This window comes from Carcharodon carcharias, chromosome 1 (assembly GCF_017639515.1).
Source record: "Carcharodon carcharias isolate sCarCar2 chromosome 1, sCarCar2.pri, whole genome shotgun sequence".
Classification (NCBI taxonomy): domain Eukaryota; kingdom Metazoa; phylum Chordata; class Chondrichthyes; order Lamniformes; family Lamnidae; genus Carcharodon; species Carcharodon carcharias.
This window is the reverse complement of record NC_054467.1, coordinates 19801320-19908418: the sequence shown is the minus strand read 5'-3', so window position 1 is coordinate 19908418 and position 107099 is coordinate 19801320. Positions and strand designations below refer to the sequence as shown.

At 43.7% G+C, this 107099-nt stretch overlaps 1 protein-coding gene across 1 annotated transcript; it reads right to left on the bottom strand.

Annotated features, from left to right (window-relative positions):
• Window positions 1-34861: 34861 nt before the first annotated feature.
• Window positions 34862-92435, bottom strand: LOC121282420 (insulin-like growth factor-binding protein-like 1). The gene is made up of 5 exons (XM_041196160.1): window positions 91909-92435; window positions 41868-41977; window positions 39645-39761; window positions 38299-38416; window positions 34862-35652 (listed from the first exon to the last, which is right to left on the bottom strand). The coding sequence occupies exons 1-5, from the start codon at window positions 92387-92389 to the stop codon at window positions 35615-35617; spliced, it is 864 nt and encodes a 287-aa protein (XP_041052094.1). The 5' UTR covers window positions 92390-92435; the 3' UTR covers window positions 34862-35614.
• Window positions 92436-107099: the final 14664 nt, after the last annotated feature.

Below are 107099 nucleotides of genomic sequence, written 5' to 3'. Positions count from 1 at the left end.
TTAAAAGCTTTCTACCTTACATTTGTACACATCGAACTCCATAGGTTTGATCATTCAATTTTTGCCTTTTGCAACTTCCTGCTTCTATCCCAGGCGACTTACTATCATTTCTAACAATGTGAACTTAGATATACAACTCTCTATTCCTTCATCCAAGTCATTAATTACATTTTTTAAAAATCACCCTTTCACAGGATACGAGCATCGCAGACAAGGCCAGCATTTGTTGCCCATCTCTAATTGCTCTTGAACTGAGTGGCTTGCTAAGCGATATCACTGTGGGTCTGGAGTCATATGTACACCAGACCAGGTAAGAATGGTATATTTCCTTCATGAAAGTGAACCAGTTGGGTTTTTTTTTACAACAATCAATGATAGGTTTCATGGTCACCATCATTAAGATTAGCTTTCAATTCCTCAATTTATTGATTGGGTTTAAATTCCACAAGCTGTCACAGTGGGATTTGAACCTGTATCCCCAAAACATTAGCCTAGCTCCTAGATTACAAGTCCTGTGAAATTACCACCATGCGACTTCAGAACAGAGCACTCTAATATAGTTCTTTCCATCTCTGGTTTCCTCCCTGTAAATCATTCTGCCACCTTCAGTTTCCCCTCTTTCTTGCTCTCAGCTTCTCTTCTTCATCTGCTCTTGGGTGACTTCCTGGTTTTCAGAACTTCTTGTACAACAGATGCTGGCATGAAACCAAAAAGATGCTCAGCTGCAGAGGACCCAGTCGCTGCAAAATCTAAATGCAATAATACTGGCAGACATGTTGTTGTTAAAATGCTACATTTCATAGCTCCAGGAATACCTAGAACCAGAGTTGGTAACCCAAGTATGGCAAGACTGCATATTGGGAAAAAGGCTAAAGAGAAAAAATGGTTCATAATTTGCTGTCAAAATAATGATGAGGTGAATAATCTAATAATATAAGAAATAGGAGCAGGAATAGACTATACAGTCCTTCAAGCCTGCTTTGCCATTCAATATGATTATGGTTGATCCTGCCTCCACCTCATATCCCTTAATTCCTGAAAGACCAAAAATCTGTCTTCCTCAGCCTTAAACATATGTGATGGAGCATTCACAACCCTCTGGGGGAGAAAATTCCAAAGATTCACAACCCTCTGAATGAAGAAATTTCTCCTCATCTCATCTCCGGAACCAACCTAATGAATCATCCCTGTATCTCCTCCAATGTAAGTATATCTTTCCTTAAATATGGAGATCAAAACTGCACATGGCACTCCAAGTGTGGTCTCACCACAGCCTTATACAGTTGCAGACTTTCTAATTCTTGTTCTCCAACCCTCTTAAAATAAGGGCTAACATGCCATTTGCATTTCTAATTGTCTGCTGTACCTGCATACTAACCTTCTGTGCTCCTTGCGCAAGTACATTCAAGTCTCTCTGAACATCAACACTTAGAAGTTTCACACCTGTTAACAGATATTCTGCTCTTCTATACTTCTCGTCAGTGAATAACCTCAGACATCCCCACATTATAGTCCATCTGCCACCTTGTTAAACAGTCTATAACTATTTGCAGCCTCTTTGTGACCTCTCAGAGCTTAAGGTCCATCTGGCTTTGCTGTTGGCTGCTGTTCTTCCTACTTTACAATAGTGACTACTTTTCAAAAGCACATCATTGGCTATAATTGGCTATATGTTTTGAGATGTCTAGTGGTGGTGAAAAGCATTATATTACCAAGGAAGAAGATGCTGCCCAGGTCATGGTGAAAGAGGAAGCAGTTAAGAAACTTGCAGGGTTTAAAATTGATAAGGAGGAAGCATTGAATAGGCTGTCTGTACTCAAGTTGATAAGATACCAGGATCAGATGAGATGCATCCAACGATACTGAAGGAATTGAGCGTGGAAAATGCTGAGACACAGGCCATAAGTTTCCAATCTTCCTTAGACTCAGGAGTGGTGCCAGAGGACTGGAGAATTGTTGTTCAGAAAAAGGTGCAAAGGTAAACCCAGAAACTACAGACCAGTCAGTTATATCTTGGAGGTGAGGAAGCTTTTAGAAACAATGATTTGGAATGAGATTAAGTCACTTGGGCAAATGCTGGTTAATTAAGGAAAGCCAGCAATAGATTTGTTAAGGCAAATCGTGTTTAACTTGAGATTTTTTGTGAGGTAACAGAGAGGATTAATGAGGGTAATGCTGTTGATGTAGTATACGTGGACTTCCAAAAGGCATTTGATAAAGTACTGCACAACAGACTTGTGATCTAAGTCAGAGTTCATGGAATGATAAGGACGGTAGCACAATGGATACAAAATTAGCTGTGTGACAGGAAACAAAGTGTAGTGGTGAACGGTTGTTTTTCAGCCTACAGAAAGGTATATAGTGGAGTTCCCCAGGGTTCAGTGTGTTACTGATATATGTTAATGACCTAGGCCTTGGTGTACAAGGCACCATTTCAAAATTTGAGGATGATACAAAACTTGGAAGTAATGTGAACCATGAGGAGGATAATGTAGAAGTTCAAAAGAACATCGACAGGTTGGTAGAATGGAAGTGGCAGATGAAATTTAATGCAGAGAAGTGTGAAGCGATGCAATTTGGCAGGAACACTGCAGACAAACAATTAAAAATAAATGGTTCAATGGGCTGACAAGTGGCAAGTAACATTTGTGCTACACAAGTGTCAGGCAATGGCCACATGCAACAAGAGAGAATCCAACCATTGCCCCTTGATGTTCAATGGCATTACCATCACTGAATCCCCCACTATCAACATCCTGAGGTTATCATTGACCAGAAACTGAACTGGACTAGCTATATAAATACTGTGGCTACAAGAGCAGGTCAGAGGCTAGGAATCGTGCAACAAGTGACCCACCTCCTGACTCCCCAAACCCTGTCCATCATTTACAAGGCACAAGTCAGGAATATGATGGAATATTCCCCACTTGCCTGGATGAATGCAGCTCCCACAACACTCAAAAAGCTTGACATTGTCCAGGACAAAGCAGCTTTTTTGATTGGCACCACATCCACAAACATTCACTTCCCCTACCACCGACGGACAGTGTATACCATCTACAACATGCACTGCAGGAATTCACTAAGGCTCCTTTGATAGCACCTTCCAAACCCACGACCACTACCATCTAGAAGGACAAGATCAGCAGAAAGATGGGAACACCACCACCTGAAAGTTCCCCTCCAAGTCACTCACCATCCTGACTCGGAAATATATCACCATTCCTTCACCGTTGTTGGGTCAAAACCCTGGAACTCCCTCCCTAACAGCACCTACACCAGATGGACTGCAGCAGTTCAAGAAAGTAGCTCACCACCACCTTCTCAAGGGCAACTAGGGATGGGCAATAAATGCTGGCCCAACCAGCAAAACCCACAAGCCATGAATGAATAAAAAAAAATATAGCATGCCTTTTAGAAATTCAAATCTACTACATCTACTGGTTCCTCTTTACCTACCCTACCAGCTACATCCTCAAAAAATTCACATAAAATTGTCAAACATGTTTTCCCTTTCATAACATTATGGTGGCTCTGCTTGATCATACAATGATTTTCTAAGTGCATTGTTAAGGCTTCCTTAAAGATAGATTCTAGCACTTTTGGATTGACTGATGTTAGGCTAACTGGCCTAGTTTCTTGTTTTCTCTCTCCTTTCTTGAATAGAGATTTTACATTTACTAACTTCCAATCTATTAGGACTGTCTAGACTCTGAGGAATTTTGGAAAGTCATAACCAGTGCATCCATTATCTCCGTAGCTACCTCTTTTAGAACCTTAGGGTGTAGGCCATCAGATCCTGAGATATGTCAGATTTTAGTCCCTTAAATTTATAATACCTTTTCTCTGCTGGGATTAATTATTTTCAATTCCTCACTCACATTTGCCCCTTGGTTACTCTCTATTTCTGGTATGTAATTTGTATCTTCTACCATAAAGACAGAACAAAATATTTGTTCAATGTCTCTGTCATTTCCTCATTCCCTATTCTAATTTCTTCTGTTTCTGTCTCTAATGGTCAAATGTTTTCTTTAACTACCTTCCTTTTTGCACAATTGTAAAAGCTTGTACAATCTGTTTTTATATTCTTTGCTAGTTTATTCTCATGTTCCATATTTTCCCTTTTTATCAACTTTTTGGCTGCGGATTTCTAAAACCTGAAAGAATGGCACCTCACTGTCTGACTCACTATTGAAATGCGTGGGGTGGCATAATGTTCCTATACTTGTATGGTAGGCAAAAACAAAACTTGCCACAAAAATTAAGCTTTGCTGCATACCCTTTAAATAATGTGGTAAGTGTTAATTGCCACCAATCAACCCTTTTGGTATTGTAAATTAACTATGACAAGTGTAGATTCTCATTCCTTCAGGGTTTATTTGTTATTGGAGATTTTAGAAATGTAAAATTTATTTTTCATTACTTTTCCTTTCACAGAATCTAATGGCACAAGAGGACATTTGGCCCATTGTGTCTGCACTGGCTCTCCAAATGAGCATTATGACTGAATGTCACTGCCCTGCTTTTTCCCCGTACTCCTGCATCTTGTTTCTATTCAAATAATCATCTAATGCCCTCTTGAATGCCTCGATTGAACCTACCTCCCCCACACTTCCAGGCAGTGCATTCCAGACTCGAACAACTTGTGTGAAAAAGCTTTTTTCTGATTCTATTTTGTTTTTCAATCCAATCTTTATTTCCATCTCTAGTTTTCTTTCTGTACCTGATTTGACATTGAATCCACCCACTTCAATTTACATTTCTTTCTCAGTCCTCATACTGCCAATTTCTCAATCCTTCAATCTGGTTGGTTAAGGATATACACAGTTGTTTGCTCAGCTCACTAAGGTCTCGGATGCTTTGTTTCCCTGACATTATCAGCTGACATTTTCCGCAACTTGCCACACGAAAAAAATTTAAGTCTACAGATGCCATTAGGTGTCCTGCTGCAACGAATTATGGGCTAGTGAAAACCAGAATATTTTCACTTACATCCAGAGACATGTGCTAATTGAGAGACAGACAATGTGATACTTGGTATGTTTGTATGGTCTGGAGTGTGGTAGGTTAAAAGACAATCCTATTAGTGCTGTTAATCTGTGTTCTAATCCAATCCAAGTAGGTTCTTGTGACTCATATTTTCAAAGCGTTGAGAAATTAATCATGCCCCCAGTACCTTGTGATATAATGGTAGCTCTTCAGTGAGCTACAGCCATGAACTATCACCATACTAATAAGGATTCAAAATAGTGACAAATATTTACGATTGATCAGTTAGTCCAATGCAGCCAACAATTGAGAGTAAAATTGCACTGACTTTAGAAAATTTGTCATGATCAAGGTTTGCTGATTTCTCAGAGAAGTTCCTGCTCAGCCAAATTACTTCAAAGAATTTTGGGCAAAACAACGCAGAGAGTGGGATTTACATACACTGAGGAATTTCCCAGCCTGAGTTTTTAACTCTAATTCTACTGTAGGCTAGAGATGGATGCTGGTGATTTACCTGCCTGACGTTCTAATGGCAGCCCTAGCCCTTTTAAAAATAATTGGCTGTATGGGCCCGGATTTTATGGCTCCTCCCACCCGGCGGGATATTACGGTCCCATCGAACTGAATGGAGATTTAAATGGCTCACCGCATCCACCAGGGGGAGACACACCGTGTCGGGGAAGAAAAGTCCTGGCCGTGGTTGCGTTAAGCCATATGGGAGAAGGAGCGCATTAAGCATTCTTCAGTTAGTATTGCTCAAGAAACTTATAGCCTCATGAAGTGATATCTGAGCTCATTTTTAATCACTTTTTAGCAGAAGAATGTAGTCAGTTTTGCAAACCATCTTGCACGCTGTTCCTTGCTGCAGATGCCTCCTGTTCTCTTGGATAAATGGAAATTCAAAATAGGGGAAAGAAAATGCTCAGGCATCATAGCCAATTGAAAGGCTGCATAGACTGAGGTAGGATTACTTCACATAATCTGAGTGGCAATTTCTAAAGACTCTTAAGATCAATCCATGGGTAAGTACGATAGTAACCTAAATAAAACTACATAGTGGTATATAAATTGTTTGATGTTCGATGTGCCTGAGACATACAGAGACTTTCCAGCTATGTGGAAGAGATCAGAGTGGCACTGAGCGGGGATCTATGTCCAATTAAACTTAGTGCATTACATGGAGGACAGCAGCTGGAATTATTTCTCTAAAAGTGCAGAGAACAGTTGGCAACACAAAATTGCCACATTCAGGTAAGTGTGCACTGCTCAGACTCCAATGCAACAGAAGACTATGGGCAGAATCTTTGGGCCCCGCTGAGCAGAGGCCGACATGACCCGAAAATACCAGCACCGGCTGACACGCCAGTTTTCCAACCCTTTTCCCAGCGCTAGCCATTTTTGCCAAGGTGGGTTCAGGGCTGGCAGGGGTACACGCCACCATGAAGGGGCTAGCAAATTAACCTGATTAAGACCCTTGTTAACAGCCCTTAAAGGATGCTGACTAGGATTTTCCGGTTGGTTTCCAGTTTCCCAATGCAACTGGGGTAAGTTTAACGTCTGGTGGCAAACACCCAGGGGCAGCCTGTGGAGGCCAGTGCTCCAGGCAAAACTAAAGGTTCATCCTGCCTTCCCTGCCAAAGAATGCCCTGTAGTGGAATTACCACCCTCCCCACAAACCCAACATGTAGACACAGCTGCTTTCTGTTTTTTGAATACATTTTTAAAAATGTGAGAGAGCACCTCCAAAGTTGAAGCACCCTCTCAGTTACTTACCCTCTATTACAGTGTGCTGTCCCTCTCAATCAGAAAGGCCTCTGATTGACCCTTCCAACTTGGTGTGTTTGCTCACTGCCCTTAATTGGACAGGAATACTGTCTCCATACCAGTTAAGGGGGTGCCTCTGTGAAAATCCCAGTGAGTGACTGTTTTCCTCTGGGGAGGGGGTGTGGGGGCGGGGGTGGTGGAGGAGAGGGGGGAGGGCGGTTGGTGTCACAGTTCAAAAATGTTATTTATTGGCTGTGAAACACTCCAAAATGCCCTGAGGATGTGAAAAAGGGGGCAGGGGCAATGGCATACAGGTATTGTTGCTGGACTAGTAATCCAGAAATCCAGGGTAATGCTCTGGGTTCAAATCCTGCCAGGGCAGATGGTGGAATTTGAATTCAATAAAAATCTGGAATTAAAAGTTTAATGATGATCATGAAACCAATGTTGATTGTGGTAAAAACCCATCTGGTTCACTAATGTCCCTCTCTGCTATCCTTACCTGGTCTGGCCTACATGTGACTCCTGACGCACAGCAATGTGGTTGACTCTTAAATGCCTTCTGAATAAGGGCAATTAGTGATGGACAATAAATGTTGGCCTAGCCAGTAATGCCCACATCCCATAAGTAAAAAAAATGGTGCTATATAAATCCAAGGTGTTTGTGTTCCAATTGAAATGAGCCTCTCTATGCTACTAAACATTACTTTTGACCCAATAAAGGAAGGAGACTTCCACCTTACCAGCCTGTTGTTTCTCATCTTTAAAATGGGTGATTGGCTATTAAAAATCAGGTGGGGATCTTGCACAGCCAATTACTGGCCTGAATCAATATTCAGGAAGGCCCTTGAGTAGAAGCCCAGCACTCCTGGCCAAAACTAATGTGGGAGGATGTTTAAATAGGACCCTGATTATAATTTTCAAGAAGAAAGCATGTACAGTACATGCTAATTCTACTTCCTTCAGTGCCTAGAGGCCTTACTGGTGGTCCTTAAAGGGGTTGCTGGAAGCTTTTCCCTAACAATTTTTTTGTTGAAAAGAATTTTAGTGGGGCTCGGAGGAACAGAAATGCTACTCTGGTCTCCATAACATCTTTCCGTCCTACTACCACCCCATTTGCACTCTCCCACTCCCACTGCCCCCTCAACCCCCTGCATTCACTACCAACACCCCAAACCTCTAATGTGCCTTATCTAGCCGGTTGAGTGCAATAGCCGGTCACTTCTGTTCCTGAAGAAATTTGGTGAGCTTTAGCGGAGTGACCGCCCTTTTTTTTATGTTTGCAACCCAATGAAGTAATGTTAACGAGGCCTGAACCGGAAAGTAGGTTGCGTCTCTTGACTGTTGCATCGTGTGGGTACTATGAACACACCACCAATATGGCATCTGCTCAGTGCCCAACTCAAAAGTTTCCCCGGTGAAAATAGTAACTTTGTGCTCACAGTAAGAACATAAGAAATAGGAGCAGGAATAGGTTATATGACGCCTCGAGCTTGCTCCACCATTCAGTACGACTGGAGCTGATCTTGGACTTCAACTCCACTATCCTGCCTGCTCCCCACATCCCTTGATTCCCTGAGAAACCAAAAATCTGTCCATCTCAGCCTTAAGTATATCCAGTGAGGGACCATCCACAACCCTCTGGGATAACGAATTCCAAAGATTCACAGCCGATTGAGTGAAGAAATTTCTCCTCAGCTCAGTCAGTCCTAAACCTTATCCTTAAGCTGTGCCCTCGTGTCCCAAAGGCCCCAGCCAGGGGAAACAACCTCTAAGTATCTACCCTGTCAAGCCTCTTCAGAATCTAGCCACTTAAGAATCTAGCATTAAGAATCTAGCAGTACCTCCATTACTTTGGTGTTCATTTGATGAAATTGTTAAGAAATTCATATAGAACAACTGAGAATAAGTTGTCTGCAAATTGACAGGAAGTTGATTGGAGCTATTAGACATGGAATTTTTGCTGTTGAACAGAAAGACAGCTACAGAAATAATAACTGCATTTTTGTACTGGTCTGTTAGATGTTCAGACAAGCAGACAGAACGATGATGGAATGTCCAACCTCTTGGCACAGAACAAAGCGGGGGAAGAAAGTTTATTAACTGGAAGGCAAGAAAGAACAAACAGACTCTAACTATGTGATTTATTCCCACAGAGCACACTGGTGACCTTCCCACCATCCCTTCAGCAAAGCTAGGACTTGGCAAACAACCAATGTTTAGTGCTGCACGCAATTGAAGAGGTTGGTGACTAAAAACCATCAAACTTATACAATTCCAATGAAAACAGTGCATGCAATATATTCTGAAAGAAGGAATTAGTTCAATATTTATAATCCAGGACTCAGAGGCCCTTTAAGTTTATGGATGTGGAGAGGTTGAGAAAAAGCAGGTTTAGGCCTGGAAGGAGCAGAGTTTGAGATACAACCAGGATTCTCCCTCTTTTATCATGCCCCTTTGAGTTTTGGTAAGGGGGAAAGGCTAATCCTCTACTTGCCCCAGGTTCACATCAGTGTCGAATGGTACTTCTTTCTCTTCGCCACATAACTAAACTAATTTCTGTGTTCCTTTTGCAAAATCTTTTCTGTTCTCTCTTTATGGCATTGACAGCCTTCCTAAAGCAATAATCCCAAATACACAGTGGCCTTGATGTTTGTTATCCCTAGTGTCTCAGGATAAACATTTTCACAGTTGCTAGGGAGAAGAAAAGAGGATGGAGACTCGGTACGTTGGGTTTCTATCATCTCCCTGGGATTTTTTTTTAATATTCGTTCATGGGATGTGGGCGTCACTGGCTGGGCCAGCATTTATTGCTGATCCCTAATTTCCCTTGAGAACTGAATGGCTTGCTAGGTCATTTCAGAGGGCATTTAAGAGTCAACCACATTATTGTGGGTCTGAAGTCACATGTAGGCCAGACCAGGTAAGGATGGCAGATTTCCTTCCCTAAAGGACATTGGTGAACGAGATGGGTTTTACGACAATCGACAATGGTTTCATGATCATCATTAGACTTTTAATTCCAGATTTTTCATTGAATTCAGATTTCACCATCACCCATGGAGGGATTCAAACCCAGGTCCCCAGAGAATTACCCTGAGTATCTGGGTATATTTCAGGGGCTTCCTCAAAAATAGGAAGAGCAAGTGGGAAAAGCAGGGCTTGCAATAGGCAATTTAAATGAGACTTAAGAAATGTTCCTAACTCACCTTAATTTAATCTCCCTGAGCCTCACAGTGGTGGCTCAAGAAGCTGGTGCTGAGCTTTGTGGCTTTTGTGCCATTCCCACCAGCCCCGCATTCCTCCCCCACACCTGCCAACTTATGGCTTCTTAAAGTGCAGCTGCAAGGCATTGAGAGATAAGCAGCTAAGTGCACAACATTTAATTGAAGGACATGATCATTTTTGGTGCTTGGGGACCAACTGACTATTGATTCCCAAGGCTGGCAGCTAAGCTGGACTCTTGATTCCACATCCAATTCTTGGTGCAAGGCCCTAGTAGAGGGCTGGCCTGCTCTGAGGATATTACTGCACCATACTTGTAACAAGGCCTACAAAACCCAAGTACTTTTTGGCCTTGGCAATTCCAATGATCTCTACTTATATTGCATCCTGTCAAAACACTGGCAATGAAGGACCAATATTCTAACTAATGATTTATATTAGTAGTAAAAGTTTTTGCTTTGTATTGAGTATCCCTAGTGTAAAAATCTTTGCTTTTCACTCAGTACTCCTAGCATCCCATACATTTAGATTTACAGCTTTATTGTTCCCACACTTTTAGAAATTTGTGTATTTGAGCCTGAAAGTCATTCTGCTCCTCTAATCCAATTAAAGTTTTATCATTTACTGTATATTTCATCTTCCTATTCTTCCTCCCACATTTCTTTGCTCTAACTTTCACCTGACGCCTAACTACCAATCTACAGAACTGTCTCTGTTCTACTAAAGTTGCTTACTGCATTTTCATTCTTAATCTCGCTCTTTTGGTGCTTTTTTGGCCAATGTTGATATTGCGGGATGGTATAACAAGAGAGAGTCAACAGGAATTTATGGTTTGCCCAACAAATTTACTGGGCTTAAGTGCCAGAACTTGCAGTTATACAAATTCTGCAGACATGACATAGTTAGGGGATACCATTGACCTGAAATTTAACTGAAATCAGCCGCATAAATACTGTGTCTACAAGAGCAGATTAGGTGCTAGGAATTCTGCAGTGAGTAATTCACCTCCAGACTACCAAACGCATCTTCCCTTCACCCCCACTGTCGGCATTCCATAGGGATCGTTCCCTCCGGGACACCCTGGTCCACTCCTCCATCCCCCCTACTCCCCAACCCCCACCTATGGCACCACCCCATGCCCACACAAAAGATGTAACACCTGCCCCTTCACTTCCACTCTCCTCACCGTCCAAGGGCCCAAACACTCCTTTCAAGTGAAGCAATGCTTCACTTGCATTTCCCCCAACTTAGTCTACTGCATTCGTTGCTCTCAATGCGGTCTCCTCTACATTGGAGAGACCAAACATAAACTGGGCGACCGCTTTGCAGAACACCTGCGGTCTGTCCGCAAGAATGACCCAAACCTCCCTGTCGCTTGCCATTTTAACACTCCACCCTGCTCTCTTGCCCACATGTCTGTCCTTGGCTTGCTGCATTGTTCCAGTGAAGCCCAACGCAAACTGGAGGAACAACACCTCATCTTCCGACTAGGTACTTTACAGCCTTCCGGACTAAATATTGAATTCAACAACTTTAGGTCTTGAGCTCCCCCCTCCATCCCCACCCCCTTTCTGTTTCTTTCCCCTTCCTTTTGTTTTTTTCCAATAAATTATATAGATTTTTCTTTTTCCCACCTATTTCCATTATTTTAAAATATTTTTAAATCTTTTATGCTCCCCCCACCCCCACTAGAGCTATACCTTGAGTGCCCTACCATCCATTCTTAATTAGCACATTCGTTTAGATAATATCACCAACTTCGACACCTATGTGTTCTTTTGTTCTGCTGTCTGTGACATCTTTTGATGATCTGCTTCTATCACTGCTTTTGCCTACAACCACACCACCCCCCTCCACTTCTCTCCCCCCACCCAACCCCACCCCCCCCACCACCTTAAACCAACTTATATTTCACCCCTTCTAGGGATTCGCCTAGTTCTGTCGAAGGGTCATGAGGACTCGAAACGTCAACTCTTTTCTTCTCCGCCGATGCTGCCAGACCTGCTGAGTTTTTCCAGGTAATTCTGTTTTTGTTTTGGATTTCCAGCATCCGCAGTTTTTTGTTTTTATCCTTAAAACCTGTCCACCATCTACAAGACACAAGTCAGGATTGCAATGGAATACTCTCCACTTGCCTGGATGAGTGCAACTCCAACAACACTTGAGAAGTTCGACACCACCCAGGGCAAAGCAGTCCACTTGGTCAGTGCCCCTTGAACCTTCAATATTTACTACCCCTACCATTAGCATACAATGGCAGCAGTGGGTACCAGATATAAGGTACACTGCAGCAACTCGCTAAGCCTCATTTGACAGCACCTTCCAAACTTGCAACCTCTACCACCTAGAAGGAAAAGTACAGCAGACGTATGGGGAAACCACCTGCAAGTTCCCCTCCAAGCCACAAACCATCCAGACTTGGAACCATATTGTCATTCCTTCACAGTCGCTGAGTCAAAATCCTGGAACTCCTTTCCTAACAGCACTTAGGATGTACCGACACTAGATGGACTGTAGCGGTTCAAGAAGGCAGCTCGCCACCACAATCTCAAGGGAAATTATGGATGGTGTGATGGTCACGTCCCTTGAAATAATAAAAAAAATGTCAAGCAGGACCAGTTATTAGTGCAGAGGTTGCATCTTAAAGAAGGTAAGTGGCTTTACAAATAATACATGGTCAATCAGATCTCCTGGGCAGATTTCAATCATCTGTGGAACAGTTGGAGAGGCATTTTCCAAAGTATTTTTTCTCTTATCGTATCTGGGATTTTCTCAGTTTTTTTTTACATAGATGCGAGAAGAAAGAAAGCATCTAGTTATGATTCTGCAGTCACGATGAGTGAGTGGCAGGCTGGATGAACCTGCCCATCAAGGGGGTAGTTCATGAGGCAGGCTAGTATGAGATTGAAGGCAATCTTTTGTGATGGATGAAAACTCAGAGAAAGTAAAAAGTTGGGTTATGGAACTGCATTAATATGGCACAGGCTGGACCATTGATGTTTACTGTGTATATAAACGATTCACTGATGGAGACAGGAAAACTTTGTCTGGGGAAATTCTGATGTTTTTTTTAACTCTCTTTAATGATGAAAAAAGTTTCAATTGCAAGGTATAAAAGTTTTAAAAAATGTATTCTTTTGTTGCCAATCCCTAATTGCCCTTGAATGGAGTGGCTTGCTAAGAGGCTGTTAAAAGTCAACCACATTGCTGTGGGTCTGGATTCATAGATAGGTCAGACCAGGTAAGGATGGCAGATTTCCTTCAGTGAACTAGACGGGTTTTTACAGCATAGCTACCATTAATGAGGCTAGCTTTCAATTCCAGATTTTATTAATTAATTTAATTTAAATTCCACCCGCTGCCATAGTGGGATTTAAACCCATGTCCACAGAACATTAGCCTGGGCCTCTGAAATTATCACTACGCCACTTTCTTCCCCCTCAACTTAGCATCAACCAGTACGTATACGTCTTTATAAAAAAAAATTCTAAGCTTTCCCCAAGAAATGCACCACCAATTTTATGCTTTCAACATCTACATTTTCCCCTTTGGGCTTTCATATTTTTATTCCTTCAAAACAGGTGAAGGAATGTTAAGTACATCAACAGCTTAAGTCACAAAGCCCATTAAATATTTATTTTCACATATCACAGAACCATGGAAGTTCACAGTGTAGAAGGAGATCCTTCAGCCCATGTCTGTGCTAGCTCTCTGCTAGATCAATCCAAAACTAATCTCACTGCTCTGAAAAATGAGTAGTAGTAAGCTATTTGGCCCCATCTGCTTTCTCCCCATTGCCCTGTATCTTATCCTTCTTCAAATGTTAATCAATTTTCCCTTAAGAGAAGCAACCGGCTCTGCCTGAATTATTTCCCCTGGCAAAACATTCTATTCTCTAAAAAACTCTCTGCCTAAAGAAATGTCTCCTTAATCTGACTCCTCGCTCTTTTAAAGGCACTCCACTAAACTCCCCAACCAGAGGGAATAGTATTTCCTTAAGTAGCCTATCCAACCATAAGAACATAAAAACATAAGGGGAGTAGAAGTAGGCCATTCAGCCCTCAAACCTACCCTACCATTCAATAAGATCATGGCTGATTTGCCCCAGGTCTCAATTCCTCTTTCATGCCAGCTTCTCATAGCCCTCAACTCCCTGATATTTCAAAAATCTATCTACCTCCTCTTTAAGTACTGTCAGAGATCTAGCCTCCACAACTGTCTGGGATAGAGAATTCCAGACATTCACTTCCCCCGAGAGAAGAAATTCCTTTGCATCTCAGTTTTGAGTGTCCCCTTATTCTGTAACTATGTCCCCTAGTTCGAGACTCCCTCACTAGTGGAAACATCTTCTCAACATCTACCCTGTCAAGCCCCCTCAGAATCTTGTACGTTTCAATAAGATGACCCCTCATTCTTCTAGACTCTAATGAATAAAGGTCTAACCTGTTTAGCCTTTCTTGATAAGTCAACACCTTCATCCCAGGAATCACCCTAGTGAATCTTTTTTGAACTGCCTCCAATGCCAGTATATTCTTTCTTAAATAGGAGGACTAAAACTGTACACAGTACTCCAGGTGCGGCCTCACCAACACCCTGTACAGTTGCAACAAGACTTCCCAGTTTTAAGCTCCAACCCTCTAGCAATACAGGCCAAAATTCATTTTGCCTTCTTAATTACTTGCTGCACCTGCATGCTAACTTTTTGTGGTTCATGCGCAAGAACATCCAGATCACTCTGTGCTGCACTATTTGGAGTGTCTCTCCATTTAAATAATTGTCTGTCTTTTGATTTTTCCTACCAAAGTGTATGACCTTACATTTTCCTACATTAAACTCCATCTGCCAAGTTTTTGCCCACTCACTCAACCTTTCTATATCCCCTTGCAGATTCCTTATGTCCTCATCACAACATGCCCTCTGACCTGTTTTTGTATCATCAGCAAATTTGGATACATGACACTCTGCCCCCTCCTCCAAGTCATTAATATAGAGAGTAAATAATTGAGGCCCTAGGACTGATCCTTGTGGCACTCCACTAGTTACGTATTTCCAACCTGAAAAAGACCCATTAATTCTGACTCTCTGTCTCCTGTGTGTTAACCAATCCTCAATCCATGCTAATCCATTGCGCCCAAAACCATTCATATAATTTTATGAACTTTGTTAAATCTATGCTTAAACATTTCTATTCCTTTATTAATAGTTCCAGTATTTCAAGTTTCTCCTTATAACCATACCCCTGAAGAATCTACACTGCACACTTCCTATGGATTTAATGTCCTTTGTATAACTGAGCACCCAGACCTATACATTAACTGTGGGCTAATCAACCCCTCATACAAATTTATCATAGCCTCTTTGGTTTTGTGCATTAACATTTTTTTGTACATTGTTTCTCATTGATTATAAGATAGTGATTGAAGGAAGATTAAAAGTTGCTTGGAGAAGGTAGGGTGAGGCTCCGTTGATTTTCCAGGTTCCACTTCATTTGCATGCAGCAGGTGAACTTTAAGCGTGAAATGTGCTTGTGATAAGCTAGTTTAACCATTACAGGCAGGAAATCAAACGCCACTGCATTTTCTTAAATGTCTACAAGAGCTTAAAGTGGTGGTTCACGTTCTTAAATAAAAACAGAAAATATTGTGAGTACTCAGCAGGTCTGGCAGCATCTATGGAGAGAGGAACAAGAGTGGGATTAGAAGAAGGGATGGCGTCAGAGGGAAATGAAGATGAAGGAAGATCAGAAGGGGTATTGATACCCACGAGTTGTTGGAGCTTGCGATCCTTAACACCTGAAAGGAAGAGAAAATGTTTCTTGTTAAAGTGCTGGATGAGACGGGGGATGAAATGAAACTGTGGAGCAGGTCAGCTTTGAGATGGAGTGAGCGGGTGCTGCTGAAGAGGGAGGTCGATAGTGGGCAGGTGGTAGTGCATGGCACTGAGTGTGGATCTCAGGGTGCCTCAAGAACAGCGGTTCGAGGAATGTTGAATATCTCGGAGATACCTGCAATCGTGTGTGGATCGGAAACATGAATTTTAGTTGGAATCTATGCGGTATAAGTCGGAGCCTGAGACTGTTGCTGAGGAAGGAGATGTGGCTGTGAAAGTGTTTGGATACCTACTCAAACACAAGAGGAGCAGAGCTTCTTCAAGGTGGGTATTCCTGGAAGCAAAATGGCAGTCAATTAAACACTAATACAAAAGCAAAATACTGCAGAAGCTGGAAATCTGAAATAAAAGCAGAAAATGCCACAAGTACACACAGCAGGTCTGGCAGCACCTGTGAAGAGAGAAACAGATGCTGTGAGACCTGCTGAATATTACAAACCTTTTCTGTTTTTATTTCAAGATTTCCAGCACATGAAGTATTTTGCTTTTGTATTATGGTTCATTTTTTTTTTTGTCAGTCAACAGCTGCAGCAATCCTTAAAAGGTAGAGAAAAGTGCCTGGGACAGTCTGGAGAATTCTGGCTGGTAACTAGGTTCCTGAAGGCAGCACGAATATCTTCGTGGAGCAAGTTGAGGGTGAGGTTGGCCATTCACTCCTGCTATTGGTCAGGGTTACCAACAGCAAGGTATAAAATAGACGCAGCAGGATCAGAATTGGTGACAGTGCAAAACACAAATGGCCTCATCAAGTGCGCTAAAATAGGAGTCTCTCATTTACATCTCTTACTGCTCAGCCAGGCCTGACTCTCAACCTTGCATCTCCACAATCTGTCAGCTCCATGTCTGTTCCCCATGGTTATCCACTTTAAAGCAGTAGTCACTCCACCTCAAAGCTGCCTTGCTCCACAGTTTAATTTCATCCCTCATCTCATCCAACACTTTAACAAAACACATTTTCTCTTCCTTTCAGTTGTTAAGGGTTGCAAGCTCCAACAACTCGTGGGTATCAATACCCCTTCTGATCTTTCTTCACCTTCATTTCCCATCTCTTCTCCTAGTCTGTCAACATCCTGGGAGTTACCATTGACCAGAAACTGAACTGGATTAGCCATATATATATTGTGGCTACAAGAGCAGGTCAGACGCTAGGAATCCTGCACCGAGTAACTCACTCCTAACTTCCCAAAGCCCGTCCAGGAGTGTGATGGATTACTCTCCACTTGCCTGGATGAGTGCAGCTCCCACAACACTCAAGAAGCTTGACACCATCCAGGACAAAGTAGCCCACTTGATTCACACCCCTTCCACAAACATTCATTCCCTCCACCACTGATGCACAGTAGCAGCAGTGTGTACCTTCTACAAGATGCACTGCAGCAACTCACCAAGGCTCCTCAGACAACACCTTCCAAACCCACGACTGCTGCCATCTAGAAGTACAAGGGCAGCAGATACATAGAACACCACCGCATGGAAGTTCCCCTCCAAGCCACTCACAACGTTGACATGGAAATATATCACCGTTCCTCCACTGTCACTGGGTCAAAATCCTGGAACCCCCTCCCTAACATCACTGTGGGCGTACCTCAACCACATAGACTGCAGCGGTTCAAGAAGGCAGCTTACCACCACCTTCTCAAGGGCACCACCACCTTTTCCAGCTTCCTGTTCTTTCCCTTTGACTAGAAGGTCTTCTCCGGGTCCCCTTCTTCCTGAAGCTCTGAAGAAAGGTCATACGGATTGAAACGTCAACTCTGTTTCTCACTCCTCAAATGCTGTCAAATCTGATGAGATTTTCCAGCATTTTATGTTTTTGTTCCTGCAGCTCCCCACTGTCCAGCTTCTCCTAGATCCTGTTTCCAACTGAACCAAAAAAACTGCTCTTCTGTTTCTCTCGGTCTCTGTGGGGCCTCTCTCTCTCTGCTAGGCAGCAGCACAGTTTTTTTCTACCTTGTTTATTTCAACTCCCCGAAGAGTCATAAATCTCATTAAAATGCAGACATCTTTTAAAGTTAAACTAAAACTCAGCTTTCATCCTTTTAATCCACAAAATACAGAAATATAAAATTAAACATAAAAATATACCTTAGTCCTAACAGACCCCAATACACGTATAACTAACTTAAACTATCTCTAGTTCCTAACAACTGAAGCGGTCCATGTGCAAATGCAACAAGCCCTAGACAATATCCAGGCTTGGGCTGACAAGTGACAAGTAACATTCACACCACACAAGTGCCACAATGATCATCTCCAACAAAAGAGAATCTAACCATTGACCCTTGACATTCAATGGCATTACCATCACTGAGTCCCCCACTATCAACATCCTGGGGGTTACCATTGACCAGAAACTGAACTGGACTAGCCATATAAATACTGTGGCTACAAGAGCAGATCAGAGGTTAGGAATCCTGTGGCGAGTAACTCACCTCCTGACTCTCCAAAGCCTGTCCATCATCTATCTACAAAGCACAAGTCAGGAGTGTGATGGAATATTACCCACTTGCCTGGATGAGTGCAACTCCAATAACATTCAAGAAGCTTGACACTATCCAGGACAAAGCAGCCTGCTTGATTATCACGCCATCCACAAACATTCACTCCCTCCGCCACCAATGCACAGTAACAGCAGTGTGTACCATCTACAAGATGCACTGCAGAAACTCACCAAGGCTCCTCAGACAGCACCAAGCCCACGATCACTACCATCTACATGGGAACACCACCACCTGGGAGTTCCCCTCCAAGCCACTCACTATCCAGGCTTGGAAATACATCACTTTTCTTTTATTTTCGCTGGGTCAAAACCCTGGAACTCCCTCCCTAATAACACTGTGGGTGTACTTGCACCACATGAACTGCAGCGGTTCAAGAAGGCAGCTTCTCAAGGGTAATTAGGGATGGGCAATAAATGCTGGCCTAGCCAGCGATGCCCATATTCCATGAATGAATAAGAAAGTACTCACAGGCCATCACCTTCGCTGTCAGCTCAAGGGACATCACCACTCACTCTCTCACACACACCCTCACATCTCCACCTGGCCTCATCTCCTCTAGAGACTGCCTCCTCAGTCCTCATCATCTTGAGGCCACTTGCATCAATCAACATGTGCCCCCAACACACACCCTGGGTTGCCCCCCTTCCTCAAGCAAGGTCTAGCCCTGCAGCCACTGAAAAATCACCCCCACCTTACCGCTGGTCTGGTAGGTAGAGAGCTGCCCATTAGCCTCCCCCCCCACTAAAAGTGACTGTGCCGCATGCGAAGCCTGGTGCTGATGACTGTGAGTGCTGCCTGAAGCAAGGTAGGCAAATGAGCCTCGAAGTCCTGACCTGAGTTCATGATCCAACATAGGGGGATGATTCCGGTGAGCAGGGCTTATAACGAGATAGGACTGGGAGATGTTGCAGATGAAGAGCATTTAATAAGGGATTGAAGAAAGATAAGGGGAAGGGGGGAAATGAAATCACTGTACTATTCCCCACAAAATGACTGTAAAATTTCCTAGGTGGAGAGCAGAGAATAGTTAAATGAAAGAAGCGATATCTGTAGGGGACAAAAGGCGGTGTAGTAATACCACACTTTGTGCAAATCTGGGATGATTCCGCCCACTGTGTATTGTAAGGTTCGTCACCTAACAGACAGGGTAAAATTTCATGTTCTCAACAGGAATCCAGTCCACTGGTTGGAGGACCGGTGGGAAACCCACATCACTTCTGTGAGAGAGGCTCAACTTGTCAGGCACTTACCTGGGATTTAAGACCCCGCGCGTGGAAATGTCACCCAGAACTGCTGGCCATTCAAAGGTCAGCAGCTCTCCATTGCCAGCAGCACCACGAAATGCTGCCAGAAATGCTGCAGGGACTTCACCAGGAATTGTTGCTGGAAGCCTGGACTCAGGCGAGTGAGGGCAGATGGGGGTTGCAGGGAGGAGGTGGCCAGGGAGGGAGGTTTGAGAGGTTGGAGGCAAGGGTAGGGGGTTGCCAACCTTTCAGGATTGTCCAGGAATTGAAAATCAATCTCCAGGGCACTTCTGTGTGCAATCCTGGAGACATTAAAAAAAGAGAACTTTTTTTAACCATATGTAAAAATATTGAAAATGGGGAGGAGAAAAGGTGTCTGGCCACCATCCAAGTGGGTTATGAGTCTTTTTGTTTTCCAATTGGCATAGGAAGGCAGTGCTTCACAAGAATGGATGTGGTGGTGACTAATGGCTGGAGCATGGGGGTAAGTCATGTGTTTACACGAATACATCTAATCACAGTAGGCAACCCCAGTAGGGGGTGGCTTTTAGAACCACAGGCAAACACAGCCTGGTGACCTTTGGGAGGCACAGGAAAACCATGCCACTCACATTTAATCCTTGAGGCATGGCTAAATTTTGGTGGGCACAGGGACAATTGAAGTCAATTGGCTCAACCGTGAACTTAATTGACAGACTGTCGCGAGTGAGCGAGATTACCACATTGGCCTGTTTACACCTCCAACTTCATCATAAGAGGTTCTCCTGCTGCCAGGAAATAGCTGTGTTGCCTCCACCATGAATAAGTGGAGCCGGCCACCATGTTTCCCGCCGGCTGGTTTAAATTCCACCCAGCGCGTCAGCAAACTGAACAGACTGATCGCTGCCATATCTGGAAGCGACCAGAAAATGTTCCGCCTTGAGTATAGCTGTCAGCTTTCTTGTTCCCTGAGACGCACAATTAGCCAGGCTGCCAACTGCCCCTTTGTTTAAGGCCTGAAACCATAGCCTGTGTGATGTTGCCATAAGGGCCATTTGCCTCACATCAGATGAGAATTATAGAATAGAATTGTAGAGTAAAATTAATTAACATAGACCTATTTAACTGGAGGATTGTTATCCTCTCTTTTTTAAAGTATTAAAGTATACTTTATGTGGATATAACCTTGTGGATTTGTTTTGCAGCTAACGGTTCAGCATTAACTTCTTTCCCCATGATCAAATGTTTTGCTTCAGAAACTAATTGAAACTATAAAACTAATTAAATAGCGAGGTTGTTTACACATACCTACAGCATTCTTTCTGTGCAGAGAATGTTAGTGTTGTTACTCCAGCAACCTGTGTTGGCTCCGAGTCATGTCACACATCTCCACCATCCCTCCAATGCTGGAAGAATTCAGAGGCTGGGAGCAGCCACATTCTGCCACAAGCACTATATGTTTTTAAAACCCTTGCAAGTTTACCAGAAGATTGATAATACTAAACGATAATTAAACTGTCAATGCTAATAGGCTAAGCTTCAACTCAAAACTTCAATGATTTTCATGATGAAAGAAAGACTTTCATTTCTATAGCACCTTTCCTCACTTCAGGATATCTCAAAGCACTTAAGACAATTAAGTACTTTTGAAGTGTAGTCACTACTCTAATGTAGGAAACACAGCAGTCAGTTTGCACACATGGGTTACCAGCTCTCCGGGATTGGCCTACAGCCTCCAGGAATTGAAGATCAATCTCCTGGGCACTGCTGTGTGCAACCCTGGAGAAAAATCATCTGGAGATGAAAAAATATATATTAAAAAAATTCTCTGAACATTTCTCTTTACTAGATATCAAAGTATTGAAAATAGTTGGGGGGGGCGGTGAAGCCTGTTTGGCTGACAGTCAAGCATCATCATCATCCAACTGGGTAATGAGACTTTTTGCTTTCCAGTTGGCATTGGAAGGAAGTGTTTCACAAGGGTGGATGTTGTGGTTGACTAATGGCTGGCGTGTGGCAGCAAGTCATGTGATTAAACCTCCAGGAATGCATTTAATTGCTGTTACTAACCTTATGTACACATGACAGGAATGAGGTAATGAGTAGATAAACTGTTTTTAGGTGTTGGCTGAGGGTTAAATACTCACCAGGGCACCAGGGAGAATACCCTTACTCTTTCCCGAAGTAGTGTCACAGGATCCTGACAGGTCAGCTATCTACAATAGAAAACAGACTTCTCCTGTTGGTAATGTTTCACTTTAAAATCTCACTTACTCGCAAGTTTGCAGTCTATTTTCTCCCCAGCTTCTAACCGATCTGCAGTCTGTGCTTCCATGGAGAAGGAGGCACTGACTGGTTCCCCAACCACTTCTTAGGTATGGGTCTGCTGCAAATTCTGGTGCAGTGGCCATATGATCCATTGGGGTCTGCAATCAAGAAAAGGTTTCCCTGAGCCTGTTACTGCAAATGAGCGCTGTAAACCTCAGAGTCACAACTAGCAGTTGGTGCACACCTTCAGAGACTGACTTCTGCACATAGCTTTGATGTATCTCAAACTTCCTTCTTCCCAGTTAAGGACCCATGGGTTCTGAGTTCCACATCATCAATTACCTCCTGTGCTGGTTATGATGACCCCTGACCTGGAAGAAGTACAATAAGGAAAATTTGTAATTTCTTTAAAATGTCTGTGGATTCTGTAAATTGTTTAAAAACATGTTTGAAAAGTAGTTTTAAGAGTTTGCATCAATTGTAATTTTCCTGAATAATGAGAAATACTGGTTCATGTGACCTGGCAACCCTTGACCTAGAAGTAGTACCAACTGAGGTACTACTCTGAGGAAGGAAGTTAACATACAAAATGTGTGTGGTTTGCAGACATAAAGGAAAACTGCAAACAAAGGAGAGCTGCAGCAGGGGAAGAACAGAGAAGGCACATTCACAAAGAGTTGTGTGCGTAAGACAGTTAAAAAGGACTAAAAGCTGAAGGCAGGGTTAGCATGTAGATTGTGAATTGAACAATTATACCACTATGTTTCCGTTATGTCATAGTTGACCAGACCATTTAATAAGGTTTATTAAAGTCAGATAAAGGAGTCCCAGGGGAATCTGTGCCATCAAGATTGCTGAAATCTTAGCGAAGGAGGTTCTGTAGGACTGTGCTGTTTGGGTGATGAATTTTCAAATAGGGTGGAGCTAACATTGTAGGTAACTCAAGAACAAATCCATTGAAAGAGAAAAATGAGAGACTCTATGTTCCAGAGGCTGTTAGAAAGACTGTGAGATTTCATGTGGTGCCACATTTGTATGCTGAGAGTTATACTAATGATTAAAATCTTGTGAGATTATCTTTGTTGCAGCTGCTATTCCTTGTGTAATTTATAATTTGAAATGGCTATATTTTGCCTGTTAATTCATGTTTAATTTATGTGGATTCTGATCTGTTAATTTATAAATAAAGTATTGGCTACTAGGAGCGGAATTGTGGTAATTTCTTTATTTGGGGGGTCATTCAGTAAATTTGGTTATTTTGATTTACAGCTTCCTTAAGGAAGCAGATTGGGGGTAGTAACTTGGACATTCACAGTGAATTCCAGGATAAAGTTCAGCCATTCATACACGTGAGCCATTAACAACAGCATACTGTTGGTCTCACCAACACACATGCCAAGTGAAAATTACCTCCTTGCCCTTCTCCTTATTGAATTGTTTTAAGGTGGGACTGCTCTCTTCAGTGACCTGTCTCTCATGGGCTCAGTGCAGCAATTTCTCCTGTCTAAAGATTTGCAGTTATGGAGTGTGTGCCAGATGGTTGCAGGAGAGCTGAAGTAAAAGTGGTGGGGGTGCTAATTTGGCAGAGAAAGGCTTTTTCGGTTAATCATGAAGATATTGCTATTATCAGAGTGAATTGTGAATAATTAATTATACAAGTGTTCCTTTAAGGGAGTGAAAAGTATCCTCTTGCCCAGGATGGGCAAGAAGAATGGTTGCCATTTGCAGCTGCTCTAGACTCATCTTTTGTTTCTTTACTCCTTTTTCCTTGAGCTGTCTCCCTTTTGACATTTAGTCATGCCTGCTTTCCCCCCTATCACAGACCTTCCCTTTTATTCCTTCTTCCCTTTTCCCTGCCCATATACTTGGTTAAAACCTGAAACATTCCTCAGTTTTAACAAAAGGTTACAGAACTGAAATGCTAAATCTGTTTCTCTCTCCCCAGGTGCTACCTGATGTATGAGTGTTTCCAACATGTTTTGTTTATGTCTAAGAAGAAAAAGGACATTGTTGCCTTGCCTTCCTTGTTCATTGGACTTCTTGTGGCACTAGTCTGCAGATCTGGTGACACAAATGATATTTGTGGCAGGACTATTGGCACAGATATGCGCCCAGTTCTATTTTGTCCAAGTTGGCTTGGAGGTTTTCCCATAACATTCTGGGTGCTTTTCTCTGCTGCCTTTTTGACTGCTTGTTTCAATGGTCCTTACTCTCAGGAATCTTGAAAAAAAAATAAGGGAGAAAGATTAATGAGACATGCAGCAAAGTTATTTCAGAGTCAAGCACTGCCTTCTGTACCAGGTGGAGATGAAAATGTGAATGTAAGAAGCCAAGAAAGAAACGGATTGAAAAGGGATGATTTGATTTAAAGGTATGTTCCTACAGAATGATTACTTTTAGGGAGGATAAAAGTCATCACATGAGAAGGCTGGAGCAGTACAACATAAAAATTAATTGCTTAGACTTGTTGACAGATTTTGAAAACAAGTATTTCCCATAAAGGTTTGACAAATGACAGAAATGCTTGGAGAAAAGTAAGAATCACCAATGAGAGGCTGATAGAACAGTGGGACTAATAATGGCAGCTGGGGAGAAAAAAACCACCTCAGCAGAATTTGGACAATGTTGTCAAAATTCTGCATCAAACAGTTTAAGTGTTGACTGGAAGGTTAAAAAGGAATCAATACTTATTGCTTTTTCACAGAATTGAGTGCAGCAGGAGTCCAGTTGGCCCATTGTGTTTGCATCAGCTCTCCGAATGAGCAACTTACCTAATTCCACTCTCCTGCCTTCTCCCTGTAACTGTGCACATTCTTCCTTTTCAGATAACACTCTAAATCCCTTTTGAATGTTTCAGTTGAACATGCTTCCACCACACTCTCGGGCAGAGTGTTCCAAATCCTAACCACTAGCTGTGTGAAAATATTTTTCCTCATATAACTTGCTTCTTTTACGAATTACTTTAAATTTGTTTCCTCTCATTCCCGATCCTTTCATGATTGGAAACAATTTCTTCCTGTTTGCTTTCATGGACCCCTAGTGATTTTGAGTCCCTCTGTCAAATCTCTTCTTAGCCTTCTTTTGTCTAAGGAAAACAGTCGTAACACCCTTAATCTATCTTCATAACTGATGTTCCTCATCTCTGGAACCACTCTTGTGAATCTTTTCTGCACTCTCGCTAATACCTTCACATCCTTCCTAAAGTGTGGAGCCCAGGACTGGACATAGTATTCTAGCTGAGGGAGTGACAAGTTCAACATAACTTCCTTGCTCTTGGATTCTATGCCCCTATTAATAAAGCCCAGAGTATGCTATGCTTTATTAACTGCTCTCTCAACCTGTCCTGCCGCCTTCAATGATTTATAATATTGGACCAGATATACCTAGATGAATATACTTTGATTTTCTGAATAATTTTGTGTGCAAGTTAGGAAGACCAAGAGAAGTCCAAAGAAGCATGTGAAGCCTGTTTTATTAGGCCTTGTATTGCTGGTGGTGTGTTACATGTGTGCAGAATTTGTTGGCTGTTTAATTGAACAAGTTATGATTTGGGAAGTTGAATGAGGCCATGTAAATGGCATGTGTGGATCATATATAAATAAGTCAATCAATTGGCTTGTCCTTGGATTCTTTCATTTGGTCATGGCACACAAAGGATTGAAATGCAGAAGAATGGTCCAACTTACCTTGATATATTGGTACAATAATTGTTTAGCCGATTGTTGGTCAGTTTGCTTGTGGTATGAGTGGATACATTCAATCCAAATAGAAACACTTTCTGCAGTTTATGCAGATTTGTGACTGCTAAGAGGCTTTTTGAATACTTCATTTTAAAAAATTCTTTCACAGGATATGGGTGTCGCTGGCTAAGTCAGCATTTATTATCCATCTCTAATTGCCTTTGAGAAGCTGGTGGTGAGTCGTCTTCTTGAACCGCTGCAGTCCATGTAGAGTAGGTACATCACCAGCACTGTTAGAAAGATAGTTCCAGGATTTTGACCCAGCAACAGTGAAGGAATGCCGATATATTTCCAAGTCAGGGTGGTGTGTGGCTTGGAGGGGAACTTGCAGGTGATGGTGATCCCATCCATCTGCTGCCATGTCCTTCTAGGTGGTACACGTTGCTGATTTGGAAGGTGCTGTCGAAGGAGCCTTGGTGGAATTGCTGCAGTGTGTCTTGTAGATGGTACACACTGCTGCCAATGTGTGTCGGTGGTGCTGGGAGTGAATGTTGAAGGTGGTGGAAGGGATGCCAATGCTTTGTTCTGAATGGTGCCAAGCTTCTTGAGTGTTTTTGGAGTTGCACTCATTCAGGCAAGTGGAGAGGGTTCCATCACATATCTGACTTGTGCCTTGTAGATGGTAGACAGGCTTTGGGGAGTCAGGAGGTTTATTTACTCTCTGCATAATTCCCAGCCTCTGACCTGCTCTCGTGGCCACAGTATTTATATGGTTGGTCCAGTTCAGTTCAGTTTCTGGTCAGTGGTAACCCCAGAGCATTGATAGGGTGTTGAACTATTTAAGTTTATGAGGCCCTGATTACTTAACTGAAGACAGCTATATTTTATCAGAAGCCTGCACCTCTGAAGACAACTTGATGAGCCAAATCTATAATTGGTGAGAAAATGATTAAAGAATCATGACATAAAGACAGCATCTATAGCATAGGTTTAGGGCAGAATCAACTCATATTTGCACGAAGTGTGGTAACGGGCATGAACAAAGATATTTTATCCGCAATGGCGGATTTTCACGCTGTATCTTGCATGCCATATCCTGTATCCCACCTCATAAATTATGCAGTTACGGGAAAAACGTTGGAAAACTGGCGGCCGGCCTTCAATTTGACCGCGACGCTGTTACCTCACTGTTTCTTCGCTCCGGGCGCCATATTTAAACTGCAGCCGCACACAGTTCTCAATGTTTGCAGCCCAGGACTGCTCCGGTGAAGATGTGGCCCCAAAAGCCAAGAAGAGTGCAGCCCCCGATTCAGTGATGCATCCCTGGGATGCCTTTTGGACACCATGGAGGCCCACTGCAATGTCCTCTACCCCCCCGCTCTGGCCATAGGAGGCCCATCAGTCTCACCACTCTGGTTTGGGAGATGGTGGCAGAGGTGGTCAGTGCCAATGCTGCACACAAGAGGTCAGCCATCCAGTGCAGAAAGAGGATGAATGATCTCACACATGCCGCCAGGGTAAGTCAACCATCTCATCACTCTCAACTCATACACTCACATGACACATTCACTGGCATCTCATTCACTGCCAGCTCAAGGGACATCACCACTCACTCTCTCACACACACACATCCTCACACCCCCTTATGGCCTCATCTTCTCTGGAGATTGCCTCCTCATCCAGTCCATGGCTCCACTTAGCATACACACATGCCTGGCAACCTTATCATTTGGCCTGGCATGCGCCTTTCTCACACTCTCTCCATCTGTCTACATGCAGGACAAGGTCGTGCAATGTGTGGGACAAGTCCCAGACCGGGTATGGAGTGGCGGACATTAAGGTCCTCACTCTGTTTGAGGGTCACATGTTGGATCTAGCTGGAGAGATGTAGACCATTCCTGTGGTGACAGTGAAGTTGGTGGCAAACATTCACATGAGGATCCTGCACCACATCATCCCTCTCTCAACGCTACTATGAGTCCATTGTTCTGTGTGTAACATGGCAGCCAAGCACTAATAATCTCCACTTTCTCTCCAAAGCACCTCTGCCATGTTGCTCTCAGGTAACCAATCCCAGCACTGAGAGCAACTCGGGTAAGGACCCTGAGGGCAGCACCATTGAAGACCTGTCACGTCGCTCACCCACACCCTCCACCAGTGCAGCAACACACACCTCGGTGGGATCTAGATGTAGAGTAGCCTCAGGATCACAATCTTGTGAACACAGCACACAATCTGTTCCACAGCAGGCGGAGGCAGGGAAATCCGGCACTCAAGAGGACTGCTGGAGGCAAGGAAACTGCTGAGTCCGAATCAGATGATGAGCATCTGGACTCAGTCCTCAGTCGGAGACAATCACGAGAACATCAGGAAGGGATGTCAGGTGCACTCCTCAGATTGCAAGGGACAATGGAGGAGTCCGTCTGCCTTCAGTCTGAGGTGATGGTGCCTGCATGCTAACAAGCCAAGGTCAACACAGGCATGGAGACCTTGGTCCAGGACATCAGTCCTACACTGCTGCCCGAGTTGACTTCCATTGCTGACGCCATCGTTAGCCTCCCAGTGTCAATGCGAGAGGGGTGGTATGTAGCTCAATCTCACTCCAGCTTCTCCTACTCCTCACGGAGTCAGCCAGGGACCGTCGGGCACCAATAGGGAGGAGGACCAGCAGCTCAACACCCTGGGGCCATCTACCCAGGTGACTCTGGGAATTCCAGCCAATCCAAATGCCCTCTTCCTGTGACCCAATCATTTCCAGTTCCACAGGGCGAGGTGCATCTGGCCCACAACAGGACACCCAAATCAGGCCTTGAAACTCCAGAGGACGCCCGCCAAGGTCATCACAGACAGGGCGTAGCAGTCTGGAGGCTTCCTCTACCTCCGCTGTGGATGTCGGTGGAGCACCAAGATGTAGCGGCAGGGTTAGGAAGGTTAAGAAGATGTAGCTCTTTTTAAAGCTAACCTAATAAACTAAATCAACAAAATGAGGGATAAAGGAAACACAGCCCCTAAGTCAGGTTAACCGTAAAACCAAAGACAAAGTTTAAAGAAAACTTACAAACATCAAATCAAAATGTAATTAAAGGAGTCGATAAAACACCCCAGTCCCCGCGGTGCCCACCGAGCACGGAAGGCCTCGAGAGTGCCGGCAGACACCGTGTGCTCCCTCTCCAGGGACACCCGGCCGCGAACGTAGCCGCGGATGAGGGACAAACAATCAGGTGGGACGCCCCCCTCAATCGCCCGCTGCCTGGACCTGTTAATGGCCAACTTGGCCAGGCCCAGGAGCAGGTTCACGAGGAGGTCCTCCTCCCTCCACACAACCCCCCCCACCTTACAATGGGTGCCCGTAGATCAGGAGCGTGGGACTGAAGTGCAAACAAAACAGTAACAAAAGGTTTTTGAAATAACTGAAAAGGGAATGCAGCCTATAAGAAGATTTAACTCTTTTGGAGTTAAACCCATAAAACCAAATTAACAAAATTGGGATAAATCAGGCACAGCCCCTAATTCAGGTCAGCTGTAAAACCAAGAACAAAGTTTAAAGGAAACTTACAAACTTTAAATCAAAATGTAATTAAAGGGGTCAACGAAACACCCCAGTCCCCACGGTGCCCACCGGGCACGGAAGGCCTCGAGAGTGCCAGCAGACACCGCGTGCTCCCTCTCCAGGGACATCCGGCCGCGAACGTAGCCGCGGAAGAGGGATAAACAATCGGGCGGGACTCCCCCGTTGATTGCCCGCTGCCTGGACCTGTTAATGGCCAACTTGGCCAGGCCCAGGAGCAGGTTCACGAGGAGGTCCTCCTCCTTCCCGACCCCCTTCCGCACCGGGTGCCCATAGATCAGGAGCGTGGGGCTGAAGTGCAAACAAAACATCAATAAAAGGTTTTTTAAATAACTGAAAAAGGAGTGCAGCCTATAAGAAGATGTAGCTGCACAGTGCGGGCACAGGTGTTAATCACTTATTTATAATAGTGAACATTATATACAAACTCCCAAGAATGTCTCCTTCTCTATGGCTCCTTGTTATGATGAGCAGTGTTCGTGTCACTCCAAATGGAACCTTGGCTCCTGCAGGGGCTTCAGTTCAGGTCCTCTTCCCTGTGCAGCGTGTAACCTTCAGAGCAAAGTGACGGTCCAGCTTCACACTCACTGGGCGCGTTAGTGATGCCTGAACCACAAAGGTGCTTGTCATTGCTGCCAGAATGTTGTGGGCAGCCATCAGAGTTCCGTCATTCTCTCTGTGTGCCCTCAGCACCTTTGAGGTGGGGCTGGCCCCCCTTACCTCTTCAGCATTTGTGATTGGTGATGCTGTGCTCCTGAAGGGGTCAGGTGCTGAAGGCTGCCAAAGGATTAGGTGCACTTAAAGCTTCACCGTTTCATCTCCATGATATGACCCTGATCACAGAGCACAAGTGAGCTGGGCTGAGCCAGACATTCACAGAGACAATGTGAAGATCTATGGAGTGTCCTTACTGCATGTCATCATCATCCTCCTGGATATTTGCAACTTCTCGAGACTCCACTGTGTCTCTATGACATGAGCCTGAGCACTGAGGGTATGTGCCCTGCTATCAGCCACACAGGAGTGAAATGTTCACAGATGCAAGGTTAGGGTGTCAGGACTGTCCTCACTGCATCTCGTTATCCACCATGTATCTTGTGGCTATTAGGGCCTCACGAGCGTGCCTACCCGATCTGGCCAGTGCGATGGCCTCAGCGCTGACACCCTCGCCCTCAAGGACATCATCACTCTCATCACCTTTGATGTCCTCCTCAAAGAAGGATATATGCAGCTCTTCCATCTCCTCCTCAGCCAGGTCCAGTGACAGGTTGTGTAGAGTGCAGCAAGATACGATCTCGCCCTCTGGCGACTGTATTGCATTGCTTCACAAGACCTGTCGAGGCACTAGAACTTCATTTTCAATTTGCCTATAGTTTGCTCCACCAGAGTCTGGGTTGCGTTATGAGCCTTGTTGTACCATCTCTCTGCTGCAATCTGAGGCCGCCACATGGGCTGTCATCAGCCACATCCTCTGTGGGTAGCCCTTGACCCTGAGGAGTCAACCTTGCAGCCTGGGAATGGGGCGCAGACTTGTAGGATGTGTTTGTGGTTGTCGCAGACCAGCTGAACATTCAGTGAGTGGAAGCCCTTGCAGTTGACATAGTTGACTGCTTGTTGCCACAGAGATCTAAGCGCCATGTGAGTGCAGTCAATGGCACCCTGCACCTTTGAAGAACCAGAGATTGCCGCAAATCCCAGTGTTCTTGTTGCCTGGTTTTCCTGATCCTGGGTGAAATGCACAAAGTTCTGTGCCTTCACGAAGATGGTGCCTGTGGCCTCCTGGATGCACTTGTGGGTGGAGGCCTGTGAGATCCCGCACAGGTCACCTGTGGAGTTCTGGAAGGAGTCACTGATGTGAAAATTGAGCACCATGGTGACTTCAGGTCCACTATCAGTGAATGCTGCAGCAGTTGGCATATGTGACTGACCAGTTCCCTAGCCGTATGCAGTCTTCAGCGACACTGGTTCTCAGACATCTGCATGAACAACAAGAGCCATCTACAGACTCTGGGTCTAGCAAGGCATCTATCAGTGACAGCTCGCTGTGGATCTTTAGCTTTGTGCGCAGGAGGCCCTGCTGCACCTTCATCCTGAGGTTGCTGCTCCTCTCATTGGTGAGCCAGGCACCTCTGTCATACTCTTCTCCTCTTCTCCTTCTCTGCTCCCTGTCAGCCACGAGGCATACCACTAAATCACCAGGCACCATGATCCTGATGTCTTTATCCTGCAGGACCAAAGAGACAGACACGTGGGTTAGCATGGGTGTACTAAGAAACCTCTCTCTTAGTTAAGTCTCAAGGCCCCTTCACGTATGCTGAAGAGTGGCCACCATTTGGATGGCCAGTGCGTAGTGCGCTTCATGGCTGTCTGAACCCCCACCCACCTCCACCCCGCTCCACTTGAATGATTGGCGGCAGTTTTGGCCATTGTACTGAACACTGTGCTCTCAGGCACAGGTATTCTCCTAACCCACACTGCAAGGCTGCACTGTTAGGTTGAGCCATGAGAGATACTGCTCCAAACCTTAATACAGACATTGCAAGGTGCTCTGAGCACCTCCATCAGTGACTGCACCATGGCCACTTTCGCAAGGGGGTTCTACAACTTGTCCAGTCATCCAATTATTCTGCTGCCCCCTAAAATGAACCTTAATTTGCAGTCTGTGCCCGAGGGTGAAAAGTTCTGGAGCATTTGGCACTACATCCATGCCTTTGTATTGTTTGAGTGGGGCAGAAATGCTTCTGAGGCCCAACTCCAAGCCTGTCAATGGAGCTGCTGGTGCACAGTCTCAGCTGCGGGAGAATGCTCACTTTTGACAAACTCTTCCAAGTGTGTGGTCACTTCTCTCACCCTCTACGCCCCCCTCCCCGCCCCCCCACTGGCATGTGCTTGTGTGCTTCCTTCAGTCTGTGCTGCCTTGCCACCCCTCCCCCAGCCCCACACCCACTGGAGCCCTTGCCCCGGCATCACACTGAAAGCCAGCCGGGAAAAATGGACTTGCCTGTACACCCCCACCACCATCCCCACCCCCCACCGTAATGAATGCACGGCGCATATTCCTTGATGTCATATGAGCGATCCTTGAGCACCGCGCAAGGACGTGTGCACCCACCTCCGAGTTCCCCTTAGAAGTTCAGCTCGCCAGGAGCATTCCGTTTAAAGGCAGTTATAAATCACGCTGTTCTGAAGTTACACTGAAATGAGAGGTAAATTTGACTTTGGGGGGGATGATTCCGGCATGCAGCCACAATGATGAGATGCAAATGCATTAAAATTAAGCTCCCGACACTGGACGGCGGGAAATGCGCCCCGCCATTGACAGGCAGAGCGGACGATCGCAAACTGGTTTCACGATAGCGTAAAACCAATTTTTGGCTTCCTTGCCATATTGTCCACTGCAATTCTTGGTAGCTTAGACAGTTGAATATCAGACTTTTAATTTAAGGGTCCAGGGTTCTAATCCCTGTCTGGGCACTGAAGGTTTTCTATCCCCACAAAGTGACAAAAAGAAACTAGGTGGGTACACTGAATTCTCCAAGGAGAGCAGAAGCAGCAAGCGATGGTTCTTTGATTAACAAAAAAAAAACCCACACCGGTCTTGACACCCGCCGCCAATGGCCTTAGTGTCAACATTTCATCAAACTCTATTATTTTCTACTATGCGAGGAATGAGTAAAATTTAACAATTTCTATGAAAAAATATAGCCCCAATTTCTCTTCCTTCCTCTGCCATGGCATTAGTCACTCAAAATACACTTCAGTTCATCTGACCTGCGGCAGACATTTTTGTGGCTTCAGGTCATTAATGGCCCAATGCTGCTCAGCAACAGGTGCCCCTTTTAGTGGTGCAGGGGGAGGGTTAATCTCTTCTGAATTTCTGGCTGCTGTCCACAGAAAAACTCCCAAGGATCTAATTGTTAGCCCCATGAAACAAAAATGTTTCACCTACTTTCTTTGCTTTCCATTTCTTTCTTGACCTCCGATGCTCCGATCCTAGTGTGGCTGGGAATACTGACCACTTCCTGCCAGATGTTCTTCCAATGGACTACCACCCATCAGTGGTCCAACAGGGAGAAGGCCCAGCTAGACTCCATCCCCCAACCTGTAAGATCCTCAGAAAATCACTCGGTGCTGCATATTGGGAACAGATATGGTGCAATGAGTCTCCACTAATTTTCCCTCTGCCTTGTGTCTGGGAATTGCATGTATCCATGTTCATGTTGTCGGAAAATTAGTCCTTACATGTTATGTTGCCACTACTATTTACTTGTTCAATTATTATTTAATAAACCTGTTTGTCTGCTAAAGGCTAAAGCAATGTCTAATGTCACTCTGGCAGCTTCTGAAACATGAATAATTTTTTAAAAATTGCAACCAACTGGGGATCCCTGTGTTTTTGTATATTCAGTTTAGTTACTTGTCTGCACATATCCTATAGTTAGACTGATTTTTGAGTTGTTAGCTTTTTGGTGGCTGTGTCAGCTTTCTTGAAGCTTTGGCCAGTTTTTGATTGTTTCCTCTAGATTGTGTGTCCTAAATAGATATTGAACACATGATAGACATTGTTACGATACACTTCAAAGGCAAGGATAAATTGGAGGTGTATGACAGAACAGAGGCCTCCCCAACTCACCAAGGTAGTTGCCTTTTTGTAAACCAGGATTTTAAACTGTGGGACTTCTTATACCGCTCTCAATCTTTTCTTCTTCCTGCAATCTTCAGAGTGTTAAAATCTCAGCTGAATGTCAGCTCGCTGATTTTATAAAAAAAAATATTCTTTCATGGGAATTGGGAGTCACTGGCAAGGCCAGCACGTGTTACCAATCCCTCATTGCCTTTGAGTGACTTGCTAGGCCAGTTCAGAGGGCAGTTAAAGGCAACCACATTGCTGTGTATCTGGAGTCACATGTAGGCCAGACCAGGTAAGGATGGCAGATTTCCTTCCCTTAAGGATGTTAGTGAACCAAATTGGTTTTTATAACAATTAATGATGGTTTCTTGTCACTATTACTGAGAATAGCTTTTAATTGTAGGTTTTATTAATTGAACTTACATTCCACCAGCTGCCATGGTGGGATTGGAACCCATGTCCCCAGAGAATTAGCCTGGGCCTCTGGATTGCTAGTCTAGTGACATTATCACTAAGTCACCATCTCCCTGAATCTGGAAAAACTCAGCAGGTCTGACAGCATCTGTGGAGAGAAAGACAGAGTTAACTTTTTGAGTCTATATGACTCTTCTTCAGAGCTGTTTTTGTTTCAGATTTCCAGCATCCACAGTATTTTGCCTTTATCTCCCTGGATCTTACTGATTAACTTTGACCTTCCAAGCAGACACACCATAATGGCCTCTTCAGGTTCGGTAAATTTCTTTTGAGTTGTTAGGGAAAATTTGAAGATTCTTCAACTATGAGAGGTAGAATAGCGTACCATGCTTTTATAAACCTAGGATCATCTAGGTGGGCTGCAATGATCTCAAGTGGTCCTCCTACATTCCCATGTTCCTATATCTTCTCTTTCATCTTTGCAACATTGATGATGTCCAATGGTGATATCCTAGACTCTTCACCTTGTTTTCTCACAATGGAGCATAAGCTTAGGCTAAGCATATTAAATTGGTAATAGCCAAAGTAACAAAGAGCTGAGACGTTCATTGTCTCACCTCCTTCTGCTAGAGGTGATAAGGGTTATTTCAAAGAGAGAAAATGAAAATTAAGTGAGTACTCAAAATTGGTTAATAAAAGGGAAAATCTTCTGAAGAGGAATAAAGATATTTATTAAAACATTTCATAATGAATACAGAACAAAGATGGCTGAATTGGTATGCACATAGCAGTTATATTTCACATAGCTTCAGGAGTTCTTGTTGAAAGCTTCCATGCTGGATAAGTTACAGCTGGTTACTGCCAGTAACAGAGCAATGTGGTACCCACTAACTTACAAGTAGTAATTTTCATTAAAATTATAGATGGGAACTCAGTAGTTGCAAAAGTTCCACCTTGTTAGTTCAGTAAAATTGAAGGTAACATTCAGTAAAAATATAAAAGTACAGTTTTCAAAGAAATCTATATAAAGACTATTGGCAGCACTGAAGGCAACAAGCCTATTGTGTAGTTAAAGAGTTAAATATTGTACCCGGGATGCTGAAATATTAAAATTAGTTTATGTAGCATGAAATAATTTACCATAGCTAATTATCCTTGTTATGGTGCTACCTTATTACACCCTGTTTCCATGTTTCATGTAGCTGCTGTGAGATTTAAACACTCACAGACTCACCCTCTGCCCCCACAAATCTAAGACATTTTAATGAACAAACCCTGGAAATTCTGCACATGACAATTTTATACCGTACCTTAAAAAATTTACAAAAGTTGAAGAAAATGGTACAAAATACATCATTTGCAATTCAGTTAGTTATGCAGTACCTTTACCTAACCCTAATAAAACAGTGTAAGGGTTTATCAGTGTGAAGTTGATGGTGACAGCATTTGGAGTCAGTCAGGGTTTAGTTTTCTTCCTTTTGAAGACCATCTTTCTTCTTCCCTGAAAAAAATGACAGCCAACTAATTAAACAGTATTCCAAAGAAATGAGCAGCTCAAATGAACATACGAGCATACGAATTAGGAGCAGGAGGAGTAGGCCAGACAATTCCCCAGACAATGTTAAAGATATAACTTACTGATTACACTCTGATGGACAATCTGTCAAATGGTTTCGATCTGATGCAGTGCTTCACTCAAGGTGTAAGAACATTTTCTTAATACTGTTTGTTTAAGAAATGTAGGACACCTTAATGGATGCTAAATGTAGTTTCGTATGCAAAACAAAAAAACCTAGATATAAAAGTGATAAATTTGAATCGTAAATTGGAGTTGTAAAATTTCATCCATTAAATGTGGCATTAATATTGGATTAAGCAGCCCTACCTTAATTTAGTCATTCTCCTGGTGGTGATATGATTAACACACTTGTCTGATGAAACAAAAAACCCACTTTTAACAAAAAAAATGGAAAGTTTTCTCCTTAAACGTTGCTTTGCCAATAAAATCGCGTCCTCCCAAATCAGCGATTTCAAAGCTGTGTTCTCGTCCAATTACAGGCTGAAAGAAACATTCCTAAGTTTTTCGCCAAAGGAGCAAGTTCATCGTTTCCAGGGTTGAGGTATAGTTTAAATTTTATTGAAATCAACTTTAAATAGCATAAATAGTTGGGGCCAGAGTGGTGCAGAGGTTGGGACTTTGATTTGAGTCTCTGGTGTATTTCCTTTTCTTAAATAATTTGAGTTCTAAGAACCACAGGTCTAAAATAGGAAGTTTGTGAAGGAAAATAGAAAAAATGGAGTGTTTTGGGGTTTTGTCTGTGAGCAAAGATTGGCTCCTTCACTGGAAAAGGAGCTACTATAGCAACTTGTAAGAATATTTTTCCAAAGCATCACTGGTTTTTATTTGGGTTATGCTTAATAAGTAAAAGGATCAAACAGGAAGAAAAAAAGGATAATTTCTATACCAATAGTTTATTTGGTAGGGAAATCAGTGGTAGCCAACTACAGGTGATTTTAAGACTGCATGTAAAAGAATGGGCACGATTTCCCAGCGATACCTTTTAACGACTGGAAGGTTGTTGATTGGCTCAGAGCAAGATTGGCTCCCATCTAGGAAGAAAGGCCCATCTCCAAGAGCTGCTGGCCAATCAAATGACTGGTAGCTCTCTGTTCCCAGTAGTTCCATAGGTAGTGGTGGCCACTGCTGGGTCTACAGGAAGATTCAATAGGGATCTTCATTGGAGCCAGATGGGGAGGTAAGTTGGAGGGATTTGCAGTGGGGCCACAATAGGTGGCCCAGGAATGGGGGTGAGGGGAGTGGAGGCCAGGGTGTACATGCTGGGGTGGGGAGGAGAAATCTTGGGAGGTCAGACTTTGGGCACGAGACCTCAATGGGCCCAGGGTTGTGGGGGGTGGGGGTGGCAGTAGTTAAAAGAGGTACACCCCAAATTTCTGGCCAATAGCCCAAAGAGTGACCTACCAATCTGGTTCCGGCCTGCCCTGCCAGGCCTAAAATTGGTGTGGGGTCGAGTGGGTAGGTATTGGGAAAGATGCCCATAAACATTGCTCCCAATTTTATACCACCGTCCTCCTGGCAACCTGCTCCTGGCGAAAACCTAGAATTCAGCCCAATGTATAAGAATGAAGAGGAGGGAGAGAGAGAGAGAGAAGCATGAATAGTGGTGGCAAGTGGGAAAGAAGAGAAAGCGAAGGAGAAGGGGGAAAGAAACAACATAGAGAGAAAAATAGAATGAGAGGAGGAGAATTCAAGATTTTGAAATGAAGGAGGAGCGAGAAGTGAAAGAGGAGAGAGTGACAAGCAAAGCAAGAAAGAGAGGGAGGTGGAGGAAAGAGATGGAAGAAAGTAAAGAATGTGAATTTTTTTGGGCATGACAAAATAATTAGCACTTTAAGTCAATGATATACATTTTTATTTATGCAGACCTTTGGATTTATAATAGGTGCATGACACCAGGAAAGCTACAACTGTAAACATCTAATTTCTTCTGTTGGTTTGTTTCAGTGCTAGGGGTATGTATTTTACTGCCTGCCAATAAAGAGGGTGGCAGGGTCATTTGAGACCTCAGAGGTTGCTCCTGTCCTTTTGCAAGTCGTCCCAGGCCTGGGTAAGGATCCCAAGCTCAGGGTCATGAGCCATGGCGAGTGGCGGAACTGGTGAATTTTCAGTGGTGATGGAGGAAATGCTAGAACCATGAGGGATAATGGTTGCTTACAGGTGAAGGATCCTGTGGGTAGAGGACTTGTGTTCCCTTTAAGCACACAAGTGGAAGGCAACAGGAAACCACTTGTGTTTCCCCACTCGTATTGCTCCTGCAGAAGCCACAATCCAGATGCATTGATGCAGTCCATGGTGTGGCCTCACAGATTCCTGGCAGCATGTAGTTGAAAATCTAATGAACCATACTTAAATGTCAAATTCAACAATGCCCTTTGGCTGGAAGTAACTCCATCTTTAAGTGTTGAGCTGGCATTTTCTTCTCTGGTAGGGCCCCAAGGTAAACTCGGCGGTGTAGTGCCCCATTACTTCCCTCCAGATCCTGACAGATTTTCTATGGTCAGACGAGCGAAATGCTACATCCCACGAGATTACTGCTCATTTTTTCTAGTTCCTGGGTGTCAATCATACCTTTAGCTTTAGGGACCTTTTCAGTGACTTTGATTGTACCTTCCGTCTGAACCTCTCCAAGGATATTGCTGGCGTGACACTGATAGACACCTTCATCTTCCTTTGTCAGTGGATTAATCTGGAAGAATTTTGAAAAGCAAGTTTTGGAATATTTTTATGTGTAGAAACAAGAATGGAGTTAGACTGTAAGGTGCATGGATTTCTGCAAGAAAAAGTTCAATGCAATCACTCTGAAAACTATCATCTAATATATAATGAAGGTCTGACAACCACAATATTGACAATGGCCAGAGGGAACCTTTGATATTATAGAGATATCACAAGATTATTGCTGTTATGTAAAATTCATCAACTCATCCTCATTCACCTTGAAGTCCTATCATTGTAGCATCCCACCGTTTCCTAAATGATAAGTTTCTTGTGCCCTTGTCCTTTCCTGGTGCGCTGTTAAAAGGAGTCATGTGTAGGAGAATATCTTGGTCTTGGACACCTTGTCGAGAGGAAGCTGGTAAATTACATTGTGAAGAGGTACCAGAGTGGGGCAATTATAGCCAGGTACCATCGGGGGGCGCAAATGCAGGATTTGGAAAACATTGAATTTGAATCCCTAAAATAACACACGATCATAGATTATCTGTATCGACCTGCGGGTTACTTTCATGTCATGATCCTTTTAGACTGTGGGGTTTTAACTGTTAAAATGGTCATCCATGCGTCCATGCCACTTGTCAATGCTCGCAACATCAGTCTTGCACAAAACTCCCAGTTGTAGGATACTGTCTTCTACCTAAGCGGGGATGGGGATGTGGTGGGGTGGTGGTGGGGGGAGGCAGGGAAGAGGAGGGACCCAACCAATTTCTCCAACCGGGATCAAAGAATGTTTTCAAGAACAGCTCAAATGAATTTAAGGCAAGTTACTTTTTCTTATATAAAAAATAGGATTTACTTTGAAGAAATGTATTTCCTTAGATTCTCCTGAGAACTCTAAATTCATTGCATCTTAACATTCTGCATAAAATACCTGGGTGGACCTTTTAATACAACTGCTCCTACCTGCTGAACTACTTCTCTTAGATGAAGGTTAACACAGTGCTCCTGGACCTCTAACAGACAGCACTGCTCACAGGGAGCTCCGATCCATGTTCCTATTGAATGTGTTTTCCCACTGGGGATCAGGATTTGCCTTAAAGCACTAGCCAGGATTGATGGTAGGATGTACTCTGCTGGGAATTTTGTTGTGCATTGATACTGTAGTATAATTTTGCCAAGTTCTACTAGGTCCAGTTTGATCTTGTTTCAGATCCCTATGTCACCTAACCTCAGCTCATGTAAAACTTATTCCTTACCAAAACCCATCCTGTGCTTTCATGTTTGGATGGTCCACCACGAACCTGAACTGCAACATTCACTCGGTCCCCAGGCAGCTCCTCCAAAAGCTTTATTCCTTTGGGGGACTCAGTGACCTGCTCACAGCAAATAAATAAGCAATAAATAAAAATGATAAACAACACCAGTGTATAATGAACATGAACATATAATGAAAGTACAGAGCAACACAATGGGAATCTGTAACAATGCATGGACAAAAAGTTGTATATGATTCAAAATATAGGCCAATATTTCACACTAGACAATGTTACTCAGTATTCAGCTAGGAGATCTTAAAAATTTACAATTTAAAAGATGTTATAATTTATGACTAATAATAAATATTATGCCTTAGAATTCTCTCAGGTAAAGTGGTGCTAGTCTCTCACCAGCAGTTTGAATGCCTAATATTAGAGATAAGCAAGAAGTAGCAGAATCATTGTCTGCATTCTCCACTCATATCTGGTGTCAGCAGTGGCTCAGTTGGTAGCTCTCTTGTCTCTAAGACAGAAGATTGTAGGTTCATAGCTTGACTCTAGGACCTAGGCTCAAATGTCTGGGCTGATGCTCCTAAGATGGAGGCAGCCACGAATGTGTAATGAAGCATGGCTGAGAGCCCAGAAATCCATTAGCTTGTTAAAACACCTGACCCCAGGGAAAACATTACTTTATTGACAGCTCTGGCTCCCTGATCTGTGCTGTTAATTTCACAATGTTTATTTATACAAGATAAAGAGGTTTAAAGAGCTTGCAGTTTCATCTATTGATACTTTAAAGGTTCTGGATGACTGATACTTTTATTGGGCTATAGTGAAAATGAGTTTTTTTTAAGGAAGTAGAAAGTTATCAATGAACGACTGTGCTTTTAAAAGTGTTTTTACACATCCTGTTGATAGGTTTCATCGGTTCTGGACAGTGTTTAGTGGCTGAATAGGCATGGAATAGCCATAGCTTGGCATGGGGGCATGAGGGGCCATGGAGGTTGTTTGAGGGGCAATCCCTTGATATGGGGGCATGAAGAGACCTTTTGAACTTAACTTTTTAAAGATCCCCTCATGCAAACTATGTTTCACAGCACCCCTGCAGTGCCGTGAACCATGACTGTTCGGGGAAAATTAAAAATGCTAAAAGAGAACACTGTAAGAATTTACTGAAAAACCCTAAAATCTCCAGGCAGACATGGCTGCTAAACATATTAGGAGTTGAAGATTACGAGATGAACATTGCACAGCCTTGAGAGTCAGGCTGGAAGACACAAATTAGATTAGGTGTACTCCCCTCTCACATAGGGAAGGGGCAGATGGTTTTAGCTTAGATATAGGAAGACCTACAATAGACAAAGAGGGGGCTTTGATGAAACACCAACGGTCCTGAACTGTGAGAACCAAGGTCTTTGCGTACGAATAATTTAGAATAATTGGTTAGCAAAATCACATGTTTATGTACTCAATAGGATAGAGTTAGTATGGACCCGTGTGTCGGTTACCGATTGAATGTATTCAAATGTATTGTGATAAGAAAAAGTACAAAAGTGATGAATTGTAATCAGTCAGGGAGCTGGGTCTTCATTCTTAGGAATGATTGCGGCTCCCTTGCATATGCTTGAATAAAATCGGTTAGAGGAAGCCTGAGTCTCTGTGGTCGCTGTGTGATCGGGGATTGTAATTTCTTCTCTTCAACTGGCCTATGTGGTAGTTGCTGGATTGGAGGGAATACCGTCTTCAATGACTCTATGAAAATTGCGGAGGAGTAGGACATAACTATACCCACAATGGAGCCGGCCAGGTCGGCAGTGCAGAGTGCGCGCTCGTGGCCCGAACCATCCCGCACCATAAAAGGCACTCTCAAAAAACGGAAACCTTGGGAATGGAGTTGGGAATCAGGGAATTCCTGCCTGCCATTTTTAAAGGGCTTCCAAGTCATACTGACTCAGCAGAAATCCAGCACCATGACTTGTTTCTTAGCAATACTGAAGGGGTAAGTGGCAACAGTTTCACAACTTAAGAGCATTTTATGCTGAAATAACAAATACATAAAATTTTTGGCCTAAAACCTGCAAAAGACAGTTTTTTTTCAGTGGAATAAAAGGCCTGAAAATTAAATGACTATTTTAATCTATCACTATCTGCCTCTTTCGTGTGAATTAATTCATTAAAGAAACAAATAAACATTAAAGAAATGTTAATTGAGTCCTTTCCTACCTTCCTCCAAGTGACAATGGGAGTTGGAACAGCTTTCACTTCACAGGCCAGATAGACTTGAGCACCAGTCACATTCTGGACTGATGTTGGAGAGAGTATGACTACAGGAGCTATGAAAGAGCAAATTATTGACATATTTACATTCCACGAAAAGGAAATATTTTACACTGACTTGACCCGTACTTCACCTGTACAAGTGCATTAGCTTGGAATTCAAAAGCTGTGAAGTGTTGTATCTTGCTCTTAACTACTTTTTGAGATTTTTTTTCCCCTCTGAACAAGAATGAAAATGAATGATTTGCTCCCTCTGCTGGCTGACTTACATTTTCTTTAAGAGTAAAATCAGGAAGCACTTCTTTCACACAAAAAGTCGTGGGAAACTAGAATTCTCCCTTCTGAAAGGCTGTGGATGTCAGGCCAATTGAAATTTTCAAGACTGAGATTGATAGATATTTGTTCGGGATTGATAGATTTTTATATCAAAGGATATGGGTCAAAAATGTGTAAATAGGGTCAAGATACGGTCATCCATTATCTGGCTGAATGGAGGAACAGGCTCAGTATGGGCTGAATCCCTCCTGCTGTTCACTATGTTCCCTTCTGGTATATCTCCAGTAGGCATACACTCTGCTCCCGCCAAGGTTGTGTATTTTTTCCTGTGATTATTTTCTTGTGCTAACAGCACGTAACACAATAAAAAACACAGCTGACCAGAGTCTATTTTCAGTGGGATTTAAAAAAATAATAATTGACAGGATCTTAGTGTCGCCGGCCAGGCCAGCATTTATTGTCCTTGAGAAGGTGGTGGTGAGCTGCCTTCTTGAACCGCTGCAGTCCATGTGGTGTGGGTACACCCACTGTGCTGTTAGGGAGGGAGTTCCAGGAATTTGATCCAGTGACATTGGAGGAACAGTAACATAGTTACAAATCAGGATGGTGTATAGCTTGGAGGGGAACTTGCAGGTTGTGGTGTTCCCATCTACCTGCTGCCTGTGTACTTCTAGATGGCAGAGGTTGTGAGTTTGGAGAGTTACCTTGGTGAGTTTCTGCAGTACATCTTCTAGGTGGTACACACTGCTGCCACTGTGTATCGGTGGTGGGGGCAGTGATTGTGGTGCCAGTCAAATGGGCTGCTTTGTCCTGGATGGTACCAAGCTTCCTGAGGGTTGTGGGAGCTGCAGTCGTCCAGGCAAGTGGAGAGTATTCCATCACACTCCTGACTTGTGCCTTGTAGATGGTGGACTGACTTTGGGGAGTGAGGAGGTGAGTTACTCGCCCAAGAATTTCCAGCCTCTGACCTGCTCTTGTAGATAGAGCATTTATATGGCTAGTCCAGTTCAGTTTCTGGTCAATGGTAGCCCCCAGAATGTTCATGGGATCTACCAGGTCTAACAGGACTGGGTGTAAGGCAAGTTTTGGAGCTACTGGAAGTCAACATCATTGTGCTTATTGTTATTGTAATATGTGCCTATTTTGTAACCGTGCAGTGTAATTGTTCAATTAGAAAATCATCTGGTATATTCATAAGGTAGAATCTGTCGATTAACGACAAAGATGTGCCCCTGTACTCACTTTTTTATGTGAGGAAGAACTATGCCAATCAATTTCTTAGCGTGTTTATAAATATACTGTCAGAATAGATTGCAATTCACTTTAGAATATTGGATGACATTAGTAGTTTAATATTGATTGAACATTCTGAATTTCAGAATCAATTGTTCTTTTCTGTGATTTCTGGTTTTGACGCTTTGTTTCCAAAATTACCTTTGACTTGAGGGAGATGTAGCAGAAACTCACAAAGAAACTGCACTGCATCATATGAATTGCGACCCTTAAAAATTAGCACATAAAAAGTTTCAGTCCCAGTGTTTTTGAATAATATGGTGCACTAAACACCAACTATTAATAAAATTGACTATCAACCTGCAGAGTTGGTCCAGAATCTGTTAAACACAATAGTTGATCCCCGAACTTTGCTGAGCCATGTTCATTCAGAATTAAGTTTCAATTTTGTAGATGAACTGGATGTGACAGCCACATACAAAGATTGGAAGTTCTGATGAGATACATTTTGAGTATGTTTCCAAAACAATTTATTGGCTGCGAATCAAATGTCCTGAGGATGTGGGAGGCACTATATAAATTCAACTTCTTTCTCTCTTTAATGCTAAGGACTGATTTTAGCTCCAGGTGTGAGGCGTGCAGGTGGAGGTTGAGGCGGTGGCAATCTGTCCGGCCCTTCACAGTGAGATGCCTGGGAGATTATTCCCTTGCCCGAACCCAGTGGGAAGCACCAGCTCATAGGAGGCTGGGAGTGGGAATTTGGATGGCAGTAGACCACTGCCAGAAACCCATAGTCTCACTAATTGGATATTTGGTTCGAAGGGGTATCAGCAAAAGGCATCACGGTCATGGGAAGGGGAAGGGGGTCATAGATTTCCTTGTGGGTGTGGAGGCTTCTTCTGGCCCTGGTTCACATTGGCTTCCTGCACATAGCTCTGGTTAAAATTGCTGTCAGGTCCCACTGACATCATCAGACTTGATCCACATATTAAAGAAGGACCCATAGCTCTCTGTTGGGTGGCCTTCTTGCTTGCTCAAAAGAGCAATTTAAGATGGCAACCCACAGGAAGGCAGTGGTATTGGTATATGCCACAATGACCATTTTTAATTGCCTCCTGGACCGACAGGGTTAAATTCCTTCCTGTGCATTTCAGGAAAATAGAATTGACATTGCTACCCATACCAAACTTTGGATTGTGACTGCACAACCTAGGCATTTGTCATATGGGAAAAAGCATACATTCGGATTATAAAAGGCAAGATTTCATAACAGTAATGTTGTTGATCATCACCTGACCATCCAACAAGACACAATAAAGCATTCCCGAATATCTGTACTTGCAAATAATCAGGAGTCTGTTTCTCAGAGACAAGGTCACATCAAATCACAAGCAATGCACAATATTGGAATCAGGACAAGATTGGCTTGGCAGCTGCTTCCAAGTACAGTTAAGCATCTGATTAAGTCCCATAATTTTATATCCCTTTCTAACTCTGTTAGGAGTGCGGCAGAAGGCTGAAAAAAATGGCCTGCTGTTGCAGTGTCTATGGGAAACCCTGGAAAGGGGACAGGGGGAGGACGGGGTATCTCTGTCTGTCCTTCACAAGGACTTACACATCAGAGTGCTTGGGGCTGGGAGTGGGGCCTCCCTATACTTGGAGCTCCTGTGTCATCACCCCATGAAGGCCCAGGTAATTTTGGGAGTTTTGCTGGCCCCTTATAAGCTACTGTCTACGTTTAAAAATACAGTACAACGCTCATGCTTCTCCACATTTTGGACAGTGGTGTGGCTAGAACAGTACAACTCAGTGCTGTCGTCTTACAGCATTCTTAAAATGAGTCCATCACAAAGAGACTGCAGAAATAGCACTGGAGTCCTGCAGAGTAAAAGCAATTCAGATAGTTACTGCTGTAAATTGGATGTTAGAACCAATTTAAAAGGTTTTTTGATTCAAAATCTGGAGAAAACTCTTGCTCAGCATGTAGTTGGGCAGAAATGTAGGTGGTAGAGTTTACCATATAATAAAGCAGTGCCTAATGAGGTCTTTATAAAAGCTGCTCTGATAACAACCCTGTTGGAGCCTATTATGAAGTCCCCAGTAAATCAATCTTCTTATTAATGAAGTAACAGAGTGCTATTAAAGGAGGCTATTGCACGTTTGCCAAATATTCTTTCATTATGAGAGAACCTTGGGTGTCTGGAGGGAACCTGGACCCCCCATGGGCTACACATAGATTTTGTTCAGACAGCTGTTACGTTTCACAGTGATCAATGAAGGTCCATCTGCTTGGAATATTCCATCAGTAAAATTATGAATAGGGCAAAAATCTGATGCAATGTTCTTTAAGGGAGTGCGCCAGGACTGAAACGACTCTTTGTATCAAAATAATCCTGAAAGAGCCTTTAAATAACAACAGGAATACAGATACATAAAAAGCTATTGAATTTCCAAAGAGCCAGAGATTATTTTGATAACCAATTTGTCTTAAAGGTAAACGTAATTCATTATAATATTCTTTAGTGATCATAGACATCTGTTTGGAATCCTCATTAACCGATTGCTTGTTTATGAACATATTAATACTCTATTTAATACTCACTGCTTAAAGCTGCTATTCCTATGGAGAAATCCTTTGCTACCGTATAGTCAGGAAAAACTTTGAGCAGAGTCGACCAAACTTAGCAGCAAAATGCCTAGCTGCACCCCCAAAAATTCTAAAAAAAGGTCAGCATGCAGGCAAAGAAATGACAAGTAAAATGGCCTCCCATTGAGCTTGCCACCTCATTGATGGGCTGCATCTCTTACCCCTACTAAAGTAGGTACGGCAACTATTTGGGTTGGATATGGGGAGGGGGGGAATGGGGCAGCGAGATAGGGATGTGCCACCACCACCCCCCACCTTCATCCCCTTTAATGCCACTTAAATGTGAAGAGTGTGCTTATCTGAGGGGCCATCATAGAAGCAGCTAACTTTTGCAGGTGGACATGAGGGTGCAGTTTCTTTGTGATGGAATTCAAAAATTTACTCTGTACTGTTTGCCACCACAATATGTCATAGTTCATAAGACGATCCAGGCCAAGCTCAGGACAGTTGCCAAGAAGCACGTCTTCAAATACTGGGATTGATACCTGGATTGGTGTCTGAATAGGTAGTGGAGGCAAAAACTCTGGGGTCATTCAAAAGACATTGCGATGGGGAATCATAAGTTTGTATGGAAGGATGACCTCAGTATGCCTGTATTTATTTGTGATGATACAGAATTGGCTAGGCTACTGTTCAGTATCTAAGCAACTAAAACCAACCATTGTCTTCAGCCCCCCACCACAAAATTCAATCCCATATCAATTATTCCCTCCCTCTCTTTGGTTACCTCGCCAGGCTATCTGACCCTGTGCCGAGCGTCCGATCTCGCATCTTCCCCATTACAAAGCCTTCCACCACTGTAACACTGACCATCCCCACCCCTGCCTCAAACCATCTTATGCTGAAACCCTCAATCATGATTTTGTTATTTCCAGATTCAACTAATCCAATGCTCTCCAGGCCAGCCTCCAACCCTCCATAAACTTGAGTTCATCCAAAACTCTGCTGCCCGTATCCTATCCCACACCAGATCCCACCTGCTGTGATTGCAACCGTTACTCTGATTTGCTGATTTAAAGATATAATTGCGTTAGAAGCAGCTCAGAGAAGGTTCACTCGACTTATTCCTGGGGTGAAGGGCTTATTTTATGAAGAAAGGTTGAACAGTTGGGTCTATATCCATTGGAGTTTAGAAGATAAGAAGTGATGTTATTGAAACACACAATTGAGGGGACTTGACAGGGTGGATGCTGAGAGGAAGTTTCCCCTTATGGGAGAGGCTAGAACAAGGGGACACAGTTTACAAATAAGAGGCCTCCCTTTTAGGAAAGAAATGAGAATTTTGTTCTCTCAAAGGGTCGTTAGTCTGTGGAATTCTCTTCCCCAGAAAGCAGCGGAGGCTGGGTCATTGTATTTATTCAAGGCAGAGTTAGATAGATTTTGGACAGACAATGGAGTCAAGGTTTATAGGTAGTAGAAAGGAAAGTGCAGTTGGGACCACAGCCAGATCAACCATGATCTTATCAAATGGTGCAGCAGGCTCAAAGAGCCGAATGGCCTACTCCTGCTCCTCGGTCCTATGTTCCTAATGTTATCACATTGTAAATTGCCACTGGGGAACGGGAAGGATATGACACTTACAGGATAGTGAGTATCCACATTACCCACCCAATTTTAGGGTCACGTAATAAGTCAAACTGGATTTTTCCTCTTCTGTCTCCCCACAAAAGCCCGAACCTAAGTTCTTCCTCCCTATTTTCATCCTGATTTTAAAATTACTCAAAAAGTAGGCCAGCTTAAAATAATACACTCGAGCCAGTGAGCAGGGAACCAAAGGCATTGGCTCAAGGCAAAGACAGCTGCCACATGCTTTCACCATCACTAATTTAGTACTTGGGAGCCTGCTGCCTTGTACTGGCAGAAAGCCTGCATTTATTCAATGTGAAGTGTCCATTGTAATAAGGAGGAGCCAAGCTTTGGACAATTCCACTCTGAAAAGCTAATATAAATGAAGTATCACCTACTTGGAATAAAACAAACTGTCGCTTGGCAGTACGAGTTTTGACTATTGCTGGAAAAAAGAGACATACCGTCGAAGATTTTTGTATTACACACGTCATGATAGATGTAAGAATGCCAAATTTCAAAGGGAGCCAGCATTTGTAGCCCATCCCTAATTGCCCTTGAGAAGATGACGGTGAGTCACCTTCCTGAATAATTGCAGTCCATCTGGTGCAGGTATACTCACAGTGCCATTAGGGAGTTCCAGGCTTTTGATCCAGCGATAGTGAAGGAATGGTGACCCAGTTCCAAGTCAGATGGTGTGTTTGGAGGGGAACTTGAAGACAGTGTTCCTATGTGTCTGCCACCTATGTAGTTCTAGGTGGTAAAGGTTGTGGATTTGAAAGGTGGTGCTGAAGGAGCCTTTGCAAGTTGCTACAGTGTCTCTTGGATATAGTACACACTGCTGCCACTGTGCGTCGGTGGTGGAGGGAATGGATGTTGGAAATGCTGGATGCGGTGCTGATCAAGTGGGCTGCTTTGGCCTGGATGGTGTTGAGCTTCCTGAGTGTTGTTAGAGCCACACTCATCCAGGCAAGTGGAGAGTATTCCATCACACTCTTGATTTGTGTCTTGTAGATGGTGGACAGGTTCTGGAGAGCCATGAGGTGAGTTATTTGCTGTAGTATTCCCAGCCTCTGACTTGCTTTTGTAGCCATAGTATTTATATGGCTGGTCCAGCTCAGTTTCTGGTCAAATGGTCACCCCAAGGATGTTGATAGTGGGAATGCCATCGAATGTCAAGAGGAGAAGGTTCTCTCTTGTTGGAGATGGTCATTGCCTGGCACTTGTATGGCATATATGTTACTTGCCACTTATCAGCCCAAACCTGAATGTTGTCTAGATCTTGCTGCATATGAACATGGACCGCTTCAGTATTGAGGAGTTGTGAATGGTACTGAAAATTGTGCAATCATCAGTGAACATTCCTAATTCTGACCTTATGATGGAAGCAGCTGAAGATGGTTGGGTCTAGGTCACTACCGTGAGGAAGTCCTGCAGCAATGACCTGAGGCTGAGATGATTGGCCTTCAACAACCATAACTATCCTCCTTTGTGCTCAGCATGACTCCAACCAATGGAGAGTTTTTCCCTCTGATTCACATTGACTTCAATTTTGTCAGGGGTCCTTGATGCCACACTCAGTCAAAGGCTGCTTTAATGTCAGTGGCAGTCACTCTCACCTCACCTTTTGAGTTCAGCTCTTTTTTCCATGTTTGCACCAAGGCTGTAATGAGGTCAGGAGCCAAATGGACCTGACAGAATCCAAACTGAATATTAGTGAGTGGGTTATTGCTGTGTAAGTGCCGCTAGATAGTACTGTCGATGACACATTCCATCACTTTGCTAATGATCGAGAGTAGACTGAAGGGATGGTAATTGGCTAGATTGGATGTGTCCTGCCTTTTATGGACAGGACATACCTGAGCAATTTTCCATACTGTCGGGTAGATGCCAATGTTGTAGTTGTACTGGAATGTGTTGGCCAGGGTTGTGGCTAGTTCTGGAGCATAAGTCTTTAGTACTATTGCTGGAATATTGTCAGGGCCCATGGCCTTTGCAGTATCCAGTGCCTTCAGCCATATTTTGATATCACGTGGAGTGAATCAAATTGGCTGAAGACTGGCATCTGTGATGCTGGGGATCTCACGAGGAGATCGAGACTGATCATCGTTGTCTTTTGCACTGATGTGCTGGGCTCCCCCATCATTGAGGGTTTTATGGAGCCTCCTCCTCCTGTTAGTTGTTTAATTGTCCACCATCATTTATGACGGGATGTGGCAGGACTGTAGAGCTTAGATTTGATCTGTTTGTTGTGGGATATGCTTCCTCATTCCACTGCCTTTCAAAAACGTGCAGCATGGCTTGGCATGATTTATATTTTGTCTTCTTCTATGTGGCGGAGAGCTGATCCAGCCCCAGAAATCACAGATATGTCTCTCTGGAAAGCATCTGAATAACTAACAATGTAGCACGGTTCAGTGGGCAACCAGTCTATAAATTTCAGTGAATAACCTCCGACAGCAACTTCCAAGCTGTAACCTCTACCATTTAGAAGGACAAGGGCAGAAGATAGATGGGAACACCACCACCTGGAAGTTCCCTTCCAAGCCACACACCAGCCTTACTTGGAAATATATTGCTGTTCCTTCACTGTCACTGGGTCAAAATCCTGGAACTCCCTCCCGATCAGCAATGTGGATGTACCTGCACATGTACTGCAGGGTTCCAAGAAGATGGCTTACCACCTCCTTCCAAAGGTGCAATTTGGGATGGGCACAAAGGTTGGCCTAGCCAGCAAAATTCATATCTCATGACTGCAAAAAATCATTATTAAGGCTAAGAAATTGTGTAGATGGGAGCAGCAAGTTACAAAGGGACACAGACAGATTAGGTGAATGGGCAAAACCATGGCAAATGGAATTCAATGTGGGGAAACCTGATAAAGCTTTCCATCTTGGAAACAGGAATGCTAAGCGCATCTTGAAAGTTACCATCTGTGGCAAAACTGTATGACATGACCCCATCCCAACCTGACTCAGAATGAAGCTGGACTGTATGCTAACCTTCTATGACCTGCTGAAGGCAGGTAGCCTCAAATACAAAGGCTTAAACTAGTCCAGAAACTGGCTGGGGTGTATCAGCATGAGTGTTCAGAAAAACAGTGATGGACCTTGTGTACTCTGTAACTGAGTACTGTGCACTGGTTTGGATCTGAAGTAGCCACACTTGAACAGCGCAGTGCAATATCACTGAATACTCAAAGTTGACCCAACACGCTGGCTTCCCATGCTCATGATCCCATTCGTTCACTAAGACGCCGCAATCCTCCGGGAAGCCTAGAAAATGAAGGAAAATGAACATCTCTTCATCCACCAGGATCTCAGCAACATCCTTCAACACCACTTGAACTCAAAAAGGCCACTTTGGACTGACATGCTGAACTTTTGACAATTTGACCTCTGTCCCGATCAAGCTTAGAAAGCCGAATGGACTCCACAAGCAGTCACAAACACCTCGTTAAAGACCCGGTGCAGAGATCTTCTGTGAAGCCTGTGGGCAAATTCAAACTGCAGCCGCACAAACCTTGACAGATATGGTTCTTGATAGACAAATTAAAAATCCTCCAATCTGTGACTGGTCACCCAGAACAAGCCGCATAATACCTAACAATGCAATTCCTGATTCACCATTATGAAGGAGACATCACAGCGATACGCTTCAATACTTCTGACAGAGATTATCTAGCTTAACTACATGAATGTAAAATTATAGTTGTTCCTCTATATCTACATCGGCCATAAGAAAGACAGATTGGACAATTTTCTTCATAGCGAGAGATTAAGAAGTGTTAAGGGGTGAAAAGATTTTGGTGTCTATGGTACACAAATCATTACATTCACCTTGTGAAATCACATCTCCTTTTAACTATCAACCAACTGAAGAAAGTCTATATTGTGAAAAAGGGAAGTTAAGTGCAATCATTTTCTAAATATCTATGCCTGGGGATATGGGAGGAAACATTTAACACTTTTGTTAAATTATGTACACAGGAAATTGCGAAAGGGTTTTTTTTAATTCATTCATGGGATGTGGGCTTCGCTGGCTGAGCCAATATTTATTGCCCATCCCTAATTACCCTTGAGAAGGTGGTGGTGAGCTGCCTTCTTGAACCACTGCAGTCCATGTAATGTAGGTACACCCACAGTGTGTTAGGAAGGGAGTTCCAGGATTTTGACCCCATTACAGTGCCTGGGCTGATGCCGGATGGTCCATCAGCTTTCATTCCTTTTTTGTGACTTTGTAGCGGTTTGATACAACTGAGTTGCTCGCTAGGCCATTTCAGAGGGCATTTAAGAATCAATCACATTGCTGTGGGTCTGGAGTCATGTGTAGGCCAGACCAGGTAAGGGCAACAGGTTTCCTTCCCTAAAAGACATTAGTCAACTAAATGGGTTTTTACAACAATTGACAATGGCCTCATTGTCATCGTCAGGCTTTTAATTCCAGATTTTTATTGAATTCACATTCCACCATCTGCTGGGGCGGGATTCGAACCAGGGTCCCCAGAGCAGTACCCTGGGCCTCTGGATTACTAGGGGCTGTGGTGTTTGACACCAGGCTATAAGTATACAACGAAAGAAGGAATTAACTTCTCGCCATTTGATGATCTTGTTTCAACAATAGTGGGACAGTAGAATGAAGGATTTAAAAAATGTTAATTGCAATTAATATTAAACAGAAACACTTAATCTAGCAATATCAACTGATACACAATCTACAAAATCAATGATCACTAAAAAGGAAAACACCTCCGAATGCATCACTGGCCACAGCTAATTCTGGCTTAAAAATGTAGGTCGGTAGCAATTAATTCAAGCAGTTCAATGAAAGTGCTGAGTAGATGGGGGCCTGATAAGTACTGATTAAGGTTGCCAACCCTCCAGGGTTGTCATGGCATTTCCCGGAATTAAAAGATTCTGTTGTTAAACCTTCAGGAATGTGTCCCCCCCTCTATAACAGCTCACTCCACCACTGCCTCAGCACATCTGCTGGCGAAACCCTCATTCCTTTACATCTGTGATGCTCCTGGCTGGTCTCCCACATTCTACCTTCCATAAACTCATCCAAAACTCCTTTGCCCATCTCCTAACTTGCACCAAGTCCCATTGCTACATTGTCTCCCTGTTAAGCAACACCTCGACTTTAAAATTCTTTCTTATTTTCAATTCCCTCCATGGCCCTGCCCCTCCCTGTTTCTGCAATCTCCACCAGCCCCACAATCCTCCAAAATATCTGTGCTTCTCAAATTTTGTCCCCTTGAGCATCCCCAATTTTAATCGCTCTACCATTGGTGACTGTGTCTTCAACTGCCTGGGCCCTAAGCTCTGGAATTCCCTCCCTAAACCTCTTCAACATATTTTCTTTCTTTAAGATGCTTCTTAAAACCTACCTCTTTGACCAACCTTTGGTCATCTGCTCTAATATCTCCTGATATTGCTCAGTGTCATATTTTGCTTTATAATGTTCCTATGAAGCACCTTGGGATGTTTTATTATATTAAACGCGTTATATAAATTCAATTTTTTCTAGCTCAACTAGAATTAATGATTCCTCTTCAGCACCATGTCCAATGTTACTGGAAGGAGTTCCAGTGTCTACGTTAGATTTCTATTCAGAAAGGAATTACTGTCTATAGGATGGGGCAACCAGAATCTCTTCCATCAACAGCAGCACAGAGGGGAGAACAAAGGTGTAAATGAAGAGGAGGGGGAATGGCGGTAAAGAAGGGAAAGAAGGAGAAACAAAGGGAAGAGGCAGGAAAGGGATTGGCAATAAAGGGGTGAGACAAAGGAATGAAGGCAGATACTGGAAGTCCTGCTTTGGGAGGGGCAAGAATTGAGAAGTTGGCAGTGGTGACTTGGAAGGACGGAACACCAATATTGATTGAGCAGGAGTGGTGAGGGATATATGCCAGCGTGAATGAAATGGCAACAGGGCAAGGGGAAGAAGAGTGCCATCCTGAACTAAATTCAAAGGGAAAAAGAGCGTCAGGAAGGAGGGGAACCAAAACTTGATTGGGAAATGAAAAGGTCCTGGAATAATGAGCACGCAGTCTGTAGTGGGGCTTTCAAACTGCATCCATATACAGTGGCCAAAAGGCTTCCAGTGTTGATCTCTATCCCAGAGGTAATTAAGGCACTTATTGGTGCTGTCTGTCCATTTTGAGGAGCACCCAATGCACCCTTTTCCATTGGAGAACTAAAAGAAAGACTATTTATAGGACACATTTCATAAGCTCAGGATGTTCCAAAGCATTACACAGCTGATGAAATACTTTTGAAGTGTAGTCACTGCTGTATGTTAGAAACCCGGCAGCCAGTTTACACACATTCCACAAAATACAATTGCGATAATGGCCAAACAAACTGCTTTAGCGATGTTAGTTGAGGGAAAAATATTGGCCAAGACACTGGGCAAACTCCCCAGCTCTCCTTAAGAATAGTGCCATCAGGAAGGGCAGAAAAGGGTCTCGATTTAAAATCTCACCCAAAAGACGGCACTCCCACCAGCGCAACACTTCCTCAGTATTACAATGGGCATGTCAACCTGAACTATGTGCTAAACGGCCGAATCTTACAGTCTCCCCAGCAGCAGGAAGCATGGCAAGGCGAGGGGACTTAATTTGGCACGCAGTCAAAAATCAGTTTCCTGGTGTCGGGATGAACTGAAGGAATTCTATTCTCGGACTTTAAATGCAGTTTAAAGGCAGGTCAAGCTTCCCAACAAGGAATAATAGGAAGCCCTTATGCATGCATTAGCATGTCATGCATGCTTATTAAAATCTCATTGAACATTATCGTACTTTTTATGATGTTTTGTAATGTTCTTTCAGGTATTTTATGAATAAAGTATATTTTTGCAAAAAAAACTCACTGGAATTAAGGTCCTCCTCTAAATTAAGTTTCCTGTCAGTGAGAATTTATAATGTTCACCTCTTCGACTGCACATAAGTGGCATGCAGCTTGACTTTTTCCATGACTTTGAGGTGAGTAGATGGACACATGTCTGTAGCAGGAGGAGGCCAGTTCAGCTGAGCTCCCCGGCACTTGGAGGGCTACTGGGGAAGAGGCACCTGTGAGGTTCGAGTCAGATGATAAGCCTCCGGATCTGCTTCCATGGAGAGTCAGCAGAAGGCAGGGGAACACCATGCAGAACTGTTGGAAGCCCTCAACAGAGTGGCATGCAAGTCGGAGGAGTGTGACTGCCTGCTCTCTGAAGAAGTGGTGCCCACATGTATGCGTATGAAGGTCTCCATGGGAGGGATGCAAATGCCATGGAGACCCTCGTCCAGCTGAACGTGGAGATATGTGCAGACCTGCACTCCATTGCAGTAGCCATGGATGAGTTCCTGCAGTGGCAATGTGAAGGGGGAATGAGGCACCTCAACATTCCTCCAGCTGCTCCCTTCTCTCAAGGAGTCAGGCCGGGGCCCTTGGGCACCCGAAAGGGGGAGGAGCAGCAGCTGGACACCCCTAGGCCATCCACTCAGGAATCTCAGAAGCTGTCCACTCTCACCTTCACCGATCATCCATAGCAGCCCTTGGCCATGACCGTGATGTTCCACTGGAGGCCCGAAGCATCAACGGAGACCTCTCACCTTCTGAGAGCTGCTTCACGGTGGAGCCATGATCCACCCAGCAGGTGATGCACATGTTGCTCCAGGGTCCGGAAGCTGTGGGGCTCCAGCATCCTCTTCTCCGTCCGTGATCTGAGCAAGGCCTTTAAGGTAAGTCCTGACTTCAGCACTTCGCACCTGTCCAGGTGTGTTCTGGGCTGGCAAATGGTAAATCAGGTGTGGGGAGATGATTCTGATCGGGCCTTACTTTGCATCCCATTAGTGGGGTGCAAATCGTGTTCACGTCAACCTCTAGCTGGGATTCGCGTTCCACCATCGGATGATCCCACTATGATTTCAAGTCAGCGTGAAACAGATTTCTGTCCCTCATGCCAACTTCTACCCCCATCCCGTCCGTCATGACGCACACCACCAACTGGACTGGAAATTCCGGCCCCTTATTTTCGCTCCTACCACCGAATTTAAACTCTAGAATGGAAGATTCTGCCTAAAATCTTTGGAGTGGAACTTGAACAAATAATGTAACACAGAGGTGATAGTACTACCACTGAGCCATTGCTAACACAAAAAGTGCTGACCAGCTTTTACACATGATTTTGCAATTGATGTGCACTTGTGATGATGTACCTCATCCGGAATAAATCTTTCATCCAATTGTCTCACTCCAGCTGGCAAGCCATCCAACCATTGCTAAATGTGCATTTTTTGCAATCACATCCAAGGACAAATATCACGCAACTAAATGTGATGCACAAATGCTCAGTTTAGCTTAATCTCCTTTACAGCTGTCAATGAAGTAAACACTCATAACTCAGTTGCTTTCTAATTTCTAAATAAACCCCTTTCAGAATCTACAATAGCACAGTTGCATATTACAACTGTGTCTGCTGTGGCTGTTAGTAGCACTCTCACCTCTGTGTCATAAGGTTCCAAGTTCAAGATCCACTTCAGGGCTTGAGCACAATAATCTGCGCTGATGCTCCACTGCAGTGCTGAGGGAGTGCTGCACTGTTGGAGGTGCTGTCTTACAACTGAGATGCTAAACCAAGACCCTGTTTGTTCTCTCAGGTGGACATCAAAGATCCCATAGAACCATTCAAAGGAGAGCAGGGTGTTGTCCCCAGTGTACTGGTCAAACAATTTGTCTCTCAATCACCATCACAAAGACAGATTACCTAGTCACTTTCACATTGCTACTTGTGGGAGCTTGCTGTGCACAAATTGGTTGCAGTGTCAACAGTAGCAACATTTCAAAAGTACTTAATTGGCTGTAAAGTGCTTTGAGAAACCTGGGCGCTTGTGAAAAGCACCATATAAATGAAAGTCTGTCTCTCTTACAGTATTAATATAACCGGAGGACAGGGAAAATCACAGCATTAGTGACTAAAAGTTGTGTCTGTGCATGTTTTGTTCAGTGGGTTTGGCATATGAACCACAGGCATGGCAGCATTTTAAACAAAGCCTTGGGACCAACATCACTTTTACATCCATCCAGCGGCATGTTATATCCTGCATAGATACCACCCCAGAAACCTTGTAGAAGCTACATGCAAGCACTTGTATTTTTAATAGACCTTAGTATTTTGATTTAGGATTTATTCATGATTAGGTTAATGGCGCTATGAACAGGCATTCCAAAGCTCCAGTCCCAGAACATTTGAACAGGCCATGTCAGCAAATAGTTTAATAAATATAAACAATACCTACCGCATAGTGAGTTGTTTGCATGGAACAAGTGCAGGATATATTAATGAAAGCTTGGAAGGGTTTTTGAAGGGGCCAAGAAGGGACCCAGTGATGCCACTCCACATAGCGGAAAATAATGTAGCAAGAAATAGTATCCCTTAAAAGTTGCTTGCCTAAGGTTTGCTTTGAGACTCAAGGCCAAGGGAAGCAATGCAATGCAGTGTCCAACAAAGAGGAATTGACCAAGAAAACTGAAGATGTAAAAGATCGGCTGCCAATCTGGTGTGACTACAGCAATGTTACTGGTTTTAAAAAGGAGTGGGGAGAGGGGTGGGGGTAGGTGCAAGCGGCAGCAATGCCCTAGAAGAAGGGACCATTTGCAATGTTGGCTAGAAGGGGGGCCAGGAAGGGAAGTTGGGTAGTCACCAGTTTAGTGCCCATGGGTTGAGAAAGCAAGAGTTGGGCCCAATTGACACGTTTAGCTTGAAGAGGGAATGGGGAGCAAATGGCAGGGAAACTAGAGAGGGATGGCTTAAGCTAAACTCTGACAGTATACTGATGAAATAAGCAGTGTGTGTAATATTCATACACATTTATACAACGGCAAAGTAGCATTTCTAGTAATTATTCTATCCTTCAATTTTTCCATTAAGCACAACAGTAACTGAATGACACCAGATGATTAAACCATCACTTCCAATGAGCATAAAAAATGTTAAGAACATAGACATGAATTTTTAGAACAAAAAAGATGCTTATGGATAACCACTATCATCTGCAAACCACTGCCGGGGAGGTTAACGCAACGATGGTTGATGTACACACATCAATCTCCTCTCTCATTTTTGATGTAGTTGTTTACCTTTAAAATTAACCTACTAGTTTTCTTAACTACTCCATATGTTTCATTAAATAACACCTTTTAATTAACTTAATATTGTTTATTAAATTAATTTGTTTTGCTTGATATAATAATCTACTGGCTTTATTAAAATTTCCTACTTGTCTTAAGTTAGATCATTTGCTTTAGTAAATTAACCAACTTTATTGAATGAACCCACTAGTTTTATCAAATTAGTTATTGTACTTTATTAGATTAATCTGCTTGTTTCATTACATTTCCCATTTCTTTTAAATTGTTCTATTAAGATAGCCCATTGAATTTAAATTAAAATGCTTTAATAAATTAATTTATTTTATTAAATGAGCATATTTACTGTGTTAAATTTACCTATATCTTATTAATGTCTGGTTTGCAGCAAGTCACCAAGGTTTCTTCAACAGCACCTTTCAAACGTTACATCCACCACATAGAAGGACAAGGGCAGCAGGTGCATAGGAACACCATCGCTACCAAATTCCCCTCCAAGTCACACACCATCCCAACTTGGACATACATTGCCGCCACTCCATCATTGTTGGGTCAAAATCCTGGAAATCCCTACCCAGCAGCATAGAGTACTATCACCTTATAAACTGCAGTGGTTTAAGAAGACCCATCACCATCTTCTCAAGGGAAACTAGGGCAATACAATCATAGAATCATAAAATAGTGCAAAACAGAAGGCCACTTGGCCCATCGAGTCTACAACGGCTCTTTTGAAGAGCAATCCAGTTAGTCCCACTCCCCCACTTTCCCCCCATATCCCTGCAATTCCTTTTACTTCAAGTATTTATCCAATTTCATTTTAAAAACTATGACTTAATCTGTATGCACCACCCTATCAGGCATTGTATTCCAAAACCCAACTGTTCACTACATAAAACAAATTTTCCTCACTTTGCCTCTGGTTCTTTTGCCAATTGCCTCAAATTTGTGTCCTCTGGTTATCGACCCTTCAGCTACTGGAAATAGATACTCTTTGCCTTCACTATTTAATCCCTTTGTGATTTTAAACATCTCTGACAAATCTCCCCTGTTAACCTTCTCTTCTCTAAGGAGAATAGCCCCCAACTTTTCCCATATATCCATATAACTGTAATCCCGCATCACTGGAACCATTCTAGCAAATTTCTTCTGTAAACTCTCTAAAGCCTTTATTCTGTATTTAACCAGTGCTGTACCTGATCTTGGACTGCTTGATGATGATAAAAGGTGCCCAAAATGGAGTATGTTTTATTCCTTGGCACAAGAGGAAGAAGATGCTACCCAGGTCAAGGTGAGAGAGGAAGCAACTGGTACACTAAAAAAATTTACAATTGAGAAGAAGGAGGTTTTACTTAAAATTGATACGGTACCAGGACTGGATGAGATGCATTCAAGGGAAGTGAGAGCAGAAATTGCTGAGGCACTAGTGATAGTCTTTCAGTCTTCCTTAGACACAGGGGAGGTGCCAGAAGACTGCAGAATTGTGAATGTTACACCCTTGTTCAAAAAGGGGGTGCAAGGATAATGCTGGAAACTACAGACCATTAAGTTTGACTTCAGTGGTAGGGAAACTTCTGGAATCTATAGTTCTAGATAAAATCAATAGTCACTTAGACAAGGGCAGGATAATTAAGGAATGGATTCATTAAGGAAAAATCATGTTTAACTAACTTGCTGGAGATTTCTGAGGAGGTAATAGAGGCATTTGATACAATGCCACACAACAGACTTGTGAGCAAATTTCTAGCTCATGGAACAAAAGGGAGAGTAGACACTTGGATATGAAATTGACTGAATGGCAAGAAAAAACAGAGTAGTGGTTAACGGATGTTTTTTCAGATTGGGGGAAGGTTTGTAGTTGAGTTCCCCAAGGGTCAGTGTTGGGACCCTTGCTCTTCCTGGTATATATTAATGACGTAGACTGTGGGGTTCAGGGCATGATTTTGAAATTTGCAGATGATACGAAGATGGGAAAGGTTGTCACCTGTGATGATAGTCTTGAGCTTCAAAAAGACATAGACATGTTGGTGGATTGGGCAGACAAGTAGCAGATGAAGATCAATGCAGAGAATTTTTAAAAAAATCATTCACGGGATGTGGGCTTCGCTGGCTGGGCCAGCATTTATTGCCCATCCCTAGTTGCCCTTAAGAAGGTGGTGATGAGCTGCCTTCTTAAACCGCTGCAGTCCGTGTGGTGTAGGTACACCCACAGTGCTGTTAGGAAGGGAGTTCCAGGATTTGGACCCAGCAACAGTGAAGGAATAGCGATATATTTCCAAGTCAGGATGGTGAGTGACTTCGAGGGGAACTTCTAGGTGCTGGTGTTCCCATCTACCTGCTGCCCTTGTCCTTATAGATGGTAGTGGTTGAGGGTTTGGAAGGTGCTGTCTAAGGAGTCTTGGTGAATTTCTGCAGTGCATCTTGTAGATGGTATACACAGCTGCTACTGTGCATCAGTGATAGAGGGAATGAATGTTTGTGGATGTGGTGCCAATCAAGCGGACTGCTTTGTCTTGGATGGTGTCCAGCTTCTTCAGTATTGTGGGAGCTGCTCGCATCCAGGCAAGTGGGAAGTATTCCATCACACTCCTGACTTGCCCCTTGTAGATGGTTGACAGGCTTTGGGGAGTCAGGATGTAAGTTACTTGTCGCATGATTCCTAGCCTCTGACCTGCTCTTGTAGCCACAGTATTCATAGCACTAGTCCAGTTCAGTTTCTGGTCAACCCTGAGGATGTTGATCGTGGGGGATTCAGTGATGGTAATGCCATTGAACATCAAGGGGTTATGGTTGGATTCTCTCTTGTTGGAGATGGTCATTGCCTGACACTTGTGTGGCGTGAATGTTACTTGCCACTTGTCAGCCCAAGCCTGGATATTGTCCAGGTCTTGCTGCATTTGGACATGGACTGATTCAGTATCTGAGGAGTCACGAATGGTGCTGAACGTTGTGCAATCATCAGCGAACATCCCCACTTCTGACCTTATGTTGGAAAGAAGTTCATTGATGAAGCAGCTGATGATGGTTGGGCCTAGGACACTACCCAGAAGAACTCCTCAAAATTGTGAAATGGTTAATTTTGACAGGAAATCTATGAAGAGAGAGCATAAAATAAAGGTAGAAACTCTAAAGGAGGTGCAAGAATAGAGGGACCTTTGTGTATATGTACATAAGTCATTAAAAATAGCATGGCATGTTAAGAGAGCTGTTAATAATGCATATAGTATCTTAGGCTTTATTGATAGGGGCATTGAGTACAGGAGTAAGGAGGTCATGTTGAACTTGTATAAGACACTAGTTAGGCCTCATATGGAGTACTGTGTCCAGTTCTGGGCACCATACTTGAGAAAAGGTGTGAAGGCATTGGAGAGACTACAAAGGAGATTCATAAGAATGATTCCAGAGATGAAGAACTGTAGCTATAAGGATAGATTGGAGAGGTTGGGACTGTTTTCCTTGGAGAAAAGAAGGCTGAAGGGAAACTTGATAGAGGTATCCAAGGTCCTGAGGGGTATGAACAGGGTAAATAAGTGCGAAACTGTTCCCACTCACAGGAGCATCAAGAACTAGAGGGTATAGATTCAAAATAATTGGCAAAAGGAGTAAAAATGATTAGAGGAAATTTGGAATCTGGAACGAACTTCCTGAGAGGTTGGTGGATGCAGATTCAGTCAAGATATTCAAAAGGGAATTGGATTGCTATCTGAAAAGAAAGAATGTGCAAGGTCATGGGGATAAGGCAGGGGAGTAGGACTATGTAGAATGCCCCTTCAGAGAGCCAGTGCAGACTCGATGTGCTGAATCACCTCCTATGCCCTGTAAAGATTCTATGATTTTGTAGGTCCCTTGTCAAACATAACAATCCAGCAAAATAAATTAATAAAAATATGGTCCAAGCCGAATGGCTCCTGCCCCTTCCACCAAGGCTGTCTTTTTAAACAAGGTGGGTGCTGAGCAGTTTGCAGTGACATATTCCACCTATCTGGCTCTATTTGTGATTTGGCGGATTGTAGTAGAATCCATGGTTTCAAAGTTGGTATTTTTTGAGATGGGCCCGAGCTGAAAAGGGAAACCGAGAAAGGAAATGGATCCCTCCCAGTTTCTAAGGAAACTAAGACTGAAAATGAGAATGGAAACCAGAACTTCTGGGGACATTGAAATATTTAAATGGAGCCATTTAAGCTCAGTAAATGATGATGATTCCAGTGGTACAGTACAGGCAGACTGAGGAAGACAGAGGTTAGATACAGAAGCTCAGAATAATCAATGATACAGTTTTTGCTGCCGTTTATGTTAATTGAAGATAACATTCATGGGTTTATGTCATCTAAACAGTCATAAGCCGAGTTGAGGGGATTCTGCAGAAGTGTGCCATTTTTAGTGAAGACTGTGCCTGTGGAACTCGGGTTGGTTGCGTGTTGCTATTGGCTGGGGATCAGGCTAAATCCTAGATGAAGAGGAGCTGAAATTCTTCATCAGGATGACAGAGTTTTGAAGAATTTTGTGACAAGATTTATGACCAATTTGCTGAGTGAACTGCTGAGCCAATTTGTAAAATTTGTCTTAGTTGTACCTGCTATTTAATGTATAATGTATAATTTATAATCAACCATAATTTGTCTGTTAATTCATGTTTAATTTATGTTGATCCTGGGTTTTAGATTATAGGAGGTTACCTAGGGTAGTATTTAGTGCTTACTTTGTTCGACTCTTGTATAGTAAAAATTCTTCTGTTTTAAACCATGGGCAGAATTTTCTGCCTGTTGGGTGGGCGGAGCGGGAGCAGGCTTGGGTGGGTGTGGACCCAATCGCCGCCCGTGATCGGGTCAACGCCATTATTTTACGCAGGCGGGACAATTAAGGCCCACCCAGCGTGAATTGCAGCTCTCGAGGACAGCGGGAATGTGTGGGCAGCGGTGGGACTGCAATGACCACCAGGTCCAATGGCGACCCGGCGGCCTGTATTAAAAAGCTGCCGCAGCCTTTCCAAGGCTGTGAATCACGGCTACTGGAAGGGCTCCCTAGAGCGCTGCTGGTGAGCAGGCCAGGCAGGAGGGTCGGGCAAGGGGGCACTGTGCCCCTCATTTTTCTAATGACTGCCTTGCTGCCCTCCTCAAGGAGGTGGCAGCACAACGGGAGGTGCTTGTAACCCAGGACGGGAGGAGGAGGCCCCCCATCCCCCCACCCCCCACCGTGCCCTCCCCCCCCACAAGTCTGAGTGTAGTGACTGCATTGAATCATTGACGGCATGTGTCCTTCACTGGGTGGGCCAGCAGATATTGCCCATGCCGAGGTCACCCTAAGGGGGTGGTGAAGAGATGGATTCTGCCCACGCAGCATGTGGTACACTGAGTTCAACATGACTGTTTTGGGGGCAACCTGGAGGAGCTGCACCTGGGTGCAGTGCTGGAACTCCAGGACATGTCCAAGTCAGGGTGGTGACATGCTGGGAGGGGAGCTTCAAGGTGGCGTGGCACTGATCAATCTGCTGTCCTCTGCGCTCTATGTGCTTGCGCCTCCCTGCTATGGAAGGTTAGACTCTGTGTGCCTAATATGATGTAGGCAACATTTGGCCAAGGGGGATGGGGACAGGCCTGGCATCTTTGTGAGTGTTTGGCAGCAGCGGGGTGAGGAGGCACTGGAGCCCTGCAATGTCCCACTCTGGTTGGGGTGGGCCGTGCGTGAAAAGAGTCCAGGTACAGTTTGCACAAATCAATGCTCTTCTCTCCTTTTCAGGGGAAGAATGCACATAATGCCGCCGAGCGGTTGAGGGCTGGCACAGTTGGTGATTCTTGGCAGCTTCGAGCAGAAGGCCCTAGATTTGGAGAGGTGCCATGTGCCCAGGTCTACCAGTGTCGGTGAGGCTGGGGTGCCAGTGGCACGAATGTATGCCCAGCAGTGAGGTCAACATTGTTCTCCCAGCAGCCAAGGCAGTGCTGAATGCTCAGTAATTGAAGTTTGCAACATGGCTTGACCATTACTTATGGAAGGATGAGCGCATAATGATCCAGGGGACAGGGATGCACATTGACATTGTATCCACGTTAACTGATCCAATGTCCTTGTTCTTCCTTTCAGCATGAGCAAAGCAGGGCCGGGAGGAGGAGCAGCAGAGGCCCCCTCTCACACCAAGGACCCTGAAGTCACGGACTCATCAGTATTACACCATCTCTGCCAGGCAGGCACCAATGCAGATACTAGCGTCTCGGTGGGAATTAGAACATCAGCTAGTGTCCCGGGGCACAACAGTGAGGGCACTTCACAGGAGGAGCTGGCAGAGACAGAGAGTGCCCATGGCACCAGCAGCCGGAGGACTGCAGGGGGCCAAGCACATGCTCAGTCGGTGCCTGATGATGTGCCTCTGGAGTCGTCCGCAATGCAGCAAATGCAGGAAATGCAGCTGGGTGTGCGGGAGCATCCAGTGGAGATACATGAGACTATGCTTGGCTTGGTGTCCGTGGTGGAGGAGTCTACGTGGACCATCGCTGAAGCAATGAGCCTCATGGCCGAGCGCCATGCGTCCTCCATGGAGAGAGTGCCGACTCTCATGGAGAGGCTCCTCCAGGAGACCAATCAGGACTTCCTGGGGATGCGCTTGGACCAGCAAGCCCTCACATCAGCATTGACCTCAGCTGGTCATTGCCAATGTGGGAGATGGTCTGGGCACCAAGTTTCCCTGCTCAGTGCCCATTCGTTATGGTGAGCAGGGAGATCCAAAGTGACCTCAGGTCGGTGCAGCAGCTGCCTGTCGTCTCTATGGGCTCCTCTCAGGGTGCTCCAGATGAGGGTGGCAGCTCCTCCGCCCCTTTGCCAGTGACTGTTGCATCCAAAGGGGCTGCGACATCTGGGGAGATGCCAGCTGTGGAACTGGCAGCTCCCTCCCAGGCGGGGCCAACACAGGGTCCTCAGACCAGAGACGGCCGCCAAGTGTAGTCAAACACAGGATCAATAATGAGATGAATGATTAATTAATCTATTGCTGTCATTCTGGGTGAAAGAAAAAGTTACATCAGGATAACCTCCTGCTGTTCTTTGAATAACACTATAAGAACGTGTCGATCATCTGAATAGGCAGACATTATCTCAGTCTAACATCTTATCATAAAGACATTGCAGCCTTTCATCTGTACAGTACTAAAGGAAAGCCTAGATTACATCCTTAGATCAGAGCGGGACTTGAATCCACATCCTTCTGACCCAGAGGCGAGAATGCCATTACTCAGCAAAGCTGACCCAGAGACGAGCACAACAACTTGCAATTATATAGCATTTTTCATCTGGGAAATGTCCCAAGATATTTCACAGCTTTGAAAAGAAAGGGAGTGAGAGAAAAAGGAAATCAATCCACACCACATCCTGCCCCCACCACCACCCCCCCACCCCCGTTCAGCCCTCTATCTCTCGTAGAGTTATAAGAAAGCCTGTTCCACCGGTCACTTTAGCTCCATTTTTCATGGTTCTATAGGCCACTGATTCCATATTTCACTGTTCCATTCATTGGTGTTTCATAGTTCACTGCTCCATATGTTATTGGTTTGTACATTACTGTTTAATCATCACTGTTTCACACACTGCTATTCCATAGGTTAATGTTCTGCAGATTACTGTTCTGTGCTTCAATGCTGCTTATGTCAGCACTCCCTGTTCCATATGTGACTGTTCCATCTGTCACTGCTTTCTACATCACTGGTTCATCCAGTTACAATCTCAGTTGAGACTTTCTTTAAAAAAAGAAATCTGAAACCTCAGTTATTTACTGAAATAATTAAGCCACAAGATCCCACGGACCAGAATTTTCCATTGGCTTGCGGGGATCTACTCTTCATATAGCCAATAATTTTGGGGGAAAACACCATCCCCCTTAGCATTCTTTTTTGGAGTGGTACTTGTACATCATTTTTCAGTGATTGGCCCCTTTCTGCCCATCAAAACTCTCTCTAGCATGGAGGCTCATTCTTGGTTAGTTTGGACAGCGTATTCACTGGTACAGCAAATCTGAAGCTGATTTTTCAGCCCATGATCAGTCTGTTTTTGTTTGAAGTTCTACTCCAAAATAAGAGTTCAAAGTCAGAGATGGCATCGGTCAGTACAGTAAGATTTTTCTTTGGAAATATCAGTGTTTGAAAAGTTAAAATAATAACAAACTGAAGAAATAATGGGGATAAAGGGTGGATGAAAATGTTTAAACAGCTTATTTGCAGTTGTTCTCAGTGCTTATTTCCTGTAAATATAACAAAAATAAACTATTTGGTAGCTGCAATAAAACTACATCTAGCAACTAGACCAATGGTTTGTTTTGGTGTTACAGGGTGGGGTTTTCTGGTCCCGCCTGCCACTGGGATCATCAGGTCCCGCTGAAAGCCAATGGGCTTTTGACTGGGCTGCCGAATCTCCCGCGGTGGGTCCTGCCACGGAAGGGCAGGACAATCCAGGCCATAGGGTGGAAGAGCTTTTAATGCATGCCTGGCTCAGGCAGTCTGGAATGTAAGGGATTCCCTTGCATTGTAAGGAATATGTTGTATATCCCAAAGTACAAGATTGGGATGAAACGTAAGGGATATGGTAATTCGCATACACATTTCTTCCATCAATGAAGTAAATGGAAGCACTCTGCGTTTCACCATTTCTGACCTCTTGTGTATCCCCAATTTATTTGCTCCATCATTGCTAGCTGCACTTTCAACTTTCTAGGCCTTAAGGTCTGGAACATCCTCACTAAACTTCTTGTCTTTCCTCCTCTCTCCCCTTCTTAGAGATGCTACTTAAAACCTACCTCTATGACCAAGCTGTTAGCCCCTTATTCTAATATCTCCCTATTTGGCTTGATGTCAAATTTTGTCCAGTAATGCTCCTGGGAAGCATCTTGGGATGTTTTACTATATAGGCTAAGGGCACTGCATAAATGCAAATTGTTATTGCACCGGTGATGCTAAACGCAGAAATTAGCAAGGAGATGTGACACAGGAGATTCTACATGAACGAAATGGATCTACAGACGCTGGTCATCAGAGACAGAAAAAGAAGATCTCTTCTGTACATCACGGTCACTTTATAAATAACCGAATGCCATACCATGTATGGTGGCTTCTTGGTGCTGGGTCAAAAAGCAGACGGGAGAGCCAGGAGGAGGGTAGGACTCCACTCACATAGGCATTCAGATCAGTGTGATATTCAAAAGGGAGCCTGAAACCTGAGTAAAGTTTACTTAAAAGTAAATTTTAAGTTGGAGCGGGTCAGTGGGACAGCTTCACTCTTCTCACCCCTCAGAACAGTGTAAGATTTCCGCTCTGGCTGTCCTCTGTAAAAGGGCAATATACAGTTAGGTGGATAATGTCATCCTCCTCTAACACCTCTATTTTCCTGTCCAGCTGCGTGGGACTGTCATTACCTTGCTTTATCCTCACCTATCCAATCATGGTCAGAAAATGTCCTGCAATGGCTCTTTCCCTGCTCCTGGCACCATTACCTCTGCAATTCCCCGAGAATCTATCCTTCATCCTGTCTTATTTCTCATTTACAATCTGACCCTCAGCAACATCATCCAAAACAATGCCTGCATGCTCCACCTCACCAGCAGGTAACTCCATTCCTCCACTACCTTTGTACTGTCAGCCTTCTTGTCCTACATCTGGATGAGCTGTAATTTCCTCCAATTAAGCGTTGGGAAGACCAACATCCATAAACTCCACTCCCTTGCCACTAATTCCACCCCTTTCCCTGGCCACTGTCTCAGGCTGAGCCAGGTTCACAACCTTTCGGTCTTTTCTGACCCACAGCTGAGCCTCTGAGACCAGGTAATCTCCATCACAAGGGTCACTGACATCCTCCTTTGTAACATTGTCTGTCTCTGCCCCTACCTCAGCTTATGAAACTTTCATGCATGCTTTCGTTACCTCCGGACTTGACAACTGCAATGCTTCCTTAGCCAACCTGTCACTTTCCACAATCCATAAGTTTGAGCTCAATAAAAAGCTCTGCTGCCTGTACCAAGTCCCACATCATTCTAATTCATACCAAATCCCATTCACCCATCACCCTTATGCTCACTGACCTAGATTGTTTCTCAGTATTGCAACCCTTTAATTTTAAAAAATTTACCTTCATGTTTAAGTCAGTCCATGGCCTCACACTGCTCTATCTTATAACTTCCCCCAGTCCTGCAACTCTCCAAAACTCTGCGTTTCTCCAACTGTGGAATTTTGTGCATCTTCCACTCCCTTTGCCCCAGGATTGGCAGCCATGCCCTCAGTCATTAGCTCCTAAGCTCTTGAATTTCTTTCTTATTCTTTAAGACCCTCTTTAAAATCTACCTCTTTGACTAGGCTTTTTGTCACCTGGGCTAAGATGTCCAACTTTGGCTCTGTGACAAGTATTGTCTGATTAGACCGCTGTTGGTAACATTCTGTTAGATTTGTTGCTTGCTGCCCTACACTCTACACTGGTTGGACATCTTGAGCGTCAAGTCTACCAAGTCTCTTTGGACTCCTTCAACTCACCTTTCGCTATTTCAACACCAGTTATGTGTGTTGCCATCTTTCCTGCCTGTTTGTAGTATTTTATATTTCTCTGTATTGAGTGTCATCTGCCATTGTTCTGCCCACTCACATATTTTATCCATCACATCCCTGATCTGTCTCTTCTGATTCCAATGCTCCTACTGATTTTAAATCATCTGCATATTTGACCAATTTGTACTGAGCTTAAGAGACTGAAGGCATTTATATAAATTAGAAATAGTAGTAACCCGCCGAACACTTGGGCATCCCAGTCAGTAATTTCTCCACTCCGATGTAAATCTTCTATGAAGGTGATCTACCCTTCATCAGGTTCATATCCATATGTAAGTGGAAGAATGACAGATGACATTTAATACTGAAAAATGTTACTCCCTATTTCCAGCATCTGCAGCATTTTGCTTTCTGTTTGAACCTTCACCCAGGTTATATTTCTTTAAAAAAAACACAGGCACCTGCTAAAGTTGGCTGTAAAATGGATGGGTGGCTACTCTATCAACCATGTTAAACTATAGGTCAGTGGTGTTAATTTTTATCCATCCAGTTCGCAAAACTACTCTTCTCAGAAGCAGTTCCACAAGCAGACGAGGAGTCAGTTCTGCAACCCTCACCAAAATGAACAAGGTTCAAATTAACTCATTAATGAATAGTCACAGCTTTTGTCATCAAACATAAATCACTTGCAGCACCTTGTGTTTGTCACTCTAATAATGTTTTATATATTATAGTTGCTTTAGTGTTAGCAATTCTAAACTACAGCCATTAAAATTGAATGGGTTAAAACAATAACAGCACCACCATACATTTAGGTAGTGCTTTTAACATCGTTGACATGCCCCAATATGCTTTACACGAGTGGTATCAACCACAAAAAGAGATATTTGGACAGATGACTGAAAGCTTGATCAAGAAGAGAGCTTTTAAGGAGTGATTTAAGGGAGGGCAGAGTGAGGGAAGAGCAGAGAGGTTAGTGAGGGAGATGAATTCCAGACCTTAGGGCCAAGGCATCTGAAGGAACAGCTGACAATGGTGCAGCAATAAAAATAGGGTTTGGCTAAGAGGCCAGAATTGGAGGAGTGTAGAGATCCTGGAGAGTTGTAGGTCTTGAGGCAGGATACAAAGATAGGGAGGAGTGTGGGCGAAACAATGGAAGAATTTGCACACAAGGGTGAGAATTTTAAAATCAAGGTATTGCTGGACCTGGAACCAATGTTGATCAATGAACGCAGGGTAATGGGTAAACGGGAATTGGTATGGATTAGGATATGAGCAGCAGAACCTTGGATGAACTGAATTTTATGAATTGGCAGATGGGAGGCAGTCCAAGACAACACTTTAAATGGTCGAATGTGGAGATAACAAAAGCATGGATGAGGGTTTCAGAAAAAGACAGGACTGGAGAGCGGCAGCATGATTTAAGTGTAAGTACGTGAGCTTGTTGATGTATATGATAAGATATTGGAAGCTCAGCTCAGTGTCAAGTAGGATACTGAGGATGCAAACCATCTGGTTCAAGCTCAGACAATGTAAATGTGTATTTGAATAATATGGGTTCAGAAGTTCAGCTCAATGTCGATTCAGATATTGATATTGTGAACAGTCTAGTTCAGCCTCAGACAATAAAGGAATAATTCCCTACATCCCTATCATGAATAAGCATGGGCTCATGTTTCTGTATTTCACAGTTAACATAAGAAGGGCAGTAAGTGGAACTAGGGTCCTGGTTCATCAGTTATTGACATAAGGGCAAGCTTTTATGGTTTAGGAAATGAAACCCAAGTGGACGAAGTACTCTGCTTCTGTTTATATAGGTTCTAATCTCCATTTACTAACATCTAACCTTCTGCAAGGATGTAGTATTTATAGATTGTCTATTAATACCCAGAATTTTGATATGTAACACTAAGTGATTTATAATTGAGAGATGGAGCCACTTTGAATGTAGCATCAAAAGTTACTAGTTGCAACTTATACCTTGAGAGTCAATGAAGTGAATCTTACTGCATACTTTAGAGAAATAACTCACTGCTAAATATCCTAGAGATATACATTAATTGTTTCTAGCAGTTGGTGAGCATCACCTTGCAACTCTGTAGTGCATTTAATATGATAGACATGTCCCAATGTGCTTTACAGGAATGGTATCAGACAAAATCTAACACTGAGCTACATAGGAGATACTTGGACAGGCGACTGAAAACTTGGTCAACGAGGTAGCTTCTAAAGAGTGATGGAAAGGAGGTGAAAGAGTGAGAGGAGTGAAGATGTTTTGATGAGGAATTTCAGATCTTAGGGCCTAGACATCTGAAGGAACAGCCACCAATGGTGGAGCGATGAAAATAGGGGATGTCTAAGAGGCCAGAATGGGAGAAGAGTGTAGAGATCTCAGAGGGTTATAGGGCTGCAGGCAGTTACAGAGATCATGAGGACTGAAACTATAGAAGAATTTGCATAACAATGTTGAGAATTATAAAATTGAGCCATTGGCAGACCTGGGGGAGAATTTTCTCCTTGTTGGAGGGGCTGTGCGGAGGTGGTCGGCCATTTTATGTGGACAGGCCAATTAAGGCCCGCCCAGCGTGACACTATGTGCTCCCTGTGTGGGTGGGGGAAGGGTTGCCTGAGTCGGGAGTGCACAAAGAGTGCAGATGTGCCTCAGGGAAGTTTTAAGGTTAAACAGTTTAATAAAGTGGTGAAAAAAATTTTTATGACATGTCCCCTCATGTGAAACTGTCACATGAGCTTGGACATGTGCATTAATTTTAATAAAAATTTTCGTGCAAATTTAAAATCATTCATGAAACCTCATCCCACCCGTGGATGAGGTTCCATGAAAAATGCGAAGGCCGCCTGGGCTCCTTGCCTGCCCACCAACCTTAAGGTTGGACGGGCAGCTCAGGTAATTGTTTAAGTGGCTTTTAAAATGGCCTTAATAGGCCTATGACAGTTCAGCAGGCATACAGCTGGCTAGGCTGCGTGCCTGCTGAACTGAAAATCTAAATGACGCACGGTGACCTCGGGACACGTGCCTGACATCACCCTGCGTCATTTTATGCTTCGGCGTGTGGGCCCTGCCCCCGCTCGCTGAGCCGAAGATTCTACCCCTGGAACCAATGCTGATTACTGAGCACAAGGCTGATGGGTGTTCACCCATCACCCTTGATGGCTGATTACAAATGGACATATACTATGAGGGAAACGAACAATCAGCAGTACTGATTTGATTAGTTTCGTTCCGACAGCAAGCCACCTTAGAGATGGTATACTTCCTAAGAGGTCCTGGCACTGAAATCCCACAAAGGATCCATTCAAGCAAAAGTGCTGGAATGTGCCAGCTAGTGACCATCCACTGACCTTGTAGGAGTATGACCAGGGAGAGAGGTGGGTCAGCGAGATGACCTCGTTTAAAGGTAGCCATTGGGTGCTGAAGATGGAAGGAAAATGTAAGAAACCTTCAAACCCTTTTGTAAGGGGCTACTTTTAGAAATAATTTTTAAAAAGTCCAGCCTGGCCTCCCACGTCTGGACAACAAATTATCATCAATTGGAATCCTTCAATGGAAGTCAAGCAACAGAATTGTAATCAATGACCGTACCGGAAGATTACTTTTTTTTAACCAAGTAACAAGTCAAGGATCCAAACACTAGTAAGTTGCAGTTAAATCTGGTTAGGACAAGATATCAAGAGAACATGCGCAAAATGGATAAAAGCAAAATACTGCGGATACTGGAAATCTGAAATAAAAACAGAAAGTGCCGGCAAAACTCAGCAGGTCTGGCAGCATCTGTGGAGAGAGAAACAGAGTTAACGTTTTGAGTTGAACGACTCTTCTTCGGAACCCGAATGACTTGAAATGTTAACTGTTTTTCTCTCTCCATAGATGCTGACAGACTTAAGTTTTGCCAGGACTTCTGTTTTTATTCCATAAGATGAAACTTATCCTGAATTTTCAGATGAAGGCTCAAAGGAGGTTGGATACCTTGTCCTGAAGAAGACATCAACGGTAGAGAATTCTGTATACTACCACTGCTAATAATTTATTGTATCTTCAGCTTCTTTACTTGAAATTTGGTAATAGACTGATGCCAGACATGCATGTGAATTTGGTGTAGTTTCACACTATCGTTCATGTTATCAAGATTGACTGACAGACCCCTCTTCAAAGGAATTAATGGTACCCCACTAGGATCTGTGTTGCAGCTTCAACTGTTCACTATATTTATTAATGACTTAGATAACACAATAAGGAATCCTATATCCAAATATGCTGCTGACACAAAGATTAGTGGCATAGTAAATGGTGTAGACAGGTACATAAAATTATAAAGAAATACTGGTAGATTAAACGAGTGGACGAAATTATGGCAGTTGGATTTCAATGCACATAGGTGTGAGGTCATCCATTTTTGACCTATAAAGGATAGATCTGAGTAATGTTTCCTCTGAGCTGCACATTTGGATGGCTGTGCAGCATTCGGGAATGTGCAAGGAACAAAGTGGCCACACACAAGGAGCGGTCCCTCTATGATGCATGTGTACAGCACTGCATGGCGATCTTATAGGGACCATGCAGTGAAACAAATGCACTGCACATAGCAAAGGGAAATTAGAGGAAACATTGGATCTGAGTATGATTTATATAGTGTAGAGCTAGGAATAGTGTGTACAGTTCTGTCCATTGCATATTAGGAAGGATGCATTGACCTTGAAAGGAGTTCAGCGGAGATCCACCAGAATGTTACCAGTTGCTGAGTGGTTAGATTAAGAGAACTGATTGCGTAAACTAGGCTTGTATTCCTAGCAATGTAGAAGGTTATGGGGTGATTTTATTGAACATTTTAGGATTTTTAAAAGGAATTGATAGGGTATATAGAAAGCAGCATTAGCAACACCTGTTTTGAACTGGAAGCTTACAATCATGGGAATGTTGGAGGAAATTTGAATGGAAAACCTTGCTGGAAGTGAGTGGAGGGCGCAAGAAATCTCATCTCTTATACAAACCTTTAAAAAAACACTCGGACCAAGTGGTTAATCTTCCAATTTCTGATAAATATCTGACTCAATTTTTTGGGGGTGTAAATAAAATGGGTATAGAAGGAATTTTGAATTAAGAAGTTCTGTTTAGAGAATAAAGTAACAGTGTTCATTGTGCTTTTAATATCTTTAATGTAACTGACTATTTAAGATAGAGAATAGTTAGCGGTGTTCATGATTTTTGATTTTTGTTCACTAAAATTCTTTTGTTTTAAACAGTGAACCTTGTGGCTTAATTATTTTAGTGAATATCTAGGTTTTTGGATTTCCAAAAAAGAACGTTACTAGTTTCTACATGTAAAATCAGAGTCAAGCTATTCAGAGGGTAAGTCACTCAAAGGGTGTTAGAAGTGTGAAACTCTGTCCCACAAATAACAGTAGGTGCTAGCTCAATTAATAATTTTAAGTCTGAGATAGATAAATTTTTGTTCGACTAGGGTGTAAAAGGATATGGAGCCAAGGGAGGTGGATAAAGTTAAGATACAGATCAGCCATTGTCTTATTAAACAGTGTAACACTCCTACTCCTTCTGTTCCTATGTGCGAAACAAATAGCCTTTGTGTGGTCAGTAGTTCTGGCATTGCAACTGACATAAAGCACAGAAGTCCGAATGAACATCATGGCCTCTGGCCATGTAATCCATGTGCAATTCCTCTATCTAAAGGATCCAGCTGAAAATGACAATGTCTTTACCAAGGGACAAGTGAGATCACATCTGTTTTACCCTAAAAATAGTTTGATTTCAAGAAATTGTAACAAAAGCTAGACTGAAGCTGAAAGTGATAAATTAATAATATACAATAAATGATGAATAAATGGGGTGTGGTTCTCTCTTGTTCAAAGGCACTCAGTGCCTGATCAAGAGACCCAGCATCAGGCAGGCCGGGCTGAAGTCCAGTGACCACTTAAGGGTCCTATATTACCTTCTATATACTGTGGGGGGTGGTGGGGACCCACACCACTTGGGGAGACCACCAAATATGTGCTGGAGGCTGGTTGTGGGCTGATTGGGGTACCCTCCTTTCGAGCATCTGGAGGGTTCCCCAGTGGTGAGGGTTGACCCACCTGAAGATTCCCTGTCAGACGAGTCCGTCCCACTTGACTGCATGCCAGTGCCTCCATGGCTGCTCCTTGCCCGGACATATTGCAGTCCCAGGAGTGGCCACAACTCCTGGTGGTGCTGCTGGACCTGAAGAGCTGCCAGCCTCTGATTGGCCAGCAGCTCTTGGAGGCAGGATCCATATCCTGAAGGTGCTGGTAACCCTGACAGCAGGAAGATAAGTGTCTCATTGGGATTTAATCCCATTAATCCCTGAAAATCCACTTGTTCTCCATGGGTAGATGGGGCCACTGTCGCCACCATTAAATTCAGCCCAACTTTTCAGGCTGATGACTTTTCATCAGAACCTGAAAAGTGAACCCTGTTTCTCTCTCCATGGGTAATGGCAGATCTGCTGAGTATTTCCAGTATTTTATTTTTATTTCAGATTTCAAGCATCCACAGTATATTGTTTTTGTGGTGTTGTTGGGATGCATTAATCCATGTTTTGGTTCATTTATATCCCATTATTGTACTTTGGAATATTTGATAAATCCCCTGCCTCTATAAATTAAGCTGTATATCTATTTTATTTGTTACAGGTTGTATGAGATGGGCCTGGTCTTTGAATTTCCATTTTCTAGTTTGATTAGGGGTGGAGTAAGAGTATTGTGGGAATTACATGGCACAGTGCTACTGCTAAGTAGGGTAATTGTTATTTCTGGGCTGCACAGCCAAGCTAGCTCACTTTGTCACAAGGGATATGACCTACTTATGGGTACAACCATTGGAACATAAACGGTATTTTAAAAAATCCACACCATGACAAGTGGGTTATTAACTTTAGACCCAGTCTGTTGGATTAACGCACTTTGGGGAAGGAAAGGGGAATTCATTTCATCTAACAGCTCCTTAACACGTGCTGCTGCCCTGTTGACCATCAGTCTGGAAACTGAAATCACCTCCACTGTTCAAATCGATTACCATAGACTTCAGCAGGTAATTTAGGCTGACACTTCAATACTGATGAAGTACTGCATTGTTAGAGGTGCTGTCTTTCAGACAGAGCCCTCTCAGGGAGAAATAAAAATCCCATTGCACTTTGCAAAGAAGTGTAATGGGGTTCCCTTGGTGCTCTGGTTAACACATCTCCCTCAACCAACATCACTAAAAGATTATCTGGTCATTTTTATGTCACAGCTGTCTGTGGGACCTTGCTGCCTGGGCATTCACCTACATGACAGTGGCTACTTCCAAAAACTACTTCAAGCAAAGCACTTCAGGATGCCCTAAGGTTGAGAAAGGAGCTGGATAAACGCAGGCTCTTTCTTTCATTATGTCCTTGGCTTCTGCTCTACAATTGGACTTTCTATAAACCACTCCCTCAGGCAGATCCCCAGGATTGTAACTCAGTTCCTGATACAGACACAGCTTGCAGCTGCAGCATTGGGAATTTGCATACATGGCTGCTTTGGTGCGATTGCATCTGGCCTTCCCTCAGGTTCTAGCACTAAACATCAGCTGTGGCGCTGCTTTGAAAAACATTAAACAGAAGGCTTTCATGATTTTTGTTTTGCATAATACATCAGCAGTTTTATGTGCCCCGAGGTGGATTTGGAAATTGAACCCCATGCTGATGCCACTTTCACATTTCACCCCCTGTGAATAAGAATGTGCTGCTCAGGAACCAGGATTAAGCTCTTCATACTTCACTGCTTCTTATACCCCGATTTAATTGGCTATTGTTGTATCAATGGCAAATCAGGCCTATTTTTAAAATGCTGGTCTCAATTTACAGAAAGAAGAATGGTGATCCATGGAGGACATCTGGAGACTCTGCACTTTTACCAGCAATTGGCTTGTTGCAAATTTGTCAAAACCGAAAAAGGAACATGAAAATCTAAAAATGCTGCATAAACTTCAAAGAGAAGCAATGATGCTTTGAAAACACAAAAGGATTATGACAGCCCCCCCCTGGCCTTTGCTCCTGTTTGATAGTAAGCAAAAAAAAAGATGCAAAATGCAATCACGAAGGTTGACCTTGCGGATGGAGCAAGCTGAAACCATGAGATTAGTGGCTGGAAAATCCCTTAAAAGGCTCTGGTGTCCCTTTAATTTTCTCGGTTGCCTTTTGAATGTGGAATGGATGAAGAAAGGAGGATGGTTTGATTCAGTGCGGTTTATGGATATGCTGTTTCTCTGCTGTATAGAAACACCATCTCCCTCAGTTTTGTCAAATTGCAATCAAAATGCAACAATTAGCAGGGCACACTGAGCATTTTAACCCATTTGTTCATCAAGATGGCAAACACCACACTTGATTAATTATTTTTTTGAACTCAATGAGCTGCTAGTAACTGCCTCCAGGGCTATCATTTGAAGTCCTTAATGCTGAGGTATATTAAAGAACTTCTTGCATTTTAGTGAAAAGATAATTAACATACAAAATGCCTGGGATTATTTTGGATACTAATTCATTTGGATGCAAAGCCAGTATTCCCAGAGATTTGTCACAGAAGACTATTGTAGTTAAATTATGCACTCTTCTCTATTCAAAAATGCAGACTGATTCAGCACCCAGACATCCAGCTTCATATCCATTCACAGACGCTAAGCTCAGCAAGAGAAAAAGTAAACGGCAGCTGTAACCCTTTTGATGAATTGTACAGATGATGCTTAGTACAGCTACAAATCAGCACAATTCTTACTAACAAATCCCAATCCATTCAACAATGTCATAACACATTCGTTAAATATACAGCAGGTAAAAATAAATGTGGCTGCTGCTCTTTTCATTAACCATAGTTACAACCAAAGCTTTGGGAGATACCAGCATGATCAGTAACACTTGTTATGACAGACATTATATACAGTCCATTTTGCCACATTTTGAGGTATATTCCCCATGAAAATTACAGATGAACTCTGTTAAATTAATCTGTGAATCTCCACCCTATTATACAATCATGTTTTCCACTACTCAAGACCTATGTACCTGGGGGTATTTTATCATGTTAAAGGAACTATGTAAATACAAGTTGTTGTTACAGTAAATGCACTGAACAGTCATCACAAGGTTTCTTTGCATATTAATCAGTATCACTGTTTTTTAGTTACAAATATTGAGAACTGAAGAAAGTGAAGCCATTCCTGTTCCCTCATTTCAGTGTTACTGAATACCAACAATATTCACAGTTCAGCAATTTTAATCAGATTTTGCTCTTAATGAAGTCAAAAGAGTTCTAATGCTGGGGTGTACAAGATCAGATGTACGTGGGCCACAATTTTAACTCCACCTGCCTGGTGGAAACTGGAGGTAAGTTAAAATGAAGACGGGCATGCACCCAGTCTTCTCCTGGTGCCTTTTCACGGTGTCCCAGTGCTGACCTGCTCTTTTGAGCAGGCAGGCAGGATGCCTGATCCAAGCTGGCCAGGTCTTGCTTAAATATGCAGCTATGCATCACACAAACAAGTTGACCAAAGTTGCAGCCATTGCCTTTGCAAGTATCAACTTAATCAAAACACTTGTTATAATAGGCATTATGCACAGTCCCGTTTCTATGAACTGCAGCCTGCTGAACTTACCGTCTTTCAAAGTATAATTCCCCATGAACATGACAGATCAGCCCTGTTAAAAGTAAATGTTTGTAAAGTAATTAAACTACTATAAATTGGGAACTGAGCTGCCATTTTAGTTGGAGGCGTTAGAGTGGGACAAGTATCGGCTTTCACATCAGGTGGATTATGGGTCAGAAGTGCCCAAGAATTAATTTTTAAAAAATTTTATTTGAGGTGTTCTTGTAAGCCTGGAAGAGCATCAGTGTTCCTGCTGGTTCCATACTGAAGCTTTGGACCTCCACATCCCTGGACTCCATTGTGCTAACTAATTTCCCCAACCCTTTAAAACTGGGGCCGGAGTTTCAGCTGGAAACTCGCAAACATGGTCACGTCATCCGGCAATAAAAGGATGTTAATAGTTTCTCCAAAAGTTTATGAAACATCAGCAATTTATAACCTTCCAGATGCATCTGGAAGTGGGGTCATCAATGCAAGAGGCTAAATACCATTTAAACTTGTTTGTGCACAAAATGTAAACAGTTTTGAAACCTGCAATTTCCTTAAAATGGGATATTTTTCATATGCATCCTTTTTAGGAAAGGAACCTAAATGAATTAGAATAGTTTACTCATAAAACTAAGTTGGAATACTAAAAACATTAGTGACACCAAGTCGAGAACTCATGCAGGAATTTAACTAGCAATTCTAACATAAGCCAACATAGCAAGGGACAGTGGTATAGTGGTAAATGTTACTAGGCTAGTAATCACAAGGCCGGGACTAATGCAATAGGGGCATGAGTTCAAATCCCTCTACAGAAGCTGGGAGAGTTTAAAATTGATTAAATATACATGAAGTTAAATAGGTTGCCTCAGTAAAAGGTAATCATGAAACCACTTGGATTGTTGTTAAAACCTATCTGGTTCACTTGTGTCTTTTAGGGAAGGAAATCTGTAGTCCTCACTTGGTCTGGCCTACATGTGACTCCAGACCCACAGCAATGTGGTTAACTTTTAACTGCCCTCTGAAATAGCCTGGCAAACCACTCAGCAGTATGGGCAAAAATGCTAGCCTCGCCCAGTGACACTCACATTCCAACAATGAATAAAACAAACTCATGCTGGAGAGTGAGGAATCCATCCAGTCAGCCATAGTTATTTGTCCTTGTTTCACACTGAGTTGTAATACAAAGATAATTGCCAAATTGACTTCTCTCATTAAAAAGTCACCTCTCACCCATTCTATCACCACTTTTCTCCTATAAAACCCTTGAATGCATCTTTTCCAGTTCTCCCTGTTTAAAATCTTTCAGTTTAGTTTCTCTCTTACTCATAGGCCATGATTTTACGGCCCCTCCCGCCTGACAGGATATTATGGTCCTGCAGAAATGAATGGGGATTTGAATGAATCGCTGCATCCACCGGGGGTAGACATGCCATGGCAGGGCCATAAAATCCTGGTCATAGAACTGAAGTCACAAGTCAAAGTCATCATTAACATTTATGGCATTAACTGTAGCATATTATCTCTCCTGGTTCTCTGTAAATTGTTACGATCTTTGCAGAGACTGATAATGTTTAAAAAGAAATTAGAACTTTCTGTTAATAGCTGAAATAATTACATGTCAAGAATTCATGTTTTAAAACTTGTACTGGAACAGATGACTAAAAGCACTACCGACTAAACACAGCTTTCTTTTTTGTAGGCAGCCTATACTTTAAACTACAGAGAGGAACATTCCCCTTTTATACTGATCACACCTTGCACTCTCCATGGAATTACAATGCTGATAGCAAACAGTCCACTATTGCACCCAGCTTCCAATGACTTCCTGTATCCCCTTTCACTGAATAATAACTTCGAGTGACCATCTTCAGGTATTTTCCACATTTTTTGGAGTGTTTCCTAAATCCACCAGCACCAAAGCTTGTTTCAATGATTCTTCTTCTGGCAATGCCAGGACAAATGTCCAGGAATCATTAGATGGTGGCAGGATGCATCTTTTCAACTAGAGACTATTTTCCAACTGCATCCGACTGTGGTAGCTTGCAAAGTCAAGCATCCTTTTCTCTCTTTGGGCCACACAGAACCTCTGCTGTCTGTCTGCAATATTCATTGATTTGTAGGGAAGCCTGTAACCTGATCTCACAAATGGCTTCCACAGCCCTTTTCCCCATGGAAACACATTAATCTTGTATTCAGGTAGAAATGCTAATTAGCTATCTTTGATCCCAACTTTTTTTCATCTTAGAACTAAATGGATAGTTTATAGCACAACTGTTTACAACTCAATGTCTACAACACCTTTCTGGGATTTTGCAAAATCTGGAGTAAACTCTATTCATTGCAAACTCAGAGACTGCTGCCATTGTCTCCAAACATAAACACCCTATACCTTCTTCCCAGTAAAACGACCTAAGCCTTCTTTTGATCTCTAACAATCAAACCACACAAGCTTACTGCCAGACAGACTTCGGAACAGGCCACAGTACCAAAATATAATAATCATAAACACCTCACAATTGTAACAAAATTTAAGACTGAGTCAATAATTCTATCACTTTTACCACTTCTCTTCCATTCTTCAGCTGCATGGCATTGCTCTTGCGTGTTTCTGCTTCCAAAGTGGCAGCTATGAGTCTTGCAATGTCTTCCGCTCATGACCTGCATGGCCATCACCATCTACCTTACTCAGTTGAGTCCCCATCTTCCAATGCATTGTTTTTAGAATTCTTACACTCATTTAAAAATCCTTCCGATATCTTATCCCACCCTACCGTGACTGACAAGGGAGTCAAAGGTTATAGGGGTAGACAAGAAAGTAGAGGCCACAATCTGATCAGCCATAAGTTTATCAAATGGCGGAGCAGGGTTGAGAGGGTAAATGGCTTACCCATCCCTAATTCATATGTTCATAAGTTTGTGTGTTTGTATGTAGGTATTTCTCTGTCCTCTTCAACCCAAGCTGTCATTTTATCTCCTCTGCCCCTCTAACTGATATTTTTTAGACCTTTCCCTCTCTCTTTATTTAATCACCAATACCAAAGCTTTCAGCTGCCAAACCACGCATTCCAGAACTCGTTCAGTACACAACTCCATCCTACACCTCTCCTCTTTCAAAAAACTTCTGGAAATCGACCTGTTTGACTTTGCCTTCAGTTACCTCCACTAAATTTTCTCCTGGTGCCTGTTTTCTACTTCCAGGAGTACTCTGGGATATAAGCAGTGGGCAAATACTCACTTATATTCAACAGTGCCAAAAAAGAGCAACTTCTCTATGTTTTTGTAAAACTCCAAACTTCCTTGAACTAGCCTGTATGGATCTTGCACCACAGCTTGGATGGCAAAACCATGAATTTGACTTCCAAATAACTGTGCAGATGCATGCTAACTCCACACTAAAATTACAACCATGGATTTCCACATGAATTGTTCCTTTAAATACTATATTGGTTCAATATTCCCAAACCGACTCCAAGTCCAATAGCGACTTTGGATCCCAGTCAAAGTAATTCGGTTAAACAACAAATCAAATAAAAACTAAACACAATGGAAACATTTTTCGCTAATTTGCAGTAGTAATTGTCAGCTTGGTTTCAGTTAGTAGCCCTCTTGGCTTTGAGTTGCCTCAAGGTTTTGGGTTCAAGTCCCACTCCAGGACATGACTTTGTAATCAACATTGATACTTCATTGTAGCAATGTTCTTTCAGATGAAAGACTGAACCAAGGTTCTAAAAATCAATGTGATTATTTGAAGGAAAGCAGGAGTTTGTGTCCCGGCCAACATTCCTGCCTCAACTGAAACAAGATAACTCCTCATTTATCTCGTGCTCTATTTTTGTCACGTTACTCTGTGCAAACTTGCATACATAATAGCGAATGCACATCAAAATATAATTAATTGGCTGTGATGTGGTTTGGGACATCTGAATTTTTTATAAGATGTTAATGAATTTTACTTTACTTGCCTAAACACTTTAGAATAAAAATGAATTTTGTTCACCAATGTTAGACTTGGTATTTTTAATTTTCTGAAGCATCCTATATTAGCTCTGGCATACTTTTCTATTTACAAAAATACATAAAGATCGTTAGTACGTATCTGTCAGCTTTGGGAACAATTACATGGGGATAGTCTTGCAAAAATTGCTAGAATAGATCAAGGCATTTACTAGTATCTTGCAAGGAAAGATCAAACAGATTTTCATTGGTTACCAGTGTAATTTACATGAAGGAAATTAAAATAAATGCATGTGTAAGTCTATCCATCTACCCATGAATATAAAATCCATACACTTGTAGAATCTGTTGATAGACCGCTGAGTATAATTTGCTTGTGTTCACTGACTTAAATTGAGCTCTGGTCCAGCAACATGCCGATTTTAAAATTTTCATCCTTGCTTTCAAATTTCTCCACAGCTTTGCCCCTCGCTATCTCTGTAATTACCTCCAGCTCTACAACCCTTCATGATACCCATGCTCACCCATTCTGGCCTCCAGCTGCCCTGATTTTAACTGCTCCATCATTGGTGGCTGTGCCTTCAGCTGCCTCTCCGACCTTAAGACGCTCCTTAAAATCTACCTCTGACCAAGGTGTCCTAATATCTCCTTTTGGGGCTACAACAACAAATTTTCTTTGATAACACATCTGTGAATGGTCTTGGGACATTTTACTATGTTAGTGGCTCCATGTCATTGCAAGTTGTTGTTATAAATATATAAAATTGTAATCTCTGTCCAGATACTCATATGGGTATTTGGACACCTCACACCACCACCAAAACTTATGCTAACTTATAGGATGAACTCTCCAGCTGTTTTGCTTGCTACAAATGTTATTGATATTTGACCAGTAAAAATACAACCCTAAATGAGCCTCTTAGCAGAGCAGATTTATTTACGACCATGATAACAAAAGGTTTAACAGTTACCTTTGCTAAAGACACAATGGCTCCTCTGCCGCAACTTTGGTGGATCCCGTTTACACGAGAAAGCGGCAGTTTCACCAAACTTCTGCCAAAGTTAGTGAGAAAACCCAATATATTAGTAAGGTAGAATTTCTTTTTAAAAAAGGAGACAGTGATCAGGACAAAAATAATGGGGAAGGTTCCTGGGTGGTTCCTTGTACGTGTTATGTACAAGGGTAATTTGCAAACAAAAAGAATGGGGAATATGGGGAGAATTTCTGCAACAGTACTCCAGACCTGAGTCAAACCCCCACCCAGAAAGTTCCACCCAAATGAATGGGCATAAATTTCCAGGCTGGGATTGTCCAGTTTGTTCTGGATGTGTAGCTCTCTCCTGCTGAATGTATCTCCCTACTGCTCTATGTATATGTCCCTCCTGTTGTGTGTATATCTCCCTCCTCCTGTGCCTATTTCCCTTCTGTTATATATACATCTCCCTCCTACTGAGTATATCTTCCTGCTGCTGTATGTATATCATCTTCCTGCTGTGTATACCCCCTCCTGCTGTGTGTATCTCTCTCTTGTTGTATGCTTATCATCTTCCTGCCATGTATATCTCCATCCTGCAGGGTATATCTCCCTACTGCTGTATATATCCCCTTCCTGCTGTGTATATCTCCCTCCTGCTGTGCATATCTCCCTCTTGAGCATATCTCCCTCCTGCTGTATGCATATCACCTTCCTGCTGTGTATTTATCCCTCCTGCTGTACGTAACTCCCTCCTGATATTTGTATCTCCCCCCTGTTTTATGTATATCACCTTCCTGCTGAGTATATCTCCCTCCTGCTGTGTATATCTCCCTCCTGCTGTGTATCTCTCCTTCCTGCTGAGTATATCTCCCTCCTGCTCTATGTATATCACCTTCCTGCTGTGTATATATCCCTCCTGCTGTATAAAACTCCCTCCTGATGTATGTATCTCCCTCCTGTTGTATGTATATCACCTTCCTGCTGTGTATATTTCCCTCCTGCTGTGTATATTTCCCTCCTGCTGTGTATATCTCCCTCCTGCTGTATGTAGATCACCTTCCTGCTGTGTACACTCCGCCCTCCTGCTGTGTATCTCTCCTTCCTGCTGAGTATATCTCCCTCCTGCTGTATGTATATCACCTGCCTGCTGTGTATATATCCCTCCTGCTGTATATGTTTCCCTCCTGCTGTGTATCTCTCCCTCCTGCTGTGTATCTCTCCTTCCTGCTGTGTTTATATCCCTCCTGTTCTATATAACTCCCTCCTGATGTATGTATCTCCCTCCTGTTGTATGTATATCACCTTCCTGCTGTGTTTATATCCCTCCTGTACTATATAACTCCCTCCTGATGTATGTATCTCCCTCCTGTTGTATGTATATCACCTTTCTGATATATATATCTCCCTCCTGCTGTGTATATTTCCCCCCTGCTGCGTATAACTCCCTCCTGTTTTATGTGTGTCACCTTCCTGCTGTGTGAAATAGAAATAGATAAGTACGATCTGATAGTTATTACACAGACATGGCTACAGGACACATAGATTGGGACCTGAATATTGAAGGGTACGTGACATTTAGGAAGGACAGGAAGTTAGGAAAAGGAGGAGGGCTGGCTTTGTTGATTAATGATGGTATTGCACATTAGAGAGGGATGACCTAAGTTCTGGAAACCAAGATGTAGAAGCTATTTGGGTTGAGATGAGGAATGATAAAGGCAAGGAGTCATTTATGGGAGTGGTGCACAGGCCCCCTAATTGTAACTACACAGTAGGATAGAATGTAAAACAAGAGATAATGGGAGCTTGCCAGAAAGGTACAGCAATAATCATGGGGGATTTTAATCTACATATAGACTGGAAAAATCAGATTGGCAAAGGTAGCATAGTTGAGGAGTTCATAGAATGTTTTCAGGATAGTTTCTTAGGACAGCACGCTCTGGAGCCAACAAGAGATCAGGCTACATAAGACCTGGTATTGAGCAACGAGATTAATTGATAACCTCCTAGTGAAGGCACTCCTAGGTAGCAGCGATCATAATATGATTGAATTTTACATTCATTTTGAGGGAGAAACAAATGCGTCCAGGACTAGAATTTTAAACTTAAATAAGGGCAATTATGAGAGCATGAAAGCAGAACTAGCTAAAGTGAACTGGCAAATGAGGTTAAGGAATATGTCAATAGAAGTGCAGTGGCAGATATTTAAAGGGATATTTCAGAATGCACAGAATATATAGGGCAGAATTTTCACCTCGGTGGGTGGGCGCACACCTGACCCACTGGAGCTTGAAATGACGTGTGTTGTCATCAGGCGAGCATCCCAACGTCAACGCGCAGTCACGCAATAGTTCGGTCAGTGGGCACACGTGGTAATCGGAGCGCACCCGCCGACAATTAAAAGGCCTATTCAGTCCATTAAAGAATCAATAAAGTGGTATCAATAAATGGGTGGGGACATGTTTAATAACATTTTTCAGATCTTTATTTTTTTTTGTTGAAAACTCTTTATCTCTGAGGCAGCTCTGTGCCTCAGGGAGATTCTCAAGCGTGCACTTGCATGCATGTGCGAAGCTTGTGCTTGCCCTGCTTGTCCTCCTTAATTGGCCCGCCAATGTGAAATTGCCTTCCGGCCTTGATCGCGGGCAGCAGTCGGCTTCCCGACCACCAACGTCTGCCTGCGCCGAGCCCGTCCGCCGAGGTCAAAATTCTGCCCGTACATTCGAATGAGAAAGAAAAATTGCAAGGGGAGGGCCCACTGTCAGTGGTTAACTCAAAAGAGATTAAGGACAGTATCAAACTTAAAGAAAAAGCATATAATTATGCAAAGATGGGTGGCAAGTCAGAAGATTGGAAAGAATATAAAGAACAGCAAAGAATGACAAAAAAATTAATAAGGTGGACGAAATTAGAGTATGAGAGAAAGCTAGCTAGTAATATAAAGGTGGATAGAAAGAATTTTTATAGGTATTTAAATAAGGAAATAACAAAGTGAGCATTGGTCCTATAGAGAGCGCATCTGGGGCATTGATAATGGAAAGTAGGGCAATGGCAGATGAATTAAACAGGTATTTTGCTTCACTATAGACATTCTGGAAATAGTTGTAAATCAGGAAATGGAAGGGATGGAGGAACTTGGAAAAGTTACCATCACTAGGGAAGTGGTATTGAGCAAATTGTTGGGGCTGCGGGCTGACAAATTTTCAGGTCCAGATAGACTTCACCCTAAGGTCTTGAAAGAAGTGGCGAATAAGATAGTTGATGCACAGGTTTTCATTTTCCAAAATTCCCTAGATTCGGGAAAGCTTCCATTAGATTGGAAAATAACAGATATAACTCCTTCATAGAGACAGAAAGCAGGAAACTATAGGCCTATTAGTCTAACATCTGTCATAAGGAAAATGTTAGAAGTATTGAAGATGTTACAGTAGGGCACTTAGAAAAATTCAAGGCAATCAGGCAGAGCCCACGTGGTTTTGTAAAAGGGAAATAATGTTTAATCTATTTATTGGAATTCTTTAAAAGAGTGACATGTGCTGTGGATAAAGGGGAACTGGCGGATGCACTGTACTTGGATTTCCAGAAGGCGCTTGATAAAGTGCCACATCAAAGGTTACTGAAGAAAATAAAAGCTCATGGTGTAGGGGGTAACATATTGGCATGGATAGAAGATTGGCTAGCTAACAGGAAGCAGTGTTGGCATAAATGGATCTTTTTCTAGTTGGCAGGATTTGATGTGTGATGTGCCACAGGGATCAGTGCTGGGGCCTCAACATTTATATACATGACTTGGATGAAGGGACTGAAGGAAAGATTGCTAAATTTGCTGATGACACAAAGATAGGTGGGAAAGTAAACTGTGAAGAAGACTTAAGGAGGCCAAAAGGTGATTTGGATAGGTTAAGCACATAGGAAAAGATCTGGCAAATGGAGTATAACGTGGGCAAATGTGAAATTGTTCTTTTTGGCAGGAAGAATAATAAAGAAGCTTATTATCTAAATGGTGAGAGATTGCAGAGCTCCGAGATTCAGAGGGATCTGTGTGTTTTAGTGCATGAATCATAAAAGATTAGTATGCAGGTACAGCAGGTAATTAGGAAAGCTAATAGAATGTTATTATTTATTGTGAGGGGAATTGATTACAAAAGTAGGGAGGTTATGCTTCAGTTGTACAGGGCATTGGTGAGACCAAATCTGGAGTATTATGTACAGTACTGGTCTCCTTATTTAAAGAAAGATGTAAATGCGTTAGAAGCAGTTCACAGGAGGTTTGCCAGACTAATACCAGGAATGTGCGGGTTGTCTTATGAGGAAAGGCTGGACAGCTTAGGCTTGTATCCACTGGAATTTAGAAGAGTAAGCAGCAACTTAATTGAAACCTTTAAGATCCTGAGGGTTGATAAGGTGGATGTGGAAAGGATGCTTCCTCTTGTGAGAGAAACTAGAACCAGGGGTCATTGAGGAACAGTTATGTTTTGGAAAGATGTAAAAGCAATAGGGTGTTGTGGTGGGTGATTTTAACTTTCCCTATATTGACTGGGAATCACTTAGTGCTAGGGGTTTGGATGGTGCAGAATTTGTAAGGTGGGCTTCCTGAGACAATATGTAGATAGTTCAACTAGGGACGGGGCAATACTGGACCTGGTATTAGGGAATGAACCCAGCCAGGTGGTCAAAGTTTCAGTAGGGGAGCATTTCGGGAAAAGTGACCATAATTCAGTAAGTTTCAAGGTACTGGTGGATAAGGATAACAGGAGTCCTTGGGTGCTTAATTGTGGGAGGCTAATTATAACAATATTAGGTAGGAACTGAGGAATCTGTACTGGAAGTGGATGTTTGAGGGCAAATCAACAACTGACATGTCGGGGGGCTTTCAAAGGTCAGTTGATAAGAATTCAGGACCGGCTTGTTCCTGCTAGGATGAAGGATAAGCATGGCAAGTTTCAGGCACTTTGGATAATGAAGGATATTGTGAGAGTAGTCAAAAAGAAAAGGGAAGCATTCATAAGGGCTGGAAGGCTGGGAACAGATGAAGCTCATGGAGAATATAAAGAAAGTAGGAAGAAACTTAAGCAAGGAGTCAGGAGGGCTAAAAGGGGTCATGAAAAGTCACTGGCAACCAGGATTAAGGAAAATCCAAAGGCCTTTTATAAATATGTAAAAAGCAAGAGAGTAGCCAGGGAAAGGATAGGCCCACTCAGGGACAGAGGTGGGAATCTGTGTGTGGAACCAGAAGAAATGGGAGAGATACTAAATGAATACTTCTCAACAGTATTCACCAAAGAGAAGGACTTAGCAGTCGATTTGTCTCGGGAAGAGTGTGTAGATAGCCTGGATCATGTTGAGATCAAAAAAGAGGAGGTGTTAGGTGTCTTGAAGAATATTAAGGTGGATAAGTCCCCAGGGCCAGATGGGATCTACCCAAGATAACTGAGGGAGGCAAGAGAGGAGATTGATGGGGCCTTGACAGAAATCATTGTATACTCACTGGCTATGGGTGAGGTCCTAGAGGACTGGAGAATGGCCAATGTTGTTCCATTGTTTAAGAAGGGTAGCAGGGATAATCCAGGAAATTACAGGCCAGTGACTCTTATGTCAGTGGTAGGGAAATTATTGGAGAAGATTCTTCGAGACAGGATTTACTACCATTTTGAAGCAAATGGGCGTATTAGTGAGAGGCAGCAAGGTTTTGTGAAGGGGAGATCATGTCTCACTAACTTGATTGAGTTTTTTGAGAAAGTGACAAAGATGATTGACGATGGAAGGGCAGTGGATGTTATATACATGGATTTCAGTAAGACCTTTGACAAGGTCCCTCACGGCAGACTGGTACAGAAGGTAAAGTCGCATGGGATCAGAGGTGAGCTGGCGAGATGAATACAGAATTGGCTTGGTCATAGAAGACAGAGGGTAGCAGTGGAAGGATGCTTTTCTGAATGGAGAGCTGTGACTAGTGAAGTTCCGCAGGGATCAGTGCTGGGACCTTTGCTGTTTGTAGTATATGTATATATATTTGGAGGAAAATATAACTGGGCTAATTAGTAAGTTTGCAGACGACCCTAAGGTTGGAGGAGTTGCAGATAGTGAAGAGGATTGTCAAAGGATACAACAGGATACAGATCGGTTGGAGACTTGGGCGGAAAAATGGCAGATGGAGTTTAATCCAGACAAATGCGAGGTAATGCATTTTGGAAGGTCTAATACAGGCAGGAATTATACAGTAAATGGCAGAACCCTTAAGCGCATTGACGGGCAGAAGGATCTGGGTGTACAGGTCCACAGGTCACTGGCAACGCAGGTGGATAAGGTAGTCAGGATGGCATATGGCATGCTTGCCTTCATTGGCAGGGGCATTGAGTATAAAAGCTGGGAAGTCATGCTGCAGCTGTATAGAACCTTGGTTAGCTACACTTGGAATATTGCATGCAATTCTGGTCGCCACATTACCAGAAGGATATGGAGATGCTGGAGAGGGTGCAGAGGAGGTTTACCAGGATGCTGCCTGGTCTGGAGGTTATTAGCTATGAGGAGAGGTTGGAGAAACTCAGATTGTTCTCACTAGAACGATGGAGATTGAAGGGTGACTTGATAGAAGTTTACAAAATTATGAGTGGCATGGACAGAGTAGATAGTCAGAAGCTTTTTCCGAGGGTGGCAGAGTCAATTACTAGGGGACATAGATTTAAGGTGAGAGGAGAAAACTATAGAGGAGATGTGCAGAGCAAGTTTTTTACACAGAGGGTAGTGAGTTTCTGGAATTCGCTGCCAGAGGAGGTGGTGGAAGCAGGTACGATAGTGGTGTTTAAGAGGCAGCTTGACAAATACATGAATAGGATGGGAATAGAGGGATACGGACCCTGGAAGTGCAAAATGTTTTAGTTGATGGGCAATATGATTGGCGCAGGCTTGGAGAGCCATAGAGCCTGTTCCTGTGCTGTACTTTTCTTTGTTCTTTGTTTAAAAATAAGGGGTTACTAATTTAAGACAGAGAGGAGGAGATTCTTTTTCTGTCAGAGGGTTGTGAGTCTTTGGAACTCTCTTCCTCAAAAGGCAGTGGAAACAGAGTCTTTGAATATTTTAAAGGCACAGCTAGATAGATTCTTGGGTGACAGCTTATCAGGGGTAGGCAGGAATGTGGGGTTGAGGTTACATTCAGATCAGCCATGATCTTATTGAATGGCGGAGCAGTCTCGAGGGGCAGGGTGGCCTACTCCTGCTCCTAATTTGTACGTTCGTATGTATATCTCCCTCCTGCTGTTTGTATCTCCCTCTTGCTGTGCATACCTCTCTCCTGCTGTGTGCATATCTCCCTCTTGCTGTGCATACCTCTCTCCGGCTGTGTGCATATCTCCCTCTTGCTGTGCATACCTCTCTCCTGCTGTGTGCATATCTCCCTCCTGATGTGCATACCTCTCTCCTGCTGTGTGTATATCTCCCTCCTGCTGGTTTAACTCCCTCCTCCTCATGCAGGAAGCAGGAATGAGTGCAGGAGATTAGGCATACAAGCAGAGAGCAATAGTATGGGGAACATGCAGTTACTTGAGGCCAAAATAGACTATATTAAATCCTTTCAGCACCGACTGCCAAAATCCGAAAACCATTTTAATCACAATTTAATATTCTGAATAGATGATTCATCTTTCTTTTCTCTAATTGCTTGAATATCTAATTACCAAGGAAGAAGGCTGGCACGGACTAGACCAATACAATGGTACAAATGTCCCATTAAATGAGGCAGCAGCTGTTTTTTCGGGACTCTTGTTCTTGCTCCAGACAAGTGCCTCTTCCCACAGGGACCAGTTTTAAAGAAACCTTGTGCCTTCATTGGCGAACCATGGCTGTCAGCGGAGCTTTGTAACAGTTCATAATTGACACATTTAGCCTGACTGGAAATCTAACAGGCACCGCGATTGCCAACGCATTAAAACTGAAGGACTGAAAACAGTGGTCCTCAGGGGCTGACAGACAAACCTTGGAGAACAGCTGCACACAGCCCGGGTCTCACCTATCCTTTCCAGGCTGATACCCCGCTGCTCTGTGTAACCCCGATCGGGCAAGCTTGTTTGCCAGATCTCAACACCTGCCCCATTTGAAACTATTACACAGATTCCCGTTCATCACGGAGACAAGGAGGGTAGATAGCGGCATTGAGGATATACACAGAGCCTCAGATAGTGAGCGAGACAGAGGGAGGTAGATAGTCTCTCTGTCTCATCGTATGTGTATCTCTTTCTCACGTTTTTTCTCGGTGTGTATCTTTATATCTGTATTTTTATGTCTTTCTCTTTCTATCTATCTTTCGCTCTGTCCTTTCCTCCCTCCGTTTCTCCTTTGTCTCTGTCTCAGTCTCTCTGCCCTGTTCTCTCTCAAGAGAGACGCAGAGCGGCTGAAAGTAAAAGAGTGGCAAAATAGAGAAAGATGAGGTGAGAAGGGAAGAAAGAGATGAGAGATGGAGACAGAGAAATCCAGAGAGAAAACGAAAGGTGACAAACTGTGGGAAACACGGTGAGGCACAGCAGAGAGAGAGAGAGAGAGAGAAAGACAGAAAGGATTTGTTTTAAAAAGCAGTGAGAGAAACAAGAGTTATTGCAGGGACATGTTCTCAACAATTGCTGCACTTCGTGCCCATGTCCACCCTCTCCCCTGTCACCTTTCCCTCTCTCCCGTCCCCCAATTCTACTCCATTCCTCCTCTCTCCGTGTCCTCTTCCCTTTCTCCCACTCCCTATTTCTGCTCTCTTTCCCCCCCTCACCTCCCCTTCCCCCTCTCTCCTGTCTCTCTCATTTTCCCCTCTCCTCCACCTCCTTCTCTTCTCTTTCTCTCCCGACTCCCCCATGTTGTCCCTCTGGCTCCTCTCTATCTGCCACCCCTTCCCCTCGCCCCCTTTTTACTCCCCCCCCCCACCTCTTGCCCCTTCTCTCCTTTTTCTTCTCCCCACCCCCTTCCTCCTTGTCTCCCTCCCTCTCTCTCTCTCTCCCCTCCCCCTCTTACCCCTCGTTCCCCCATTGCCTCCTCCTACCTCCTACCCCCCCCCCCCAACTTTCCCCTCCTCTTACCGTACTTGCACTCGCCATCATGGGTCTTGTGGATCTTGCCCTGGAGCCGGTGCACGGACAGCCAACTGGCCAGGTGGAGGGCACAGATGGTGGGGTAGGTGCTGCTATCCGAGCCGCACACCGGGTAGTCGTGCTTACAGACACAGGAGCCGGTGCCCTCCTCCTCCTCCTCCTCCTTCTGCTCCTGCTGCTGCTGCTGCTGCTGCCGCTCTCCCCCCGCCGAGGTCAGGCACACGTAACCCGGGGCGCAGCGGCCGTGCTTGAGCCCCTCTCCCCCGCACAGCTCGCCCTGGACCCCGAGGCAGCGCTCGCAGCAGCCGCACTCGTCCTTGCCCCGCAGCTCGGGCACTTTGCACTGGGCAGGCGGGCAGGAGCTGGGCTGGCAGGGGCCGCAGTCAGCCCTCACCCCCGGGCCCGGGCCCGGGCCCCACAACAACGCCCCCAGCAGCAGCGGCAGCACCACCGACAGCCCCAGCTTCATGTTGCCGGCTCGGTTGCCTCCTGTGTGACTGACCCGTACCACCCCTCCCCTCTCCCCACCCCCCCACAACTCAAGTGCCAGTTTCTAACTCAGCCCCCTTCATTCATTATTCATGTGCATCCACCAGCGCACATTGGACCAGTGTCACAGATTCCAAATTAAACCCTCCCCAGCTCATTCCCAGCCAGTGATCCAGCACTTCACCAACTTACTCACCCTCCCAGCGCCGCCCCTCCTCGTCCCAAATCCACCTGCAGCCCCCCACCCACCCCTGTACTGTGATTTGGGGGTGGGGGTGGGGGTACACACCGACTGCACATTCCCCTTCGGGAAAACTCGACCTTACAGAGAGTCCCACGTGAAGCAAGAGCGCCTCCCTTTCCCACTTGGCTGCTAACTTTCCCTTGGTGCTGCAATAAGTTTTCATGGTCCGTCGTTGCACAAGGCGGCAGCGAGTGCTGGCTGGCGTTTGCACGGCACCTTTCAGCACCTCCAGGTAGCCGAGATCTAAACAGCAAAAAAGTGCTGCAAATAGTCAGCAGGCGCTCCCAAGTCCTTTGCACTCAATTATGTAACTTCTGAAGTATAGCTGCTGTTGTAATGTGAAGAACAGCCCGATGGTGCACAGCAAGCTCTCACAAACGGTAATAAATTACCAGATTATCCCTTCCCGGAAAACGCGATGTTGGTGGGCAGATGAATGTCGCCTGGGTCAGGGCACAGGGAGAACTCTCTTGCTCGCCTTCAAACAATACCGTGGAGTAAAACCAGAAAACGCTGGGGATACTCAGAGGGTAGGGTAGCATGGTTGGGAAGGGCAACAGGTCTGTTTCAGTTAGTTGACCTTTCGTCAGTGCCATGGGATCTTTTATGTCTGCTGCCTCGCCTGGGGTCAGTCCGCTGCCTCGCCTGGGGTCAGTCCGCTGCCTGGCCTGGTCTCAGTCCGCTGCCTCACCTGGGGTCAGTCCGCTGCCTCGCCTGGGGTATGCTCCCACACTCTCACACTCCCACACCCACAATCACTCCCACTCCCACACTCACTCCCACACGCACACTCATACGCTCCACACCCACACATACACTCACTCCCACATACACACATGCTCAAACCCAACCCCACACACACTCACTTGCAACCCCACACACACACTGCCACACTCACACACTCACTCACTCTCATTCCCATGCACTCCCACTCACACACACATACACGATCACTCCCACACATCAACATCCTGGGCATTACCATTGACCAGAAACTGAACTGGATTAGCCATATAAATACTGTGGCTACAAGAGCAGGTCAGAGGCTAGGAATCCTGCAGTGAGCATCTCACCTCCTCACTCCCCAAAGCTTGTCCACCATCTACAATAAGAACATAAGACGTCGGAGCAGAGGTAGGCCATTCAGCCCATCAAGTCTGCTCCACCATTCAATGAGATCATGGCCGATCTGATAATCCTCAACTTCACTTTCCTTCCTTTCCTCATAGCCCTTGATTCCCTTACTGATTAAAAATCTGTCTATCTCAGCCTTGAATATACTTAATGACCCAGCCTCTACAGCTCTCTGCGGTAAAGAATTCCACAGACTCACCACCCTTTGAGAGAAGAAATTCCTCCTCATCTCTGTCTTAAATGGGCAGCCCCTTACTCTGAGATTATGCTCTCTGACCCTAGACACTCCCACAAGGGCAAACAGCCTCTCAGCATCCATCCCGACAAGCCTCCTAGGAACCTTATAATTTTCAATGAGGTCTCCTCTCATTCTTCTAAACTCCAATGAGTACAGGCCCAACCTACTCAACCTCTCCTCATAAGACAATCCCTCCATACCCAGGATCAACCTGGTGAACCTTCTCTGGACTGTCTCCAATGCCAGTATATCTTTACTTAGATAAAGGGACCAAAATTGTTCACAGTATACCACAGTAGGTGTGGTCTAACTAGTGGCTTGTATAGTTTTAGCAAAACTTCTCTATTTTTAAACTCCATTCCCTTTGAAATAAAGACCAACATTCTATTTGCCTTCCCTTTTACCTGCTAAACTTGTATGCTAGCTTTTTGTGATTCATACACGAGGAACCCCAAGTCCCTCTGTGCCGCAGCTTTCTGCAGTCTTTCTCCATTCAAATAATATTCAGCTCCTCTATTCTTCCTGTCAAAGTGCATAACCTCACGTTTTTCAACATTATATTCCATTTGCCAAGTTTTTGCCCACTCACTTAACCTGTCCATATCCAAGAATATAAGGCACAAGTCAGGAGTGTGATGGAATACTCTTCCCTTACCTGGATGAGCTCCAACAACACCCAAGAGGCTTGACACTTGGTCCAGGACAAAGTAGCCCACTTAATTGGCACCCCATCCACAAATATTCACTCCCTCCACCACCAACACATAATGACAGCAAAGTGTACCAGCTACAAGATGCACTGCAAGAACTCACCAAGGCTCCTTAGACAGCACCTTCCAAACCCACGACTGCTACCATCAGAGGAATAAGGGCAAAATATGATATGGGAATATCACCACCTGGAAGTTCCCCTCCAAGCCACTGACCATCCTGATTTGGAAATATATCGATGTTCCTTCACTGTCACTGCATCAAAATCCTGGAACTCCCTCCCTAACAGCACTGAGGGTGTACCAACACCACGTGGACTGTAGCGGCTCAAGAAGGCAGCTCACCACCACCTTCTCAAGGGCAATTAGTGATGGGCAATAAATGCTGGCTTAGCCAGCGATGCCCACATCCCATGAATGAATAAAAACAAACACACATACCCACTCCCACACCCACACAAAATCACACTCTCTTTCTCTCTAATACCCCTGGGCAGCAAGTCTTTTCATCCTCACCACATACCCCCACCACCCTGCTCACATCATTGCATCCAGCCTCTTCCAGCTGGCAAGAATTTCTCCCCCCAACCACCTGCCCCGGTCTGGCAGTCTGTACCCCACCACCCACCTTGGCCCGACAGTCTCTGCTCCACCCCCCCAGCCCACCAGTCATTTGGTTGTGGCAGAGGTTTTGAAATTTAAAAAGGGTGCTGTATTGCCAATTCAGTAGGCTTTTAAAAAGATTATTCATTCATTGAATGTGGGCATCACTGACTAGACCAGTATTTATTGCCAATCCCTAATTGGCCTTGATCAGGGAGCATTTTAAAAGCCAACAACATTGCTGTGGGTCTGGAGTCCAGGTAAGTACAGCAGATTTCTTTCCCTAAAGGACACAAGCAAGCCAGATAGGTTTTTTTTACAACAATGTAGTTCTCATTAGACTTTCAATTTCTATTGAATTCAAATTTCACCACCTGCCAGTAGAACCTGGAACCCAGGTCTCTGACATTCCAGGCCAGTTTCAATACCATTACACTTCCACCTTCCTTGTGTGGAGTTTGTCATTACAAAGCCAGACAGGATTTCCTGAGTTAAACACTTGCGGGGTTAGTTTTGTTGTGCTAAAACCCACCCAGGTCAACACATTAAAAATGTACAAATAAGACCTACGTCCCACTAATGCACACAAACACAGATTCAAATCCTAAGCATGCAGAAAAAAATCAACTTTATAGAGTATCAGATGTTAACCTTTCAAGACAAGTACATATTTAATTGGCAATGCAGCATCCTTTTTAAAATTCAAATCCTCTGCTACAAGCAAATGAGGTGTGGTAAAAGAGAGGAGCCATTGAACCCCTCCTCAGCTAGTCTTAACAAATTAAAACATTAATTAACAGGTGAAGGTATTTCAAATAAAAATATAAATTTCACTTTAAATAATCAATACAACAAAATATGCCTCATGAAGTTACAAGCACTCTCATTACCTCCCACAAAAATGCAGGATGACATGCAATCTTTACAACTTGGTCGTGATTTTCCATTTAATAGCTTCAGCCTTTGAGTCTCATTCACCAGCAGCCATATTCCATCTGACATCTTTGCACTCAGATACTGTCGACAAAATGCATGTCTACGAAGCCTCTCTCATTCAGGTCACAACAGGCCTGATGGCACAGAATCTCCAGAGACTCCTTTTTCTGGTGGGCTCTGTCACCACTGAAGGGCGGATTTTCAATGAAACAAGTTAAAGTCCAGATAAAAAAAGAGAAGCCAATAAAGATTCACTGATTGTATCCAAAGGCATTGGTCCTTCAGCTGAGGCAGTTGCCTTTCAAAGTCATGGCCATGTCGGCTCTTCCCCTGGAAACACTGTTATAGAAATCCAGCAGCTTTTAGTTGAGAGTTTCTATCTACTGCAGGAATATAGATACACTTTTAACTCAGCAAAGCAGGGTTCAAAGCTTAGCTGGAATATTGGAGAGACAGAGGGCAAAAGACAGCTGCTCTCTCGCCAGCAGCTAGAATATCTCTGCCAAATCCCAAACTCAAACATCCACATAAATTGTTTTTTTTTGGGAAAAATACACTTTATTCATAAAATATGTGAAAGACAATTACAAACCATCTAAAATGGCCATCACAAACATCCACATAAAAGTTTGCTTCACATGACCTCTCTCCATGCCAGTTGTACAATCGAAAAGGGAGTTAATCGGCTCATGTCCAGCACTGCTCCTCTTACCCATTGTGATAGCCAAGGTGATTAATTTTTAATAGTCCAGCAATTAACTCTAGAATGATTCATTCTTCCATGTGGATGAGATTGGAACCCGGCTTTTCAAATCTCGAGGGAGGTGAGTGCCTGTCAGGGCCTTCGCATGTCTCCATGAAATGGAATGTGGCAACACAGATGCAAATTGACAGCCATTTTAAGTCAGAGTCTTTGTGTTCCAGTGAAATGTCCCTTTATAAAAAGTTTAATATGTGAAACCAGCCGATGAAATGTCAAATTAATTCAATCTTCGTGACATTTTATGTTGATTTTAGTTGGTTTGTTACAGCAAAAGATTTAAAAAGTGAACTCTTGTCCAGTGGTTCACTTTCCATTGGCTTCGAGAGGACCCCTTTCTTTTTAAGAAGTTATTGGCCTCTATGGGGATTGTAACAAATGTCAGCCTAGATTTTATGTAGTCGTCTCTGAATCACTGTTAAATCCAGTGAGAGTGCTACCAACTGAACCATGACTGACACCTCAGCTTACAGAAGGCAGCTTTTGCCTCATGCGCATTCAAACGATTTCCCACTGTCTCTTTTCTCATCTTGTCTGTTCTGATCATTACACTTCACGTCCTAATGCTACTGTAAAGGCCGCTTTCCTTGGGAGGATTGATTTGGACACCTGGGCCAGAATCTTCCCTTCGGCATGCAGGGGTGCACGCCAACGCGTCAAAGGACGCGCAGTGATGTCAAGCGTGCGTCCCAACGTCACCGGGCGTCATTCCGATCTTCAGCTCAGTGGGCCCCTCACCGGAGTCGGCTGCCTGTCAAAGGCCTGTTGAGGCCATTAATTACCTCATTAGAGTGATTGTCAGGGCTGCCTGTCCAACCTTAAGGTTGGCGATGAGCTCAGTCGGCCCTTGTGTTTGTCGTGAGACCTCATCCACGGGCAGGATGAGATTTCATGAAGGGTTTATAAATTAAATAAAAATTATTAAAATTCGTAAACATGTCCCAGCTCACGTGACACTGTCACACGAGGGGCATGCCTGAATCATTTTTTTTTTCTGTTTTTTTTTTACTGATTTATAATGAAGTTAATCTTCCCTGAGGCAGCTCCGTGCCTCAGGGAGATTTCTGCGCTCTTTTGCGCACATGCACACGAAAGAGCGCAGGCCCTGGCTCTCCCTCCTCCCGCACAGGTGGCGCTCAGCGCTCCCGGATGCGCAACACGCTGGGCGGGCCTTAATCGGCCCACCCACGTAAAATGGTGGCGCGCGGCCGACCGTGGGTGGCGATCCGCCCAGCGCCGGCCTGTGCCCGCTCCCGACCGGCTCGCCCGCTGGGGAGAAAATTCTCCCCCTGCTGCAACTCCAACAGAAATGACCAAGTAGCAGCCTAGATGCGCTGCAAGAATCCACTGGCAGGGTTTTTAGGTGGGCGTGATCAACGGGCCCAGGAGCGGCCCTGGAACAGACCGCCACCCGCGATCGGCCCCTGACCGCGATTTCACACTGGCTGGCCAATTAATGGTCAGCCGACCTGGGGCGCGCGCTGAAATGCTCAGCCCTGCTGGGGTGGGGGGCAGGAGGAGTGCGGTCGCTGATGTAAGCGGGGGCGCGGTTGGGGGGGGTGGGGGGGAGCGAGGAACGAGAGCTCCCCGAAGGTGGAGAGCCGCCTCAGGGAGCTGAAGAATTTGAAACCAAGAAAGAAGGATTTTAAAAACTGGCAAAAAAAATGTCCGCACATCAGAATCGGTCACCCGAAGATATACATCTTGAAAATTCTATCCGTGCATCTTTATTTTTTTACATTTAATAACGGGAACCTCATCCTGCCCTTGGCTGAGGTTTCATGAAGGGCAGAATTGTTAGGTCGGCGTGCCCAACCCCGCTCGCCTGTGAAATAGCACGTGATGATGTTGGGCGAGCGTCCCAGCATCACCCAGTGCTCGCGTGGTATTTCGGTCAGCTGGCACGCGCAGAGGTCGGAGGCGCGCTTGCCCATAATTAAGAGGGCGATTAAGCCCCCTGAAGTTCCAATCGTCTCCGATTTTTCATGGTCCGTCCAACCGTTCGGTTGGCGGACGGGCGAAGCCGCCAGGTGGACTTTGCACCTTTGGTAAAACCTCATCCAAATTTGGGATGAGGCTTCCATTATTAAATAAAAATTAAATACAAATGGATGGGCAGTATTTTCGTCATGCCAATGTTCGGATGACTGATTCTGATGCGTGGGCATTTTCCCAGTTTTGAAAATCTTTATTTCTTCGATTTAAATTCTTCAGCTCCCTGAGGCGGCTCTCTGCCTTCAGGGAGCTTTCATTCAGCGCCACCATCCCCCACCCCCCCCACCACGTTCACCCGCACCCGCGCTGACTTCAGCGCCCGCGCCCCCCTTTCCACCCCCACCCCGGCAGCACCGAGAATTTCAGCGCATGTTTTACGCTGGCTGGCCGTTAATTGGCCAGCCAGTGTGAAATCGTGGTCCAGGGCCGATCGTGGGCGATGGCGCATTCCCCAGCTGCTCCTGGGCCCGCCAATCGCGCCCATACGCTGACCTAAAAATCCTGCCCCAAAAACGCAAAGTCCACCTGGCAGATTCGCCTGCCCGCCAACCATAAGGTTGGATGGACCACAAAGTATTGGGGACAATTGGAAGTTTAACAGGCTTAATTTCCCTTTTGCACGCGCCCACCGACCGAAATATTGCGCGAGCGCAGGATAACGTCGGGATGCTTGCCAATGTCATCACGCGCTATTTTACACGCGAGCAGGCCAGGTGCACGCCTGCACACCAACCTAAAAATTCTGCCTCACATGTGCCTTCAAACGTCCCACTACTCTTCTTTCAGGCAATGTCTGTTGGATTTACCGGCCCGTATTTATGAGAATCTTTAGCACCATCTCAGAATTCATTATGAACATCATGGGCATAAAATGGGAGACCAACACTGAGGTACTTCAATGAGCAGAAATGTCTGGAATTGAAGCAGTCATTATTGGAGCCCAACTCAGGTGGGGTCAACATGTAGTACATATGACTGATGATAAAATCTGAAAGGTGGTCATGTAGTCACCATTCAAACTTTGACACCGCCAGTGAGGTAGGCCGAGATTAAGGTTCAAAGAATCCTTGAAGGTGTAAAGGAAAATATCATTTTTTGTTAACTGTTGAATTTCAAAGAGGAATAAAAGGAAGTTTTACAACTGGCAAAGATCATAAATGAATAAAGCAAAGTTATTAAGTTTATTTTTCCTGAAAGTAGTGGCCATAAAGACAACATGAAAGATTTTTATATTCTGGGAAAGGTAACTTCCAATGAAAGTTAAAAGCAATGGTTTTAAAGATGAAAGGGAAAAAAAGATATTTAAGGAAGGATTGAAAGGTGTATGGGTGGTGTGGCCATGCGATATCTTGAAGCTTTGTGAGGACAGACCTGTGAAGTAAGCTGTATCTAATTGCCCCAGGGAAGTGTTTGTTTGTTCCAGAAGGCAAGGTTTTGTCACAAGCTTTGGATTTTCATTGTCAAGTGAGAGGGAGAGAGAAGCCCCTGTGAAATACCTACCCTATAGCAACAGTGAGTGCCTTGTAATAATATTACTGTTTTTTTATAGATTAAGAATCTATAGGACTTTTGCCTGGAAAAGAATGTTTATTTGTGAGTCTAGCTAAGTAGAAAACTTCTGGGAAATGTTGTAAGACTAAATTTAACTTTGTATCTGTAATCTTGTGCTTTTAAATTTTTCTTTTCATTTGTTAATAAGTGTTTTAATTTAATATTTAAAATCTTCAAAAGTGGTAGTGGAATCTTTTATTCTGACTTCAGTATACACACCTTCTCATGATAAAAATATAAATTGCAAATTGTTGTGATAGCTTGACTAAGTTTCTTTTTGGGATTTGGTCAGCCTGCAATTACCACCTGCCATATCATAACAAAGGTGTACCTCAGGAGATGTGGCATGTTCACCACAAACTGGGAGAAAAATGCACAAGAAAGAACTACCTGGGGAGTGATCTCAAGTAGTGGCATTGTTTCCTCAGAACAGCAAAGAATGCAGGCAGCTAAGGACAAAGGCAAGCAAGAAAGACCAGGCAGGCCCATCAAAATCATACAATTCATCCTTGCCTGCACAGGGGAAAGTCATGCAGGTCTGCAATTGGGCTCCACAGCCATTTTAGAATGGACAACAGGTGACTTTCTGCACGCAAGGAATGGCCATCTTCGATAACAAAGGGAAACCGATGAGCATCATTTCGCGATGGTCAAGAATTCTGTTTATAGACAGCTAGTAGGGAACCGTCAGCTTCACCAAAACATGCATGAAGTTGGTGAGGCATCTGCTATGCCTGCCCAAAGCCAATGACGAGAGGCACATACCATGTTGCATCATTATCATGAGAAGGGTGAGTTGTCAGCACTCAATATAAGAACACAAGAAATGGGAGCAGGATTAGACCACACAGCCCATCAAGCCTGCACCACCATTCAATATGATCATGGCTGATCTTCATTTCCCTGTCTCCTCCCAACATCCCACTAATTCTCCGAGAGACCAAAAATCTGTTTATCCCAGTCTTAAGTGTATTCAATGACGGGTCATCCACAACCCTCTGGGGTAGAGAATTACAAAGATTCATAAACCTTTGAATGAAGTAATTTCTCCTTAAATCAGTCCTAAATGATTGGGCCCTTATCCTGAGACTGTGCCCCCATGTTTTAGATTCCCTGGCCAGTGGATACAATCTCTGAGTGTCCACCCTATCAAGCTCACCCAATGTGGGGCCTGGGAAATCTGCTGGGGCTTCTGTAATTTACATACAGCCAGCATCTTGTAAATAGAAATAGTCTTTAGTTATTGCTGCCTCCTGTAACTGTTGATATTTCTAAAATGACTAGTTAAAACCCCCTATTTATCAATGGTGCCCTTGAGGTTTTAGTGGAGGAGGTCAGCTGGATGAAGGAAGCCATCATCCACAGTGATGGATGCCAACTGCAATGCCAAATAGTTTGGCAACAGAGGGCTGAGATTATTGAGCACATGAATGTCAACAGCATCACACTGAGATAAAAGCCAAACACTGTGGATGCCATAAATCTGAAACAAAAACAGAAAATGCTGTAAAAACGCAACAGGTCTGGCAGCATCTGTGGAGAGAGAAACAGAGTTAACATTTTGAGTCTGTTTGACTCTTTTTCAGAGCTCTGAAGAAGAGTCATACAAAATTGAAATGTTAAATCTTGTTTCTCTCTCCGCAGATGCTGCCAGGCCTGCTGAGTTTTTCCAGCATTTTCTGTTTTTGCATTACACTGAGAATTTATTAGCAACGTCAGAAGAAATGCAATGTCTTGGGCAGAACTACTAATGCAAGACACCAATACAACTACCATACATTCTATGTAGCTCTGTACCACTCTACTGTAGTCCCAGCATTAACAAATTGTTCCTCCCCATGTTCCTATAACTTTCCTCCAATCACAGCAACAGCTCGATATACAATTACTGCCCCCTTTTCTCAACTTTCTTTGCTACTTTCTCTCATCACACACACACTATACTAGGCCACCATAAACATCTTCAATTCATACAAACATATGAATTAGGAACAGGAGAGGCCACTCGAGCCTGCTCTTCCATGGTTGATCTGATTGTCATCTCAACTCCATATTCTTGCCTACCCCCGATATCCTTTCACTCCTTGCTTATCAAGAATCTCTGTGGCTCTGCTTTAAAAATATTCAAAGACTCTGGTTCCACTGCCTTCTGAGGAAAGAGTTCCAAAGACTCACCAACTTCTGAGAGAAAACAACTTCTCTTCATCTCTGTCCAAAATGGACGACCCCTTATTTTTAAACAGTGATCCCTAGTTCTAGATTCTCCCAAAACAGGAAACATCCTCTCCACATCCACCTTGTCAAGACCCATCAGGATCTTAAACAAAAATAGAAAATGCCGGAAAAACTCAGCAGGTCTAACAGCATCTATGGAGAGAAAAAAAAACAGAATTAATGTTTTGAGTCTTTACGACTCTTCAGGGCTAAAAAGAAGTAAAAATGTGAGGAAGTTTATGCTGTTTAATAGCAGGTGAAACTGGATAGAGGGCCAGTGATAGGTGGAGGCAAAGGAGAGATTGCCAGAGATGTCATGGACAAAAGGACATCTCTCCTTTGCCTCCACCTATCACTGGCCTTTTATCCAGTTTCACCTGTTGTACCCCCCTTAAACAGTATAAATTTCCTCACATTTTTACTTATCTTTAGTTCTGAAGAAGAGTCAAAAGGACTTGAAACGTTAACTCTGTTTTTTCTCTCTCCACAGTTGCTGTTAGACCTGCTAAGTTTTTCCAGCATTGTCTGTTTTTCTTAGATTCCCAACATCCGCAGTATTTTGCTTTTACCCTTCAGGATCTTATGGGCAGAACAGGATCTTATAGGTGTCCTGACGTCATTGTGCGCCATTTCGATATTGCGTTCGGCAGGAGTGCACTGGAGTTGGTTGTGCGCCTGCTAAACTGTCAATGGCCTATTAAGAAAGCAATGTACCCTATTAACAACACTGCCCATCCAACCTTAAGGTTGGCGGGCAGGCAAAGAGCCCAAGCAGCCTTTGTGTTTTCCAGGAAACGTCATCCATGGGCAGGATAAGGTTTCCTGAATGTTTTATAAAATTAATAAATAAATGTTGTCAACTTTGCAAACATGTCCCAGCTCATGTGACACTGTCACATGAGAGGGCAAGTTTAAATAATTTTTTACTAAAAAAAAAATTTATTATCCACTTAATCTCCCTGAGGCAGCTCTGTGCCTCAAGGAGATTGCTGTGCCCTTTCGTGCACATGTGTGAAAGAACGCAGGCCCTGACTCTCCCTCCTCCTCCCCGCCCGCACAGGCAGCGCCGGTCACGCGTTATGCTGGGCGGGCCTTAATTGGCTCGCCTGGGTAAAATGGTGGCACACAGCCGATCGTGGGTGACAATTGACTCCACGCGCAGCCCACCTGCCATAGGTAAGATTCTACCCTATGTGTTTCAATAAAGTCGCCTCTTACTCTTCTAAACCCTAGCGGATACAAGCCCAGCCTGTCCAACCTTTCCTCATAAGACAACCTTCCCATTCCAGGTATTAGTCCAGTAAATCTTCCCTAAACTGCTTCCAATGCATTTACATGCTTCCTTAAATAAGGAGACCAGTACCCTTCACAACTTACTTTCTTACCTATCTTTGTGTCATTGGCATTTTAGCAACCATGCCTTCAGCCCCTTCAAACAAGTTATTTATATAAATTGTAAAATGTTGAGGCCCCAACACTGATCCCTGTGGCACACCACTCATTACGTCTTGCCAACCAGAAAATGACCCATTTATGCCTACTCTCTGTTTTCTGTTATCTAGCCAATCTTCTGTCCATGCCAAAATGTTACACCCTACACCATGAGCTTTTATTTTCCTCAATAACCTTTGATGTGGCACCTTATCAAACACCTCCTGGAAATCTAAGTACAGTACATCCACTGGTTCCTCTTTATCCACAGCACATGTGACTCCTTCAAAAAACTCCAAAAGATTGGTTAAACATGATTTCCCTTTCACAAAACCATGTTGACTCTGCCTGATTACCTTGAATTTTTTTAAGTGCCTTCAATAAGCCACATATTAACATACTCCCACTCATCTTGCAGAACAAATTGGTACACAACATGATGGAGATGACCAAAACCAAAGGGGGGACTACAAGTTTTATAAGTCCTGATGCCAATGGAGAAGGTGGTCATTGATGCCATTGTTAGAGAAAGGGTAGGCACAAAATGTGGCAAGGCTGGCACACACATCCCACAGGGTTTTTGACCAATTTCCTTTCCTCTTGAGATGGAACCTTCTCCATTCAGACTCCATGTAATAATCTAATGGTCGATAGATCTGCCCCTCATAAGCTACTGCTTCCCATTGCCACTAAGTGTCAATGCTTTTCTACTGCCCCTCTTTCTAGGTCCAGCACAAGCTCTAGGACCAGTGCATCAGAGGAAGAGAAGCACATTCAATTTTCACATCACCATGGTCTGTAAACATTGTAAGCAGCAGCTCAGAAATCAGCACCTCACTGTAGGGAGTGAGTTATAAGAATCTGCACTGGGTGACTTACTGAGCATAAGTGAATGGGACCAATGGCAAGAACAGGGGAAAGAACTCTCCTGAAGGCAACCTCATGTCCTAGCTCTGCTGTTGAGGAAACATATGAGGAGGACCTCCAAAGCCAAGCATTCAAAATAAGACTCCAATGCTGTTTCAATCTACACTCATGACCACCATTCCCCAGTCTAGCTTGTTCTCCTGAGCCGCTGTCACTTAACTCCCATTTCCCATCTCTCCCAAACTCCACTCTCACTCTCTCTTGACCACCATTCGCTCTCTCTTCCTGACTCCCATTCTCCCTCTCTCCCCTGTTCCCTCTCTCACTCTCTACACAGCTCCCAATCTCCCTTTCTGCCTAACTCCCATTTTCCCTCTCTTCCAGAATGCTATTTCTCCTCTATCTCTCCAACTCCCATTCTCCCTCTCTCTCTGACTCCTATTCTCCCTCTCTACCCAGCTGCCATTCTTCATCTTTGCTCAATTCCTATTCTCCCTTCCTCTCCTAACTCCCATTCCCCCAGCTTACGTTCTCCCTCTCTTCCCTGACCCGCATTCTTCAGTCTTTTGATCCCCTTCCAACTCCCGAACCCCTGACTCCAGGGAAATTCATCCCTCTTTCCAGGAGACTCTACCCAGGGAACATTCCAGGGATTAATTTGTGTTTGAAGATGCACTTCAGGAATCAGGCCCAAGCTTGTTTTTTCCCTTGGAATTGTCAACTCTTCTTTGACAGCCCTCTTTCTGGGACAATAGTGTAAGAATTTATTATGGCTGTTCTTGATTGCCTTTTCTTTACACTGCTTGAAGGTTCCTGTATTCTTCCCAGTGGTTTTCTTCACCTTTTTCCTAGGGTCATAGTCCTATGGTTGGACAGTCCAGTTAGGTTGAAAATAAGGGGCAAAAGGAAAGCAAATAACAGTTTTCAACAGAGTCACGAGCAATATTATAAACTTACATATAGAATTGAGACAATTGAAGAGAGCATAGAGGGAGTGTGCAAATAGTCAACATAAAGGGAAATGGCAAAGGTATTCTTTAATAAGGGCATGAATGAATAGACTCATTAACAAGGCTGCTGAAAAATTAATATTATAGTCGATGGAGAAATAGTAAAGTTGCTTAATAAACTATTGTACTGGAAGGTACCCATTTTCTGTTAAGGCATCTGACACTTCAAGGTGTAAGTGACCTCCTCCAACATGATACTGGTAGCAACAGGAATCTTAAATGTGCTCTGCTTCTACCTGTGGCTCACCCAAGGGTTTCATCAGCTTTGGCTAAGAGAGCTGCAGTGGCCTTTGATCAGCTGGTCTGCCTTTGAGCTGCTGTGGCACAGAGTTGTGTTAGGAGACCAGGATCCAGCTTAACTAATTTCGAGCTCTTTTATCTTTCCGTAACAGTGCTGACTTTCTTCCCTTAACCAGAGGCAGATTGTGAATACAACAGGCTAATAGCATCTGGAATCCACCATGAAGATGCACTGCGGAAAATTTGGCTGGTTCTTGGCAGAGCTTCACTGATGGGTGAAAATGTAATTTTGCTGCTATTTCAGTCGTAAATTCATCATAGAGGAAAATGTAGTCTGGCACATTTGTGAGATTCATGCTTAATGTAGGCTAACATGTTGATTACAACATTATTAAAAGTGAAGTGCCACAAGAGATTGTGAAGGGTGGGTGCATGGGTTTGGTTCGTGAAATTCATCATGAACTGTAACTAATTGGCAAATTTCTTTTTCATCTTCAATGCTTGCATTTGAATCAAAGAAGCTGTTCTTGCCCTGAATAAAGGGAGCTGACTGAGTTAAAGATGCTTTTGAATCTGCTGCCAATTGGGTGTGTGAAACAGTCCAAGCACAGACAATGAACATCTATTTTTGTTTACTTTTTTTGTCTGTTTTTGTGGAGATTGTTGATATGGTTGAAATGGTTTATTTCTGTTTCATACAGTGACCTTCAATGCGGTTTCTGTTTTCCAAAGTGTTTTGTGAGCCAGCAGTTCAATT

Excerpts from the sequence above, each read along its gene's own strand:
- LOC121282420 (XM_041196160.1), bottom strand. The coding sequence starts at position 92,389 with ATGAAGCTGGGGCTGTCGGTGGTGCTGCCGCTGCTGCTGGGGGCGTTG. Across the intron at positions 41,978-91,908 it reads TGATGGCGAGTGCAAGTACG|CTCCTGTAGTCATACTCTCT; the intron begins GTAAGAGGAGGG and ends GCTCTTTCATAG. Across the intron at positions 39,762-41,867 it reads CCATTGTCACTTGGAGGAAG|GTCACTGAGTCCCCCAAAGG; the intron begins GTAGGAAAGGAC and ends TGCTGTGAGCAG.